General features: G+C 33.3%; 8 protein-coding genes across 10 annotated transcripts; 5 read left to right on the forward strand and 3 right to left on the reverse strand.

Annotated features, from left to right (window-relative positions):
* The first annotated feature begins 6,601 nt into the window (after positions 1-6,601).
* Positions 6,602-28,804, forward strand: LOC128169808 (polycystic kidney disease protein 1-like 2). Its single transcript, XM_052835875.1, has 20 exons — positions 6,602-6,796; positions 7,636-7,796; positions 7,922-8,760; positions 8,915-9,153; positions 9,279-9,453; positions 9,588-10,847; positions 10,966-10,994; positions 18,232-18,317; positions 20,045-20,272; positions 20,426-20,592; positions 20,692-20,862; positions 20,992-21,138; positions 21,242-21,312; positions 21,734-21,832; positions 22,328-22,480; positions 22,666-22,774; positions 26,631-26,803; positions 26,962-27,132; positions 28,228-28,312; positions 28,539-28,804. Exons 1-20 carry the CDS (start codon positions 6,602-6,604, stop codon positions 28,802-28,804), a joined length of 4,824 nt encoding a protein of 1,607 aa, XP_052691835.1.
* Positions 28,805-29,014: 210 nt separating this feature from the next.
* LOC128192461 (polycystic kidney disease 2-like 2 protein) lies at positions 29,015-31,299 on the forward strand. Its single transcript, XM_052865151.1, has 4 exons — positions 29,015-29,159; positions 29,439-29,767; positions 30,239-30,695; positions 31,136-31,299. The coding sequence occupies exons 1-4, from the start codon at positions 29,015-29,017 to the stop codon at positions 31,297-31,299; spliced, it is 1,095 nt and encodes a 364-aa protein (XP_052721111.1).
* A 263-nt stretch (positions 31,300-31,562) lies between these two features.
* On the reverse strand, positions 31,563-40,606 carry LOC128169819 (kelch-like protein 18). The gene is made up of 11 exons (XM_052835881.1): positions 40,412-40,606; positions 38,099-38,229; positions 37,781-37,921; positions 37,343-37,541; positions 36,988-37,148; positions 36,727-36,863; positions 36,381-36,488; positions 35,945-36,059; positions 35,643-35,747; positions 34,192-34,303; positions 31,563-33,350 (listed from the first exon to the last, which is right to left on the reverse strand). The coding sequence occupies exons 1-11, from the start codon at positions 40,520-40,522 to the stop codon at positions 32,955-32,957; spliced, it is 1,716 nt and encodes a 571-aa protein (XP_052691841.1). The 5' UTR covers positions 40,523-40,606; the 3' UTR covers positions 31,563-32,954.
* A 1,035-nt stretch (positions 40,607-41,641) lies between these two features.
* Positions 41,642-61,730, reverse strand: LOC128187144 (nuclear envelope integral membrane protein 1-like). The gene is made up of 8 exons (XM_052857376.1): positions 61,619-61,730; positions 54,745-54,872; positions 50,827-51,058; positions 45,689-45,761; positions 45,474-45,567; positions 44,837-45,201; positions 43,634-43,795; positions 41,642-43,299 (listed from the first exon to the last, which is right to left on the reverse strand). Exons 1-8 carry the CDS (start codon positions 61,719-61,721, stop codon positions 43,023-43,025), a joined length of 1,434 nt encoding a protein of 477 aa, XP_052713336.1. The 5' UTR covers positions 61,722-61,730; the 3' UTR covers positions 41,642-43,022.
* Positions 61,731-63,712: 1,982 nt separating this feature from the next.
* Positions 63,713-76,286, reverse strand: LOC128175855 (uncharacterized). The gene is made up of 16 exons (XM_052841713.1): positions 75,977-76,286; positions 75,580-75,780; positions 75,024-75,133; positions 74,261-74,405; positions 73,958-74,092; positions 73,575-73,742; positions 73,199-73,303; positions 72,703-72,882; positions 72,148-72,257; positions 71,568-71,715; positions 70,233-70,364; positions 69,743-69,931; positions 69,466-69,579; positions 69,246-69,350; positions 65,028-65,169; positions 63,713-64,687 (listed from the first exon to the last, which is right to left on the reverse strand). Exons 1-16 carry the CDS (start codon positions 76,017-76,019, stop codon positions 64,447-64,449), a joined length of 2,268 nt encoding a protein of 755 aa, XP_052697673.1. The 5' UTR covers positions 76,020-76,286; the 3' UTR covers positions 63,713-64,446.
* Positions 76,287-76,542: 256 nt separating this feature from the next.
* On the forward strand, positions 76,543-89,803 carry LOC128175865 (uncharacterized). 2 transcript variants are annotated; one of them, XM_052841722.1, is made up of 9 exons: positions 76,543-76,703; positions 78,258-78,325; positions 79,025-80,377; positions 82,127-82,701; positions 83,850-83,903; positions 84,018-84,179; positions 86,284-86,467; positions 86,886-86,980; positions 88,205-89,803. In XM_052841722.1, the coding sequence occupies exons 4-9, from the start codon at positions 82,326-82,328 to the stop codon at positions 89,368-89,370; spliced, it is 2,037 nt and encodes a 678-aa protein (XP_052697682.1). In that variant the 5' UTR covers positions 76,543-76,703; positions 78,258-78,325; positions 79,025-80,377; positions 82,127-82,325; the 3' UTR covers positions 89,371-89,803. The 2 variants fall into 2 exon arrangements, with proteins under 2 accessions (XP_052697682.1, XP_052697691.1); XM_052841731.1 differs by lacking the exons at positions 76,543-76,703; positions 78,258-78,325 and having other exon boundaries at positions 78,990-80,377.
* Positions 89,804-90,594: 791 nt separating this feature from the next.
* On the forward strand, positions 90,595-98,552 carry LOC128175879 (solute carrier family 49 member 4 homolog). 2 transcript variants are annotated; one of them, XM_052841744.1, is made up of 12 exons: positions 90,595-91,049; positions 92,373-92,463; positions 93,225-93,388; positions 93,870-93,948; positions 94,107-94,168; positions 94,272-94,325; positions 95,087-95,213; positions 95,646-95,754; positions 96,399-96,466; positions 96,575-96,693; positions 96,857-97,039; positions 97,361-98,552. In XM_052841744.1, the coding sequence occupies exons 1-12, from the start codon at positions 90,728-90,730 to the stop codon at positions 97,534-97,536; spliced, it is 1,554 nt and encodes a 517-aa protein (XP_052697704.1). In that variant the 5' UTR covers positions 90,595-90,727; the 3' UTR covers positions 97,537-98,552. The 2 variants fall into 2 exon arrangements, with proteins under 2 accessions (XP_052697704.1, XP_052697710.1); XM_052841750.1 differs by having other exon boundaries at positions 93,870-93,939.
* A 1,436-nt stretch (positions 98,553-99,988) lies between these two features.
* Positions 99,989-107,001, forward strand: LOC128161350 (solute carrier family 49 member 4 homolog). Its single transcript, XM_052824630.1, has 12 exons — positions 99,989-100,387; positions 100,640-100,730; positions 100,847-101,010; positions 101,442-101,523; positions 101,686-101,735; positions 102,142-102,201; positions 102,401-102,530; positions 103,338-103,446; positions 103,814-103,881; positions 104,008-104,126; positions 104,441-104,623; positions 105,223-107,001. Exons 1-12 carry the CDS (start codon positions 100,120-100,122, stop codon positions 105,405-105,407), a joined length of 1,509 nt encoding a protein of 502 aa, XP_052680590.1. The 5' UTR covers positions 99,989-100,119; the 3' UTR covers positions 105,408-107,001.
* Positions 107,002-108,867: the final 1,866 nt, after the last annotated feature.

The raw sequence follows: 108,867 nt of genomic DNA on the forward strand, positions 1-108,867 counted from the left end.
TCTACAGACAAATATGCGTCACAATTTACAGTATGACGCCACATCGACAAGTGCATCGCGATCAGTCAGTTGTTTATATTTATCGTTGTTGGACTTATTTGCCTACAAAATTGCACTCATAGGTAATTTTTAATCTAGTTTAATGTTTTCGTACCCATAACAATCGGAAATTACTTTATGCTTTAGCATTTTTGACGACTTGTTGTTTTGTGTGATGTCATAGTTAACATTTCCCGTACTTTCTGGTCGGCGCGACCACAAAGTAAACCTTAACAGTGCTGCACATATCAACAAATACATCATAGAAAGATAAAACGGACCATTTGCCTTAAATATTTCTTATTTCATATAATTACATGCACTGCATGTTATTCATCATTCATATTAAAATCGTCTGTTCATAAATGTATGACACAAACACCATTTCAAAGGATCAAGATGACTTTTCGATATGCAGATGAGATCTATCTAACCGTAATACTTTCTATTCATTAACAAACATTGGAAACAAAAGAAATATCTTCATGAAATGAATCTATTGAGGAGTCAGCCTTATCATATGTATGTCTTTGTCGATTGAATCTTTCAGAGTTAACGGATGCTCTTTGTCGTATGTTAATACCATTCAATATTACAGATTGATAAAACTACCAAAGAAAAGGACGTATTCCGTGGTGTGAATTCTATATTTATCGATAATACAGATGGAGGACCTGAAATTAAAAATTATCAAAACGTAATATATATTCATTTGTTATTATTTTTACTGTCAAACGGTTTGTGGCATTATTATTTTTTATCGATAATGAATGTTAGATATAATTTTTATAGTTTTTTTCTTTTTCTTTTTTTTTTTTTTTTGGCTAGATTACCTTAACCATGGTTCAATTAAGTATGCGTGAATCACTTAAGATATTTAACAACACGTAACAAACAGCTACTGTTTCTGATTTTTGAAAGTTTCAAAATGTTTAAAAGTCTAAACATTCCAATGAACATTTAGCATATGATTCTTATTATTGTATTAAAACAAAAAGTAAACCATCTTTAAAAAAAACCCTAGTTTTGAAATATATTTTGTTTTTAAAAAAATGGAATTTATATATCCAAATTCTAACATACATTTTTTACTAGAAAAGAGACATTAATGATGATCTTATAACAACACTATAGATTAAGTATTTACTTCAATTTTTATTGTCAACTTTCCTCACTTATGTAGCAATAGACCTTCATTACCTGCATATGGAGTTTTTGTCCCTTATTTGATACGCAAGGGCATGCTTTAAGTGTGGAGCAACTTCTAAAACGAGGCAAGCTACTGACAAACAAGTTGATAAAACAAGATTATCAACATTCTCAATTGACGTCATCGTTTTGTAATTCTATGGTTGATACAATGACGTCAGCAAATACAATTTTCCGCTAGGTCGAAGGTTGACTAACGTTTTTCAAACTTATTGCAAGAACATTATTAATCACCAAAATGTCTGCAAAGTTTTCCGTTTTACCGATTACGACCAAAAACCCCATTGCGGGTAATACCGGTCAGCAGAGGAGGGTCACTCCTCCATGGCATTTGATCCAACTTCTAATTTTTTTAGAGGTCCGTATTTGCTCTGCTCCTGTTTTGTATTTTTTCTTTGGACTTCTGATTTTGAACAGTTTTTGTTATCATTATCGTTATCATTTCATACAATACACAATATACGCGTGGTTTTTACTAAATTATATATAAATAACTCATGGGGGACTTTTTAGAGCATTGTTCGTTTGAGTGTATCAATTGTTTTAACCAACTATATGTCTTGCATTATACAGAGGGTATCGAAGCTTCTGAAACTGGCAGAAAATATTACCACACCTGGTTGCAACAACTCACAGGGAACATACAACTTAGCAGACCTACAGATTATATACAGCACTCTTGATGCACTGACTCGTTACCAGCCCTACCTCACACTGGAAGCTGTGGTATGTCTTAAGTTTAAAACTCTAGTTACTTCTTAGTTATTAATGTTTAATTTTTTAATTCAAATAACACTAAGGTTACAATTATATAGAGCACAGCAACAAATATTCTGAATTTAGTCATCGATTGTTTGGAAAATGAGACTGGTGATCGCACTCTATCGGTATCAAAGATGGACAAATTGGCATTAGTAGCCAAGGGTAAGATATTTTTATTTATAGAAAATAATGTTAGGTATAGATTTTGCATGTTGTATTTGATTAGACACGATCCCAATTGTTATTTTTACAAATTATTGACAAACGACTTAAATATCAGAAGGTTATGTATCCCTCTACAAGTGCATCGCACATATTCTTATCTTTAATAATTAAAGCCTAACAAAAATACTAATAGTCCAGTAGAAATCTAGATGTACTTTTCCAATGAAAATCAAATTACCAGAAGGACAAATGTTCTCTTAATATTTTTTGTTGAAATACAATCAATTTCAGAATATTTTTTAAACTAAACAAAAATTATTATTATTAAATAAATGTGCTTTATGTCGAAAGTATCAGGTATTTATTTTCAATTTAAAAAAATTGATTTTGTAGCTATTCACCGGGTATTGGATAATTTGTTAAACAAAATGCTACCAGAAAAACTTCAAGACTTGGATAAGGAACTCTCAGAAGAAGAAATAAGATCAACCATTTTTAGACAAACTACTCGATTTCTGCATGAGTCATCTTTATTAAAAAAATATGAAGGAAACATAACTTTGAACCATAAACTAATCAATTTACGAGCCTCTCTTGTTTTTCAAATAAGGAAACATGAGCAATCCAAACAAAAACTACAAAGAAAACTAGTAAGTTTTGTGAAAGTCTTATTTTAGAGCTTGTAAGTTTATATCAAAAATAACAAAATCATTCTTTAACACTTTAGGCAAAAAAAAACATCCCTACAATTATGAAGGTTCTGTCTGTCTTCATAAAAGTTATGGAAAAAACCGTCGCCCTTGGAGATCGACTATTCCTAAATGGACTTCATGTGCTTGAAATAATGATTCGAAAAGTATCAACCAATCATCTGTCAAACACCGAAGATCCATTTTTTACCAGCTTGTATATGAAGGATGATACGGAAAATCGCTGTTCCTACTTGACAATATCGGTACGTTTGTTAATTTATTCAAAAAATGTTTCAGGCGATATGAATTATGAAAAGGATAAAAATTCCTTGTACGCATGTTTATGCTATTTATGAATTGCATAATTTCGAGTATAATTAATATAATGATACATATGTTCTATTTTTTCATATCTTTCAGATCGCGAACTTTATGAAGAATCCTTATATTTACGGTGAAAATTCATCAATCGCCACTTCATCCGTCATAAAAATAGAACAGAACATTATAATAAATTCCAGTGTTCCTAATATCGGCATTGCCACGTATAAGAATTACACTCCGTTAATGAATCCAGCATATCCGGAGAAAATGATTTATTTCACATATGATGTAACATACGATGGCGATGCAAGTATTATCTATATGAAACCTGATGGATTTCATGAGTCCTTTAAAAAAAACAAGACTTTTTACTCTTTTTTCTTTAGTTCCAAAACTTTTCCGACAACTTCTAATTTTGAATATCGTAAAGTCTTGGGAATCAGAGATTGGACCAAGTATGGTTTTAAAGTTTTCTTACCAGGAGGTATTTGTGGAAAGGGGGCATGCTTTCTTGGAATAAAACCACAAACAGGTATACTTTTCTCGGTTTTAGAAAACTATAACTCCGTAAAATTTTATGCTAATAATAATAATTTAGTGCTTACATGCATCTTGTACTTTCGCTGCATTTTGATATTTAGAGGTTTCGGAACATTGATATTTTAACAAAATTATGAAATAATATATTGTTAAGACATAGAAAGAAAGTGTCATTATCTAATTAACTTGATATAGTGATATCCAAGTTAAAAAGATCTAGGATGCAGATATGAGATGTTTTGTTTTTGAATGTACATGCATTTCAAAATCCATACCAGCATCTATTGTGCGTAAATGCTTTTTGCTTTTGTTCGTGTTTTCTCAGTCGAAAGTTCAAAATCAAGAATAAAAAGAACAGTGAGCAATGTCGCAGTTGAGGAACCATTTAGAAACGTGACATCTTTCGAACAAATATCACTTGAAAGTTCAAACTTAAGCATAATTTTCACAACAACGGGGTGTCGTAAATGGAATGAGGATACCAAAGGATGGACGATGGAAGATTGCACGGTAAACTTTGCAAGACGGATTACAGTTTAGTTTTGGCTCTGGGCAGGCAAAACAGCCTCGTTACCATTAAAACACAAATAAAAATATAAAAAAAAATCAAAGAATGATGAAAAAAACTAAGTTTATCGTACTTGATCAAATCATTACCTTCTAATGTATAAATTGGAATAAAATGAGACATGCGTAAATAAGAATATGATTAGTCACTAAGTCTCTATCCTAAGCCTTATCTAAATCAACCAGTACACGAAATGACCATTACATAATGAACATTTTCTATTTAATTATAAATACACAAAATTGGATATTTTGGATATTTTTTTTCAACTACTTCACAATGATTTTTCATTTAGCTTGTTTTCAAATTAAATATTCTTTAAATTTTGTCGCTTTTTATAAGCATTTTACTGTATTCAGTTGATTTTCACCGCCATTAAATGCATGCTTCCTAAAACCATGAACCAATGGGTTGTAGTAAGATCCTCACATAATCATAAACGCGTCAATACCATAAAACAAAGACACTATCACCAATTGAAATGAGAGAAATGGAAAAAAAACGTATTTATAATTTTTGTAAAATTCGTAAGAAAGGCCTAATTTTTAAACGAAATTTTCAATAAGCAGACCTTAATATCTTTTATGATTAACAATTTATAAAAACAAAAAAAACAAAGAATTTGACCTGCAGCTCTCATAGACATTTAAAAAAATAGTATTTGATGCCTAGAGTAAAAGTCTAGAAAAACTCTTTCTTTGGCTCATTGATTTAGATGCATTGGGTAGTAACTATATACAAATAAGCATGTTAATTTTGCAATTAAATTATTTTTGTAAAATTGGCACACAACCAATTACTTTAACATTCTTTGATTTAAGGTACTTCCAATGAGTGATTTAAACAACACAGTCTGTCGATGTACAGGAAACACGTTCTCTACCTCGTTCTATATTCCTCCAAATGTTATCAATTTTCTGACGGTGTGGGGGAAATTTGACGCATCAAACGCGTCCGTGTATGGAACATTGATAGGCGTCTTTGTAATCTACGTGGTGGCAATAATCTTTCTTAGAAGAGAGGATAAAAAGGATGTACAAAAGGTTTATTTATCACAAACTATTAATGTCTATATCATGTGGATATTTTAATTTGTTTATATTTGCACAGCTGAAAAAGCGTTTTGATTTATCTATTCATTTAGATACTTTTACAACACAACAACCGTTTAACTTGTTAATAACTATAATTATTATATATTCATCGATATTTTTGGGAGTTGATTTTAATCAACTCTCCTATGCAGTTACTCTGGCAAATCGAAAGTGAACCAGTATTTGGACCTAAGCACAATTCATCACCGCTGACAATACTTAGTTCTCGAAAATAATCGATAAATTCCCTGTAATGAATTCTGAAGCACTGTTTTTCAAGGAAACTTATTTATGAAAACCATAAAAAATAGTCAGATTATAAATGGTAGGAACAATTTAGATATGTTTTGAAGTGGTGTGTATTCCTACACTAGAGATTACAATAGTCTCGTTCAACCAGACGATCGGTGGTTTCCGTAAATTTTCGACAAGCAGAGAATCTCTCTTGCTTGTCGGAGATTAACGGAGACAGCCGAGCGTCTGGTTGTACGAAACTAGGGTCCAATATTGCTTGGATCCATACAATTTTTCAGAAATATTTAGATTACTGATACGTACCTTGATGGAATTAATAGTATCTTTAAATATTACACGGCATGATTCATATTGGTTTTATCGAAATTCTTTTCGGAAAAGTCCGAGTATTCTTATTATAAAAATTGTGCGTAATGCAAATAAATACATGCGTAAAAACCACTTGCCATGCAAAATAACGTATCGTTGATACTAAAATAAATAATAATCGATAAAATCAACTAGTGCTTCAGTACTTTGATTTTATATTGGTATTGTGTTTCGATTTTCTGGATCATCGCGCTGGGTTTTTTTAAATCCATATTACACCTCTATGATACTGATGATATAGTACACAATCACTGCGTCTGTTTTATGGCATTTCTGAATGAGTTCGTTTGATAAAAGCTTTATTAAATAAATAAAAGTCAAACAACTGATTTTAAAAAGATATTTTTGTAATTTTAACTTTCTTGAATTTATCATTATAACAATAACTTGAACCAGAGAGTCGAATCTATTGTCATGCCATGCGCAAATTATTAGATCAAACTTGATGCTTGAGTAATTACCAAAGTCGCCAGAGTTGCATCTAGCTTGACCTTATGATCAACGCTTGGCAACTCGTCGTGATCAAATCCTCTGGATCAAGTTATAACTACGATATTAGATATTTGCGAGATAATGAAAGTAAAATGAAGAATTTATGCATTTTACAGTGGAAAGTGACCTTTCTCTCTGATCACAGACCAGCACATGTGTACTTTTATTTGATAAGCGTTCATACTGGATTACGGAGAGATGCTGGCACAAAGTCAAACGTACAGTTTATTGTAACAGGGGAACTTTGTGATTCTGGAATTCGTGTCTTAAATGATGAGAAAACAAAGGTATTTGCCTATTTAAAAGAACCGAATCAAATTTTTCTATTTTAAGTACTCATCAACCGGAGGTTCAAGTGTGCTTTTTTGTGCTTTTGTTTTCTAGCCTCAAACCGTCTGTCTATCTTAAAACTCAACACTTTGAGACTTTGGACTCTGAAGCAACTTGGCATATTTCAATAAAATAGAATAAGAGTTAAATCCCTTTCAAATATGGAAAATAATTAAAAACAAAAATTAAAATGGGTGGATATATGCATTGTATCAGGATCATCATTTCGGTCCCAGAAGGAGTTCAAAGTTAAACATAGGGATTTAAAGTGACAATGTTTTTTTTAAATTCTGGCATAGTGTAGTAAAAATTTCACCTTCCTGACATTCTAACACCTAGCTGACTTTGGGTGTGAGAAATTAAGAATTTATAAATGTAGGGAAACATATTTAAAGATATTTTTCCTAAGATATATAATCTTGCAGTTTGGTAGATTACTGTTTGGTAGAATCGTGTCATAAATAATTACATTAAATTCAGCCTTTTTCCTCATTTCACCACCCATCACCCCCTTACCTAAGTGTGTAAAATAAAGATTTCGAAATCTTTAAGGAAACCTTCTAAATGGCTGTCTGAAGATAAGCAATGAAGTTTATTAGTCGTCACTTGATTATAGAATGATAGAGGATCAAAATGACGGAAGGTTAAAATCAGAATTTCGACATCGTGTAAATATATATACTTTTTAAATAACTGCATTATTATTACCTGAAATAACATTTATATAAAATTTGCTCGATTGTTTATTATCATGATTTATTTCGATTTTTATAATTCAACAAAATATCTTTTAAAGGGATTCTCTGCATCAAGTGTGAAAAAGTTATTCTTTGGAACAACAGAGCCTTTAGGTGATTTATTGTATTTACGAATATGGCATGACAACTCTGGTCCACCTGGATATCAAAGTTGGTTTTTGGACAAAGTAATTATCGACGATTTGCAGAGCAGAGATAGGTATTTACATATAGTACTGTGAAAATACGATAAATTAAACAAAAGTATATTTCATAGAAGTGATGTTTCTTGTTAGTCGCATTTATGCACAATAATTTATGAGCATGGTTTTATCTTGATTTTAGGTATTTTTTTTATTGTAACAAATGGCTGGCTATTGATGATGGAGATTGCAAGCTCGATCGCATTATTCCGGCATCAGCACCCAATCTTATTTCTCCAAAAACGCGTCTAACGGACGAAACCCAGACTCAAATTACGGAACACCATTTGTGGTTATCACTGCTTCTCCGTCCACGACAAAGTAAATTCACACGTGTTCAAAGAATCTCGTGCTTACTTGCCCTGTTATGTTTGATAATGATATCAAATGCCATGTTTTTTCGATCATCCTCAGAGAACCAAAATGTGGATCAAGTGAAGTTCGGAGTTCTTCGAATTTCGTCGCTAACATTATACGTGTCTTGTATTGGAATTTTAATTTCAACTCTACCTGTTTTATTTGCTTCCTATGTGTTTAGACATATAAACAACGGTTTAAAAACAAAACAAAAATCTTCTGAATCTAAAAATATCGACAGACCTTATAAGAGTAACGATAACTTAGTTTCTCTGTCCGATGTTGATACTGATGTTTTTCAACAAGAAGACGACAAATTTCCTCATTGGATTTACTACGTGGCCTGGGTAATTTTAGCAATGTCCGTTATTTCATCCTGTTTTTTTTTAATCCTATACAGCATGGAATGGGGCGATACGAAATCAGAAGAATGGCTTTCTTCCTTTGTTTTCTCTCTAGTGGAATCCTTAGCCGTAGTCGATCCGATGAAAGTACTTATTATTGCAATAACCTCTTCAATTTTATTCACAAACTGGATGCAAGAAAACGCACCTAAAATCAATCTATGGAAATTAAGAAAACTATCTTTGATTTCGAGAAGATTTCAAGATACAAACATTTCGGGTGAGAAAATACGAATTTCAAAACACACAGTATTTTAAGCATAATAAAATGCAACATGAATTTTTATCTGAGGGTGTAAAATTTAATATAATGCTAGAGAAATTTTTAAAAAGTGTATAAACAAATTTTGATATTTTTTTAATACTTTACAAAGAGATCGCTAAATACGTACTTCCAACGTATGATTTGATTTCCGAAGAGGAACGAATGGACTTGAGGAAAAAATGTCAAGAAAAATCCAAAGCAACATCAGCTCTAAGAAACCTTGTGTTTTTCATCGTATACATCATCGCAATTTACTTAATAAGCTACAAGGAACGGGACCAGAGAGCATTTCATTTAAAACAAAATTTGGACAATCATCTTTATTTAGGAAAGGATGGATTCTCAACTGTAATTGCATTTTGAAATTATATTTTGTTATTAACAACATATTTTAATCATTTTGTTCTGCGAAAACCCGTTTTAAGTAATTAGTATGATAATGTTTAATAAATATTTTTGTTTGTACTTTTTAGATAACAGATAAAAAAGGTTTTTATACGTGGTTGAATGAAACCTTTATCCCAACGTATTACCCGGTCAATAATTACGCAAGTAAACCCTTGGAGGTTGTAGATCGTCAATGGTTTCAAGATATGGCTAGTATTCGTGTTGGACCTGCCCGGCTGCGACAAGTTCGAATGAAGTCAGGTACAGTTAACAAAACAAAAAGAAATCACATTTTATTTCAAAGATACTATTTATATTGACATTAAACCACCATACTCAATTTAAAAATTATCTTATGTTAACATGAAAACTGCTATAATTATTTACAATTTTAGGTAGTTGTAAATATTCAAAGTTGGTTGGGACCTACCCATGCATAGAGACGTATTTGGAACGAAATGAAGACCAGAGTTTGTATTGCTTGGAATGGAAATCCTATAATGAAAGCATTTGTGGAACCAACGATTATAAAAATCGTTTTTATACAGCCGATTCTTGGAAATACACTAAAGCTAGTGACATATGGGGAATATCAAGAATGGGAGAGTACAATACATACAGCGGGGGTGGATATATTTTAAAGTTTGTAGAGGATAGAGAAAATGCTTACTTACTTTTAAAAGAGCTCGTTGAACATGATTGGATCAATCGGAATACGCGTGCTGTTTTTTTAGAATTCACGATGTACAATCCAAACGTGAACCTTTTTGTCTATGCCATGCTACTTACAGAGTTTCCCGAGGTTGGAAGTGCACTCACATGGGTTGACTCGCGAACATTTAAACCCGTTTTGAATTTTTCATCCCTGGGGTTTGATCTTGTTTTGGCGTATTTCATATTTGTATTTTACTATATTTTCCTGCTATTCAAAATTCTGCGGAACTGTTCTCAGTTTGGTTGTAAGACATTTTTGAAAGATCCTTGGAACGTTGTAGATTGCATAAGTACATTTTTGGCATGTTCCTGTTTTGTGACAATTGTAGTAAAATTGGACTACACGAGTAAAGCTGTGGATATGTTTTATGAGGACAAAATGACTGCTGCCAATCGATTCATAAATTATGGTCACATTGTAATATGGGATAATTCATTCAATTTTTTCTTTGCTGCTCTTGTTTTTGTGTCAACGATACAAATCTTGAAAATTCTAGGGTACAACAAACGTTTTACCGAAATTCTATCAGTAATAGCCTATGCAAGAAGGGATCTGCTTTCTTTTGGATTAAACTTATCCATATTAATTATTGCATTTATCGTCTTTGCATATTTACTTTTTGGCTCAAAAAATGAAAACTACAGGTCTCTTTTCATAACGTGTGGGAGTCTAGCCAACACGTTTATTGGCAAAAATAAATTTGATTCTTTAGTCATTGCCTCGCCGTTGACAGCCCAATTCTTTTTAATGACCTACGTATTTTTTGTTATTATGTTTATGTTAACAATTTTCTTGTCGATCCTGAATAAAAGTATTTCAGCAGTTCGAGCAGAGACGGCCGGGGCTTCAAACTCTCTGGGAATGATGCACATCGTGAAAAATTCATTCAGAAACTTTGTTGAATTTTTCTTCAAACCTAAAAAAATAGAAAAGTTGGAGAGTAAGTCTTTGAAATATACTTTTTTATAATCAATTTTTTTGTATATCAAGATATTTTCGCATTTGTATGTAATTTTAAAGATTTAATTTTGAATATTTTTTTATGATTTTAAATTTAGAATATGTGCTGTTTAAAGCAAAAGACGAAGTAAATGCAGGCAATACCTTGGTATTATTAAAGGATATCATCACTGTTCATTTTAAGGTTTGTGTGTCTTTGTAATAAAAAAATAAAGCTATTATCAATCAATGTTATATTTAAAAAAAAAACGTTTCGAAATTCCTTTTTCCTATAGGTATCAAAGGAAAGCAACAGTAGGGAGGAAGAGTGAAAATTGAAGCAACTTTTTTTTAAAATTTGCTTTCTCCTTTAATTAATTAATTGCTAACTAAGGAGGAAAATGACGCAAATTTTTTAAAGAAAACACATACATTAATCTGATGCACTGTTTGAGTCAAGTGATGACAATTAGCGAAAAGAACGAACGATTATAGTGCTTATATGTATATATCACAAGGAAATTCTCTGGAGCTTCTTCTCCGCCTCGGCCTGGTATTGGAACCCACTTTCTGTGATAGAATTATTTTACAATAGTTTGCGTTATTTCTCTCTACAATGAATATATACAAATGTTTTCGTCATATAAGAAGAGCGGTGCAGCCCAAACTTCTTTGTGTTATCTAAGTTAGTCCAAAGTATTATGTACATGGCTGATACACTGTAATTCATACGATATAAACAAACATTTAATTATTTTTTATGGATGTGGGATTTTGAGTATGCATTTTATGTGCATTTGTATAATATAAACAAAAATATTTCCCTAATTATTAATCTCTCCAGCTCGGTTTTGCTGTGGTTTGAATACAAACATTTTTTTATAGAAAAAAAGAGAACAAAGACATGTGATGCAGAAAAATAGTTCATTTCTCTTTGAGTTTTATTGTAACATGGACTTAACTTAGTTTATAAAAAACAATATTTTTTTTTTAAATAATTATTTTGAACTAATCAATTAACGAACATGTTGTAAAGGATAAAAGTCACAATTTGACTTTAATTATTTTAAAACGCTAATTTCCTGGACAGTGTTATTTCCAACAGCCGTACATTTGATTCGAAGTGGCCAAATTCTTACGCTATAAAGATAAACATTGTCTATACTGATATCTATGAACATATTTCTCGTTATGTGCCAATAAAGTTCAACGTTGGTGTTAAACGTAAATAACAATTAAAACATTTCCTCTTTCTCGATTATTTTTCATACGCAAAATCCTTAAACTATTTGATAAATTATAGTTCTATGTGCGGTTGGAATGTGAAGGGAAAGCCTATGCTTTAGCGCTATTCGGTCCCTTGTTTTACTTCTTTGTTTGGAATTGGCTATAGCTAGGGAAATAAATGAAAATAAATTTGTAAATCGCTAGTGTAATTGTGACTTCTTGTATGTTTGCGGGCAATCAATAATTTTGATTTACAGAAACTGTTAAATTAAATATCGTAAACCTTGTCTGATGTTTGAAAAGCTTATATTTGAAATTTTAATTAATAATGCGTTGATTTTAATTGAAACAAAAAATTATCAATATGACAAAACATATTTTAGATTTGATTTAATAAGCTTGCAAAAGACAAACGCCCAAACTATTTTCTTTTTCAGTGTTAGACTTTTTATTTTAATTTTTGTTTAATGTTTAAAAGGCATGGTCACAATTGGTCAAAAATTATTTTTCTGATTTGAATAATTGCAATGCTTTAGTGAGGCATTCTAAACAGGCAAACAAAATTTGAGTGTCATTTGTTGAGTTGTAAGTGAGTTACAAAGCTGCTTACAATTTTTTGACATGTAAACAAAACTGTTGTTTACATTTGGAATGTTGAAGTAAAAATTTCAAATTTAGAACTAAAATGAATATGGTTTTCAATTGGTAAATTGAACCTTTGGAAACAAAAACAGGGCACGAGCCTTGTTTACATGACACAGATTTGTGAGCTCTGTATCTTGCTTAAAACTTAAAGACCGACTCTGAAATTCCATTTGATCATTAGAAATGCATTTCTAAACAGTTTAAATAATAATGCATTTCTAAAGAGTTTAAATAATACAAAAAATAAGAAAATTTGTCGAAAATCGTGACCATGCCCCTTTAATGTGAATGTAGACATAACTTTTTCTTTATATTTCAGCTAGAAAAATTAAAGTAGTATTTATTTAGACTAACAATCTAATTCTAATTATAATAATTGTTAGACCATAATTAATCACCTAATTGTCTACAGACTTTTCTATTTTTCCCGATTACGACAAATAGCACACGCGGGTGTGACCGGTTATCAGCAGAGGATGCTCACTCCGCCTAGGCACCTGATTCTACCTCTATCTTTTAGAGGTCCGTGTTGCTCTGCTTTGAATTTGTAATTCGTTTTATGGATTTTGAGATTGTTGACAGTTTGTTATTGTCATTTTTCACTTTTAAAATCGCTCCTCTATGATGCACTAAACAAGATTTAACATAATAGTGTACGGGTTAATCTCAGAGAAACATCTTGATAATTAATAAATATAAGAATGTTAGCTAATCAGATTCAAGTTTAAAAACAAGTCTTATAATAAATTTATAGTGTTGTCTCATAACTTTATGGACGACCATTTTATATCAAGTTAAGTTTTCCCTGTCATAATTGTGTATAACATATCTGTCCGATCTGATATTCATTACTAAATCATGCTAACAATAATAATTCAAACATGCACTTGGCCATGACTTTATTTCTACACACGACATCTCGGAGAATTAGGTAATCTGCGATAAAGACCCACACTAATTTCGACAACAGTGATTTCATTGCCTATCTGAAAGGTCGCTCTGAGAAGGGATGTTGTTAGATCTTGTGTAGCGTATCATAGTAAAGCGGTTTTACAAGTCACATTTGATATTTTAGATAAGTATTTATTACACGTGCAACAAAAATATGATATATGTGTATTTTGTGACTGCATTCATTTTGTGTTAAAAAATAAATCAATTAAAACAATAAACATAATGACGTCTTAGTTATTTCTTAATCTTTGAACTATAAGTCAGTATATTATATCATATTGTATCGAAGCACCGTCAAAATTTGGTGAAATAAACAATACGTATTGTGTTAAAGAGACACTACAGCTAGTTGACCTCATCTTGGTAATTCTTTTTCAAACACAGTTCAAAAAAGATTAGAATTTGCGCATATACTGAACGTTCTAATCTTTTGTACTATTAATAATAAGCTTGAGATTATGTGCTAAAAATGTTCCGGGAAGGATTTATTGCGAATAACAATTGTTCTATAGGGGATAATATAGATTTACTTATCACTTATGAAAATCAAAGTTTTTTTCGTTATTTTTAAAATTGCATGTTTTGCGTTATCCTCCCACATTAAGGACCACATCGCGAAAAGCATTCGTACCAACGAGAGACATTAAAATAAGAACTTACGTGTCAATTGTAAAAAACATTGCTACTGATAAAAGCAAATGAAAGTTTCCTTGATGATACGGATCTGTTTCATTAGTTTTGAATTATCATGTTCAAAACTGAATGAGATATAAGGAAAATAAATACCCGATTTTACCGCCATTGTGGACCCGGCATATGTTAGAATTGCATCATCGTAATTATGATCCTATACGGGAATAAAGTAAAATAAAACATTTCTTAATTTTTATAAAATAAGAAAATATTGATGAATAAAACGATCTTTAGAATCGCGTCACGCGAGGCTTTCGAGATAGTTGCAGTCCCTGGTTGTAAATAAACGCATATGAAATACATGTATTGTATTATAGAAAGTATACTGGAAATAAAATTTTAAGATAATAAAGTTAAAAAAAAAAGTCCATAACTCATATTGCTCGGACAACGACTGTGAAACTTTTTTTTTTTTGGGGGGGGGGGGGGGGATTCACTACATATTATGTGAACTAGAACTCAAGAGTTTAATGTGTATGGCCTAAATTAAGAAGTGAAACGGAAATCGATATGCTATTTGTAAAGACAGAAACCAATACCGGTTCTATTGGTCAATTCTATTGTAATATACAATCGATCCTTTAAATTTCTTCCTTGAAATTTTTTTTGCATCACGTGATTTTTAATGGAAGCACTTGTCAATAGAATATTGGAGATCCTTTTTTAGAAATAAACTGGTAGTGAAAATAATTCATGCACAGGATCGTGCACATGACAATATTAAATAAAGCGTCTAAACTCTTCATGTTAAGACATTTCTATACTTGTTACGCCTCATAGCGTAATACGAAAGGGGGAAGTGGAAATGCTCGGCAGATCTAAATATCAAAATATTTTTATAGTAAAATGATGTATTTATTTGACACAGAGAAATCTATTATTTTTTATCTCTTACAAGTTATCTAGTTCGCACGTGTGTTTTGTTTCCATCTCTTTTGATTATTTTCTTGCCAAATCTGTCGAAATTCTTAGCTTTCATTCTCTTGCTGAAAGCAACGCTTAAATCGATCTGCATGCGTTGGGGCACGAAAGGCTGGGCTAGCAATATTTTCAGTATAGATCGTCTAAAATTATTAACTTTACCAATAAATTGAGAATTATTTTTAGATATTACAAAGCGTACACACAAAGGTCATACGTTTAACTTTGCAAGAAAACATATTTAAGTTATGGAAACTGCTATTTCATGGGATTTGCACAAAATGAGCCGTAGTGTCTCTTTAGATTATCGATAGAATTACTGAATAAGCTTACATACTTATAACTCATTTAGTTATTCTATTGCATTCTTATAATCCTATAAACTTACTAGTATATGTACAAGTAATTTAGCTTCATTTCTAAATCTGGGCAATTATCTTTTCCTTGATAATGAAACTATATTCTTTACTAGTAGATTTACGTTCTTTTGTATCTCGTTCAAAAAAGTCGAAACCATATAGGCCACATAAAAGCTGCACATAGTTTTAAATATGCTTCTTTAAAAAGAATGAGAACAAGCAATGCCATTACCTAGTAGATGTAGTATGACCTAGGCTTTTGTTTCCGTCACGTTTTTGTGGTTGTAACTAAAAGAAAATGCCTGTCAATTAGGTGCAATTGAAATTGATTCCTTCATTGGCACAGAAGAATTTTCTTTTTACGGAAAGATTCATATGGTTATAGTGGGAACTGTACGTCTTTTCAGAAGCACTCGGAATACTTACGTAAGATTTCAAAGAAATTTATTCGTTTAAAGTTTTAATTCAATAAAAAAGCCCATTTACAAATTATTTTTTTAAAATAAGATTGATATCCATAAAATAGAAACGATGCAAATTGCTGACTGCAGTACGAGATCCAAGGTACTTTTAATAAACCATTCACTTTGACATTTGATTGATCCTTCCATTATTTATTCTTCAATTAAATATTTTTAATTAAAGAAGAATTATTAATTTCTGTAGGTTAGAAATTTTTACTTGATCAAACTTTGATGTATTGATTGTGGATTTATCTTATATCTATAGTCATATAAAATGAAAACTTTAAAAGTTAGTGGAAGATAGTTCTTCAGTTACGATGTGGACACGAGGGCTAATTTTTTTATTGGCGGTTACATGTCCATGCCTTCATGCCGAGAACTTTGGTATGTTAGTATTTTATTTTTATTAAAACGTATTTTTTATACGTTATTGTTTTCTAATCAATGCATTGAAAATCTAAATTCTTGGATTGCCAAGTCTAATTTTGGACCGTCATAAATTAATTTCTAATAACAGATAAAATTCTATATACTGTACATGTACAATGTATCATTATACTATTGATATGGTGTATTTTTTCGTTAATGATAAAAAAAGGAAATAAAAAAAAAATATTATAAAATCTTAAATGTATATCTGCATAAAAGGAATGTTAAGTTACGACTATAGCATAAATCATAAACAATAATTGGTATAAATATAAACGCCATATTATATGTATATTGCCTTTGTAATGGTAGAAATATATATTAAGTAGAAAATTATTAGAAAAAAATCGTAGGATTTGCTTGCCCACTGACATTTAACTGTTCAGTGTATAAAAAATATGATATACAGTGTAACTACCTAAACGGTTTTTTTTAAATGACATTGGATAACATTGTTTTGTCTTCAATATATTTTATGATTTCAAGCATAATATTATCAAAAAACACTATTAACAATTTGTTATGACGTTAAAGGGGCGTGGTCGCGATTTTGGTCAAAAGTCATTTTTCCGATTTTAATGTTTACAATGCTTCAGTTAGGCATTTCTAATAGGCAACCAACATTTTAGTGTCATTTGTTGAGTTATAAGCGAGTTACAAAGCTTACATTTCTTTGCTATTTATAAACAAATCTTTTGTTTACATTTTGAATGTTGAAGTGAAAATTCCAGTTTTAAACCTAAAATGAATGTGTTGAACCTTAGAAACTGTTTATTTATGCTTAAAGTTAATAAAAATATTGACTAATTTGTTTGAAAAAGATTTTTTACAGGTATATCGAACCTATGTAAACAAAAAACAGGGCACGAGCCTTGTTTACATGACAAAGAGTTGTGAGCCTTGTATCTTGCTCATAACTCTACGACCGACTTTCAAATTTCACTTGATCATTAGAAATACATTCCTAAAGCATTGCAAATAATAAAAATTATAGTTAAATTGAATTTGACCAAAATCGTGCCCATGCCCCTTTAAAAAATCAAATGTAATGTCTAAGATATGATATATTCTAATAAATGAAATCAAGAATTGATAATAAGAAGTGCTGTTTCCTTTTTTTTGTTTAGAGAGCATGATTTCAATTTCGACTGAGACTCAATACATAGTCGAGCCTAATGTTAATATCAAAATCGTTGTAACAATCAAGCTGTATAGAAATGTATCATCGGTTGAACTGTTTTTCGGAGATGAAACTGCCAGTAAAATATACGAAAACGAGTTGTATATTGATAATTCAACAGACACAACAGCTGTTTTTGATAAGCTGTACAGTTCGCAAGGAAACTACACGTTGAAAGCCTCGGTTATGTACGCTGGCGTGGAATACCAAAAAGTTACAGATATTTATGTTTGGGAACAGCTTTATGTAATTCTAACAGTACCAAATAAAGTCTTTTCTACAGAAGAAACTGTAAGTTTTAGCTTTCGTAACGTTCCACGTGAAGATTTTAACTACGCCATTGATTTTGGCAATGGTGAATCTATCACTTATAACAAAAGCACATACGAAGATGATTTTAACAGTAATACGCACTTTTCTCAGATGTATTACCTTCCAGGAACATATCAAGTGACCTTAACAGCATGGAATGTGTTGTATTCCCAGTCTTACTCTTTGGATATATATCTACAGGTACGTATTCCGTACAAAGCATTGTCTTTAAGACCATACCATGAGACAATACCGATTCCGGACGGGAGAATAGAGTTTCTTTTAAGGTATTCCAGTTCAAAGCCAAATCCTACGGACGTAGTGTGCAAATATCATTATGGGGACATTGAAGAAACTGAATATGTTGATTTTACCAATAATAGTTCGTTTGCAAAGGAATATTTTTATTCAACGGCAGGTACAAAGATTGTTTTGTTTCTATGTTCTAACGATGTAAGTAGCGAATCTGTCAGATCTATAATAACTGTAAGGTCTTACAGTTTAAAAGAATTCGACTTCTCATACAATAGACCAACGCCAATGAGCATGGCTTTAAAGCGGGTGACACCTTCTGATGAGTATCGCCATTACTACCGCTCTGTCGTTGTTCCAGTCAATGTCACCTTCACTATTACATTGCTAGATTTTAGATGGTTTCCTCCTGGCATTGAAGTATGGTGGGACTTTGACGATGAAACTGGTCTCGATAATTTCATTTTAAAAGACCAGACGAGGACTCACGTGTTTTCCTCAAGACGTGGCACGTACCACATGACTATTAAAATGAACGATTCCAATTCTGGACTACAGTATAAACGCTACGTTCCTATTACACTTGGGGTTATTGCGTTTTCTTGTTACCCATCGGCATTTGATCTTAGATCCGAGAATGTCAGTTTGATTGCGACAGGAATACAAGGCGATTCCAACTACACTTTTGATGTCGACTCGATGGATTTGATTCTACCTTATCGTAACTTTGACAATGTTAAAAACAATTTGAATAAAAATTGGCGTACTTTTAAAAATACAACAAAATATTCAAAATATGGATTTTACATGCCTTCTGTTCTTGGAAGTAATGGTGAAAGAGTTTATGTTGATCAGCCCATTATAGCTGACTTGTCTTTGAGTGATGGCTTAGAGCTTGTCGTCATACCACATAATGTTCCTTTGCCCCCAGGAAGCGTGACGTTCAGAATAGAACTAAGAGAAAACCAAAGAGATAGGCCCTTCGTCACCTGTAACATGACGTCAGGAGATGCAGTAGATCGGGTCAGTGTGTTTTACAAGAAACAAAATGTGACTAGACTCAATCCTGTGGTATTCAAATACACATATACAAGTCTTGGAAATCACACTGCGACTTTAGTATGCACAAATTATATATCTTCCAAAAAATGGATGAAGACGGTTTCGGTTATTAATAAATGTTTTAATTACAATGGTGTATATGACCGTCAGTACTCAATACCGACTGATCCAATGTATGTCTATACATCGGAGAATACCTACATTGCCAACAAAATGCATATTATGTGTGATGATGACTTAGAATTTAACTGGACATTTTTTAGAGCAAACATTGTTGGGAAAACCAATGAAAGTGTGAATTATGAAAATCCGATGAAACCACTGAAAGGAGTTCTGTTTGCAAAACAAGGAACCTTTGTTGAAGGCTTGTATTATCTTTTATTAAACATTACACTTAAAAGTACATGGATTACAGAGTACACATACATCCAATTCCTCGAAAGAAAACCGTTTGCATACATTCAACACGGACACTACAGAATAAGCAATAAACAAGGAAAAATTTCATTCAATGCTAATGAAAAATCGCATGCAAGTTATGGAGATTATGGAGAAAATCTAAATTTGACATTTACCTGGAGTTGTGAAAGGTATTTACCAAACTATTTCGTCTGTGATTATTATTATTATTCAATACATTTACAAGTCCATTTATGCTATGGTTTGTGTCACTTTTATACTTGTTTTACTTTTATTTAAGAATATCAGCGATCAGTCTATCTGGGGAAGAAATACTCATCGATTATCAAATCATAGACGAATGTTCCCTTCTGACTGTGGGACATGGTATTGCAGAGTTTTCTGGTATCCCAACTGATATTGCTCATTACGCCATCACCGTGACAGTAAACGAGGGACTATCTCAAGATACCTTCACTCAAATATTGACGATGCAGGATCATGATGAAACAACAATGATAAGTATTAAGTATGAAATCATTTTAGTTGCTATATTATGAGTGTTGTACAGTTGTAATTTTCATTTACAGCTTCTACTTTGTACATGTAACCTTAACTTCATCTTTTATACAAAGTATTAACAGACTTTAGTACATTTTGATTTTGTTTTTTGTCGTGCTAGTTGTAGCTTGAATTGTAAGGACAAAGCAGCTGTTTCGTCTAAATTATCCCTTGTTGCATGGTGTGAGAGTTGTTCATTTGACGATGACCTGCAATATGATTGGCGTTTATGGCAGGATGAGAATGGTTTAGGACGATTCACGCCATTACAACATCTATTCCAGCAAGGTACTGATTGTTAATGATAAAACCGACAACATAAGATCTCGGAACATTATTACTTTGTGACAACGAACCGGTGCATTTCATTTTTCCAATTCCTCACAGGTACCAATCAGCAAGGGTTTGTGATACCAAAGAACGTTCTCTCTCAAGGAGCAAGTTATATTGTCACACTTTCTGCTAAATCTGCCGATAAGACTGAAGGAAAGGTCTTTAGAAAAATTCAAACAAACACGGCGCCTTCTGGGGGAATCTGTACATTTGCTCATAAGATAGGTAAGCTAAAGTTTATAAACTCGTATCTTTAATCGTTTAGGGTTTAAAATAATATGTAATTGTGATATCCCTATTTCTATTTACAAATGTATGTGCATTTGCATTCATTAACTGGCTCTTCTCATTCAGATAGCGTACCACTTCTAAGTGTTAATTGCTCTGGTTGGACGGACGACGATGATAATGGGAAAGCGATGACCTATCGATATGAGACAGTCACCAAGCGCCAGTTAAACAAAGGAATAATTGACGTAATAAGCATTCATTATGACGGAAGTAAGCTTACATTTTAACTTAAATCTTATAAAGACCCAGCATTTCATAAATGATTTGTTCGTTTTTTATTCTTATTTTAATTTTTTTATGTTTTGTTTTATAGGCGAGAGTAGCATTTTAGATGTACCAATTCAGGCAGGGGATCAAGATTTTGAATATTTAGTAACCGTTCGTGTCCGGATTTTTGATATCTATGGAGATTACGGAACATATTCTAAGGAACTTGTGGTAGACAAAAGCATATTGTATTTACTTACATTTATCATTAATATAACATAATGTATTTTTCCCATATTATATTTCTGTTTCAGATAAGACCACCAAATCCGCCATTAAATGAGATAAACGTGGGGAAAATTCAATTGAATTTTGCTGACTTTACTGTAAAATATATTTATTATAACCGCTCGGGAAACGATCTGCAGACGATAAATTTAATCGGAGCAATGGCATCTACGTTTGAGCGAGTTTCATACGTGAGTACATTTAATTAAAGGACATCCACAGCATGTGTTTTAAATAGCCTTTGCTTATTACATAAAGTAATACAATTTGTTGATATTTTTTATCCCATTTGTTATAATTTCTGATATAGACTGATGAATCAACGACAGAAGAAGATGTGATGAGAGGAATTGATCATCTCCACATAGACAATTCTTTAAATGAACCCATCTTCATTGCATACAGGGAAGTACGTAAATACTTATCGATTCTTCAACTCTCTGAGTATTAGCTTAAAACATTTATGTACAGCAAATTAAAACCTTTTCAACCCTCGTTCCTTATAGGTTTGATTTTTAATCATTATATGTCCATCGTAGAATAATTTTTGGTTATACGATTTTTCGATAATTACACAAAAACTACAGAAGAAAAGGCACTGCCAAATGACTGAATTGAAATTACTTTACTTTCATCAATATTCGCTACGATTACTTTACTTGGATTTTATCAAACTCAAAGGACTCATACATTTCAGGGCATACATTTACCTTAAAAAATACAAGTAACATGTACATGTATATTCATATAATTATATCTTTTTTGTTAAAGAGAACCAAACTCTAATACTTCTTTATCGGTTTTTCTAGTCATACATTAATATGAACATACATTTTACAAACTTTGAAAACGGTCTAACAGTCGATTACCATGAAAGATCATAATTAAGTTCTCTGTAATTCAGAAAGCGTTGGAGCTCTTGCAGTGTCTACAGAGTACACTTCATCCGGGTTGTTCTCAGTTTAACGATCGATTCAGTCTGACAGATATTCAACAGATTTACAGCACCCTGGAGGCAATCACTCGATATCAGCCATACATATCTTTAGAAGCAGTTGTAAGTAGTGCAACATTGTTCATCTACATTATCAATTATGAACGTAAAAGTTTTGATTTATGAGAATCCTTCAAGTATGAAATTGGTTTATATATAATATATAACGGTCTACTTCAACAAAAACGACTGCGTGCAAAGCCGTTCTTGAAATGGATGAACAATTGAAACATTATTATTTTTTTTAGAATCGTACAACGGATATATTGGTGACAGTTAACGATTGTCTTCTATATGCAACCAGAAGGAATCCACCCCCAGTGAAGAACACTGAAACTATTTCTGATGTTGTAACAGGTATATGTATAATGGCCCAACTTTCAAGGACAGAAATTTTCAACAGTTCTCAACAATCACCTTTGTTTCAAAACAGTTGAAAATTAATGATATACGGCTTGGTGTATTCCGAACCACTTTATACAACTTGAATGCAAACTATGTAAATATCATGTTAAAGATTGGTTGTCTTGTAAAAATAGAAGGGGATTAGTCAGGATACAGATCATACCTGTGCCACAAACACATTCTGAAAAAATAAAATAACTTTGAGAGGCGGTTCTTATGACACCATCACTTTAGTGTATTGAGGGTCACTTCAGAGTATTCAGTAGTTAAACTGGCAAAAAACAACCTGACAAAAAATTATTAATGAAAAATTGCCCTTAATCTAAAAACGTAAAGAGATCATCATTTTAGTCCATTTTTTAAAAATTATATTAGATTTAATAAACCCCCTATGCATGGCCTGTCCATTATTTCTGTCGAAACGCAAAGCAAATATGAAGGGCATCAACTAATGTAAAAAGAAAGTTCGACTTTAATAGCCCTAGCATTGTAAAAGCATTGCTTTGCATACATAAAAAACATTTAAACGAATTATATTCAAAACACAAGTGTCTTGCATGCATTAATACGGATACTGTCACTGTGTACACTCGTGATTGGAAATGCCCCAAACTATATGGAGCTGAGAATGCAGTCATATGGTCTACATTCAATAATGTTGCAAAAAATATTTAAAATTCTTAAAAGCATTTAAAATTGCCAATAAACAGTTTGTCAATTTTCGTCAATTATTAAGGCTACAGTGTAAATGAGAGAACATTGAACAGCGTTTTTGTAAATAAAGAGGAAAGCGAGCACATTTATTAACTAATCACACGTGATTTGTTTAATTGCTGATATTTTCTCTTTAAATTTTGTATATAGGGAAAACTGACATCTTGCTGATGATGAATTTTGGGTAGTTTCATTAGTATATATGTTTTGTATATTGCATAGTGTCAAACAGACACGAAACGCGGGGTGGTTCGGAATACATCATATGACTGTATTTAGTGCTAAAATGAAGGATGCAGCCAAAAATGTTTTTTTAAAGCTCATATGAACTGAAAGTTCAAGTGAGCTTTTCTGATCACCTGTTGTCCGTCGTCTGTCCGCCTGTCTTCCCGTAATCTTTTTACCTTTGAGAATTCTTTTCTAGAGCCACTGGGTCATATTTAACCGAACCGTACTTATTCTTATGGTAAGGGAATTCTAAACTATTAAAATAACTGGCGAAATCTTTTTAAAAGGGAGATAATCCCGAAACAACAAAACTAGGCTGCATGTTTTAAAAATAGTCTTCTTAAGTACCACTGCACCAGAGATGCCAATATTTAAACCAAAGCTTGCATATATGATAAAAATTGCAAATTGTTAAAAGCGTGACAAAAACCGGGGTCCGCAGAGGGGTTCAAGGTTTAACATAGAATATCAAGGGATAATTATTAAAATCTTCTTCACAAGAACTTCAATGCTATAATTTGTGAGATTATTATGCAATCATATCCTCATATCAAGGTCATTGTGACTTTCTTTTACTTTTTAATACATGTATTTATTTCTAGATGTAGCTCATTTTCTAGTTTAGTTATTTCTTATACGATAAGACCAATGACATTAATTTAGATTGGTTACTTGATGCATCTTAGATCTTAGGAAATGATGTCCAAAAAAAAGAAGGCCTTTTATAGATTGTTTAAATGTATTGTCAAATTCTTAAATATAGGAAAGGTTTTGTAAGCTTCACAATATTTAGAAGAGTTTTATACTAAAACGTTTCGAAAAGGAGAATGATATTAAATCTGTTGTCCAGGTGAGCGATGTGACTCATGGACCATTTGCTTATTATGTGCCATTAAAAACGAAAAATTAAAAACAAAATAATTTTAAAATATTATTTTATGTTTGCTGTGTTTCTCTTTTTTTTCAAGCTCTCTTCTTTGTTTTGGACAATATTCTGGATAAAATGCTACCTTCTCAACTACAAAACTTTGATGAACCCTTGTCAGAAGAAGGAATCAAAGAAGACATTTTAAGACGTATCCGGCAAATTCTACAAGAGTCAAGTCTTTTACGACAAAACAGTGGGAATGTGACAGTTGATTATGGAGTGATCAATCGCCAATCACATCTCATTTTTCAACTACGTGCTCGAGAAAGAATATTTCAGGCTGAACAGCGAAAAACGGTTAGAACTTTAAATAATGCTTAACTACATTTATCAACTTTTCAGTACAAGTACATATTTCATCTATTTTTTTTGTTTACTGACAGGCTGAGAGTTGTTTTCCAAAAATTAAACGATTACTGTCGGTTGCAACATACGTGCTCCAAAATACTCTGGTTGTGGGAGAAAGATATTCCTTCCAAAATGGACTTGGTATACTTGAAATAATTATAAATAAATTAGCATTCAAAGATGTGATCCGGGAACCTGAGAAGTATTGCAAAGGAGTGTTCAAATCCAATGGATCAGAATATCACGATTCTGATATCTATATAGGGGTGGGTATCTACTCCACTGATCAATGAGTCTATAGCTACTGACCAAAGACCAATGCTCGCCAAGTACCAATTCTTGCCAGTGCATTGCACTGTTACGTCATTTTATCAACATATAAATAAAACGAGAAATAACGTAACAATGCACTGGCTTGAAAAGGTTCTTGGCGTGCATTGGTCTTTGGCCAGTAGTAATATTAATACACTGTACATAAATATATTACATTGAACTTTACTGCTAAAGGAAATTGAGAAACTTTCATTTTTTATTCAAAAGTTCTAGTAATATGATTATTTTGTGTTCTTAGTGAATTAACTAAATCTTATTTACATCAATCTGTTTTATAGATAACAAGTTTTCTGAAAAATCCCTATATATATGGTGGAAATTCTTCTGCAGTAACGTCGGTTGTTCCAATTATCAAGGTTCCAGTAAATATTTCAGTTGATGCAAGGATTCCTAATAAAGCATTTTTAGAGTATAAAAAATATATACCTTTAATCAATCCAGCATACCCCGAACAGATGATTTTCTTCACGTTCGACGTCACGAATGATGGAGATTCTGTGATAATATATTTCAAGCCCGATGATTATGACCGTACGCGCCATCGAGATTTGCCTTTGTATTCATTTTACTTCCGTGCTGACACTTTTCCTACGCTTACAAAATTTGATTTGAAGAAAACATTGGAAGTTGGAGATTGGACAGAGTACGGTTTTAAACTATTTATTCAAAGCGGAGTGTGTGAAAAGGGCATTTGCTATCTCGGGATAGAACCTTTAAAAGGTAACTAAATAACCTTATTGCATCAGATACTGCCAGACAGATAGTTTTGTTATGATGTCTGGTATGACAATTACATGTAGAATTATAATTTCAAGATGACAACTTTTGGCACAATGTTACTATATATACATATATTAAGAATTCATCGTTAATGACTTAATATATCAATTCCTGGCTCCAGAGGACGACCCTTTCAAGGATTTTGAAGATAGAAGAAAGCGAGAAGCTGTTTCTTTTAATACCACAATCAGCCCAGTTATAAACACAACCAATGACTTGAAGTCAGCCGAGTTCATCCCAGCGGAATCAAATTTTAGTGCTATCTTTATCACAACTGGTTGCCGAACGTGGAGTGATGAAAACAATACGTGGAAAATGGAAGGATGCGAAGTAAGAACTTTAGTGAAAAGTTATACTTATTTGTTCACAGAGGCATTTTTGCTACAAGGTTTTGGTATCTAAATTAACTTATGTCGTCTTATGAGTTGCAGGTGCTTCCTTTGAGTGATTTGAATGACACAGTGTGTCGTTGTGTAGGAGAAACATTCTCATCCTCTTTCTACGTTCCCCCAAATGTCATAAATTTTCTGATGATTTGGAACAAGTTTGACTTTGACAACGCATCCGTATATGGGATGCTAATAGCTGTGTTTGTCATCTACATTTTGTTGGCAATAATTCTACATCGACAAGATGAAAAAAATAAACAGGTAATTTATTTTCATTTAATGCATTGTTCTACTTTTGTCTCCATAAGTTAATTAATGCATGAAAATGTAACTTAATATTCATTTATAAATTTGATTTACTCAAAAATTAACAGTTCCATAATCCAATATGATACGCACCTTAATTAATTATATTGCAGCACCAGGTTGCATTCCTTTGTGATCATAAGGAGGAACATTGGTATTTCTACTTGATAAACGTATACACTGGGTTTCGCAGAGGAGCAGGTACAAAATCTAATGTCTTTTTTAACTTGACTGGGGATTATGGTGACTCAGGAGATCGTTTTCTGAACGATGGAAAAACTGAGGTAGAATTTAGGTTTACAAATGTGAAAATTCAAATAATGAAAAACTCAAATAAATCTTGTGTTATTGATAGAAATATTTCATCAATGATGAAATCACAACCGATACTATCATTTAACTTACAGGGATTCCCAACTTCTAGTGTTCGTATGTTCTTCTTTGGGACTAGAAAACGTTTGGGTGAACTAAGATATTTGAAGATTTGGCACGATAATTCCGGACCAAGTGGATTTCAGGGATGGTTTTTAAATAAAGTTACAATAAAAGATTTACAGACAAACAAAAGGCAAGTGATAAATCTCTTTACTCCTTGACTATTACCGTTTATTTGCCTTGATGGAAACGTCATGGTTTTTTATTCTTTCAGGTACACTTTCCATTGCAACAATTGGCTGGCTCTTGATGACAAAGACTGCACAATCGAGAGATATCTTTTAGAATTACCAAACGAACACTCCTCGTTGCCTACTCTCCTAAAGGACCAATCACAGCGGCAGATGTCTGAACATCATTTGTGGATGTCGTTATTTTTTCGATCCGATGGACTTCAATTTAGTAGTGTACAGAAGCTCTCTTGCTTGCTTGCTCTGGTGTGTCTCGTTATGGTTTCGAATGCAATGTTCTTCAAATCTTCGAAAGAGGAACAACATATACAGCAGTTTAAACTGGGAATTCTTCGATTTTCCGCCTCCACATTTTACGTTTCCTTCATGGGAGTTTTAATTTCAACTTCCCCAATCATATTTGCTACTATGATATTTCAACATGCAGGAAAAATGAGAACAATTACGAAAAGTAAAAACGAAAAGAAAGATAGACTGGAAACAGATTCCTTGAATTTATATTCTGAAATCTTTCGTGAACATAAGACTCCATTATCTCATTTGCTTCTCTTTTTGGCTTGGTTTGTTATAGTCATCGCGGTCGTGTCGTCGAGTTTCTTCCTTATTTTATACAGTATGGAATGGGGTAAAGAAAAATCTGAAGAATGGTTGTCATCTTTCTTTTTTTCATTTTTAGAATCAGTGTTGGTTGTAGATCCAGTAAAAGTTTTACTTATAACAATACTTTCATTGACTATTCTGAAACATTTGAAGGAAGAGGACAACCTAAAAGTTGATCTTGAAAAACTTGGTGTTTTAGCCTCTTATTCTGGAACATGGGAAACGGAACAAAATATTGGTATTTTTCTCTTCTTTACAGTCCTTCATTTCTACAAAAAACCCGTATAAGTATAGTTACGCGGTTATGATTCAAATTATAATAGAAAATAGTAACACATTGCACACATGGTATTAATTTTACATTTTTTTCGTATGGATTTTCTAGAGAAATAAATTCAGTTGTTAAAATGCGTTTGATCAACTTATTCTGTAAAATATCATGATTGTATATATCTTTTTCATAGAGAAGAGAGAATTGCCGAGGTGTTCTAAAATATCTAAAAACAGGATTAGAAAACTGCGGAAAAAGTATGAGGATGAAACAAACGCTAGAAGCGCCTTGAGGGAGCTGTTGTCTTTCACTATCTACATCATCGCCATCTATATAATCAGTGTCACAGAAAGGGACAAGTACTCTTTTGGTGTTAAACAGAACATTGAAAACTATCTTCTTTACGGTAGAAATGGATTTAATTCGGTGCGTTATCTATTCAGAAATCGCAAAAACTAAATTTGAAAAAAAAATAATGAAAACATGTTTGAATCGCAAATTGTTGCTCCCGCAGTAAGAAAATATTAAACGCTATGCACAGGCACTACTCACATGTATGTTTGTTTTTTCAATAAAATTATTTCTATATTGACACTACAATACAACTTTTATTTAGAATGTCATGGTGCCCCTTTGTAGATCAACAACACACGAGCTTTTTATGACTGGATGAATAAAACGTTTATACCGGCGTTTTATCCCGTGGAAAACTACGCTGGGGGATCTCTGAGGGCCTTGGAACGTCAATGGTTTAAGGATATGTCCGGCATTCGTGTTGGGCCTGCTCGTATGCGACAAGTTCGAATGAAAGAGAGTAAGATTAAGATCCGATTTCCATTCAAAAACGTTTATTTAATTCTTATGTATGTGTGTGATCATTTAAAAATTAAGACTGTATTATTATGATTGAATACTATGCCAGTTATGTCATTTATACCTTCAATATCTACAGCAGATTAAAGATCTAGATGTTATATTATATGAGGGTGGGCATTATATTTCAAACGAATTTAATAAGGTTTAAAATTGTTGGTAGACATGTTGAAGCTGGATGGGGTGCGTGGTAATTAATATTGATTCCTTTACTATCTAGGCACATGCTCCTACCATAAGCTGACCTGGCCGTACACTTGTGTAGATTCATACATCAAAGCTGAAGAAGACAGAAATGCATACTGTCTTGGCTGGCAGGAATACAACAAGGTATCCTGCGGTGGGTATGTTTACAAATACAAATACTACACTTCGGATTCTTGGACATATGTGGACGCTAGCGACATCTGGGGCATGAACATCAAAGGAGAATACAATTCTTACGGTGGGGGTGGGTATATTCTTAAATTTGTAAGAAACAGAGAAAATGCTCATCTCTTACTAGAAGAACTTCTGCGGTATGATTGGATTAATCGTCAGTCAAGAGCGGTTAGTTTGGAATTCACTTTGTTTAACCCTAATGTGAACTTGTTTGGATATGTCATTCTTCTCGTAGAATTTACAGAACTAGGCAGCGTGTTAACATGGAGTAATATACATGCGTTCAAACCAGTATTAAGTTTGTCATCACTCAATTCCATGGCATTGCTCTGCTATGCAACATGTATTGTGTATTACATATATCTGCCTTTTAATGTAATTTGGAATTTCAGTGTCTTTGGGTGGTCTGCATGGATAAAAATGCCATGGAACATCGTGGATTGCTTAAGTATCATTGTAGCTTATTCTGCAATAGCAGCATTCATAATAAGGATGGAAGATACGAATACAGCTATCAACATGTTTTATGAGGACAAATCGACTGGCGCGAACCGATTCATTAATTATGGACATATCGTAGTTTGGGATACTGTTTTCAATGTACTTTTGGCGGTTCTTGTTTTTCTATCCACTTTGAAGATCTTAAAAATCCTTGGATATAACAAAAGGTTCACAGAAATTACGGCCGTCATAAGTAGAGCCGGCAAGGAACTGTTGACCTTCGGAACGCTACTGATCACGTTGTTCTTTGCTTTTGTGTCCTTTGCGTACCTTCTCTTTGGTTCAAAACTGGTTGGTTACAAATCCATGTTTAAAACCTGTGTGAGTCTGGTCAACACTTTCATCGGAAGAAACAAGCTTCGGACACTGGTCGAAGCCTCTCCAACTACGGCCGAGTTCTTCTATATGGCATATGTTGTCATTGTAATCATGTTTATGCTGACAATTTTTATGTCGATATTAAATAGCAGCATCAAAGAAGTCAGACTAGAGACCGCCAAGCACGCAGTTATGTTTGGAATGATAAAGGTCCTGAAAAAGACATTCAGAGAGTTCTTACAGCTGTTCTACATACCGAGAAGGAAGAATCAAAATAGTAAGTCTGTGTTATATCGTGGATTCTTTTCTCTGGGGACACAGATAACGTCTTTATTATCAAAAAAGCCATTTAGTTCAGTCGTAAAATACAATTTCAAATTTAATTTTTTTTTTCAATGAAATCTGTTTGATAATGTGAAAAATAAATTAAAGTTTGCAAAAGGACAATTTCTAACTATATTCAGTTTTAAATATTTTCACATGGGATAAGAACAAAAATTATTGCCTAAGTTTTGGTGGTATCGGGGATAAGAACAAAAATTATTGCCTAAGTTTTGGTGGTATCGAACCCACAACCCCAAAAACGCAGTTGCTTTAGCCATTGAGCCACTTTAGTCACAACTAAGTGCGTTGTTCAAATGCTATATGTGACCTTTAATTAAAGAAGAATTTTATGTTAACAGCAGTAAAGTAAATGATATATTTTTTCTGATTTAGAGATAAATGTTTCGGAAGAAGTTGCTGATGACGTGGATTTAAAAGCCACATTGCAGTCAATCAGACAAACCTTAAAACGGTATGAGAGAGTGTATGTGGATGACACTGACAATCCTTCCTCGCAAATTGTTTCATCAAAGGAAATGAACGCACTTCTTCCCTGATGAAATTGCATGTGCAATATTACAAAATAAATGTAGTTTTTTAAAATATATATTTTTTAATAATGTATCAGTTGTAATGATTAGAATAGACGTGCTCTTTATGAAATCAGTTTTCTTCAGTCCGATGTACAATTTTACTCCAACAAAATGAAATATATGTAGTTCGGCAACGTTTTTTACGTCATATTTTTTTCTTTCTTCTTAATAAACAGCTATAAAAAGTTATTCTTAGGTGAGTCTTCTGTTCAATACGCCAAAGAAAATTTCAAATTGTAAAAATTTTATTAGTGAACACAATAATAGTACAATATAAAAGAACAAAAAGTAATTGAGTTAGAAAGAAAAACACAAATGAGTTGAAAAATCATAACAGGATTTCGAGATATTAAATCCCACTTAATGAATGCTATGAAATATAAATGTTTCAAAAACTTATGTACACATCAAATATCTGATTTGACTAGAAAATTTGAGAAAGTGGAAAACAGGATTTAAAACTAGATTTGTTTCAGAAACGCTACTGCTAGCCTGCTTGGAATGCAAAAGTTGTGAAATTGTCAGGTTGTAAATTTTGAATTTAATGGGTAGCAGTAAATACAAAATTTACCTGGTAAATTCAAAATTTACAACATGACAAAATGGCAGCCAAAAATCTGAAAACCAGAGAGGTACACCAAACAGTCGCAACAAAAGTTATAGTTACGGAAGCTTGGCTTGACAAGGCATTGGTACATGTACACTGAATACTAGGACTGATTGATTGAAATAATGAAAAGTTCTGGAGAAACTGAAAGCTTGTCCATTATTATGGTGATCTATATAGATCAAACAATTTTACATTCTTGTGATAATCAAAAAAACAAACATGATGGCATGGTCTGAATTGATATTAATATTGCACAATAATGAAAACAATATAAAATAACTAAACTACAACATAGAAATCAATGCAAAAAACAAATGCAAACAAAAAATAAAGTGTTTCAACAACGATTTTTTTTCTTTCCTTTGCAGAAGTATTTTCCAAGTTAAAATACCATCATTTTTACAAATAAATTCAACCCAATCACAACAGAATGTATGCCCATTTCAAAACCAATAAACCTTCTACCAAATATGCAAAAAGTAGACTGAGTATTCAATATCTTGACCTCAAAGTATTATTCCATACATGCGTAGCTTTTAATATCAGAAGATCTTATAACAGGTCTTCTCACAAAGAAAACATGGGATACGTACACTTTTAATAAAGTGTCCCTCCTCCTATAGCTTCAAGTAATTGAAGTCAATTGGTTAAAGGAATGCAAACTTTAATAAAAACCAACTTTGCGTTGGGACAGTACGATCATAGCTTCTTGATTCAAAACTAGTAGAGATCTATTTTCAAAAAATTACTCACAGTATTTATCAAAACTGCTTTTTTATCTATCACAGCCAGTATACTAGGTTTTGTATTTGAAGGATAAGTATATGCTATATACACATATTTCTCAACACATTTCAATCACACACTGTACAACACGAAATCCTCATACAGTCACTTAAATCCACAAAAGAGCCTGCAAAACTCCCTTGCATCTAAAACAGAATCTTCATACATTCAACACATTTTGACAAGAGACAAGACCATACAACCATCACACCTTTCAACATCCTCACCCATCAAGGTCAACTTCGACAGGTACCACCCCCACACCCACCCCTCCCTCATGTGCACACATGCTCTGCACAAACTTCCAAGTGTCTTTCTCGGGGTCGTACATCTCTACAGAGTTCAGATTAGCCAGTCCGTCGTAGCCCCCAATTGCGTACAGTTTGCCATAGGTAGCCACTAGGGCTACCCTGCTACGCCTGACCCTCATAGAGGTGATGTAGGTCCAACAATCCTTCACGGGGTCGTAACACTCCACTGTGTTGAGGAATACCGAGCCATCGTATCCACCTGCTGCATACAGTTTACCGTTGAGGGAGACAACTCCTAGTCGACAGCGCTTTGTTAACATGGGAGTGACATAACTCCAGGTGTTTGTGGCGGTGTTGTACTTCTCCACCTTTATAAATATACAATGTAAGAAGTTGACGGATACATGAATGAAGGAGAAGGCCCTTCCATAATTGCATTCAAATTCATTTCAATGCTTTTTGTGACTTGTAAATATATGACTCGACATTTATGAATCTAAAATGAATATTTGTGACAACATCTTTAGCATTTGAAAATTTCCAGCAGTTATTGATTTATCTGTTTGCATGCACATCCAATTTTCATTTTAAAAATCTACTATATTTGAAATTTTTAAAAAAATCCAAACTTATGAAAAATGCTGTAAAAAAGAAGCTCTAATACATGTACAATGTAAATGTAAATATATTCAGTAGAAAGTGATATTTTTAATATCATCTATACCAATATCTGATATGAAATTTTGATCATCAATATTATTTGATAAAGAGGAGCAAAGAAATATAAAAATTAATGTTGACCTGTTATTATAAGAATACACACAATTCATTTATAAGAAAAAAGTGGCTAAAGAGTGGCTAAAAAATGGATTTTTAAAAATTTCTTTTACAATTTTAGGAGGGTTAAAAGCTTCAATTTATTACCGAATTTGTTAATTTGCTAATTATTTATTTGATAAATAAATTCATCAACTTTATTCATCATTTATTGTAAAAGTAGAACATATTACACTGATTTCAATTTCACTGTTCACAGTCAAAGCAATAATACTTTCCATTTCATTAGACTCCAAATATTCTTTTTTTTTTTATAAAAGTGTACCATACTGGTTTAAATTTAATTGGTCATGATCAAAGTTATAAATCATCATGATTTCCACAATGATTCGACGCATGCAATAATATAAAGCAAGTCATGTAAGATCTTACAGAATCAAATATAGAAAGTCCATCATGTCCACCACAGGCATATATCTCTCCATCCAAAAATGCCACTCCAGCTGCACTCCTGTGCTTCAACATATTGGAAAGAAGAGTCCACCTGTTAAAATCAAGCAGATAGAATCCATGTGAATAATGTTTCCCAAGCGTATTCTGAAGTAAATCACACACCGCTACCTGTACATGGAATGATAATTGAACAGAATTCCATTTCCTCAGTTTCATTAATATTTTTAACCAATTATCAACAAATACCTGATAATTCATGCTAAAAAAAATTTTTAATTTTTTATTCAATTCTGTGACTACAGAAAGGTCAGCAATAGAAAACCTCTTCTTCATTTCAGTGTAACAAATTTGTGATACAACTATACTTTAAAATCATTTATATTCACAGGAGCCAATTGTGTGGCTTGTCCAAAACTTTAAGGTTTTTTGTTAGGATGTAATTTAGTTCATTAACTGTTCAGGGTTCGACACTAACTTTTTTATGCATTAGTCCAGCCGGACTAATGCCTGTTTATTTTAACTAGTCCGTAGGCAATTTTATGTGCCCGTCAAAAATAAATTAAAATGCATTACCGTATTTGCCTTATATATAGTACGGAGTTTTTAAATAGAATTTGTAAGAAAGGGGTGCATAATATACACTATAATGTTTTTCTTACAGGTGTTGCACTTGTTTAGTTGTATTGTGCTATGCAGTACATAGCAATGAGCTGCGTATTCTTTGGTGTATGCCGCCATTATAGATGTTATAAATAGATCTATGCAAATTAGATCCAGGCTATGAGCTACCTTGTTCTTTTCATTATCTAAGTTCTTTAAAAATCTGTTTAAAATAATAAGCAATTTATCATAAGTTATTTAAAGTAAAACAATTCATTTAAATTAAACAACTCGCAGGAGATTCGTTTTGAGACCTTTATATTTTTAAAACACATAAGCGTCCCTATCGAAGCTGTTGTTGTGAACACGTGTGCTTGTCACCTATTTTCTCGGACATCCCCTTACGGCAAAGAAATAATTAAGTCACCCATAATATCCTGCATACCTCTGTTGTTTTCGCTCGGTAACTCTATAATCACTGCAATGTATCATATGCTAGATAATAAAAATATAGTCAGGGTTTTCCATTAAAATGTCGACAATCACACATCGTTAATTTACACATTTTTTTAGCAAAACTTTTTATTAGTCCAACCGGACTGACTCGACAGAAATTTTGTTAGTCCATATGAAAATCTATTAGTCTGTGACTAACGGACTAAGGTTAGTGTCGAACCCTGCTGTTTCACTAAATTATTCACTATTAACATGTCAATCTTTTAGTCAGGTTTCCTAAACATCAAACGAATACGGTTTGCTGTATGGTAGAGTGAAATGCATAATAGCAAACCATCCCCCCCCCCATTCCCGCACCCCTGTACATTACTTACACATCTTTCTCTGGATCATACACCTCCACTGTCTTAAGGGAGGATACTCCGTCATATCCTCCACAAACATACAGCTTTCTGTTTATTGCAACAGCTCCAAGAGCACTAAAACACAATCCAAACCAATTTATAAGTCTATAATAAAAAATTGGTTTATAAATTATATATATTATTAATAAATGTAATTATCAAGTAATCTCTATCAAAGATTGTTTTAGTGTTCATTGACATACCGGTACGCAACCAAAACAATATCCTGGGAAAATGAGAGTTATAACACATAAAATTCTCACAACTCTTACCTTCTCTTGCAATTCATTGATGCTACTTTCTTCCATTTCTTGTTACCCTGATGAAACACTTCCACTGTACTCAACCTTTCCTCTCCATCGAATCCACCTATTGCATACAGCCTCCCTATAAATATACAGCACAACATGTGTACATGTACATTGACATTTGTACATTCATGTTGAACTTATTTTTTTTTTTTTAAATAAGTTCAACATGAATGTACAATGTACATGTCCAAATGTTTTCTACATTCATGTACATGTAGGAAAACCTGATTGAGCATACAAATTATTCTCTCTCTCTCTCTCTCTCTCTCTCTCTCTCTCTCTCTCTCTCTGCGCACATGCTTTTAACAGTGAAAATACCTTAAAAGTTATAGTTTGATTAAAATTACCAAACTCATTAGCTAGACAACTGGTATGAACATTGTTAGTTATTGTTTACCATTCAGTACAGCTACGCCCACCCTGCTTCGCACTGTTTTCATATCTTCAGCCGAGTTCCAAATGTTTGTAATGGGGTCGTAACACTCAACAGTGCTCATTGAATCCCCTGATGATAACAAGACACAAAATACACATAAGTGATTCAAATATAAAATAATAACCAAATATACTGGTACCTTAATTCATCATCAAAACATGTAATAAAAAAATTCTAACACCAATAAATACAACTTTTACTCAATCTTACTAAACAGCATCCACTATACTAACTCCTGAAAAAAATTTGCGAACTGCAAACAATGTACAGAGTGAATATTGAGTCCCTGAACTGGTCTTTTACTCACCTGATGATGTCAGGCCCCCTACTGCATAGATCAAGCCAGGTACATCAGTACAACACCTGGGACGAATCTTGAAGGTCTGCATCAATGAACGCCTCTCTGGCATCAGATGGTAGTCCTTAGCTTCATCCAACAAATCTCTGTCAAAACATGCAAATTTGTATTCAATCTGTTCTTAAGTTGTACATAAATGCCTATGAACTCTAATTCTACACTCATTCCAAAGATCTGAAATTGCATGTATTTCATGTACTACACAATTACCTGCATTTGAGACAATTTTTCACGAGGTCCTCTGTAGCGACTCGATCAGATAAATACTGAGGAGTCAGTAAAGGCAGCCTGACTTTCACCATCAACTCGGGCATGGCTAACTCCCTTATCTCTTTGTCTCTTTTAATCCAAGTTAAAAGGGCTTCAAAAACCTACAAATACAAAACAGTAAAATATGACTTTAATTTTAATAATACAAATCTTCAATTCTGCAGATATTTTCTGATTCACAAGTGGTTAACACCTACAAATGATCAAGTTTTATATATATTTTTTAAATAATAAATTACAATGAAGGAAATCATTATATTATTCAAAACTCTGGCTGTACATATTTGTAGCTCACCTGTTCCTCTGATTGTACATTGAGCTCATCTCGAGATATAATCTCCATTAGCTCAGATTTGTTGAGATTTAGAAATTCATCAGTCGCCATAACATCTTTGAAATGTTTCTGGATGTATTTATTTGCATATTCCACTAATGACTGGCACATAAACTGGTCCCCAAACGATCGGATTCCAAGAACATTTGTTGGATGTAGACTGAAACAAACAAGACCTTTAATATACAGTACATGCTTAAAACTATTGTATACATTTTGCAATTGTTGAGTTGTACAGATAAACAATTGGTACCCAGTTAATTAATAATAACATCAAAATATTGATAGATGAAATAAGACATACAAGTATTGACTATCATTACTTTTCTGAAATTCATTATTATGCTTTTTCTAATGAATATTACTGATCAATTCAAAAGTTATGCAAGATACGTATACCTCTTTTTGAGAAAGTCACAACATGCCTCTTTGACAGACTGTAAATGTAGGAAGCTGGCTCCAACCAACAGTGACTGGACATTGTTAGAGTCAATCTCTACACTGCCATTGTATGCAAAATTCACCAATGCCTCCAGCGCACTAAAATACAGCAATTCAAATACAAAAACATGCAATTTTCTGACATTGTCCCAAGTAAAACATTATATCCAAAGGAATTCCTTTGTGTAGAGAGAGAGAGAGAGAGAGAGAGAGAGAGAGAGAGAGAGAGAGAAATAGTAAAACCTTATACAACTTTTTAGCACTCTGTCTGAATACCTTGGGTCAATGCCCTGCATTGTAATTTCATTTTGTTTGGATTCCACCATGTCATGGGTAAACATAGCATGAAAATATGGAATACTGGCAGCTAGCACAATCCTATGTGCTGTGAATTTTCTCTCTCCAACCTTTGAAAACAAAAGTACAAACTAGTAATGGCAAGAGTGAAGAAAAACACTCTCAATAATTCATCAAAACCAACCGTGTATACACACTGTAAGCATATAATGTTGAGTTACAACATATACTGGTAAAGAACGAGACCTTATGACTCCTATGCCCACACTCAATATTATCTGTGACATTTCAGACTGCTCTGATCTGTATCACCAGATACAATGTAACTCAAGTGGTAGAGCACCTGACTAAAGATTTCGGGGTGCAAGTTTCAATCCCGGTCTGGTCCATCATTATTTACACCATCACTTGACAATGGTATAATCAAGTTTATCTTTCTTTTGACTTTGACCATTAAGGTTAATGTCAATTAATGACAATGTAAAGATTAAAAGAATCAATGATCAAGGTTTGTGACAGAAGGAAAGCAAGACTGATGAATTACCAGGTTTTTAGCAATTTGCCCTATATATCTTCAGTCAATATTTTTAGACCATGTGGCTATATTACCATTTCTGATTCACTTCGAAGAAGCAGATAAAATATTGACAATTATATTTTTCATTTCTATTGTTTCAAATGCTTAAATAGGTTGTAAGGTATATTAAATGGCCCATTAGAAATTGGACGTCAGTTCATTCAGTTGTCAAGTCTCAACTTACAACAGTGCTCATAATTCTTTTTGCCATGTTTTTAGAAATACCTTTTATAATCATAGAGAACAATAAATTTGAAAAACTAAAACATTTTAAGTTCAAATCGTGAATTTGTTTCTTAAACATACTGATATATCTATAAATCTCCCCATTTACTCAAGTAGGTATATGTAATACTGTTGAATCATTAAATTCATGGGGGCCAATTTTCGTGGATTGATTAAATTTTACAGGTTTGTGGAGATGTAATTTTGTGTATTCTCTTATACTTACAAAAGGAAATGTGACTTTTTAACACTAATTTATTAACTATTTATTATTTGCACCCACGAATTCCACAAAAAATTGAGCCATCACGAAATCGAATGATTCCACAGTATATACCTGAACTGCACTCTAATTCAGTTTGACAGTTACCAGTACATATTACATTTATGCTTTCAATTGGCTTTTTACATACACAAACCTTATATTTAGTGATTTATTTGGCCTTATGATTTGTTAACTGTAGTTTAATTATGAGAACAATATCTTTCGTAGTCGAAATGTCTTAAATTTAGTACAATTTCACACGTCATTAGTTACTTCCTTAACTGTAACACATCTGTTACATGCCCTGCAGCTATATTGACTTTAACATTCTCTGGCTCTACTCCATGCGGTGTATCAATGTATGGCTGATCTATTGATTAAACATGGCTTGAGGAGCCTTTGACATTAAATACTCTTTAAATGATTTGATTATCTCTTCATGATATTTATACCAGTACACAAAATATAAGTTATTATTTTAGTCTGTCTCAATTAAGTTAATATTGTTTAAATCTGTTACATCTGGATGATTTGAATAAAAATAAAGGCATACCTGTGAAAGAAGTAATGCTGTATACAATTGAAATCGATGAAAGGGAAAACATCCAAAATATCTTTACTGATATATTATCATTTTTTACTCGAAAAAAATCACAGAAACAAAAACAAATTTCATATGGAGATTTATAATGGAAAATATTGACATATTTTCTCCATGCAGAAGTCACATGGAGTACCTTGCACAATTTTTCAAATGATCATCTGGGTGCTTTACAATGCAAAAACCCTGTAGATTCTTTTATTTTTAGCCGTGTATTGAAACCTGATAAGCTAGAGGCGTTTCAAATAAGAAATCTTGGAAATGTTTCATACTTTTGAATAAACATCGTTTCAACCCTGAGGTTATTATGATCATCAAGTAATTTTGAAAAAGGTGAATCGATGATAATTTGGGATAGAGTATAGTTTATATCGAAGTGAACCACTTCAATTTAAAGACTTGATTTCCAGAAAACCTGCATTTGGTTTTCAATCCAAAGGCTGGGTCTTCATAATTAAGTAGAAAAAAATCAACATGTTAATACAGCATAATCTCGAAAAGAAAAGTGGGTGTATGGACAACTCTGGAATCGGGTGTCAATAAAATATACAATACTAAACAAGTTCACAATGTGTCTCTTTTTTCATTTCGTGTAATGATAGATGGCGGGACAACACTCCTCACCTTTAACGTGACATCACAGAGCTTCCCCTGTCTTCGTATATCTTCAAACATAGGAAATGCACATTTAGGCAAGTCCTCTTTAAGAAAACGAACTACAGAGTCCTCTGCCATTCTTTTCAGCTGTTATTTCTCAAATTGCATCCGTAAACCTTCGACTGAATCGACATTCGACATTTATGACAAGGGAGGCGTTCGGTTAACAGCAAGTCGTTCGTCGGCTCTCTCGCTTTATTATTGCCTCTGGAAAGGGGGGGGGGGGGGGTCTTCTGTCTGTCATATACGTGTTACAAAAACGACCCATCTCTGTAGTAAAATAGAGTTAGTTAAATTCAAAATACCTTTATGATAGTTTTGAGTAGTTGACCCGCTAACTTTTTATTTATTTCCCACATATTTTAAAACAAATGATTTGTAGATCAATTAATGATACAAAATGAATAAACAGAAGGAAGTGTTTATAATAATATGCTCAAATAAATTCCCCTTATGGCAAATGTTGCCAATTTTTCAAAAGAAACCTTTATTTTTATTTTTATTTTTTCATTTATTTTTAATGTTTTTAAAACAATTTTAAGGCTTCCAAATTAATTGAACAAAAAATTAAACAAATTCAAAGAAACATTTTTGTATATGTACATGTATGCCAGAAAATATGGCCACAATTTTTATTCAAACTTTATTAGGATGATAATGCATTAATTGATACATTCATCCATAGTAATAAATCAACATTTACTGTTCCATGTTTGATACATGAACAACACATTCTTATTCATACTTTTTAATTATTCAGGCTAAAGTGGGAGAGATAATAATTATGCAATCCAACACACGAAATGGTATGGATTTCCTGCATTAGTACAGACTAAATCTGTTAAGGTTTTTTTTTCATCTGATGAGTTCCCTCTATCCTTTCTCTCTCCTCTCTCTCTCTCTCACCAGGGTTGCACATTATGGTTAATAAACCCGCAGAGTAATGTCATGTTGACTGTTTACTATTAAATGAGTTATGATTTTATATAGCAAATGTACAGCAAGAACAAGTAGCGGTATACTAACACTGCTGTGCCATGAACATGTGTATATATACTCGATACGTGATTCTCTTCAACCAAAATAAAATGTTAAGTATTGTAGTAAAAGGAGTTTTTAATGGGATTAGCTATTCTACTTAATTAACTCAAAATGTTACTTACTTTAATTGAAATATTCAACAACAACAAATTGTATGATTTGGGTAAAATTTTTAATCAAAAAATTCCAAGCAAAGTACATAAGTTTACAGCCAAATACAGTTTAATAGTTATAATAAAATAATGTTCATGTGCATGTACATAACTTTGTTTATCCCATTAAAATTACAGACAAATGAGTCATTATGAGCATTTCTGGTTCAGTACAAGATATGCAATATGCACATGCACCATTGTTACAATGAACACTGCAGTTTCCTTAATATGATTCCCAAGTACCTAGTCAGTAGTACATATGTACTCTAAAATACTTTTAAACATTTATCTACCAGTATTGCACTTGTATAAAAACAATTTTACTACCTATTCTCAGTGTACAAAAGTTCTAAATCTACTCAAATTTTTTTTTTCTTTGAGCATTCTAACTAAAATTCTTTTTCACATAATAATGGTAATGAAGGATAAACATATAAATTGGTCATGTTTTAAAGTATCAAAAACATCTACATATAAGGACTTCCTCTTCATTAAATTTTATGTCTGTTCAGAATAAAGAAATCTTGTACATTGGTACACAAGTTTGTGTATGTTGAATACAAGTATAGAATGTCAAAATTTAAACAGACACTTCTCATTTTTTTACTTTCAAAAATAATACTACAATTTAAAAATTATGACGGAATTATCACTTACAATTTTATTATTAAGACAAATTGAAGTTATATAAACATTTGATGCTAAAGAACTAACAATTTTATAAAAATACAAATTTAAAATGGAGAATTGCTTTTTGATATTGCCAGTGTGGATAAAAAAATTCTACATGAAGATTTTATGAATGCAGTGTTTTGAAAAAATAATTTATGAGTACTTACAACATAATATGATGGAGATTTTGGTATAAAAACCTGAAAATATATTAAGCAGTAGGAAACTTCTTTTGAGAAAATCCAAATTATTAAACTTTTTAGACCATTTTTAATGAATTACATGTATTTCAAAGCAATGAATTTTTGGAATAACCCTATGATGAATGGTAATGAAGTAATAGTAATTACAGATGATAAAAGCATGTTAACCAAAAACCACCAAAATGATATGCTGATGAAATGACGCGTCACTTATAAATACATGAATGTCACATTTACACATATATGAAAAAAAACCATTTTCTCCACCTTAATTTCATCTTTACATTAACATTCAGACACCTTTCCAATTTCCACGCAAAAAATTAAACTTCCCATTCAAATCAATTCACATTTAAACACACCGTAATAAAAAAGAAAACCATGAAAATACTTTTTTGTCAGGAGTCAACAATTTCAATTTTCAAACAAAATTCAACAGTATGTTCATGGATATATATATCTGGCACAAGGAGTTCACAACCACACACCCGGCTGGATAATACTCTATCATGACAATGGGGGCCCATCAATGCTTTGATCTGAAGTTTCCTCTGGTGCCGGATCTTCCTCGTCGGTTGAGTCAATGATTTCACCTCCTTCTGTGGAGTCGGGAGGATTATTGGCTCTTTGCACTGGTATCTCCTGATCACTGGCTCTTTGCACTGGTATTTCCTGATCACTGTCATCATCATCGCCCCGCGGTAACACATCTGATCCACTGTCATACTCCAACAGTTCATCATCTGTCACATGCCAGGAATTTCCCTCCACAAAGTCAGCAAACCTGTGAAAATGAAGTTGATGTAATGAATGGCATGCAGAGAGGATTTTGAAAGAGCACAACAATTTTACTTTGAAAATAAACTTGAAATTGAAAGTAAAAGGTTTTGTTCATCACACAAACTGCAAACTAATGCCAGTACTTATTCTTCAGGGAAGAAAATATACTACGGGTAGTAACCAACTACAATTCATTAAAACTTTAATAAAATAATTTCCTACCAAATTTTTACAATCTTTAATAACTTTATATCAAATCTTTACCATCTTTACAAAATTTCAGTACATTTACTTGCAATGTCTTTCGTATCGATATGTATATAGTCTTTTAAACAGACCTATTAGGGCTCTTAAGCCGACTGATGGTCTTCCAGGGCTTACACTCTGGGCTCTGACAGAAGCTCCTCAGCTCCTCCAGGGCTTTCTTTGTCTCCTCAAGTCCCTGCTGCTGATACTCCTCCTCTGTCAGCAACCGGATCTTCGGCTTGAAGATCTTATACCTGTAAGACCACACCTCATACTTTATACATGTAATATGTTAATGAACAGCAATGATGAGAATGTGTGCATAGAAACATAAGTGGATTTTTGTATTGATGCAAAATCTTTAAAAAAAAAAATTTACTAGCACTTTTCCTTGAATCTGAATGTTGATTAGATCAATACATGATTAAATGTATTGTTTAAAGGGGCATGGTCACGATTTTGGTCAAATTTTATTTTTCTGTTTTTATTATTTGCAATGCTTTAGAAATGCATTTCTAATGATTAAATGAAATTTGGGTGCCAGTCGTTGAGTTTTAAGCAAGATACAGAGCTCACAATTCTTCGTCATGTAAACAAGGCTCGTGCCCTGTTTTTGTTTACATAGGTTCAACATACCAGTAAAAAATCTTTTTAAAGCTGGTTTGTCTATCTTTTTATTCATTTAAAGCATGAATAAACAGTTCCTAACGATTAACACATTTATTTTAGGTCTTAAACTTGAATTTTCACTTCAACCTTCAAAATGTAAACAAACGCTTTGTTTACATGCGAAGAATTGTAAGCTCTGTAACTCGCTTATAACTCATCAAATGACACTCAAATTTTGGTTGCCTATTAAAAATGTCTTACTAAAGCATTGTAAACATTAAAATCGAAAAAAGAATTTTTGACCAAAATCGTGACCATGCCCCTTTAACACAGATGCAGATCCAAACCTCTATGAAAAAAATTTTGGTTGACATGTCAACCCTAATTTTTAGAGATACAGATTTGCAGCTTAGTTTAACACAAAGTGCAATTTAACCATAGTCATACCGGTAATCAAGAAGTAAAGTACATGTATCTGTAAGGCTGTTATAACTACTTCAAACAATCTATCTTGTAATTCTTAAATGGCTCCGAAAACTGATGTCACATTTCTTCATGTGATGTATCTGATTTATAAACTTATATTTGATGTGTATGAATTTAATCTACTACTATTTGTAGTAATTAAGTTTGGTATGATTCAAGTTGCATGCTAGCTACATAGGGTGACCCAACAAAACACTCACCTAATATATCTAGTAAATCTATTGTTAAATAATCCAGGAGGAAGATTGTATAATGTTATCAACACCACAATGATGGCCACTGATGCTTCAGTGATCTGGGTTCCAAAGAAGATAAATACTAGAGCTATGAACTGAAGAAACCACTTGATGAGATTTAGGGTTCTGGGTTCAGTAACTGGACCGTAACGATAACAGGCAGCAAAACTGATGACTGCAGAGACAGCGACATATCCAAGAATCCACTGCCAGTATTTTACGAAGATGTGTGCAGAGGAATCAAATATATTGTTTGTAATGTAGGTCCACAAATACAAGGAGGTGGAACATCCTATAGCCATTAACAGATATCCTAACTTCTTGAGGCTCTGTAATGAAAAAAAGGATAATATTCATAATGAATAATACTCTGTCTTGCCTGCTCTTGCATGGTTAACTCATACATTCCCAGAGCAAAAATACAAGGTTATATGAATGAAATTTTGAATATTGTGAAACCAAAAACATTACATCTCCAAGAAAAAGAGATTTCCTTTAAAAGATTTGGGTAATATTGCAATGATACTTGGCAAATTGCAAGTTTATTTGAATTCTCAAAATACAAATAAATGAAATTATGTGTTTTAATGAAATGACATACCTCAGGAAACATTCTATTCATCATAAATAATAACACCAGTATTGAGGCCATCACTCCCAGCCCCATACCACATCCATAATGGAGCTTCACATTACTAAAGAACAAGTAAACACAAGATTCAATGTTTCACTGCTGACAAGACTGATGTTAAAGAGGCAAAAAAAAAAAGTTGAACACATTTTTTCTTTTTCTTTTTTTGGTGGATTATGACTTACTGACTCCAACTTTCGGCAGAAAGAAAAAGAACAATTCCAAATCCTAGATAGGCTAAATACCATGGTTCTAAATCTGTAATATTTAAATGAAAAGCAACATGTGAGAAATTTACCTGTAGATTTGGAATCATATATATAACAATACCTTGGAATATCTTAAGAGTACATTTAGTAACATTTACAGTACATGTACCATGCGCGGATCCAGAGAGGGGGTCTGGGGGTCCAGACCCCCCCTCGAATTTTGCCAAAAAAGGGGTTATCAGATTCGATTGTATAAACAACATTGAAAAACCACCACTATCCATTATAGATCTGACAAGATGCCTATTAGGCTTGTCATTCCTTAATGCCAATTCAGTTATAAATGTGATGTAATTATTTGAACAAGTCGGAAAAATATGACGTCACGATCCTCGAAGAAACCCTGAAAAATTTGGCCTTTGTAACAAAATTCGTCGCTGGTAAGGAGAAAAAGTTGTTTGTTCAGGCAAGTTGGTTGGATAAATATAAATGGTTGACACACAGTAGCGCACTTCAGGGGGGTTTTTGCAAAATGTGTATGCTGTTTCTTCAGTCAGATGTAAGATGTTACGACACCTTTGTAAGAAAACCATTCAAAAATTTCAAGAAAGTTGGCGGAAAAGATTGTTCAATTCTAAGACACGAACAGTCTGCCTACCACAAAAGTGCATGCATTGAATATCAGACTCTGAAAGCAAGCCTCACTTCCCCAGAAACCACAGTCCAGTACAAGATTAGCTCACAAAACAAGGACATATATGACAAAAACTTGAGGCTCTTGAGAATGATAGTTGAATCAGTAATTCTCTGTGGAAAACAGAACATTGAGGGCCGGGACACAGAGATGACTCCACAAGTACATCATCCAACATGGGCAATTTCTGGGCCATTCTAAATTTACTAGCTAGTCATGACAAAGAGCTGGCTGATCATATAAAAAATGCACCAAAAAATGCAACTTATACCAGCAAGACCATACAGAATGAAATCATAGACACCATTGGGTCGCACATCAGAAATCAAATAATGGAGGGCCTGAAAGGGAGGGGGTTTTACTGTACCATAGCTGATGAAGTGACAAATTCGTTTTCAAACCAAGAGGTCCTGGCTTTGTGTGTGCGATTTTTAAATGAAAGTCAAAGTGAGCCATATATCCGAGAAGAATTCTTTGATTTTCTCCATCTGAAACGTACTACTAGGGAAGCAATTGCAAATAAAATAGTAGAGGTTTTAACAGAGAACAATATTCCAGGTGACAAAATGAGGGGCCAGGCGTAAGATAAGGCAGCAGCAATGTCGTCAGAAAAGGTAGGTTGTCAAGCTCGAATAGATTCTATCAATCCACTTGCTCTTTACACACACTGCAACAGTCATGTCCTGAACTTGAGCATAGCCCATGCGTGCAAAATACCTCTTGTGAGAAATATGATAGATGGGGTAAATGCCACATTCGTTTTCTTTGACGTCTCTCCCAAAAGGCAGCGCTTCTATGAACATGTCCTTCAACATCATGGGTTGGAATCAAAGCGTAAAAAGTTGTTGGGGTTGTGTAAAACAAGATGGGTAGAACGCCATACCTGCTATGTATTCTATAGCAGGTATACTGCCGTCATTGAATGTCTCCAGTCCATCGTATTAAACCCAGGGATTGACAAAAATACCCAAGATGAGTGGTCATGGGACGCCCAAACTAAAATCACAGCACAGGGATTGTTGGCCACTATGATGTCGTACCCCTTTTTGGTGATGTTCATCTGTGTCAGGGCTGTTCTGCAGACAGTGAAGCCCCTTGCATCAAAACTGCAGAAACATGATCTGGACGTGTATGAAGCCCGTACATTAAGGTAGTTCATCCATAACTAAGGCATATTTAATGCTTTTGATTGATCTATACTACATCAAATACGTATTTTAAAGCTATTATGAGGCTGACATAAACCAAACTCGGGTGTATGTATGTAGTCAATTAAATGAACTTTTTGCACTTAAAACTTTTTAAAAGAGTTATCTGCCCTTTGGGAAAATTTTTAAAAAAATCATTTTCTGAAAATATGTATGGTAAACTTTGAAAGTTTTTATCATATTCGAAGAAGGAAATGCTTTTGCAACTTTTTACCAAGAGAAATCTGAGAAAATTACTTGTACTAAAGAAATATATATTTAAAAATGCATTTTTCCCATAGACTTCAATGTTAACTAAAACATATGATAAAGTTATTAATATTAATTTTTTAAAGACTTCAAGGTGAATCTTTGTAATTTAATAAACTCCTTAAAATCACACTAAGATTTTAGTGATCAAACTTGCAATCTATCAGGTATGAAATATGATAGTTATGGATGGACTACCTTGATAACCGATCGTGTTGAGAGGGTGAAAGAGATGAGAGAAGGAGTGGATGCTGAGTTTGAAACGTGGTATGAAGATTGCAAACGAATCGCTAATGAGCTTCAAATAGAAGAGAAGGTCCCGAGAACATGTGGTAGGCAAACACAGAGAACAAATATCGGTAGCTCCACTCCGCAACAATATTACAAAGGCAAGGTAGCTGTTCCCCATTTCTGGATCATTTATCAACTGAGCTCAATGACAGGTTTAACAAAGATGACAGTGTTGCATATGCTTTTGGCTGTCTTGTTCCAAAGCAAATGGTGACCCTGTCAGATTCTGAAATACAAAAGCTTTCTTCTGAATTTTTCTTCTGGGAATCGGACTTACAATCTTCATCTTCACAAGATCTACTAGGGCATTTGTTGGAATGGAAGAGGGCTTGTGGGAAACTCGGTGAAAGGGCATCACAGCAGACAATCTCCTAGATACATACAGAATTGCATACGAAGACATTTTTCCAGATATCAAAACACTTCTTCACATTGGTTGCACCTTACCTATCACCTCTTGTGAGGCCGAGCGCTTATTTTCTGGGCTTCGTCGCATTAAAGGGGCATGGTCACGATTTCGGTCAAATTTTATTTTTCTGTCTTTATTATTTGCAATGCTTTAGGAATGCATTTCTAATGATCAAATGAAATTTGGGTGCCAATCGTTGAGTTTTAAGCAAGATACAGGGCTCACAATTCTTCGTCATGTAAACAAGGCTCGTGCCCTGTTTTTGTTTACATAGGTCCAATATACCAGTAAAACCTCTTTTTAGAGCTGGTTTGTCTATCTTATTATTCGTTTAAAGCTAGATAAACAGTTCCTAACGATTAATACATTAATTTTAGGTTTAAAACTGAAATTTTCACTTCAACATTCGAAATGTAAACAAACGCTTTGTTTACATAGCAAAGAATTGTAAGCTCTGTAACTCGCTTATAACTCATCAAATGACACTCAAATTTTGGTTGCCTATTAAAAATGCTTTAGTAAAGTATTGTTGACATTAAAGTCGTCACTAGCCCTCATGCACTTACATCATGCAAGAACTATCAATGCCAGTGAAATCTGCCAAAATTTCCATGAAATAAGGTTGTATCTTTTACAATGCATGAATATGTTGGTAGGCTCTGTCAGACCCCCCTGGGAAAAATGTCTGGATCTGCGCCTGTGTACTCATCAAATCAACAGCACTGAATCAAAAAATATTCTTTAATACATTCTGTGGTTTCCTCAAAATTTGTTAAGCATCAGTTTCATTGGACTCGTTGGGGTTAATTCATGAGGGAACTTATTCATTGAGAAAAACCTGTTGAAAAATCATAGTGATAATGCCAGTGTCTACAAATTTAAGCAATCTTAAAACTGTGAATTTTCTTAATCCAAAATATTGAATAATGAAACCACAGTACATATACTTAGGGTGTTCATAACTTCATATCATTTGGCACTAAAGTACATGTAACTGTACCTGAAATATCATTTTAATAAAGCACTATTCAACCACAGTTTTGAGCTTATTGTTTGCAAACTACATCAACTAGAACTGTCCTAATGGGACTAATACCCCCGCAAATGTGGACAAATAATTGAATTGAATAATAAAGGTTTGGAACACAAAAAAAAGTTAACAAAAAAAAATTAAAATCAAAATTGTCAGAATTTCACTTTAAATACATATAACAGTAATACATTTACAAATTTATGTATCTGATGATATTTTTTTTTTTATTTAATTGTTTTAACGAAAAACCAACAAAATGACAAAAAACCCTCCCTTGGCAGTATATAGAAATACCGGTAGCCAAGCAATGCTCTTCTGTTGATAAAACTTTGAATATCTTTCTAATAAAAGTCTTGACAGATGCAATTAGTTGTTTCTAATTTTCCCCACTTTCTCCTGTGGTACAATGGAACTCTATATCAGAAATTTCCCTAAACACATGCTCCATCTAAACCATATCTCAGATAATGGCCCCCTTGGGACAAATGAATTCAGCCACACTTGTCTTTGATGTTCTTATTAGCTCCTAAGAATTTATCATTGACAAACAAAAATTTTGCATTGTCAGTTGATAGAATACTTATAAAAAATAAATTTAGTTAAGACAAAAAACCTCTATTTGGATGTATTTATATAAATATATCTTAGAGTGTTTTAATACTATTTATTAATTCATAAAATCTGTAAGGTTTACCTCCCTTACTTTTCAACATCAGAGTACAATTAATATATAGAATAAGGAAAATGAAAACTGTCATAAAATCATTAAATCTTGTCTGGTCTTAAAAAAATTTGCAGGTGCACATCTTCAAATGGTGATCAACATATGTACAAATTTTCAGACTGTTCCATGCAGTAGTAAAAAATTCTATAGGGGGGACAAAGTTGCATCTACAGACAGACGGACGGACGGACAGATGGACAGGGTAAAACCAATATACCCCCTAAACTTCGTTTGCGGGGGTATAATTACAACGAAATATGAAAAAATCATATTTTGCACACTGTGCATCACACTTTTGTGTTAAATTTGTTAAGTGTTGAGCAACCTGCATTAAAATCACTTGTTATTCACTCTAATTTACTTGCTATTTACTCTCTATTAGTTCAGGTGATAAATTTGAATTAAAGAATAAAACAATTACAAATGCTCCTCAAAGATCATTTTAACAACTGTCAAAGAGCAGTACAGAATATTTTGAGATGAAAGAAAATACAAGAACCATATACTTTTGATGAAAAGTTCTGCTTTAAATCCAATGTCAGAGTGTACACCTATACAGCTCTGATTGAAGGCAGCAAAGGGAATTTCCTGCATGTCTCTCTGGGCGGCCAGTCTGAGCCAGTGGAGGACAGTGTACATCAGGTTGTAGGAGTCTTTCTTATCTTCAACCTCCATCACAGTTCCACCCCGTACTGTCATCAACTTTCTAGGTAGGGTATTATTGAATTTCACTTTTAACTGAAATGTTTGTAATACAGAGATGAAATATCAAAACAGGTATGCTCCTAGTTTTATGTTTTGAAATATAAATTGAATTCATAACTTGAATTATTGTTCTTTATATCCAAGTAAAACTTTGAATTTAAAAATATCAAAGTTCAAATACATAACAAGAGGCCAAGGGGCCACATTGCTCACCTGAGCAACAATTGCCTTAATTCTGATCAAATTAGCATTACAGTATCAAAATATCTTGACAACTGAGTACAGTAGATCTTGCTAAAAAAAAATTGAAAATCTGCCAATTTTTATCCACCTCTTATTTTTTGGTAAATACCAAGCCCCTTTTGTTGTTGTACCTCTAAGATTTTTCTCTATTCCTATATACCCCCCCCCCCTTCCGTGGCCCCACTATTCTCTAGGGAATCATGGTTTCATCAAACTTAAATCTACCTTTAATCTCTTAACCTGTGCTTTCACACTAAGTACTGAGTTTTGGACCAAAAACTTTCCCAGAATATTTTTAAAGATTTTCTCTATATATTCCTATGTAAAAATTCAAACCGCCATCATGGTCCTGCCCTACCACTAGTGATTTTGCAAACTTGAATTTACACTACCCGAGGATGCCTCTACACAAGTTTAAGCTTTTCTGGCCAAATAGTCTTTAAAAAGAAGATTTTGAAAGATTTTCTCTATATATTCCTAGGTAAAATTTCATCCCCATTGTGGCCTCACCCTACCCCTGGACTATTAGGCCAAAAAAAAAATTATTCCTGTTTCCTGTCACTTGACCAAAAAAATTAGGGTAGGTAGGTAGGAAAAAATTTTTATTTTTAAAAAATATTTTATTTTTAAAAACTTGGAGCATGTGTGTAATAATGAGAGAGATGTATATTCCCAGTGTTCAGTATGTAAATAGATGATTTAAAAGTTCCAAAGGTCTTTGTATTGTTTATGCATGTAATGTATAGAAAACAACAGGCAAAGAAAAAAAAATAGATTAATTTTTTAATTAAAAATAAAAACTAATATTATTTGCAAAATTTAATCTACGTGTATGAATGTATTTATCCTTTTCTGGATAAATATTTTTGTATTGTATTAGCTTAATGTCAATATCAACACAATTAATTAAATCACTCTTTGTACTTCCGTGTATCTGGGGTATTAGTCCAACCCTTTGACCCACTTACTACCGTACGTTATGTAGAGGATCTGTTTAATTCTCAAGATAATATAGAAAGCAGTTTTATGATAATTTTAACATTTAATGCAGTTATTAACTAATAACAGGTTATTGACTAACTGTAAAATCAGGATTTAAAGTAATAAACATTGTTTTTTGTAATTTCCAATATACAGTATGTTGTTGCATCACCCGTATTTATAACCCCTGAAGGTAAGATAGTCGCAAGTTATTCACCACAAGGTATATTTATGCAGTAAAAATGTCTGTAGATTAATTTTCTATCATTTTTTCGCAAGTGAGGTTAATTTACACGATTATGAACTAAGAAGACTTGGTCTTCTTCACTTCTCTCTCTGAGGAAATTCTGGCGAAATTACCGATCACCACCAAGATCACAAAAAAAACTTTTAGGGTCGGAGGGTAAAAGATAGGGTCGGTCGGGCGACAGGAAACAGGAATAATTTTTTTTTTGGCCTTATTTAAACAAACTTGAATCTATATGATCTGGGGATGCCTCCACTCAAATTTGGGCTTTCCTGGCCTAATACTTTTGAGAAGAAGACTTTTAAAGATTTTCTCTATGTATAAATATGTATCCCCCATTGTGGCCCCGCCCTACCCCCAGGGACCATGATTTGAACAAACTTGAATCTTCTACATTATCTGAGGATGGTTACACGCAAATTTGAGATTTCTTGGCCAAATAGTTATTAAAAGAAATTTTTAAAAAGATTTTCTCTATATACTCTTATGTAAAATTGATCCCCCAATTGTGACCCCATCCTACCCCCGGGGACTATGATTTGAAGAAATATGAATCTACACTACCTGAGGATAATTTGAACTTATCTGGCCTAATAGATTTTGAGAATAAGATTTTTAAAGATTTTCTCTATATATATTCCTATGTAAAACCTGATCCCCCAATTGTGGCCCCACTCACCCCTGGGGATCATGATTTGAACAGACTTAAATCTACACTACCTGAGGATGCTTCCATTTTAATTTGAGCTTTTCTGGCCAAATGGTTTTTGAGAAGAGGATTTTTAAAGATTTTCTCTATATATTCCTATTTAAAACATGATCCCCCTATTGTGGCCCAACCCTACCCCCGGGGACCATGATTTAAACAAACTTGAATCTACACTACCTGCGAATGCTTCCACTCAAAGTTAAGCTTTCCTGGCCTAGTAGTTTTTGAGAAGAAGATTTTTAAAGATTTTCTCTTTATATTCCTATGTAAAACTTGATCCCCCAATTGTGGCCCCATCCTACCCCCGGGGACCATGATTTGAATAAACTTAAATCTGCATTTCCTGAGCATGCTTCCAATTTAATTTGAGCTTTTCTGGCCTAATACTTTTTGAGAAGAAGCCTCTTAAAGATTTTCTCTATATATTCCTATGTAAAACTTGATCCCCCAATTGTGGCCCCGCCCTACCCCCGGGGACCATGATTTGAACAATTTTGAATCTACACTTCCTGAGGATGCTTCAATTCAAATTTGAGCTTTTCTGGCCTAATACTTTTTGAGAAGAAGATTTTTAAAGATTTTCTCTTTATATTCCTATGTAAAACTTGATCCCCCAATTGTGGCCTCATCCTACCCCCGGGGACCATGATTTGAATAAACTTAAATCTGCATTTCCTGAGCATGCTTCCAATTTAATTTGAGCTTTTCTGGCCTAATAGTTTTTGAGAAGAAGACTCTTAAAGATTTTCTCTATATATTCCTATGTAAAACTTGATCCCCCAATTGTGGCCCCGCCCTACCCCGGGGACCATGATTTGAACAATTTTGAATCTACACTTCCTGAGGATGCTTCCATTTAAATTTGAGCTTTTCTGGCCTAATACTTTTTGAGAAGAAGATTTTTAAAGATTTTCTCTTTATATTCCTATGTAAAACTTGATCCCCCAATTGTGGCCCCATCCTACCCCCGGGGACCATGATTTGAACAAACTTAAATCTGCATTTCCTGAGCATGCTTCCATTTTAATTTGAGCTTTTCTGGCCTGATAGTTTTTGAGAAGAAGATTTTTAAAGATTTTCTCTATATATTCCTATGTAAAACTTGATCCCCCTCTTGTGGCCCCTCCCTACCCCCTGGGACCATGATTTGAACAAACATGAATCTACACTACCTGAGGATGCCTCCACACAAGTTTAAGCTTTTCCGGCTGAATAGTTTTTGAGAAGAAGATTTTTGAAAAATACCAACAAATTTTTAATAATTATATTTCTAATCAATTATCTCCCCTTTAAAAAGGGCGTGGCACTTCATTTGAACACACTTGAATCCCCTTCACCTAGTGGTGCTTTGTGCCAAATTTGGTTGAAATCTGTCCAGTGGTTCTTGAGAAGAAGATGAAAATGTGAAAAGTTAACAACGACAACGACGACAACGACAGACAACGGACAAATTGTGATAAGAAAAGCTCACTTCAGCCTTTGGCTCAGGTGAGCTAAAAACTGATGACATGCATGAAAAGAAATTTTGGTCATACATACCACAGGATTTACCCACAGAAAAATAATTGATTTGGAGAGACCTCTGAAACAGAAAACTTTCCAACAGGAATTATCATAAAGGTCTGGATCAACATGTTCAGTGGGGTGGTCTCGGCTTAGTTCAACACCTACAAAAATCCCCAAAAAAGACTAAATTCATTCATAAGAATTATTGAAATAAAGGGAGAACCTGAGGTTTGGCTGGTTATTTGAGGTGTATAAATTGCTAGAATATTATTGCATTCATTTTGTGGATAGAGGAGCTAATTTCAATTTCACTGATATATGACACTTTAATACTGCATGGTAGCACTTTTCATCAGATATGGAATGAAAATGTGAAACTGGCCAAATTAAATTTTCACTTTCAGTTTTTTGCTTGAAAAGAAGAGTGGGTTCAGAACAAGAAATGTCACTCGAAAAGAAGGTGATTGACCCCCCCCCCCCATCAATTGGTGATTATTTGCATGGGTATACATTAAGCTAGCTACCAATCCTATGGTAGTTTATGGCAGTTGCTCGGGACTGGATCAAGCGTGGTGCTGGATCCCTGAAAAAGTGAAAACAGGGCAATTTTTCAGAAAATATTGAGACCATCCCTGGCTATTCTATAGGTAGCAAGGGACGGTTTCGGATAAAGTACCCGGTCAATATTTTTGTAAAATTGAGAGTTGCTGTACTTGAAGGCTTACGAGTGTTGCTAAAATTTATGAAATGATTTTAAATGATTATCATTAGTTAGAGTGGTGTCTCGGTTGTTGAAATCGTTGTTGCTAAACCCTCCATATCGTTCATGATAACATTTACATTTTATTTCCGAAAATGTCTTAGAAAAAATATTATCTTTGAACATGTACTCTGCGTGCACATTCATTTTTCTTAAACCTCAATGGAATTGGCAAAATTGGTGTACTTTTTCTCAGAATAGCGTAAGCTTTCTAATTTTAAGACAAGATGACTTTTCAGAGAATGTTAGTGTATGTTAAAGGTAGCAAGGGACAGTGTCGGATAAAGTACCTGGTCAATATTTTTGTAAAATTGAGAGTTGCTGAACTTGAAGGCTTATGAGTGTTGCTAAAATTCATGAAGTGATTTTTAATGATTATCATTAGTTAGAGGGGTGTATCTTGTTGAAATTGATATGCAATATGTAGGCCCCTTATGCTAGGTACATGAGAATCAGAAGTAAAATGCTGTTGTGTTGACTTTACACAGTGAAATTGCAAGTTACATACAGGAGGTAAAATAACAGGAAAAGTAGGTGGATGGGACATTGTAAACTATACACCGTTAAGTTTCTGACATATGATAGTGCAACATGCACCGTATACGGAAGGTCAACCCTCTGTAGGGAATTAGCTGGGGGAGGTCTAAAAAGCTGAAAAATCATGAAAAATTAGCAAAATATGAAAGGGTCAAAATCTCATAAAAACCAGTATGTAGAGAATTTTACAGGTTTTGACTAGTAATTTTCTTTAGAAATTGGTGATTGGCATTACAAAGAGTGAATTTAAGGTATTTGTGCTGAATGGGAACTGAGGAAATTCTAGTTACAGAGTTCCGAAGACGTGCATCACTTGGCTACAATGAATTGTATATAAAAAAACTGTCCCCTGCCACCTTCAAGACTTCATGGTATTTCCATATTTCTCCTTTAAGTGTAATTTTGAGTGGATTTTGTACCATAAGTAATACATTTTGTGATTATGGATGATTTTCTTGGCTATAGATGTCATAACATGATTTATTAGCAAAAATATTCAAGGGGAGTAACTCCCTCTTAAATGTGTAAAATAACCACCACTAGAGTAAATTGGCTAGGAGAGTAGGTATTTCTTATCCTGATGACAATTAATAGGCTTATGTTAACTACTGCGATGAGAATAAATACTTTAAAACAGTTTTTATCAATTAAATCATTAAATTTATGAATTTGCAGCCATTTTGCTGTCTGATTTTATGAAATAACATTGAGCCACCTGACTTATATCACCCAATATTTTTAAAACAGCATATTTTTATTTCAAATGAACTTTACATGTAGACAAATGCCGTTATCAAAGTATACAATATGTCAAACAAGAGGCCCATGGGCCACATCGCTCACATGAGGAACAATATGTATGATAAAATCAGCTTAATGGAGTCATAATACAAACAATCTGGACAATGTACAATAATACATGTAGATCCTGTATAAATAAAATCCACCCCCCCCTGGATATTCTTATGTTTATCATCATTAGTCCCTTTTCTAACAGGATGATTTTATAGTCATATCACATGTTGAGTATTGCAGTTCTCAAAAAGATCCTTAACAATTGTTTACAAATGGGATATAAAGCTACATCAAACTCTGAACCTTCTTTAGCTGCAATAATGTAGCCCTCTCCGATTTTTTATATCTGCTTGTTTACTGGAGAGGGCTACAATTCCACAGGATCTCCATAATCACGGTGCAAAATTAATTTTTTAATGCGGCTGACTTCGTCTGAAAAGATCGATTTTATATTTGACTTCCTTTAGATAAAATGATTTTTTAATTCAGGTTAAACAAATTAACCGTATATAAATCAAAACCAGATAAAACACATCAGCATGTTAACCAGTCGTCTTTTTCAGCAGCCATGACAGTTCTCGCGTGATTTTATGGGATGTACGCTTGGAGTTTTGATGGGCTTGATAACGTGAATGTCAGTGTAAATAATCGATCTTACCTCGTTATATCACTAAAACATCATTTAAGGAAATGTTATATAATGAAAAATTCATATTTACCGCATTAATTATGTTTAAAATAGGAGAATTCCTATATTCAGTTCAAGATCCGCTCCTGAATTCTCATTGGCTGTCCCAAAATAAAACCGGTCAAGGTCAGTAAACATGGCGGACAAATTCAACTTTCGTTGTTGACATACACGAAAAATAACTGATATATGGACTATACTTGATATTTTTGGATTAATTTATGCCATAATCATCTACAACGTTTGATTTCAGGTAAGAAATGCAAATGTTATTGTCATTTATAAACGATTTGAGACGAAATCGTTGCGGGAGTGAATCACTCCCGCACTTGCACCATTACGGAGATCCAATGGAGTTGTAGCCCTCTCCCAAAAAAATCAAAGGCCGGAATGGCCACAAAGGCGTCAAGCTGTCATTTTTTTCGTTTACATAGAATGATATCAATAATTTGAATTTCTGTACTAATAGTCATATCAAAAAATATTAGACTTAGAATAGAAAAGTATATGAATTATGTTTTCTGCTGCTTTAAAAACAAAAATCAGTATATTTTCTTATAAAATAGGTAGTGGTGCTTTTATAATACAATAACTCATCATAATTGCAAAATTCGAAGAAATTTCAAAGTTCAAAAATATATTTTTTTCTTTCTGCTTCAAACAGTCTTTGAACACAATCACAGGTTCATAATTTGAATACATTAACAGTGTGTCCCTAATTATAATAATAAAACATACATTTATTTATTTCAATTCCCGTTTGAAACAAGATTTCCAATGGTATGGTTATTTACAAACAAATCCACAACACGTGCTATCTAAATTGCTCGACCAAACAAACTGCATTATCGAGTTTATTTTTTGCAACGTTTACTAGATACGTTTATCGCTAACATTTATTTTTGGAGACCGTGCCCAATAAAAAATAAATTTAGATCTAAAATGTTATTTCTATCGGGCACGGTCTCTAATTAAAATGTAAGCGAAAAACTAAAATAATAGTTAGTGAATCTTTACACTTAGGCCTGATTGTATTCATCCGCCATTTCTTGATTAAGCAAATTTATTCTTAAGCAATGAGTTGTCAATCACCAGGTAGGCAAAGTTGGGTTTTTTGGTACACAATTTAGTTGAATAAATGGAAAAAAATCTTGTAATATGTTGATTACTTTAAGGAACTTATTTCTTATGCGCATTTAAAAGGCGGTGCAGAGCATGAATTTTTGGACGATTGCCAATCCAGACGATCGCTAGAAGGCTGCCGAGCATTAGCTCGACACCTTAAAAAAAAAAAAAATCAGGAGAGGGCTAAATTATTGCAGGTAAACCTTCTTGTGAAGCCGAAAAATTGTCCTGGAGCAAAAGTCTTAACAATTATAAAGAATCATCTGGCTAACTAGTTTCTGAGAAGAAGATTTTTTAAGATTTAATCTATATATTCCTATGTAAAACTTCGACCCCCCATTGTGGCCCAGTAGTTCTTGGAAGATGTTGAAAATGTGAAAAGTATACGGACACACAGACGGACGACAGACAAAATGTGATCAGAATAGCTTACTTGAGCTTTCAGCTCAGGTGAGCTACAAACTCAAGTTTTTGCTCCTTAAGACCTATCCAAAAATGATATTTTAGATGTATTTACAGAATTGAAAAAGCCACCCCCCTCTTTCCAACGGACTCCATTACCATTACATGTAGGACATGTAAATGTACATTTGACCTTGAAATAACATCTGCTATGATAATTACTCTTGAAATGAACAAGAAACAACATATTTTTACCCTTTTGTTGTATATATGCATCAAAAATGAAGAAAATCATGCCAAATTTAAACATTTTTCATGGAATTCTCATCCGTCCCCAGGTTCCCAGGTGTGTTTGAATTTCATTTGAATTAAACACACACATCACACTTGTAGGTCTTACTAATTTAGCAAAGTTAAAAGGAGACTAGAAACCAGAATATATAAGATATCCACAAAATATGATTATAGGCTTACTTTTTCATGAAAACAAGAAATCACATGTAGGGCGACATGTATTTTTGTGAATAAAAATGCTACAAATCATCCATTTACCAAAAAAGATCAATTTCAAATACCAGTGCATGATGGTTGTTTTCAATTATGTGTAAGAAATGACTCAAGGAAATTGCCACAAGTTTCATAATATTAGGTTAAAGTGTTCAAACTAATGCTTCTTGTGAAAATCAAAAGATATAGGGAAGGTATACATGTAAAGGTATTTCTAAGTGATGTGATGCTTTTATCATAATAATATCAAATACATGTATGTAGTATTGGATAAGGTTTCTTATTTAAGGAGGCTGAACAACAGTTGACCTCTAAAAGATTAGGTAAAGATGCTTTATTTATGGAGAGCCCTATGAATCTGTGTTAAATAGAGGAAAGTGGAAATGGTGGGTTCACTTAAATGGCCATACGAGGGTTGTCCCAAAATAATGTAGACAGGACACATAATTTATAATTTGTTCACTGCAATTTCATTAGACTTCTATGTTTTCTTTAATGACCCTTTGGCAAACAATGCTGAAAAGTTCAAATTTGTACTTTATTTTTTTCTCGAGAAAATAAATAGTGACAACAAGTTTTGTCAGGCGGCGCAATGTGCGACGTTGAAAATTTCCAGTTTTACGTTATTGCTAAACCCTCCACATCGTTCATGATAACATTTACATTTTATTTCCGAAAATGTCTTAGAAAAAATATTATCTTTGAACATGTACTCTGCGTGCACATTCATTTTTCTTAAACCTCAATGGAATTGGCAAAATGTGGTGTACTTTTTCTCGTAAGCTTTCTAATTTTAAGACAAGATGACTTTTCAGAGAATGTTAGTGTATGTTAAAGGTAGCAAGGGACAGTTTCGGATAAAGTACCTGGTCAATATTTTTGTAAAATTGAGAGTTGCTGTACTTGAAGGCTTATGAGTGTTGCTAAAATTCATGAAGTGATTTTTAATGATTATCATTAGTTAGAGGGGTGTCTCTTGTTGAAATTGATATGCAATATGTAGGCCCCTTATGTTAGGTACATGAGAATCAGAAGTAAAATGCTGTTGTGTTGACTTTACACAGTGAAATTGCAAGTTACATACGGGAGGTAAATTAACAGGAAAAGTAGGTGGATGGGACATTGTAAACTATACACCGTTAAGTTTCTGACATATGATAGTGCAACATGCACTGGGTACGGAAGGTCAACCCTCTGCAGGGAATTAGCTGGGGGAGGTCTAAAAAGCTGAAAAATTAGCAAAATATGAAAGGGTCAAAATCTCATAAAAACCAGTTTGTAGAGAATTTTACAGGTTTTGACTAGTAATTTTCTTCAGAAATTGGTGATTGGCCTTATAAAGAGTGAATTAAAGGTATTTGTGCTGAATAGGAACTGAGGAAATTCTAGTTACAGAGTTCCGAAGACATGCATCCCTTGGCATGAATTGAATTAATGTTTAAAAATTCTATAGAGTCAGGACCATGTGTCCCCTGCATGCAAACCAATTTTAGCAAATTTAAAAATCCACTGAAAAATCAAATCACATATCTGAGCACTATCTGCCTTACATTTTCTCGACCAAAAAAACTATCCCCTGTCACCTGTAACAGGTTGGGACCAATCTCCCAAATGGGATATAATAGCCCGTTTGGGATATAATAGCCCAAATGGGATATAGATTTGAAGTGCAAAAATTATTTTTTTTTAATATTTTTAAATTTTTGATATAAATCCGCATTAATGTGAATCATGCACCTACTTTTGGTTAAGAAGTTTTTCTATATGTCTATAGCTTGTAAGATTGATCCCCAAGAAGTTTTGGATATACCGCGGGATCAATCTCCATAAAAGTACAGCTACAGAATAAGTTGTTTACCAAAAGTTGTTGTATTTCATCTATTCTAATGCGGATTCATATAAAAAATTTCAACATCTGAAATTTTTATTTTTTGCACTTTAATTTTATATCCCATTTGGGCTATTATATCCCTTTTAGGAGATTGATCCCAACCTGTGTAACGTTACACAAAAATGACCAACAGGAAGTTTTTTTGCATATCTAAAATGGACGGTTAGTCGAGAGAAATTTTAAGCTTATGTAGCATACTCACAGCTTTTATCATTCGTGCAATCTTTAATAAGAGGTTCTGAATCTACTGAAAAGCATAAAAGTAAACCCAGAATGAAGATCGACCAAAACAAATTCAGCGCCATCTTTACCAAAACAAAGGAAGAAGAATTCTAAAAGATGAATAGAAAATCTAAATATTTCCGGCTGGGTGAACTTTTTAGTCTATTGTTTTATTTTATCATTGATACATATTTTGCTAAAAATTTGTATTAATCTGTTAACAATAATATCGATGAAAATAAATAAACATGGAGTAAAAAGGTTTTTTTGTTTTTTTAGGGGTGGGGGGCTGCACCTGGAACTTTATTTTACCGAAATCAAACTCACAATGTACATAACAAAACACAAAAAATTAGGTGTCGGACCCTCCCCTGACAACAACACATCTATCCCTCGATCCCTCCCCTATGGAAGTAATAAACTTAGGATAAATATCTCACAGATATCCAAAATACAGTAATCACTCCCCCATATACATTATCTGATTTTAAATTGAGGACATGGTTGTGTGTTTTATTTTCGAAATGATTCTCTGCCTATCACATTCATATTTCCATTGATACTTTCTTGCGTTTAGAGAATGTGCTCCTCCGATATAGAATATAAATTTTTATGTCCTCTTCGTCGGTTCGTCGGAATCCTCACAGTTCAAAGAATTACCCCCCCCCCCCCCAAAAAAAAAAAGTGAGGGTTCAGCATCCATGCATGCATACCTTAGGTGCCAATGTTGCAGGTATATATAGCATAAACTTTTTTTTTCAACCATTTTCACATTGATTTTAGCATAGCAAACCATCCCATTTTTAGTTAACTCTATTATAATTATTCGCCTTTGGATATATAAAGAGAGCGTAATCAGCAAATATAGAGAAAACCCCACTCTCTTAATTAATATCCTTTTCCTCGCGCCAAAATGACGTGACGTTCACTTCCTGGTCCTAAAATGTGTTGTTGATTTTTTTTATTTCACAATATCACGGAATTAAATTAATTAGCTATAATGGCTCAAAAACGATATAAAACGAAAACTTCCGTGGTCTTGTCATGCGGCGTGCCCATTGCATAATGAATCATGAATAGTTTTTTTGATTGGGGTGGGGGGGGGGTGGTGTCTATACCTGGTGACATAAAGTATTCGTTATCAAAGCCAATATTTTCAAAAGCAACATTATTTACAAATAAGAATATCAAAATAAGAGTTAAAAAATATTTTGATAGAAAACGACCCTTTCTATATCGAATACATATATATATATATACGTTTATGGGAGGGGGATAAGGATGTAGCATTCCAGGATCAAAGTCTTCTGAAAAAGGACCAATAATTTTAAAACGCTTCCTCATGTCTTGTTTCCGAGCACTGACCTGTTACGCAATAATATAAATATGTTTATTGACAAAAATGATTGGCACTATACTTGTGCATAATTGTACCAAATTCCGTATTCAAACAAAGGTAAAAAAAAAATCAACGCGTCACTGAAATCAGAAATTATTAAGTTTGATAAATTCCTTCTTGTTATTACATAATATAGAAGATCACGCATACAGGCATCATGGCAGATGTTTTTTGGGAGGAAATGAGTCACCACAAAAGTTGAGTGTTAATGAAGAATTTTTTTATTCAATTCTTTATTCTTTCAAAACCAGATCACATATAATTTTTTTTAGAATAAGGTACTTGTATAATATATACACAAAACAATAACAGATAAGGATCTTTAGGGTTCTTGGAACTCATTAAAACAATGCTAGTGTACAGTCATTTGTTGACGTTCTTGGAAAAGCAAAAAATAAAAAGTATTAAAAATGTTCTGTATTAATTTTGAAATTCTTAAAAGTAAAATACCAATCAGCTTAAACATTCGTGGCAGTGCAATGTATTTATTGATATGAGAGATGCAACTTTTTGGACATTATAATTTAAAAAGATTTCTTATTTGTAATATTTTTAATGCATTTTTTCAAGTCGTGGTTATTTGATTAAAAAAAAAACTGGCATTGCAGAAAAATATCATGAAAATGAAACAAGATAAATTCTAATATCTATTTTATTGTTTTTTTGATCTTTCAAAAATATGGACAAAATTTCTTAACTTGTTGACGCACAGTCAAACATAAAACTACAAATTAAAGACAACTTCATTTTACAATACAACCAATGTTTATCATAATGGTTAATTAATTGAACGGTGTCACAATGATAACGGAAGACAGATTTATAACTCAAGAAATTCAAATATTAGATTGTATGAACACAGTCGGTTTTTTAAACAAAAATGCGAGAAAATACTCAGAAGATATAAATGCATGGATTGATCAAAGAGAAAACAAAATGAAATATTTTGTTCACAATGAACATGTATAGAAAATAAATATATATCTCTCTATAAAAAATCATAAAAAAGCATCGTAGTGATAAATAAAACTTGGCACTTCAGAAGATTATACAATGTGTCGATGTGATCGGTGGATTTCTTTTCACCAGTAATATTTGAATCATGAAAATGTGCTATGAAAACATTAGATTAACACACATGTATGTAAATAATTATACAAAATTTAAAGTTAAGTGTATGTGGGGGTGTAAGTAGGAGTATACAAGTACTTGTACAAATGTACATGTATGTGTTATTAGTAAAAGAGGATGTTTTTAGTTGGGAATGACCTTAGACATTCTTTTAAAGAAACTCGCACCGATTTATCAATACATTAGTATTTGAAGTATGTTCGTGTTAAAAGTTATAGTGAACTATTTGGGATGACAATACACCGTGGCACTCATACAAATTACAATAGTTCATATTTCTAATTCTCTTTTTGTAGCTGCTCGGTATCCTGTTGAGGCTCTTGTTCCAGATTCTGCGCCAAGATGTCAATGTCGTGGTCCATAAAGCTGGGGTTGGAGAAACTTCTCTGTCTCTCTAACGGAGAGTGATTAAAAGATGGCGGGCGACTGGTGCTGTCCCTGAGTGTGCTGAATTTGATTGGTCCGTTCTTAGTGTCTATCAAGTCCGTTACATCGGATGTAACTTTCTCACTTTTTCGCCTGCAATACATTTTGATTATGACGAGCTTTGTTTCAGCAGAATGCATGTAAGACAATATTTCACGTTGAGTAATTTTTAATATTTTATGAAGTACATGAATTTTTCTAGACCACAATAATCGAGACTTTAGAAATGCTTTACATCACGTTTTAATTTGAAACCGCTCCCCGTACCAAATATTTGCCAAATGCAGGAAAACAATGGTGCTTTCCCAAAATGAAAACTTTTAAAATCAAAAATTCTTTTGGACGATCATCACTCGTCCTACTTTCCCTGTCCACTAATATTCACCCATTCCTCCCACCCAAGCACGCCGTTTTAAAATCGACCAAGACTTACAGCTTGGTTACCACCAACATGGCCACCACGGCGCCAATGATCGCCACCGCGATGACGACAGCGATGATATTGGCGGTCATGTCGTCCTGCTCTAGCTGGGGCTTGGTATTGCCGGGCTCTGGTTGTGGTTCCTCTGTTGAAACTGTAAAAAAAAAAAAAGAAACCAAAGCGTTATACATTTTTTTTAAATTTTGCATTTTATAATGATATATGATTTCAAATATTAACATGGCTGTGAAATGTTTTGAGAATGATATAAAGGAATTATTTGTAAATATATATAACATGTGAACGATTTTAAATTTTGGGAAAAATGATTGATACATCATCTAAAAAATATGTTTGTGTTAATTCTTGACGGTGCATCCCTTAGAGATATTTAAGCAGTCTAAAAATTAAAAAATACAAATTAAAATTGTATAATTACATACATGTAATTGGCATCACACAATCAAAGATGTTATTCCACATGAATATTCTTGAAAAATATCAAAGGAGAATTTCAGAAATTGAATATCAGTAACATATCGCATTAGTTTGAATTGTAATTATGATAAGTAAGTTAAAGACAACAAAATTGTTGTCCGCCCCATGCTGTATACATATACGTACATAGATGTTTTGGTGCATCAACATGATCGGTATTGTTAGTATTACCTGCATATCTATTCTGTATGAAAGTAAATCTTGGCTGTCCACAGTTTAAATTACATGTATACATACCTTAATTAAATTATATACATTTACTGCTATGTCTAATTTCAAACCGTGTATGAATTCACCACGCAAACTAATGTAATTTGTATGTTAAAATGTAAGAAGGATGTTAAGGTGGAATAACACACCTGGGAAAAGTCACTCGAATTAACAGGAATTTTTTTGATAAAGAAAGATATAATAATAAATAAACTGTACAAATGTCAAATAAGCGAAAAATTTGGAGTTTGGGGATAACAAATGAATATCTAAAATAATTATTCCGGTAAGTAACAACAAAAGCTCCTGCGGGATTCGACTCGGGATGTACGGATCACAAGTCCGACACTTTATCCACTCGGCTATGGAGAAAGTTTTATGCTACAGTCCATAGAATCATTTTAATAAAACGAAATTTCGCTACGATCAGCGGTCAGCCATTTCGTGATAATGTGTTATTCCACCTTAATCCGCCTCGACCATAATCATCACACCATAATACATGTATTCAAAGAAATACTTTATTTATATTATTTCCAGCATTATACGATTATATATATTTACATTTCCAGTGTCTTTGCCTGTTATAACACTACTAACGATTTTGTACTATAAATTGAGGCGCCAGCCAGGTTTGCTTATTGTCCCCCGCCGCAACGCGGTGCGGGGACATAGAAATGCCGGGCGTCCGTCCGTGCGTCTGTGTGTCCGTGCGTCCGTGTGTCCATGCGTCTGTGCGTCCGTGTGTCTGTGCGTCCGTGTGTCCGTCCGTCACACTTTTTTGTAAGCACTCTCATGCCTACAAAGGACTATGTGCGGTATAGTCAAATATCTGCCCCCGATTTCAACCAATTTTTAAATAGTATCGTATAAAAATGAAATCTTCACAAATCATTATAAAGAGGATGCCTATAACTTTAATCTTGATTTTAGTCATCATTGCTCACTCGCTTTTTATTTATGACGTCACCTAAATGACCTTATTCCTGAAAATTTGCAAACAAATGAAGATATTCTCATTTTTGCTCTATATTTTGCATTCGGAAGTATAGAGCGCAGGTCTGCTCAAGTGCAGTTTTAACATATGTTTTTCTTCAGATAGTTATACATATTATACTAAAAAATGGTACTTGAGCAAGCCTGCGCTCGATGTTTCCCAGTCGAAAAACCATCGGAAAACACCCATATTTTGCTACAAAACATCAATTTATCAAAATAATGCAATATTCATGACGTCATTTCTACGTTATGACGTCACTGTGGTGATAACCTTTTATACCTTTATTTCCAATATGATTTTAACTATCTTTAATCTTATTTTAAAGCTCTTTCTAAAACTTTGATTTTGGGGGGCAAAAATTGCATAAAACCGCACTTAGTCCTTTTGACGGATTTTCATTAAATTTATACCAAATGTATATACCACTATTACCTTGGTCAAGTTCGAAAATCAGCATTGGTCGATACTTTTTGTTGGAGTTATGGTACTTTGACCGCAATAATGACTCTGTTTTATCCAAAAATTGACCTTGTAAGCGCTCTCATGCCTACAAATTTTGACGGATTTTCACTAAATTTACACCAATTGTATATACCACTATTACCTTGGACGAGTTCGAAAATCAGCATTGGTCGATACTTTTTGTTGGAGTTATGAGACTTTGACCGCAATTATGACTCTGTTTTATCCAAAAATTTACCTTGTAAGCGCTCTCATGCCTACAAATTTTGACAGATTTTTATTAAATTTATACCAAATGTTTATACCACTATTACCTTGGTCAAGTTCGAAAATCAGCATTGGTCGATACTTTTTGTTGGAGTTATGGTACTTTGACCGCAATAATGACTCCGTTTTATCCAAAAATTGACCTTGTAAGCGCTCTCATGCCTACAAATTTTGACAGATTTTCATTAGATTTATACCAAATGTTTATACCACTAATACTTTGGTCAAGTTCAAAAATCAGCATTGGTCGATGGACTCGATACTAGTATACTGCTTGACCGGCGGGGGACTCAGGAATTCTATTCTTGTTTATATTTAAATATTTAATCGTAAGAAGGCTTAAAATTATATAAATATAAGTAATGAGGAATCATTACTTGAATATTATGAGGTGATAATTTCGGTCGGGGCGTGATCAAATCTATCATAAAGCCCTTCGGGCTTTATTGGATTTGATCACACACTGACCAACCTCATAATACTCAAAGAATAATTCCTTATTCCTTAAAAGCATTAAATTTAATAGCAGTTTTAGATAATTTTCGTATTGTATAATAATAAAACCCTGCTTGCGCCCCAACAGTACGTCATTTACGCCTTTGATGAAATGTATTGAGTTATATGCTACAAATTTGATTCCTAGCGTTATCGCAGACAAAGACATTGGAAAAGGTTAATATTTTTCAATTAATTCATCATTGGCACATTGCCTAAAATTTTCGTGTTTAATAGGATCATATAGTTCTTCATGGGGTGGTAGTCTATACATAGTCTACATTACTTGAAAAATCAATTTGTGTTAAAGTTGGAACATTAGCATAGTTTGAATGATAAAACAAAAAGTAAAAATGAAAAAGGAAAAGGTTGTAAATATAAGTAACAAGGAATCATTCATTGTCTTTTTAGACGTGGTACAAGATCAAATCAATAATAAAGAACTTGATCGAAAGACCGACTGTAATGATCACTCCATAGAAGTTAAAGAATGCTTATTTATTCTTCAATAATACTCTTTAAGATTTCTGTTGATACCAAATCTACTGATGTTTTATTTCTTAAATAACAACAACAACAAAAATACTTACTGAGCAATTTTGAAATTGTTTGTTCTCCCTCATTCGTTGTGGTGCGAGTTTCTGACTTACACAGATAAAACTGTGCAATTGCTATTCAATGATTTAACTTTGTCCATTTTATCCCATAGTGATATTAAACTATGTTACTCTCAAAAGCCATATTAAAAATGTATTAATGCTTTGAGCACAAAAATATTAGTGTTTTTTAAATGTAAAATGATAAAATAAAAAGGAAGTAATTTCATATGGATCTAACAATTAATGTCATATGATTACCAAATATTTTTCTAAACGGTTTATTTTGTGTCATTTTATTGATAAAGACATACAAAAATCAAAGAAGTAAAATTGAAGATTTTTTTTTCAATACGCAAATATTCAAATATTGTTAAAACGTTTGGTTAATTCCAGGCATTGTTTTAATTAACTTGCCTTGTAGCGTTTCAATATCACACTATAACACAGTTTCTTTTTTTTAACAATTTGTACCACAACAATCAAACCTTATTAGCCCTCCACTTTAAGGAAAAAAGGTACATTTACTCATATCCACTGTATATAATAATACTCGCTTGATTATAAGCCTACTGGCTGCTCCACTCTATGTCTGGACTCTGGACCCCCAATTTTGAAAAAAAAGCTGTGCTACATAGCTATTTCAGAAATGTTTAATTTCCTTATAACATCCTTTTATTTAGAAAACACGTGTTGCACTACCTTTGATCGTGGTCCTTATGTCGGACCCAGTGTTGTATGTCACGCTTGACAGGTCCTCTAGAGTCCTTGTTGTTGTTGTTCCAGCAATCGTCGTCTGGGCAGTGCCTACAACCATCACCCAAAGTACACATTCAAACAGTAACTTTTTAAACAAGAAATTCTTCATCTATGTAAAATGATATTTTTTGTTGATTTACTGGTATAGTTGGAATTTAGTTACCCTCTGTACAAATTCCTTGCAGCATTTCTGAACAGAGCATGTAGGTACAGTGTAACTGACCATTGCTGATTCTACAGCTCTCACAAGCATCTTTATCCGGCCGAGGAGCCACTCCTAAACAAACGAAATAATCAGGTGAAAAAAGTAGAATATAGCGATTTTAAATCGATGCCTCAGCGAAAGACACCCCCCCCCTCCGTAAGTGTGTGATGTTCTGTATGAGGTTGGCACATTGTTTTTGGTACCGGAATTGTTCTTTTAGTGGCTGTGTATGTACCTGTGGGGTTTTGTTTTAATAACCATCGTCTCCATCCATACCAATAGGCACCGTCTGACAGAGAGCTAAAATTATTGAATGAGCTGTCTCCCAGATTCCCGCCCTTATCCCGACACTCCATTGAAGCCTCGTACCAGTTGTACATCCCTTGGTAAGCAATCTGTGTGCAGTTTTCCCTATCATTGTCGCCTATAAGTAGTGGACATGTATAAAATGATATTCAAAATAACAGTGATGACTGAATCAAAAACGAAAAAAATATGGCTTATAGTTATTTTTAAAACAAAATTATATCCATATAGGTTACATACACAATTGAGTTATTATACATGTATATCTATTTATCAATGCACAAACTATATACATGTATACGCCCCAGATACATACTTATAATGATACAATTGTGTATCACATCTTATAACAAACATTTCTTTGTAACCCACTGAACGAATTATTGATAAGTATTTCTGATCTTGGTCTCGGCACTCACAAATTTCACAGATATATCCGCTAGCTTTATGGAGGCAGTCTGCAGAATTCATGAGCATGAAATCCAATTGTTTATGAAGATAAACACACTCCATTCCCGTTTCAAAACTGCTTACGGCTATATTGTTCATATCTGCCAAATAAATAAGATATTGAATTTATGCTAATAAAATTGAATGCATGGGTCGAAAGTGCATAAGGTGCGATGAAAAACACTGATTAAATTCTATTGATCCAAACTTAGACCATGCTGCAAAGAAATTATATATTAGCTAGATAAGCAATATAAATAATGATGACACAAAATATTCAAATGATTTGAAAGCTGGTGAACTATTAACAGAATACTTTGTATACCAACTTGAAAATATAAATTTTACCCATGGCCAAAAAGTAGTTGGTTAAATATCAAGCAAACGTAAAGCAACCAACTCCTTCTATTCATCATCTACATCTGTTTACTAAGCAAATGCATAACAATACAGAGTGAAACATGCCAGATGAGAGGAATAACACTATAGAGCGTTTTCTTTTGGAACTCGAGTTCGGTATCTAGTCGCGAGTTTTTGAGATAAACAGCGAGAGTTTAAACCCAAGTTTACATCGAGTCTGACTCTCGATCTATGGAGGGTCAGGACTCTCCAACATGGCGGACACGGATGCATCAGACGCCTTCAAGATTTTAAATTTACGCAATATATCGATGAGTACATATGTAATTATAAAAATAAACATATATGTTGTGCATAGTTAAAGAATAAATTGAAACACATATCTTATACTTTATCATTTGTTTGTTTTACAACGAATTTCATATAAAAATCTTTCAAAAACAGTGCACAGATACCAAGTAATGTATGATGTTTCTATGTCCGATTTATATAAAAGTTATTGATTCTTTAAAAAATTGTAAAAACTCTTTATACTAAAATTAATTTTAATTTAAACCTATTATTTTTTATTTTAATTATTAAAGTTACGTTTATTACCGATACATGATGTTTCTTTCTTTAAATGTAAAAACGGGGGAAAAACATTCAAATATCATATTGCAAGGCTTAGTGTAAACACAACAATATGAAGTAATATATAAAAAAAAATTGTTTCTTAATGAAAAATTCATGGAAAAGTACCTACGCATCTCATTTTAATTCCAAATTTTAAATTTCTAGTTTACGGTGCATAATGTTATTGACAACCTCCATTTTGGAGAGTACATGGAGTTAATTTTTCTGTTCATCTTAATTTGTGCGTGCGCATCAAGAGGTTGGCATCCAGAGTGAAAACTCGAGTTCCAGGAGAAAACGCTCTATAATAACGTTAAGTTCTATTTTACCAATTTCATGCAAAATCATTCTGCCTTCTGCTCCACACGTGTCATTGCTGTCGTCTGCGCATGACGTCATACACTCACTGGCGTTTGATAACGTTAAATCGGTAATATTTTCTATACAGATGCATTTGTCTTGGGTCACATTTTCTTTCTAGAAGAAATATCGAAATTGTATATCAATAATACCGAATTAAGAGGTGTTAGATTGCTACTTTTTTGGAAATTCTCCTTGTCTAATTTATTGAACCAGACTGAAGCCACAAACAAAAAAAAAATACCAGCAACAAAGCCCGTTAGAGAAGTTATTTTTAAGCAAATTACTCTTGCAATTATATACGCAATTAAATGTTGTGAAAATTAACATTGTTCAATTCCAAAATTTAATACAAAGGGTTACTTTATTTTTTAAAAGGAAGCCTTTGAGGTACCTTTCCACATTAATACTGGTATCTCAAAGAGTTTCTTAACCACCAGCTGCTTTACGTCAAATGCTTATTTAATATAAATAATTGAGCTAATCTAGTATGCATTTTAGTAATTAGATGGACTCATACATGCATTGTGTGTTTTTTGTTTAACTTACAGTGACTCCAAAATACTTTGAGCCTTTACAGAACTCCAAACATCCAAGGATAGATCTTTGAGCGCCGTATGCTGATGACATACCAGAACTGTTGGAAATGTCATAACAACCTGAGGAAACAGAACGCCTTTACAAAAACACATGACACTTATCCATTGATAATAAATAGTTCAAGATAGTTGTCATCATAACACTTATAATATAAGAGGTACCACTTCCTGAACTAGATAAACTTAACATAGTTTTAATGACGAAGATATGCTAGGATCAGTTTCTAGACACCTATGTTATTAAGAGCATTCTCTATATATAGAATATTTTGGAATATCCAAGATTGATATGATACTACATGTATGTTGTTTTATGTCACAGTGAGAGTATTCGTGAAGAGGCGTCGGCGGTGTCCATTATGTTTGGTGTTCTGGACTGTAGAACAATACAAGGGCTAAGTGTTGCAAACAGAGCATGAAAAAGTAAACGCAAAAAATTGCATATATAATCATTTATGAAATGTATCTTTTGAAAATTATGTCTTTTATAAAACTTGTACATTACCTATGGACCTGACACAAGAAGTGAATTCCGCAAAACCGTATGTCCAGTAATAGTGGGATATGTAAATGTCTTCCTCCAATTTGCGTTCGTATAGCTCACTGCCATTTAGAAGTCGAGAATTGGAGAGTTCACAATTTTGTTCAGCATCGAACCAACTGCGGACTGGTATATTCTCAGAATCTAAACCAGAATCAATTTAAAAACATAAATACTGAATGATAGCATACCAGGTAGGCTGTCAAAACTCACTCTCCCATACAGTAATTCAGTTTGAATGTTAAAAGCTTTATTGTAGCCTCATGACTTTATAGTATTGCATTGTTTTGTAGTCTGTGGACAGCTGCAATTATGAAGTCTTCTCCGATTTTTTTGTATCTGATGTTTTCTGGAACTCCCCCCCCCCCTTAAAAAGGGAAACGTTTACATTTTTGCAGCTAGTCGGCGGATAACGCCGTTAAAATTAATATTCATTAACTGATATTAAGGAACATCATACCGGTCACACACAGTGAGGGTAGTTCTCTGGTACAATTGGTATATATACAATCTGCCACGCCCACTTTAAACCTACATGCCAAACATAACGTCGGGAAGATGGCATCTGGAATATTGAAAACAAGGCAATCTTATAGCTCTATATTTGTTGCTTTGCTTGTGATTTTATATACAATGTTATGACGAATTCTGATTTGATAATTAAGTTGGTTAAAATATTTAGTACTTCCATCACTGAACTGAAAAAAGTAAAAATAACTTTAAGTTGATGTAATCACGGAAATTGTAAAGCCCATCAAAATCTCAAAATTCAAGCTTTTCTTGATAAAATAAAGTGATCTGCGATTTGATATGAGAGCTTTATTGGAATAACGTACAGCTATCGTCTAAAAACCATCTCTTATAACCAGTCCAAACGGTTTTATTTTTTGCTGAACCGAAATTGCCCAGGTACCCTCCTCTTTTCTGACAAGCCTGTTGAGCCTCATCCCATGTCAGTTTCACACCTTCCGAGTAAACCTCTTTAGAACACTGGTCATCGTCACCTGCAAAACCCCCATAAATTATTCTATCAGAATGTATTTACATATAAATTAGAGAGCAAGAAAGTACTTGAATTGTTATAGTTCACGACTCTGCCTAGACATTAATTTTTATACTAGTATATAAATGGATTCTTATAATTTTGGATAAGATTATCTTATTCGTTACTTGGCAATCTGATTGCACATAATGTTCAATGATGAACACCATTACTTACATATATCACAGATGTACCCATCGTTTGTGCTTCTACAGTCATCATACAGGAGTGAGGTACTCTCCCCACTGGTCTTAATGGCAACACATTGTACCATATCCTTCGGATTCGGTGCATCAAATCGATCCCTGTAATCTGTTTGATCGTAGCAAATGAAATTGGATTGAAAATAAATGCTATCAGATATACAGAGTTCAACACATTTAGCTGAACTATATTAATGGCAGATTTAAACAGATACAAACTCTGTTTATATGTCAATGAACTCGACGTGATTTGTGTCGAATGTTACTTGTAACTTACACACTGACATGGAGTCCTTACTGCCACACGTGTTCATCATTATGTCATTTGGACAAGGGACGTTACAGCTGCTGATGTTGTCACGTGTATGGGCGATCGCGCCCTCCTCCAGACACAGACAGTAAACCTCCATCATGTTTGATATCTACAATTCATCTATACTTCACCAATTTTTTTCGTTTAACAAAAAAAAAAAAAAAAAAAAACACGAACGAGTCACCTTTCTTTATTTGTTATAATTAATTGCTTTTTAAAACCAATATCTTAATCTTCCATACGCCAACAAATGCCACGTGCACTTCAAACGATTTTTTAACATAATAATTTGTTCTTTAATCTTTATTCAAAATGAACCTATGGCGTAAGTTTTGGATTTGTTCTGAAGGAATTGTTTCCGTTGTACTACAAATGTTCCTAAATTGAAAAGCTTTTAAAATTGATAGCAACTTTTGGCTGGGCAATCAACGTTTGGCTTGGCAATTTACCACAGTCGATTTTTTCCAACAATCGTGGAAAAACCGATGTTAAATCCTGATAGCTTGGATTTGTAAACGAAACCTGTTTCCTTAACCATCACGGAAGAAACGTTGATAACCAAAGCTTAATGAAACCTGTTGTCCTGCTAGAATGACACCGCGTACAATCAGCTAGTGAACGTTTACTTTCACATACACAACATGTATGCTACTAACATGCAAGTTAATTTTAATATATTCTCGAAGTCTATTATTTTTGGAGTACATAAGTACTCTCTCACACTGACCGTCAGGCCAATCCGGGACGTATTGTCACAGTAATCAAAACAGGCTGCCACTGGGTGCAGCGACGGCAACACCATTTTCATTGGTTCTAGGAGGGATGAGTTAAAACAACCTGGAAAGATGGAAAATATCAATGACAAGTGCATTAATATCGTAATCACGATGTTCTTTTATTTCCTGGTTATAATATTACATATATCTTTTGTCACCATTACAACTCGCACAAACAAAACATGCTCTTCCATCCTAAATATTAAATATCAATTGATTTTTCTTTCAATTTTTTATAATCAATTAAGTTTGTAGTATTCTCTGCATATTGGATGACTAAATCATGTAGTTCGACCAAATTCATTAAACCATTTTTGAACATTATGTGTGTTTACAGAAGTAAGCAACCTGCAACTTAAGAGTTAAAACCTGTTTATAACATCGATATACTTCCATCTATTTTTGCAGTTCTAGTTCTTAGTGCGCTAACCTTCATATTGGATAAACCTGTAACTGTAGTATAGAAATAATATCTATTCTTGGAGTTCTAGTTCTAATTGTGCAAACCTTCATACTGGATAAAATCTGTAAATGTAGTCGTTTTATTGGACCAGTAATATTGATCCTTTGGCGTTGTGATGTTCTTCAAGGAGGGGTCCATGATAGCATCGACGGTAGATAGCAGACCCCCGGCCAGCTCCACTGTACAGGTGTGGTTGGCCTGGGACCACTCCTGATCGTCCTGTAGTTTTATTTCAAATCCTGAGGCTTAGAATCAAAAGATAAACATTAAATATACACTCAAGTTTATTAGTCAAGTGTTCATTGAAATGTTAAATGGATTATACACCATCTGATGACACACTGAAACTTAGTTTTACATCAGTTTTAAAACAAATATCAATAGTTAGACAAAAAAGTAGTTTAAGCACTGTCATACATCTAAATTACGATTGATACTTACTAAATCTAAATAAAACTCCAAACCACATTACATAGAGAAACATTTTCACAGCTTGTGTCAACGGGATCAGTCGTACAGCCCATATAAACTATTACGGAAATTGCTCATAAAAACGATATTTAAAAGGAAGGACATTGTTGGGATTAATTTTACGAGAATGGATATCCATTGAATTGTTTAGTTCTTAAAACACATCTTGTATGCGGATATAAAACACCCAAAATCTATGCTTTTTAGAATGACATTGTCTACTAGTTCATGTTTTCTGCCTCAAATTTGACTTGAAAAAAAGAACTCAGTCTCGCGCTCACTGTATCAATTTCCGACCGTGGATTATGTTATATAAAATGGGCTGTATCCGTTCAGAGACGGAAACGTATTTAAGTATCCATACGTTGAACCAGAGGTCTCGTCGTCTCGAAAATGTAAGGGGGCACTACGTCATAACAGTCACAAGAGAATGTCATTGTTGATAAAGCACATTGCTCCCAGACCGGAAACCAGGGACTTTTTATGGAGATAAGAACGAGTGTTGTATAAAAAAAATTCTATATATACAATATATATAGAGGCTAGAGAGCCGGGTTTTGGTGGCAATAGTGTACGGTTTGTGAAAGTAACTTTTCAAGATTTTACATAGTTTAGATGTGAAGAGATAAACTGGAAGGCTTTATTGTACTAATTGCGTTGCTGTGAACAGTAATGCTCAAATCCATCGAGGACATAGGTAATAATACGCATTTAACACCAACCTTTTAAAAAGCTCCGCCTAATGTACTCTACCTAAATTTTGACCAGTTTCTATCGTAAATATCTTTATATACGAGTACCAGATGCATGCTAGTATGTGAAAGCATTTAAATATTGTCATCAGATCAAGAACTGATTTAGTTTGAGCATTGACACAATATCGATAAATCTAAAATAATAATATTTAGCAAAGGTAGGCAGAAAGAAAACGTGCAGATAAAATATAACGATAAATTTATTGAAGTTGTTACTGATTTTAACTACTTGGGAATAGTATTTAGCAGAGCAGGATCTTTTAAAATTGCAATACAGAAATTAGCCGAAAAAGCTACAAAAGCATTATATGAAGTGTTAAAAAAGGGGAGATTTCATAATCTATCAGTACAGTGTCAACTAGATTTATTTGACAAAATTGTCCAACCTATACTGTTATATGGATGTGAAGTCTGGGGCTTTTCAAATATTGCAATTATAGAAAGAATTCATCTCAAATTTTGTAAACTTCTACTCCATTTAAAACAATCAACTCCAGATTTCATGATATATGGTGAACTTGGTCGATACCCACTTGAAATTCAAATTAAAACACGCATTATTTCTTATTGGTCAAGAATACTTACCGGAAAAGATACAAAAATTGCAAAGTTAATATATGATCTAGGAATTTGTATGAATCACGAAATTGGGGGGAAAATCCCTTGGTATGAAAATATCAAACATATTCTAAATAATTGCGGTTTATCTAATATATGGATTAATCAAACTATACATAACTCACAATGGCTAAAGGCAAAAATAAAACTCACGTTGGTAGACCAATTCAAACAAAATTGGCAATCTATTCTACAATCATCCCCAAAAGCTCTAAATTATAGAATTTATAAGGAAGAGTTAAAATTTGAACATTATTTTGATACATTATCAAAAAAAGATGCAATTACATTTTGTAGATTTCGAACATGTAATCACCACCTACCCATTGAAAGTGGACGTTGGGCAAATATTCCCAGACATGAAAGATTCTGTGCTCATTGTAATAAGTGTGAAATAGGAGATGAATTTCACTACATACTTAGTTGTAACTCGTTGCAGCAAGAACGCAAGCAATGCTTATCAAATATAAATATAAAAATAAAAAATGCTATTAGTTTTAAATTTATAATGACAAGTACAAAACACTGTTCTTTGAGGAAATTATGTGCTTTTATTAGAAAAATAAATAAAAAATGCTCCCCAGGTTAGAACCCCCATACTTCACATTTGTATTAACGAGTCAGAGTTGTATATGGTTTTTTTTTTCTCTCTCTCTCTCGCTTACGCATGCATTGTTAATTATTAAGAAATACCACATATTGTATTATTATAATCTCTGTGTACCATTGTGCAATGGTGTTGAGATTGAAATAAATGAATGACAGGACACATTTGTTTTAATTAATCTATATAATTGATTCAATTAGAGCTGTCAGGTTCATCCATTTCTTTTTAGTGTAGGCAATTTTGACTAAAACAATTTGTTTATCTTTAAAAGGTTAATATGTTGGAACAAAGAAACATCACTTCAAACGATATACTGATTACAGAAACGACAAGGAACAAGTAGGTTTGAAATTCTTTGTTTAAGAGAGCGTAACAATTACAATAAAACGACAAAGAAAAACCAGTTTTCTTTGTTAAAGTGTTAAACAATGTACATAGTAGATATCATATTAATCTATATTGTCGTTGACAATATATATCGATCAATAAAGCTTCTTCAACAACAATATTGGTTATATCTACCAAATACTTGTCAAACGATCTTAGAACCATCACATCTGCACTTTTGTAAACAGTGAAAGCACACGATTGTTATTGTAATACCTATGCTTCGGCTCTTTGACAACTGTTTGAGAAACAATCTTGCTTAATACAGAGTTGCAGGTAGACCGGTATTTGCAGAATAGTGTTATGCACACTGTATGTTATAGACTGAGATGTCATTGCCAAACCCGGTTTCCTTTAGTCTAACTTGATAATTGACTTTATATAACTCGTTTTCCCTTCTCCTTTATTTATCAACCCGAAAGGTATATGATGGTTTTCTTAATAACAACAGAGGGCTTTTTATTTCATTTATGAGACTCTTTTCATTTAACTTTATTAACTGTGTTCTTATATAAACACCAGTTAACTTTGATACTGGGTTAAATAAACGAAATATACTAGTAAGGCTGGATATTAACCAAAGCTAGATATACGAAGAGCTGCCACGGAAACATGTAAATATTGGTTATAGCAAGACTGTCTATATTCCAGCACTTGTATGCCTTGATGAATGTTGATCGTATCTGCCGAACACCAGGATGCCGTGTTAAAGAAATGAAAGCAGAAACATTTAAGCTGGGGAGGTTAAGGTAGTACATGTATGCATATCACACAAAAGACAATTATGAAATGAAAAAACCAATTTTTTTTTTGTGAGATGTCAAAGCTTTACATGCATCTTTCAAATGAAAAATAAATTATGGATATTTTTCCTAATTCTAAATTCAAGAACTCCATCAACTTATCACAGTCAAATTTAAACTCAAATCTGAACTATTATTGTATTGTTTATTAGTCAACAGCTGTACAGCTCATAGACATATACAATTAATATACACATGGTATAATACATATACTGGTCACTTGAAAAAAGGCAAGTTTATACATTGGACGTATCTTCTTTGACATAATAAATTCTTTAAAAAAATCTGCAATATTGCACTTCTAAAAGTACAAGCAAGCAAAACAGGTTATATAATCAATAAAGCTTAATATACAAAGTCGATGAACTAATGAATCAACCCACACAGAGTCTAGATGATTCAGGTGCATGCCGATGTAACCTGATTCTTTTATAACTTTCAATATATCATCAGAGCATTGCATCCTGCTGCTGCATGCATCATGCACGTGCATTTTATGCCATTTTTTGCAAAAATGGACGAAGACCATATTATCACACAATCACTCACTGTCTTCTTTCACTGATGAATGAATTTGTTTTTGTTGATGATTTATTAGAATAGGGGCACCAGCCTTTTAGTCATTGGATTCCACCTTTATATGAGAAGTACTTGTTGCCAAATTAAATTTTTAAAAAAAATCTTTTTTGAACATTCTAATAATAAATTAGTGATCTAAATTTAAAAGAGTTTTAATTGCAAAAATTGTCCCAATAATTGCAGTATTAAAATTCTGCACAAAGATATTTTGTATAATATCCCTTCAGTCATCCTATTTTTCTATTTCCTTAATACATAATCTTCAAAGTAAAAAAATGACAAATTTTCTAACATATAGTCAAATATCCCAATGGTAGCCTCTCTGCTCAGCATCCAGAAAACGTTTAGGCATCAGCACTCGGCGCTTTGCACACGCTGTTGGCATGGTTGGTGTTTATCTTGAATAGATGGTCAATGATCAAGTGCTTCGCTAGTGCGGAAAAATGCTTGAATTTATATTTAGCTTTGCGCTGACCTAAAACAAAAAAAGAGGTAGACATGTTCTAAGAAGTGGTTTCCTACTGTCACACTCGAGTAGATATGCTGCCTCGGGCAACAAGACGTACATACGAACCAGAGCAAGGAAGGTAAAATGGCGACGTGAAAAGTGTAGCAAAATCAGGTAATGTTCTTATTTCTCACCTCTTCTAAAACCTTTTTACTTCATTAGACTCACGATATATCTTGCTTTAGTTTCAAAGATGGCCCGAAACTTCGATATCGATCAATATTGTTACGATTTACATAGAATAAAAATATAGCGAATTGAATATTTGTATCAAACAACTGTTAAAATATTCATGGAAATAAAACTCCATACATGTATTCTATAGAGGAGATTTGTTTAAGATCCTGGCATATTTCATGTGTATACTCTAAAAATGTTATCCTAGATATAAGAAATGTTTTATTGCGCATACATGTAGATCAAAGATTGGTATCCTATGGCCATTAGGCCTCGTACGCTCTTGATAAGCTGACTTAAAAACTGTGTATCATGTTCCCTGGTGTAACGTTAATTGGGAGATCAAGGAGAGTGGTTATTATAAAAATCTAAATATTTTGTACTTAATAGCACAGTTTTCAAGGCTGTATGTCGTTTTCATACAAATATTACGAATGTCGTTCAACCGTATTGTACAACTTTACCTAGCATAGTGGGACTTTAGATATTAATATTTAGATTGTTATTTACGTAATTTGAAATTAAACAAGAGAAATCTACATACTAGAATGGAATAATTAAATAACAGGTATGTGTTTAAGAAGGTGTTGAGATGAGATATGTCGTTGTGTCACCTGATTTCCCCTGTTTGGGATGTATCTAGCATGTAATACTAGACAAGTACCTTCCCAGAGGCTAAATACAACCAGGTTAAAATCACCACTTTCTTACAGAAACATTGATATTAGAGGTGTTTTATGGGAATCTCTACTCAGTCTTATACTATGAATTGTAATGTTTACTTTTATTTATTTTCAAAATTTATGACGAAAATGAAACTAGTCTGACATTCAAAGGTTGAATTATGCGTAACCATGACATAGTTACTAGGTTTTAAACGACACAACACATCATTCTGGCGTTTAGTAAGTAGTAAGTTAAACAGCTAAATTTATTTTTAATTTTTAAAACAGCTACATTCTTTTTCAATGTTTATATAGCGGATAAAGAAACTTCGTGAAAAATGAAATCCCAAAATAACAAAGTGCATTATTATCACCTGTTTTAATTATGTTAAATTCATAATTGTGCAAGTTCAGTATCAGAGGTGAATAGCATGTAATCAATCAAAATGCATGAAATGGGAAGTGACATTCTTAAATAACATTTAAAAAAACCTCTCATAAATTATCTTTTAATAGTGATGTAGAAATCTTTGTTCATTCATGAATAGAGCATGTTTTAGCAAGGAATGCTAATGTGAAAGAAAGCAGACGAGATGAACGTATATGAACAGTTATATAAGTGTAGTATTTTTAAGGTTGTAAGATCTTTGTAGATGTAATAGAAAAAAAGGATCTAAATAACACGAACTGATTCTGTTAATATCCATGTGTTTGTGTGTCTCAAAATAAAACCTTGTAGAATAAAGGGAAAACATTAAATACCATTTAATGTAGTAAGATGACATTGTATATATACGAGTATGTGACATGAAATATGTTCATAAACATAATTACAGTGGCAAATATTTTAAATTACCTTAATATATAAAACTATTTGAACCAAAAAAGTTGTTTTTCAGTCTATCAGCAAAAGCTTTATGGGATTCGTCACGTGACCAACCCGACTTTAAAATACCTTATTTCACATAAATTATGTTGTATATTATACATGACTCTTAAATGTTTTTTTTTTCTTTTGTAGGTCGATTTTCCATGTGATTTTGTGAAATAAAATAACATTTTTAATCATTGTTTCTCTCAATTACCACTTTATCGTTGTGGATCTATCAACAGATATTTCAAAGAATATCAGTTTCTTGTTTAATCCTTATGAATCAGACACTCGGAGCATTAGATACCGGTACCTAAAATTTTCATTGGTATACTGAAAAAGGATATGAATGAAGGATAAAGCGAATTTAAAATCTATGACCAAGTCATCAAACAAGATGGTAGAGGGACTGGAGAACCAGAATGGCTACTCTTGCTTATCTCTCAAAGTCCTTGGTCACTCTACTTGCAAACTGCTTTCTAATCATCTGGATATTCCTGCTGACATTGTGACAGAAAATGGCCTCACCCCAGATGTGTTTGGACTAGCCGAGCTGGCTGGATTTGACTCCAGCTACGTGAGGCGTTTAGCGTCTAAACCCGAAAAGACAATTGCATTGTTAGATGCATGGTCCAGAAAACCTGACGGTACAATAGGGAAGCTGTTGACCGCCTTAGATACACTTGGAAGGTTGGACTGTAAAACAGATATTACACCAAGTATTGGTAGGTCCACTTCATTGCTTTCAACTAGTCTATCTAATGGAAACGTATATTGAAACTATAGCAAGACATTAGATACTTTAAATAAAAAATGAAAACGATTAAGTAGTACGTGCTTTTTGAACTGATTGTGATATGAAAAGTTATTTAAAACTTAAAGATCATATGAATTTAGAAAAGGTGAATATTGTTTACAAAACTGCAATTTGTCATACTGACTTACAGCCCTTATAAAAAGAGAATTTTGATGACCCAGATCTGAAATCTATGACCATATTTCCAATTATTTTTTCCATTCTTTGCAGACATTTCTTTCTTTTCCTCATGACATTAATAGAAACAAAACGAAGACATATTGATTGATTTCTCTCTCTATGACAAAATGTTAATCGCTCATGTTTGAGCGAATACATTTGCTAACGGAACACAGCACTATGAGTAGCTAGCTGTTGTAACATCAATGGAAATGAAAGGTTCACATAACCTTGTTTTTTCTGAAACATCGGCAATGAATATGTAGATTATATTCATGTATAACATAAATTAACATTTTGTTTATAAATAGTAATAAGGGTTAGAGATTTAATTTCTGGAAAACTATCTTTTTTTTTACTGGAAATGATACTTGTTAGAAAACCAAAGGTCAATACATCAATGACTTGAAAGTAGATATCGTAAGATTATTATTTTGTCATTACAATATTGATATGAAAAATTAACTAACTAGTAACTGTTACATATAATCAATAAAATGCACAATGCAACCATTGCTGATCTCAAGTAATAACAAAGCATTCATTTTACCGTTATAACATTGCTTTTAGAATATCATTTTGAAAAAAAAATTAATCACTGCTGTTAGAAGGAATAAACCCATTTATTTTATATTAAGTCGTCCATTCATCATGCACCTGGCTTTAGCTGGAATGATTTGTTATAATAGAAAAGGATTTTTTGTGTGAAACAATTAATTAGAATATTTATCCCGAAATGATAATGCAGTTTCCCTCATCTCGAGAAAAAAATCGTTGTATACTTTGAATAAATTTCCAGTGATATATATCTTTTAGTGGATTCACATCCATAAACAATATGTTTTTGGTGACCACAAAAGGGTCCTTGTTGAAAGCAATGTTCTGTCTATGTTTCAGCAAGAGATATTAAAAACTGGTTACAGAGTGATGCCAAGGAACCTAACCAACCAGGTATTGAGTTCTAGCAAATTTTGTTTGACTTCATATCCGATAATTGTAATAAAAAATCTCCAGTAAGATATTCAAACACACACTTCAAATTCTTCTGACATATACTTTGTAAAGGTGCAGACATTCCGCGCGAGCAACCGCCGAAGTTGAAAATCCCCCCAGCAACACCTAGCAACAAACAGCAGCAGGACTTTGTATCATCGCCAGTGTCTCCCACCAGGTCAACCGGAAGTGACCCCACAGACCACAACGATGGGGCGCTAACCTTGGACGACCGTGAGTAAACAGCAAAGTCATACTACACAGATCATACATTCTATCTGCCAGAGGGCTAGTAATCTATTTATAATCATTCCACTAAACATAGGTATGGCAATCAATGTGACTGTAAAAAGGTGACATTTTTAGTTACTACTGTACGTGTAATAGCATTGAGGCTTGAAATATTCGTCGCCTTACAAATGACTTTCATATCTTTTTAAATGTTAGAAAACTGTTTATAGTTAGAATAAACAAATTTTTAATATTTTTTTTCTAAATCATCTCTTTTTCCTTATTTATCAACATCGTCTTGTGGGTGTAATTTATATATTGCTATATATAATTGATAATGTACTTATACTATAATTTTTATACCCCCCGCAAACGAAGTTTGGGGGGGGGTATATAGGAATCACCTTGTCTGTCTGTCCGTCCGTCTGTCCGTCCGTCTGTCTGTCCGTCCGTCTGTCTGTGCAATCGTGTCCGGTCCATATCTTTCTTAAGGAGAAACATTGGAAGTTCTTACTTCACACAAAGATTGCTTATGACCTAAGGGTGTGTCATAACCTTGACCCAAGGTCATTCGGGCAAGGTCAAGGTCATTGACAGAAAAAATACAAAATTCGTGTCCGGTCCATATCTTTCTTATGGAGAAACATTGGAAGTTCTAACTTATTACAAAGAATGCTTATGACATAAGAGTGTGTCATGACCTTGACCCAAGGTCATTTGGGCAAGGTCAAGGTCACTGGCAGAAAACATACAAATATTCGTGTCCGGTCCATATCTTTCTAATGGAGAAACATTGGAAGTTCTTACATCACACATAGATTGCTTATGACCTAAGAGTGTGTCATGACCTTGACCCAAGGTCATTAGGGCAAGGTCAAGGTCACTGGCAGAAAAAGTGCAAAATTTGTGTCCGGCCCATATCTTTCTTATGGAGAAACATTGGAAGTTCTTAATTCACACAAAGATTGCTTATGACCTAAGGGTGTGTCATGACCTTGATCCAAGGTCATTTGGACAAGGTCAAGGTCGTTTGGAAAAATAGTGCAAAATTCGTGTCCGGTCATTATCTTTCTTATGGAGAAGCATTGAATGTTCTAACTTCACACAAATATTGCTTAGGACCAAAGGGTGTGTCATGACCTTGACCCTAGCTGCAGGACTGTAGCTCCCGGTCTGAAAAAAATCGGATGGACGACCTGGGAGCTACAGTGCCTCCCATATTAAAAAACTGCAATTTACGGCGCACAAAAAAATGCACTAGGTTTTGACTGATTAATATCATTTACGATCATATTCTGTACAAATATTTAATCCCAAAAAATTCCTCGGACATTTTACTACAGATATTGTCACTTCACTTGCCTCTGATATTCTTTTAAACACCATCCCCAGCCCTGTCAATTAAAGTGGTGCAAGTTTGTTTACATTTAAAAATGGCGACTCTCGATCTCGACGTAAATTAACATACTTCATTTTCCGAGGTCGGTTATCATGTTTAAAAGAAAGTCTGAGGCAAGTAAAGTGATGATATTAGTAGTAAATTTGCTGAAAAATTTTATGGTTCTAATTATTTTTACAGAATTTGTGTGAAAAAAAGGTTAATAAGTCCAAACTTAGCGCAATTTTTTGTGCGCCGTAAATTGCAGTTTTTTACTATGGGAGGCACTGTAGCTCCCAGGTCGTCCATCCGAATTTTTTCAGACCGGGAGCTACAGTCCTGCAGCTACCTTGACCCAAGGTCATTTGGGCAAGGTCAAGGTCACTGGCAGAAAAAGTGCAAAATTTGTGTCCGGTCATTATCTTTCTTATGGAGAAGCATTGAATGTTCTTACTTCACACAAATATTGCTTATGACCAACAGTTTAAAAAAAAAATAGAGCAGTTGTTATTTAATGAAAATAGACGGTGACATAGATTCATCCAATATTTTCTATAATTAGAAAAATACACGGATTATGATTTTTATCTTAGCGGGGGGTATCAATTGTGAGCTTGCTCACAGTAACTCTAGTTTTCAATGTTAACCTTAAAGGTTTAACACAATAAAACAACGGTTAAACAAAACACCACATACATTTTTTAATTAAAAAGAAATCAAATTTTGCAGTTGACGGAAACCAAGCTTCCTATGTTGCCTGCATATGTTGCTCTGATGACGACATAGAGATTGCGCACACGATCATCGAAGCGTACCGAGAGGTTACGAACACTGTGCAGTTCTTCCTGCCCCAGGAGCAACTGTTAGGAGGAAAGTACGAATACGAGTCACTAGCAGAAGTCATAGAGGACAGGTAACAGAAACTAAAGATCAATTAACTAAATGATTAGCTATTTTCATTTGTTTAGATTTATCAAGGAAAAAAAGGAACAATGTGAATGCTTATATCATTATAACGTTATCCAATCACACATACAGATGTACCTTCAGTTGACATTAACAGCGTTTAGTATTCAAATTATGATTTAATGTATGCTTCAGTTATTACTAAACAATCATTTAGTTGCACATGATTAATGCAGCCATAATTCTTTAAAAGCATAATTACTATTATTGTCAATCAATTTCAAGGATTGACATATATACTCATACAGTGTATTGTTCAGCAGTCTGATTTTATATTTTTTTTTCATTAAGCAAACAGTGACATGTAGATTATGGTTTCATTGCATGGCTCTGATTTAGCTCTGATGAGTGTAACTCTTTTGCAGGTGCGATGGCCGACTTCTGGTGATTATGTCCAGAACCTATGTTTCCAGTCCCGCCTGTATATTCTCTACACAATTCGTCAAATCCTTGGATCCAGGTATTAAAGTTTACTTAGCAATTATAGCTTATGTCCAATATATACTTATAATGTGTACATAACATCTAATTATATTCACTGCCCCCCCCCCCCCCCACACACACACACACTTAAAATTCACACTTATTAAAGTCTTAGAGGTAAATAAAAAAAGCCTCGAAACCCTCTCATTTCAGACAACTGCTACCGCGCATGTAAACTTGATAAATAATAAATAAAATCATGTATAATAACATGTAACATCAAGAAATACACCTCCATCTCGAAAAAGATCACTTTTTTCATTTTAAAAGGAACGATGATTTTGGTAAACTTATTTAATTAAGCCAGACCATGAAGACAAACATGAGCATATTTCCCACGTACATCTATCAAGATTTAAAGCCATTTCATTGGTCTACATTTGCACCAATGAAACAAAATGAATAAAACATTATGCCCCTTTACTACGTTTTTTTAATATAAAAAAGTGAGAAAAAAACGTCTTCTCTGAAAATGATATTTCTGAATCATTCGGTACGGCAGAATATATGTATTAAACGAGAAAGAGAACAGTGTCCCCTTTATATTCTACTTCCTCAGGTAAAGTTGTGTCGCCGAAATTCCATGGCATATTTAACACTGGTGACAGCTGGCATAATCCGGCATGAAGACGTCAATCAAATAATAAACCTACTATCATTCTGAAATGTTATTTGAAAAAAGAAATGCATTGTCAAGAAAGAAACGGTTTAGTTTGCGGAGATCGGGAGGGGCGTTGGTTAAAATCAATCGATAAAATCAATGGCTTGATTTTTTTTATATTATGTAAATATATGCGATGCGTATAAATTCATTAAATTTTATTTGACAGGAATAGGAAGTATTTATTAGCGTGTATTCCAAGCTCAATTTAAGTTCAATGTATACAAAACAGTTTTATAAATCGATCTTAAAGGCAATTGGTGTTTGCTAATTCAACTTATGGCCATATAAAGTTCCATTATGGAATAAACTTACACGTAAATTATCTCGACATTTTTTGGCATTTCTAAACGAAAAAAATTAAAGAGACATGTAGTTTCTTTGCAATGTTGGCATCAAGGAATGATTAATCGTACAAAGTTTCTTTTTAATCACACATTCCATTAATATATTAAGATAATCAAGATATTATCGAGAAGCAATAAGATTATTGAATAACATAAAACTCTAAGTAAATATATCTGTTAATCATTATTGTAGATGCAAAGAGAAGGAAGATTATCCCCATTATCAAAGATGAAGATGCGACATATCCCAGAGTTCTGCGCGGCATTAATGCTATAAAGCTCCAGCGCCTCAAGTTTAGTCTTCCATTTTGGAAACTCTTGTCCGCCTCTTTGGACATAAAGTACATTCCTAAACACAGTCAGACCGACAGCTCTTTGTTGTCGCCATCAAGTGCAGGTGCACCTAAGTCTTCAACCTCGTACACTTCCAGTTCATCTTCACCCTCTTTGTCTTCAAGCATTTCATATCCGTCGTCATTCTCCGGCAAATCTGTCCCATCCAGAACCTTCTCGGTTGAATCTCTTGAGAGTATTATTGATAACGAAAACGTTTCTCGAGTGTACGGTCTCCAACATCAGTCCTCCACGACAAGTACAATTTCAAATACTTCGTTGTCATACCATTGCCAGAATGTTTCGTCGGCCTCACATTCATCATTGATGAATGGTTCTAAGAAAGACCAGTCTTCCCAAAAAGATGATTGTACGGTACGTCTTCATCACTCTAAGAGCGACCAGGGCATGTCTGGAATGCTACGTTCTTCTGAGAGTTCGTGTTCTAGCTGCAATCCGGGAACAGTGAAAAAATCCGGCAGAAAATTTATGTCAAAACTCATGAAAACGTTCGGGTTAAGAAGTAAAAGTTCCAAGTCCCTTGTGGAAGATCCCATGAGATCCTCCAATGCACCTTCACCCATACGATCCAATTCCGAACCAGCAGAAACTTTACAGAGAGCTTTCAAATCGTGCGATGATATATTCAATGATCAAAGAAGAGATAAGACAAAACTACATTTTGTTCAAAATATTGTGACATCTTTGAAAACTGGCCTTTCTGGATCCAGGGAACTCACAGAAAGTGGTCAAAATTCGTCAACAGAATCCAGAAGTGAGAGTCTGATATCCCCAGTTTCTTCAGCTGGTGACATTCAATCGAGTCCTGTCGTTGAGCTTCCATTGAATATCCGTATGAACACATTCAACATCATTCAAAGGGAATATTCTGTAGATGGCAACACGGAGTCGGCCATCCTGCGATCATCCGGGTACTCCGACACAAACACAGAGTCGGCCATCTTGAGAGGAGCAGGGTCGACAGAAAGTATTGACGACAACAATGCGCAGTTTACTCTCTGTTGATGTGTCGTAGATAAAGTCCCGCCATGTATCTGTAATGCTCTGGCACTACTCTTGGTAAACGCAATTGTACATATTCAATGTAAATGTCAGATTTAAAGAAAGATAACCGGCATGTTTAATTATTTGTATCCCCAAATGTATGAAATAAAAGGATGAAAAATGAAAATATGAATAAAATCTTTAACAAAAAGAGTAATTAAATCTCTCTCTCTCTCTCTCTCTCTCTCTCTCTCTCTCTCTCTCTCTGGGTAAGGCATTTTATAAATGAAAACATTTTTATATACGTAATAGAAGTATCTTACGGCCGACGATTGATGTAGTATTAGTTATAAGTCAATCGAGATCTTTGTTACATGTATGACAGAAATGTTCATGTATTTGAATGTTTTGCTCCTGTATGTAGTATTTGTAGTAAATAAAAGCTAACAGTTGTGTTGTTAAGTTCTAATGACTGAGATTACTATTTGTTAAACGTTTTCACTGCATGGGCTCACAACCGTGAAAGGGGGGGGGGGGGGGTAGTCGACTCTATAGGTATCCAAACAATGTAAAGATCGATACATTATACCTATACAGCAAAATAAAGCTATATGGATTCGATTGGTGTGCTTCTTCTTGCATTCGCTTGTGACAGATGTAGTAGAAAAACTCCCATTTTATGAAACAGTGAAATACCTTAATACTTTCAAGTGTGACAGTGTTGTTTATTTTGGCATGAAGGGGGAGGTTAGATATGCAAGAAAATAAAATATTTTGAATTTTACTATGAATTAAGCGATGGACTTAATTGAGGTTATGGGACATTTCTAAAAGGAGAAAAGTTACCCTATTATAGATTTACAGAGGGAAAACGAAGAAACCTGATCAAGGGGTAAGCTCTCCCCTATACACGGTCTCTCGCAATCGTAACTCCCACGGACCAATTTCTTTGAAAGAAAAGTTTGTATGAAATCAAACGTGTACGTAAAAAAACAAAGAGTTACAGGTTTTTGCCTTATGTTTTTTTGTATTATATTTAGCATTTACTGATCGGTTGTTAAAAATAGAAAAATCCAGTTTTTACCCCTCACCCGCGCCCCCAATATGCTTCGTCCTGTCCCTCCGATCCACATCCTTATTAGAGCATGTACTGAAGTTGTACCGTTGGTACTTATAAAGATAACTACGCATTTCTTATATACCTATGTGATATTTCTGTCGTCCACGTGACTTGAAATCATGTGACCATGTGTTTACTGGATGTAAACAATATACGTGCAATAGCTGTTCGTGACTTCGTTCAATGTACGTAGCACATTATGTCTTATGTAAAAGCCGGTTCTAAACAGTTTACATATGTACAAATTCTGAGAATATCATGTCGGTAAGTGAGAAAAATGGAGTCACTGTAAATAGCATAGTCCAGCATGATGACTGTACCAAGTCGACGGACGAGGGAGCCCCCCTGCTTCCAAGGAAAGAGAAATATAAAACATACCGGCGGAGATGGTTCGTTTTGGGGGTGTTCAGCATGGCCTGCTTTCTGCAGGCCGCCATCTGGAACACGTGGGGACCCATCACACAGTCCGCGGAGGTGGTGTTTGGGTGGGAGGACAGTCAGATCGGAATGTTGGCAAACTGGGGAAACATCGCCTACATATTCACTGTCTTCCCAGCTTGTTACTTCATGGACACTAAAGGTAACATGTTAATTACCGGCCGTTAAATTCCGTAACCAAACAAAAATTGTTCCATCTACTCTGGTACATATGTATCTGAGTGTATAGGATGTTGACAATAGAATCGTTAACGATGTACATATATTTATTCAAACAAGATTGCAAAAAATTTAGTACACATTTGTTTATACATAAATTTGTTATATAAAAGGCATGATACCGGTATTGTACAAAGTATTATGAACTACTTTCACAATCAACGAAAAAACTTGTGAGCGATATTTCAATACAAAATGAGCACATGGAAATGATATATTATGTTTAATTTCTTTAAGACTGTGACAATCATAAAAAATGCAACATTGCAATGCTTAACTTGAGTTGAAAGTTCAATTTTTATCAGTGTAATTAAAAATTTTAGAATTCTTTTAATAAAAAAAGAGTAAAAAATATATAATATTCAATAGTACATGACCATGTATATTGCTATTCCGTTGAAATATCTTGATGAAGAATGCGAAATACATACATTATATACAGTACAATGTATGTCCAGTTCAAAATGGAGGATTGGCCAGTGTTTACATAAGAGTTTAGTGTGCTTGACATTAGTGATAATAATAGTACCCATATTTAAAGTGGTATAGTCAGAAATCAAAATGTCCAGGTATAATAACTATGCACACAAAAATATCTAAAGGTAAACATCCTTGGATGTAGTTATTTATGTGCATGCATTATACCAAAAAAAGGGAAAAACTGCAGGTCTTAGATCAATTTTCTTTCAGATGAATGAAATTTTATACAGCAAAAACATGACCCAATAATGAAATTCGCTTTTGTCAGTAAATTGATTTTTTGGAAATATTCAAGGTATATAATTTTGAATCCATTCAAACTGAGTTATGTTATCTAAATACAATCTGACTTATATACATTTGATGTTTATTCACAACAAACAGTTTCTGGACTCTCATTAATCATATATTAAATATCATAAATGTTCATGTACCTTAGTGTCTATTTTCACGCAAATCTTAAAGTACGTATTAAATAACTTACGTGTGTATTTTGTCAAACTGTAAGGTGCATTGTCATACTAAATCATAGAAGTTTTTTTTAGATTCTAATACAGGTTTATTTTAACGTGCATGTATATATGTAAAACTTGGATCAACTATACCAGTATCCATGTAGAAATAAATTGAACATTTACATAGTTTTATACTTATTAAGATTTCACTTGCAATGAAAAAAAAACCTGCCGCGTTGAATTTTCATTTGTTTATAGTTACATGTATCTTGTAAAACTTAAAATTTTGTACTAATCTGTTTACACTGTAGGTTTAAGGATATCGTTTACGGCGTGTACTGCCATGATGTTGATCGGGACCGGGGTTAGATGTATCACCACAAATCCTAAGTATGCGACATGGTAAGTGAGTGGAGACAGCAACAACAACGTTATAAGGACATATATATGTACACTAAAATTCTACTGCCATAAAGAGCCACGCTAAGCTAAAAAAAATGGAAGTTTGTTCGTTATGCACGTACATTGATTGCATGTCATTGCGCATGCACTCCCAGAATGTTGGGCATTTGTGTTCGTAGAAGTATTTGTAGTAAGGTTCATTTTGTCACCTAATTCATGAGACCTTTCGTCCATAACCTACATGTAACGAGGGCAAAGTAAGCGAGAAAGAAGTATTTCATGTAGAAAACATACTTCTATTTCAGACATTGCTCCTTCGAGACCGGGGCATATACTGTTCTATTTTTCATATCCCGTACGCCTGTCTGTCCTCAAAACATGACCTTGACCGTCCTTCCAATAGCCTTAGTCTCACTATTCTTTTTCTGCATTCAGTCCGTTTGTTTCAATGAAACTTCATGAAAGAAATTTAACCGTAATGATTGTGAATCTTCCCTTGGCTTTACTACATAAAGTCCTGGTTTTGCAATTGGCTTTACCTAAATAAATCTATTTTCACCGATTTATACTATTCATCGAATATATTTGTAACTAATCCTCGTAGGAAGGTACTTAAATATTGTCTTCGTGTTACAATGCAAATTTACCTTATGGGTAGAATGTTGGGGATCAAATTCCTTTGAAAGGTAAATAGTATATGAAAGATATGTAATACTATTTATGTGTTTTCCTTTCATTCGGTTTTATTTTTTACTCTATAGGTTGATGAATTTGTGTGCTATACTGAATGGAATTGCTGGAACAGTACCATTTGCAGGTCCTGCGCTGGTTGCCAACACTTGGTTCCCGCCGCAACAGAGAACCACCGCTACAGCTGTGTCATCTGTATTTAACTATGGGGGCGTTGCAATGGCATTTGTCATAGGTGAGTAGTGCCACCAGAATTACACATGAATATATCATGTCATAACATATTAATATTACATGATAACATATCATATGATATTTATAATAATTATTATATGATGAAATTTTACTGTCTCTTCTAATGTGCAAGAAAATTATAAACCAAAAGTACGAAGATCTTTTTTAAACCCATGAAACCGGTGAATTAAAATCAACCTGTAGTAGTTCTTTAATCAAGACATACTTACTTTAGTTATCGTAAAGTATACTGTCAAGAAATCTGGTGACATGTTTAAATGTAACTGTTCTGTAGCATTATGTCATTGTTACAGTAAATAAAAGAACAGCTGTTGTCACTGAATCACTATTTTTCATGCGCTTCAAATCTGTCATGCTTATTAGCGATCATACGTTACTCAGATTTAATGGACCATTGTTAGGGTCATAAACCAAGGAGTCTGGGAAGAACAATCGATAAACATTTGATATATTTCTTTTAGGACCACAGCTGGTGTCTGCACCAAAGTACAATTATAACAATGAAACTCGAAACATCTCTGTATCAGACAGGTACTTAAAGTAAATATCAATTCTGTCATAGTACAACAATCTCTCTTGTATATTTTCGAAACATATAGTATTCACATGCATATTCATGTACTGAAAGACAAAATAATTGTCATAATATAACTATATATATATTTGTTATGTGTACAATATGTACATGTACTTGTCAGGTTACCAATTAGTCTGGAAACAGAAACGCAGAGTCCAAAAAATGTCTCCAACACAACCCAAGGTTAGACTATTCCTAGGTATTAATTTTGCATTATTTAAACAATCTCTAGTTATAGTATGATGTTGTAATTGTAATCATAATTATGTCATTTGTTTCTTTATAGTATTAATCAATTTTACCCACGTGCGAGAAGATATAGTTTATTTAATGTATTATGGTAAGTATAAGGTTAAAGATAATTTTGGTAAATAAATTTAAACTGATCACTAAGGAAAACGTTTTGGTACTATTATGAAATCTTAAATTGTCAATATGCAAGTTCTTGGTTAAATTTTATAAACTTTGCTATCAGCTGTTGATATTATGTACATGTACTTTTGGGTAAGAAATTCTATTATTGCTGTTTGTATCTTTATGAAGAGGGAGAGTCTAACATGCGCTTAAGATGTCATTCTGATTATCAGTTTAATGCGGTAGTTTGAGTTTATTTGGGACAAGATAAGATTTCATGAGTAATGGAATACTATTAGTAGTATTTCTTTCGATGTTTTTTAAAGTGACACTTCTTTGCAGCATTAATCTGGAAACATCTTCTCATTCATTCGGAAATTAATGCTACAATCACTATGACTGTATGCACTTGAGTTTAACGAGTTCTCATCCCCACTTAAATGAAAAGAATGTGTTTATGACTAACGCATTGGTCCTTTATACATTGGACTAGAAGTGACATATCATACTGTCACAAGATAGATATTACGTATAACCGTTATAGTTCCTAAAGTTGAGTTGAACATTAAATCTAAAATCTTTAATTTCCTTTTAAACCTTTTTCTTTCATAGTTCCCAGTCCTTTCCAATTATAAATTGATGTAGAGTCAAAAGAACTACATATTTTGTCGTTTTTATAAGACATCTATTAACATGCATGTGATACTATTATTAGTAAGTCCACTTTGTTGTCCTTGCCTTGACCAGAATGTGCTGCCGCCGGCCTGATCTTCCTGTGCAGTCTCTTCATGCCGTCCAAGCCGCCAACGCCCCCTAGCGTGTCCGCCTCCACAGCCCGCGTGGAATACCGGAAAGCGCTGATGACTATCTCCAGGTATGTATATTTCTTCGTTAATTCCATTTTTATGCATCCTTTTGCTCAATGAATGTTAAAAGATTCATATTTGAACCTTCATTGTTATCCACGTGTAAGAGTAATTAGCTCAGTAATATTGATGCGTTTGGTGAGTATGTTTTATTGGAATACAAGTACATGTATCTTCAACAGCTGACTTCGGATTAAAGGTCAGGGTCAACGTGGTCATTCTAATTGTGCTTAAGTATTATAAAATTGTCAAATAGATTTTAAAAGAGAAAATTAAATCTAAAATAGTATTTTACGATTAAACCGATTGGCATTAAATATTTGGGCTATCTTATCCCCCCTGCCATCTTCTTTGATTATTCGTTGCAATGTTGTTCCCAAAAAATTTAGATTTGCGAGAATTTTAAAAAATTATCACAGTGAACGTGATGATTCTTACAGGAACAGAGCATTATGGTTGATTGCACTGGCGTATGCCTTACCCGCGGGGGTGTACGGGGTGTGGGGAGCCGTCATTGACGTCATACTGAAACCCGTGGGAATAGGACAGGTAAAATACCAAGAGGCTGTGTATTAAAAACACTGAGCAGGTAAAGCATTTCTAGAATATTTTTTGACAGTCTGTAGGAGAAGGAAATGCAATTAAACTGCAACTAAAATCCACAGAAAGGGGAGGTAAAGAAATGAATACGACATTTCAAATCACCCTTAGGGCATATGGTATTGGGACATGTTATTTAAAGAGTAGGTAACTGGAATTGTATTTTTATCAGACGCCGTTAAAATACTGTGGTTTCATCAATATTCGTTGACTACCAATTTTCGTGGATTTTGTTGTACAACGTCGTCGCTAGCCACAAAACCAGTGGCTTGCGACGATGGTTGTACAGTTAATCCTCGAAATAAAATTTTCATTTAAGTGCAATATCTTATAACCTGTTGTCTAAGTAGGATCATAGGCCATCAATTAATATACACTGTATCTTTGAAACTGTGATTTCGCCAAATCCACGAAAATATATGTCCACGAATGAAACCACAGCAGTCCAATATCGGAAAAGAATATTAAAGATGAAAACATGTATCAATAAAATCTAAACAGATCCCAATGGATTTTTATCATATTTTTGCATTCTTATCTGAAACTTATTTGTGATTCTATGAATATATAATAATGTTTGTTTACTTTTGCAGAACGAGGTTGGTTGGATAGGATTCTATTCTATAATGGCGGGCTGTGTCTCGGGTCTAGCAATCGGAAGGTATCGGTCATTTTTGCTAAATATTGCGTGGTTTACTAAATAATACAGACTAAGTATATCTAGAAGCACTAGGAATTTATGGGATTTTTAAATGTAATTTTTGGACAGATTTTCGGATCTCTTCATGAGGCACATGAAGCTCTTTCTCCTAGTCATGTTTGCTATGGCTGGTGGATCGTTTGTCTGGTTCACTCTCATGTGTGTCGATGTCATTCCACTTTCCACAGGCAAGTCAAATTGTAGATTAATTAAACATTGTGTGGTAAATGAACCGTATTTAATTCTAAACTCAGATAGTAAACCGTGTATTATTTAGAGGACCCACAGTAATACAGAGTTTGTTTTCTTACTTGCAAGTTTTGCGAAACTCTTCGGCATTTTGTCTTACAGCACAAGTGTACATCTCTAACATTGTTGGCGGAATGTCTCTAAATGGGGCTATACCGCTGTTCTATGAGTTGGGGGCCGAGTCGGCCTTTCCCGTCTCTGAGGGAGTCGTCGGGGGATTTCTTACCTGGTTAAACAATCTGTGTGGAGTCATGTTTCTGTTTATGCTTCAAATACCAAACATAGGTGAGTACTTCCTCTAATGTATCCTCATATTGGTCCAAAGAACATGATGTATACGCATCTGCTCTTGTTCGTGTAAATGCTAATATTTTTTTTCCAAATGTCTGTTTTCTTTTCGTCTGTCGGTCGTTTTGTTTCATGTTATTTTCTCGCTTTACTTACATCTTCGTCAAATTGTTAGAACTGCGTTTAAATACTTAAAAGCAGGTAGACGATGAATTTTATGACAAGTGTAAAATATATGGTTTAGTTTTCGACAGTTCTCATGGCTGTAGTCCTCGGTGTATGAGTTAAAATTCAATATCTCCCTTGATTTCTCCGCAGGGACGTCTTGGATGAACTGGACACTGGTGGGTAGTGTTGCTATGGGTCTAGTCTTCCTGTTTGTTTTTCCGGAGCGGTACACCCGCACTGACATAGATATCTATGTAGATAAAGCAGAGACAGGCCATCCAGAAACCACGGTCACCGCCCGCCACACCGTGTACCAGAATCCATGAAACAACCAAGAGACTGAGGTCGCCGCCCACCACAGTCCGCCCGCCACAAACCGTGTACCAGATCACTTTAAACGCACACCTGCATGTATATTTAGAATGAGTTCGGTTGTGAAGTGCACTACTTACAATTCGACGGTTCAGTATATTCACTCAAACCATGAAATGGTTCATAAGGTCAAACAGTATATACATATAGCTCTTTACATTCAAGAATATAATGAAATTCGTCAGACATTTGACCTGAATTACATAGTTTACACACTCTTTGGTTTAGAGGAATATTGCACCATCTCCCAGTCTTCACTGGTGATGGTGGTTTAAGGTTCTAAATTTCATGAAAATCTTTCTGAGTTTGTGTGGCAATATATTAATGTAATTGTTTTTAAACAAAAATTTTTCTTTAAAATCTTCTTTATTTGCCCTTTTTAATTTCACTAGACTATTTTTAATATAAGTCAACTTGCAAATTCTTAAGTCTCCAACCCTAAACTCACCCCCACCCACACCCACACACACAAAAGAGGTTTTTTTCGTAAATCATTACCATTGTGTTGTGAATTTCAGTTCGTGTGCTTGAAATGAAGGCTAAATTCCACATTAATAACAACATACGGTGGTAATTTACATATTTCATATTTTATGTCGTACATATCATGTACAATTGTTTTATTAGTGTTTTGTACATGTATTTGTTGCTAGGACAGTTGGGATTGATTAAACATTTCTTGGTCCTTCAAAAACAAAAGGGCATATAAAAATAATCAGACAGTGTACACGATTTTTTTCTAATAAGACAATTACAATTTAAAACAAACTACAAAAAAAAGAACAACTTGTAACTAAAGATTGCATTAGCTAGGGGTTATTTATAATGACCCATATGCATGCAATATACATGTATATACTTGACAAAGGCGAGTACTGTATATAAGTTTTGTAATTATACATGTTGTATATACTGTGTTACAGTATTAAATGTTTCTGTTTTAATTGTGCAATAAACATATTTATTAACATCCATTCTTGACATTGTCCATTACCTCTTTGTGCAATTTGATTCTATATGTACTGCTAATTTGAAGAGATCTGGACTAGAATTGGTATGTTATTCAGATAGTTCACTTCATCTGTTGTTTGTCTGATGTCGCTCCTTAATTATGAATTTAGCATCTGAGCTTGCATGCGAATCTCTAAACATCTGACTGTGTATTCTATGACCTTCTTACTGACATACAATGTGGTTAATTTGGTTAAATTATCGCATTAAATTGAATATTACAATGACAGTAACATCATAACAGGGTAGGTAGGCCACAAATTCGAGCTGATCTGTTATATTTTTCTCACGCTTGTGATATTGATTAATCAATACTATTTATCCATTGTTTAATCATAATAATCCCTGTACATTGTGGTTTCATCAATTAATTGAATACTAATTAAGGAGAGGAACTTGTAAGTTGTTAGAACTTGTTTCTGATCCTTTTGTTTAGTCAATAAAATATGTTCAAAACAAAACAATACTAATTTCCCTGAATTTCGTTCTTGCGACGATCCTCGATTTGAAAGTTCGTTGAAATGCAAATTAATTCCAATAAGATATAGAATTGATAAAATCATTGGTCATCAGTTTACGTAACTATATATCCTTGAAGCAATGATCACAATACCCCGAATATTAATGAAAAGTACTACAGCAGACACAGAAGCAGGCACAGTATGAATGGGAGGTGCCCCCAACCTCCAATTTTTCTCGCATCAAACATTTTCCTCAAAATTTACGTATAGAACATGCATTGAATTGGAACGGAGTTGACCCCCCTTCCAACCCCGACTTTTTTTTTGGAGCATAAAAATTGTAAGAAAGTTTACAGTAAAGTACCCCCTCCCCTCACACCAAAGGATCAGGATTTTGAAGATTCTCAAATAGGGATTTTTTTGCTCGTGTAGATTTCGGATAAGTTACATACTGTGAGATCAGGGCTCAGATAAATATTATATTTTCCATTTTCCAATCATCATTTAAATTCGATCCTTCACACAGCTGTGTTGGCTTCTATTCTGAGCATGAAATATTTATGTTTTACTTTATTCTCTTTTGAGAAGTGGACAGGCATAGCCTACATCCATGGATGTAGGCTGTGCCTGTCCATTTCTCTAAAGAGAATAGTTTTGATTTAGATAAATTCGATCCTTCGCACTCCTTTAATATATGATGCTCACAGCTGTGCTGGCTTCTATTTTGAGCATGAAATATTTATATTTTGCTTTATTCTCTTTTGAGAAGTAGACAGGCAGAGCTTACATCCATGGATGTAGGATATGCCTGTTCACTTCTCTAAAGAGAATAGTTTTGTTTCAGTGTCAAATGCTGTTCTGTTGCATATTTATTTTATCAGCACCTGAAATAGAATCGGGCTCGGTATTTAAAAAAAACATTTTCTACTTTCATTTTCACTAGTATCAGGTGATATTTACTATGTAGATCAGTGAGTGGGGAGTACCAACCAGCTACCTGGGACGGACGCGGATACGGGATAGATGTGTTTATGAGCTGTGTCTTCGCTTGGTTAAAGTGTAAACATGAGTGAAGAGGCGGATGACTCTACCACCCCTCTCCTATCAACGGGAGGGCAGCCAAAAGTATACGCCCGTCGATGGTATATTTTGATTATATTTGGGATGACCAACTTCACTCAGAATCTCGTTTGGAACACATGGGGTCCTATTGCACAGTCTGCAAAGGCTGTGTTTGGATGGAGTGACGGTCAGATAGGACAGTTTGCCAATATTGGAAACATTGCATACCTTGTCACGGTAGTGCCGGTTTGTTATCTGATTGAAAGACTGGGTACGATTTTATACTTTCTTTGCTATTTTACAGTTTAGTTCATAAACTTGTTCGTTCTAATATTCATAGTGTGATAGAATGAAAATTTCATATTACCTAAAGCTGATACTCATAAATATGTAAAAGTTAATATCCTATAAGTTTATTTATTTATACTTTAATGTATGCAACTGATCATTCAAGCCTTGGCTTTTCTTGATCCATGCCTGTGTTTCATAAAGATGATGCAGCTTACACTCTGTTTATTCACAGGATTACGTAAAGCAATACTTGGCTGTACTCTCTTGATATTCATTGGAACAGGATTAAGATGCATAACTTATGATAAAGAAGCATTGACATGGTAAAAAAAAAACCCTCACAATTAAATCTGAAAAGTGTATATGAGAAAAGAACTATGTTTCATTAATGTCATTATTTAGATTAGATATGTGACAGTTTGGTTTTATATACAAACAGGTTGTCCTATGTGTGTTCAGTATTGAATGGAATAGGAGGAATAGTGCCCTTTGCTGGACCATCATTAGTGGCCAACACTTGGTTTCCTCTCAGTGAGCGTGCAACAGCCACTGCAGTGTCATCAGTGTTCATGTACATGGGTATTGGAATTTCCTATATCATTGGTGAGACCCTTTTTGTCATGAAAATTAAACCTATTGTAAATAAATAGGCCATATTAATAATATTGAGAGTTAGATACCTTCATAAGGTATAATTAAAATTTTTAAAAATGATCATTGCTATAAATCTTTCTATAATATAAAGATAGAAAGATTTTTAGATTAAATTTATATAAATTATATACATTTATGATTAATATTTAGTCTAATTATAAGAGTTAATCTAAAAGTAATGTCACTGAATGCCAGACTTTTTTTTTTCATTTTTCATAATGAATATTGTTTCCCATAATATTTTCATGAATTATTCCTATTTGGATAAGTCCCTCTATATCATTTGTGAAAATGAAACTATAGTAGTTATATATGTGTTTCCATATGATGCAGGAAATTGTTATTAGACACAAGTTAATGCAATAGTTTTATGATTTAAGGAACTGAATGGGTTTCATCTCCAGTACAGAAAAACTCCACAGACCAAATCAACATCACTGCTGATATTGGTTCCATTACATGGTAAAAGAGATATGATTAATATGATAGAGTTGATAATAACTTTTATTGTAATTTACTTGATTATATCTTTTTTCAACAAAGTATCTAGTATGAAATATATACCATAGTCATTTAATTAATATTCATTATGTTGCTAAATATTACCTTTAAAATTTGTTGTAGGTTTTCTTCATGGAACTCAGAAGGAACCCTTTTTACATCTAATTCCTCAGGTACAAAAACATGCAATGTTTATTGTGCTTTCCTTTCATCAAGATAAATTATGGTTATTATGAATTCATCATTTGCACATAAATTTTGTCTATTTTCATTCCTGTATTTAGCTCATCTCTCAGAAGTCTTGAATTTATTCCCATATCTATAACTTTGTCAATAAAAAATTAGAGCAATGAAAAACCAGTAGTATTCAGTTCATTCAAACAGCGTGCATGCACACTTTTTTCTGAATTATATTGGGTCTAGACATTCAAAAAAATACATAGATAATCTTATTTTAATTTGTTTTCTTTCCATTTATCTTGATCTCCTCTGCTTTGACTTACAAATCCTGGGCAACAATAACAAACATATTGTATCAAAACACTGGATGTTATCAATATCAATACATTTTTCTCTCAGATGAAGAAGTAACCAATCTGGATGCAATGAGGACAGACATCATGAATATGCTGTATTCTGGTTTGTTTCTTTGATTTTTTTCTTTTACTTTTTTCAAAAAAGTATTTGAGTGATGTTACACATAGAAGTACCAATGGCAAAATGTTTAACCATTAACAATTACATGGAATTAAAAAAAATTTCTATGTCTTTTCACAAATAGGCATTGATAAAAACAAATAAATCAAAATGTCACTATTGGTACTGTTTATTTTGGCAGAATGTGGCCTCGCTGGTTTGCTCTTTCTGTTTAGTCTTCTGTATCTTCCCGCCAAACCGCCAACACCACCAAGTACGTCTGCTTCTGTCCAGAGAACTAACTACAAGGAATCTCTTAGAAGTGTGGCTAGGTATGGATAATAATCTAAATGTTATCAAACTAAATACTTGTACTTATGTGGATTTTTATATATTTTAGGGTTCTCATTTTTTGTAAATTTTTGCAAAAATACAGATTTTTTTCTGGGTGTAGTTTTGTAGATAACAATTATTATGAAGGAAAAAGAAACAAACAAGGCAAGATGAACTTCTGTTGCTCTACTGCTGTATTCTATGATCATAAGTGTATTAACAGACTAAAAGCAGTATTTAGTTAATGCAATGATTACTTTTAAAGTTATACATATAAACACTGATATCTTGAATACAATGGATATGTCAAAGTGATTTATAAGTCCCAACCAAATATTTTTTATTAATAAGTATTTTACCCCTGATGTCTCGAAGATTCAGATATCTCTAAGTTTTCAAACTGTCTCATCTAGTTTGAGATCATAACAAAGTTTGAATGTAATTGCAATTCTGAAGTTTTGAATGCTAAAAGTAATTTTATGTTAAATACATTAAGTTTGTGTGCTGAGTGTATCTGAAAAAGGTAAATTAAAAAATATACTGCAATAGCTATGCAGACATTTATGTATATAAACAATCTGTTCAGTAGATTGAAAAATGTACTGTAAATTCATAAATAAGAAGTCCAATTGGATTCAGATTTTGTACTATTTTCACAAGTGCTACTATGCAGTCATATAAATTATAGTCTGTTCCAGGTTTCTGTTTCCTAGCTTGTATAACTGTTTGTTGATTTCCATATTCACATATCTTTTAATGAAGAACATCTGAAATTATGTTATACTTTTCATAATGAACATTAACAGGAATGGATCTCTCATCATGTTGTGTTTCGCCATTGCCATACCCAATGGAGTGTTTGGAAGTTGGCAAGCTGTACTGGATGTGCTACTGGATCCAGTTGGGTTAGATCAAGTGAGAACAATAAAATAATTAGGAAAAAGGAGGTAATATTTCAGAATGATCATAGATTAAGATTTCTTTTTGTGATTGAAGCAACATCATCACTATAAAACCCTTACAATGCTTTCTCAGACCTTTGGAAATTCATAATTTGTGGATTTTATAGCACTCCTACGTGTATCTCTTGTTTAATACCTTTGTTCAAATAATGATTTAATGGAAGTAATCATCAAGCAACTTTCAATTTTTCCTACAGTTCTGGAAACCTGTATTTTTTGACAACCTTTAATAGTATATCCTTACAAACCTCACAATATGAAGTATGTGCAAGGAATTGGTTGATATCTACATTGTAAATGTTTTTTTCAAACAATTTCAGAGTGAAGCTGGATGGCTGGGGTTCTACATGACGATTGCTGGGGGTGTGTCCGGGCTTCTAATTGGAAGGTATTGTTTATTTAAATCTACAGAGTATGACTCGCTGGAGCATATATTCTTTTTTTCTTTAATCATTCAATGCCTGAAAGAGTCTCTGGTCATGTTTTTTTAAACATGTATAACATTTTGTTGTAGATTTTCAGATATATTTTTGAGAAACACCAAGTTCTTTTTAATCTTGATGAATGGCGCAGCAACTCTAGCTTACGTTTGGTTTTCTCTTATGAGCTCTGGAATCATACCTATCTCTAAAGGTATCAGTGCATATCTCATCTTTAAGAGTACGAAATAAATTGATCATTGGTGACTTGTACAACACTTTAAATGAAAAAAAATCATTATTCAAATGCTATTTTGGGCAATTTTGCGTGAAGAATGTCCCCTTTTGTAGAATAATTACTGTGTTTAACATTGAACATGTAGCTTGCAGTTGCTTTCCTGTAAATTATTTTGTAATTCCAGTTACATGTTATCTACTAAATTAATATGTAACAGTGAGAAACATTTTCATCTAAGCAAAATACAAAACTCCCCCAAAACTAACATTAAATGTTATCATTTCTTGCAGTTCAAATTTACATTGCAACAATCATCGGAGGAATGTTAATCAATGCCTCTCTTCCATTGGCTTTCGAGATGGGATCTGAGTTGGCATTCCCTGTGTCAGAGGGGATAGTGGGGGGACTCCTTACTTGTTTGATCAACCTGTCTGGAATCATATTCCTACTGGTGCTTCTAATTCCAGACATAGGTATGTTTTTATCATTGCATATAATTATGATGTTACAGATATTTATCACATGTACATCATTCATCTACAGAGGACAAGAAATAACAATTTGAACAAAAATATCTAGTGTTCTACGAGGCCTTAGAAACACCATTTGTTAGATGATGATATGGGGATTTTTTGACAAAGAACCATGTACTTATGTAACTAGAATGACAGGTACTTACATGTACTGTGGAATCATTTAAATTCGAGGAGGCCAATTTTCGTGGATTTTGAATTTTTTGCTTATTCGTGGTGATGTAATTTCGTGGATGTGCCAGTTTTCAGTTTCAGTAACAAAGATAACTCGTTCTAAATTTGTTTTCGTTGAGGATGTAAATTCATGGGGAAGGGCTACCCACGAATACCTCGAAAATTGAGCCACCACGAATTCTAATGATTCTACAGTATGCCATAATTATTGTAACCATCATTGTTTGATAAATAAAAGGTGGATACTTTCAAATTGATTTAGATGTAGAAAATCACGCGAGGCAAACTCAAATTGACTAGAGGATATAGACCATAAAATAAAAATAATTTAGTTGTAATCTAACTCAAAGCTTGTGTGATTTCAGGGACGAGTTGGATGAACTGGTTCCTAGCAGGAAGTGTGTTCCTAGGATTTGTTCTACTCTTCTTGTTTCCAGCACGGTATAGACGAACTGATATAGATGTTGTAGTCCAAGTTAATGATGATGAAACAGATAATAGTCCCAATATCAGTACTACAATAAAGGAAAGGTCAACAATATATGAATAATGATCATAATTTATTTCTATTACTATATACTTTGATCAGTAATTTATTCCAATGAAAGATGTATATGATCTGAGATTGGTTACATGGACAGTCACTTTATATATAGAAGTTCATATAAATAATGTAATAAAACAAAGCAGTGTGTAATGATACATAAGGAATTGATAGATGATGGGCAATTTACAGATCTTATGTTGATCTATTACTTTTTTTATCATTTAAAGCTTGGAAGTTTCATATGTTTCATTTGAAATATTTATACAAAAAGAAAGAAAATGTCAGAAAGATTCACCAGTTTAACAATTGCATGTCAAATTAATGCAATGTCAAAATTCATAGAAATAAATGTGTATTTAAGTAACTGTAAAATAATTTTTTTAAGAAACACAGATTAAGATATTCATTGATTTAAGATAAAATAATAAGTTAATGATAATAATTTAAGTTTATGAAATGTAATCTTTCTTGACATAAAATGAGATTTTCTATGAATTTAAAGCAATTTGTTAACTGAAAGGAATATTCCCAAATTCTTTTCATGATTAATTCAGTGTTATTAAAAATATCACTATTGGTTCATTTTGGAAAGAATTGCCTTTTCCCGTTTAATTCCTTTATTTATATTCAACAGTTCCCGCTAATATTGTACCATAAAATTATTCATGATTGTAGAAGCAGAAACATTTGATAATAAACATTAAAAGAATTTACATTAGCAAATGTGCTGTACATATTTATTGATTAAACAGGCAATGAAACATATTTAGATTTGAAACAAACACAACGCCACTATTTCTTATCTTCCGTTTTTCTCAATTCTGTACTAAAGAATGTTAAGGTTATTTTTTTTAAAATATATCTTATTATTACCTAATCAAAGGGATTTTGTTGTTTTATTACATATTATTAGTAAATATTTGCTTCTATTTTGTATGTGTATGCAGTTTTCTCAACTATTGAAACCGTTCTTACTATTGAACTGCCGGTCAATAGACTGCGATCTATTGGACCGGCAACGTATTTCAGAATGCGGGTATGTTAAGGCTTCCCGATTGATTTCACAGCGATTTGTAGAAAGTCACTTGTCTGTAAGTCATGATATGAGGTCATAACTAACTTTGACCTCACGATATGCTTCCTTCGATATATCTCTGAGAATGTATCGTAACGTTACTGTATTAGTGAATTTTATTGACTCGGCCTCGGGCAATTATGGATCGTACTTAGCTGTTCCCTGCACCTCGGGAAAAATATTCGGGTCTATTGACTACTCAAGCATTAAAAATTGTTTATACTTACACAGTTAGATAATGTGCAGAATATTTTTATTTTAATATATTTGAATGTATTATATGTGTATCTTACTTTTAATCACACATTATACAGAGATATTTATTCAGTGTTTCAAGATGGTAATCTTTGCTGTGATAAAATACTTAATATTCTTATTTTTTGTTATATATACAAAGAAAGTGGTTTAATTTGACAAATTTTGTTACACTTTGTTGATTTTCTTCCTATTTCGTCTTTATTGATGTTAAACAATTGATTTTAATAAAGAGAAAATATTGCACTGAGTATTTGCATTGTTTTATTTTTAAGTTTCCAAACTTTGTGCCAAAGCTTTTCTTATTAAATTCGACAACATAGACTATGAAAACTTTTGAAAGCCATCTGATGCACAGTAAAAGGTTAAACTTTGATTTAGCTTTTGTGTATATTTGTTTTGTTTTTTGTATTTGTTTTTTAAACCTTTATTTAATATGATATACTAGTATCGAATGGAATTAGGCAGCAGGCACATCCTATTTTAGCCCCCTTCCCTGTATATATTTGTTGACAATCGTTCGTCTTTGATTATAATTTTACGTACATGTTATTTAAATGAGTTACTCATTAGCTACTTGATTAAAATGATAACTTAATATTTAGTTTAATCCCTCGTTTTATCGCATACTGTTTATCTAATCATCCTCAGATGGAATCAGACAATACATCATCAAACTCGTTTTAAATTATACTCCACGCTAAGTCTACTTGTGTCGAACTCTCGAAAGTTTAACGAGTCTAGATCCAACAAGAGGTCCTCATTGTGGACACAATTTTGGACTTTACCAGAGCGTTTTGTAATATTGCCAGATGAGACTATATTAGCTTAATATTCTTCCAGGATTGGCCTCATTTTTTTGGTATGGAAGTTCTAGAAGAATTGTCTTCTTTAATGGAAAGTTTGGGATATTTGGATTCAAACAGCCCTTACCGTTTTAAGTTTGTAAAGATTACTCTATTACTGTAACTTTCCTAGATCTTACTTTGCTGGAATCACAACGTTGTATTTCCTTTTTGATCATTTTATCCATGTCAGGTGTTTCTTTGAATATCAACTCAATACATCTTCTATACTCTTGGTTTTACTGAAATTTAAAAGTTTCCAGTTTTCTTATACATTGCTCAATCATTTTCAGCTTTATATATCATATAATTTTCACACTTGATACTTGCTGAAATTCAACATGTGTTTTTTCCTGTGTAATTTTAATTTATATAAGCATAGATTGTCTTAAAGTAATGGTATAGCGAAATTCGTGCTGCATAATGTAAATGTATGTCATGAGGAAACGCCAAACCATTTATATAAAATGTTTTGGTATTAAAGAGATTTATATTTGTCAGCCTGCTCCCTTATTGCTCACATTTATTTCTGTATCATATGTTGAAAGTAACTTTGTCGAATGCTGTAATATTTTTTACGTTTTGGCAGTAGCATCTCTAATCATGATCTAGACACTATTAGTTTTTGTAAGCCTCAATGGTTTTATTGTTTTAGTATGTTTTTGTTTTTTTTTAAATTTTTTAGATAAAAATGAAGGATACAATGTATTTTCCTTTATCATTAAAATTACGTCTCACGGCTCGGTTTACATGTATGTGTTTTAGATCAAATACCAGTGCTTTACGCATAGTAAAATCGTACATATTAATAAGCGTCGATTTGTTTTCTCCAGATTATACAAATTCTTGAGACCAGTTATAAATGTCCAGAATATGATAGTTTTCTTGAACTGTGTCAGCTTTTGACATTCTAGTTGTTATTTGTGATTACTCTTTTTTTACTAGAATGTTCTACCAACTTTGTTTTATATAAATGAACATTACGTATTCTGTATGTATATAGCTCTATGTGCCAACACATTGTAAAGAAAACTTTAAGATGGGAGTACATGTTACAGATCATGTATTCGCGATTGACTGCACATAGGTCTCTAATAAAAAGTTTTGGTTTTGTTTTATCGAAGTTGCTGGAGTCAGACTTTGAAAGCATCTTAACATCATGTCGGTGTTCGGAAAATATCGTCTGCATCAACTTAATTAAGATATGTAACATTGCCAAAATGCTTAAATTTAAATTTCTGTAAGTGATGTTAATATCCTCCACTGGTTATGTCTATTTTTACATTTC

Source organism: Crassostrea angulata, chromosome 1, assembly GCF_025612915.1.
Source record: "Crassostrea angulata isolate pt1a10 chromosome 1, ASM2561291v2, whole genome shotgun sequence".
Classification (NCBI taxonomy): Eukaryota; Metazoa; Mollusca; class Bivalvia; order Ostreida; family Ostreidae; genus Magallana; species Magallana angulata.

Excerpts from the sequence above, each read along its gene's own strand:
- LOC128169819 (XM_052835881.1), bottom strand. The coding sequence starts at position 40,522 with ATGGCAGAGGACTCTGTAGTTCGTTTTCTTAAAGAGGACTTGCCTAAA. Across the intron at positions 36,489-36,726 it reads AGGGGGCCTGACATCATCAG|GGGATTCAATGAGCACTGTT; the intron begins GTGAGTAAAAGA and ends TGTTATCATCAG. Across the intron at positions 36,060-36,380 it reads GGGCGTAGCTGTACTGAATG|GGAGGCTGTATGCAATAGGT; the intron begins GTAAACAATAAC and ends GTATATTTATAG.
- LOC128187144 (XM_052857376.1), bottom strand. The coding sequence starts at position 61,721 with ATGGCGCTGAATTTGTTTTGGTCGATCTTCATTCTGGGTTTACTTTTA. Across the intron at positions 43,796-44,836 it reads AGATTTACTAGATATATTAG|GTATAAGATCTTCAAGCCGA; the intron begins GTGAGTGTTTTG and ends GTGGTCTTACAG. Across the intron at positions 43,300-43,633 it reads CGGCTTAAGAGCCCTAATAG|GTTTGCTGACTTTGTGGAGG; the intron begins GTCTGTTTAAAA and ends TCATTTTCACAG.
- LOC128175865 (XM_052841722.1), top strand. The coding sequence starts at position 82,326 with ATGAAGGATAAAGCGAATTTAAAATCTATGACCAAGTCATCAAACAAG. Across the intron at positions 82,702-83,849 it reads AGATATTACACCAAGTATTG|CAAGAGATATTAAAAACTGG; the intron begins GTAGGTCCACTT and ends TCTATGTTTCAG. Across the intron at positions 86,981-88,204 it reads CGTCAAATCCTTGGATCCAG|ATGCAAAGAGAAGGAAGATT; the intron begins GTATTAAAGTTT and ends TCATTATTGTAG.
- LOC128169808 (XM_052835875.1), top strand. The coding sequence starts at position 6,602 with ATGAAGAATTTATGCATTTTACAGTGGAAAGTGACCTTTCTCTCTGAT. Across the intron at positions 6,797-7,635 it reads TAAATGATGAGAAAACAAAG|GGATTCTCTGCATCAAGTGT; the intron begins GTATTTGCCTAT and ends TATCTTTTAAAG. Across the intron at positions 10,995-18,231 it reads TGTTTAAAGCAAAAGACGAA|GTACGTATTCCGTACAAAGC; the intron begins GTAAATGCAGGC and ends ATATATCTACAG.
- LOC128161350 (XM_052824630.1), top strand. The coding sequence starts at position 100,120 with ATGAGTGAAGAGGCGGATGACTCTACCACCCCTCTCCTATCAACGGGA. Across the intron at positions 100,731-100,846 it reads GATAAAGAAGCATTGACATG|GTTGTCCTATGTGTGTTCAG; the intron begins GTAAAAAAAAAA and ends ATATACAAACAG. Across the intron at positions 103,882-104,007 it reads TCCGGGCTTCTAATTGGAAG|ATTTTCAGATATATTTTTGA; the intron begins GTATTGTTTATT and ends ATTTTGTTGTAG.
- LOC128175855 (XM_052841713.1), bottom strand. The coding sequence starts at position 76,019 with ATGTTTCTCTATGTAATGTGGTTTGGAGTTTTATTTAGATTTA. Across the intron at positions 74,093-74,260 it reads TAAGGACTCCATGTCAGTGT|ATTACAGGGATCGATTTGAT; the intron begins GTAAGTTACAAG and ends ACGATCAAACAG. Across the intron at positions 69,580-69,742 it reads ATTAAAACAAAACCCCACAG|GAGTGGCTCCTCGGCCGGAT; the intron begins GTACATACACAG and ends TCGTTTGTTTAG.
- LOC128175879 (XM_052841744.1), top strand. The coding sequence starts at position 90,728 with ATGTCGGTAAGTGAGAAAAATGGAGTCACTGTAAATAGCATAGTCCAG. Across the intron at positions 95,214-95,645 it reads GCGCTGATGACTATCTCCAG|GAACAGAGCATTATGGTTGA; the intron begins GTATGTATATTT and ends TGATTCTTACAG. Across the intron at positions 96,467-96,574 it reads TCGGGTCTAGCAATCGGAAG|ATTTTCGGATCTCTTCATGA; the intron begins GTATCGGTCATT and ends ATTTTTGGACAG.
- LOC128192461 (XM_052865151.1), top strand. The coding sequence starts at position 29,015 with ATGAATAAAACGTTTATACCGGCGTTTTATCCCGTGGAAAACTACGCT. Across the intron at positions 29,160-29,438 it reads ACAAGTTCGAATGAAAGAGA|GCACATGCTCCTACCATAAG; the intron begins GTAAGATTAAGA and ends TTTACTATCTAG. Across the intron at positions 29,768-30,238 it reads TTAATCGTCAGTCAAGAGCG|ATCTTAAAAATCCTTGGATA; the intron begins GTTAGTTTGGAA and ends TCCACTTTGAAG.